The 140524-nt window shown below is 37.7% G+C and overlaps 13 protein-coding genes across 27 annotated transcripts in view; 7 read left to right on the top strand and 6 right to left on the bottom strand.

Moving 5' to 3' along the window:
• The window catches only part of LOC130719067 (homeobox-leucine zipper protein ANTHOCYANINLESS 2-like), a 14214-nt gene extending 11986 nt beyond the window's left edge, over positions 1-2228 (top strand). Inside the window, exons 5-10 of the mRNA XM_057569713.1 lie at positions 1-343; positions 480-581; positions 667-861; positions 959-1133; positions 1209-1576; positions 1680-2228. The exon at positions 1-343 is cut by the window's left edge and continues 302 nt beyond it. Of these exons, the coding sequence (XP_057425696.1) occupies positions 1-343; positions 480-581; positions 667-861; positions 959-1133; positions 1209-1576; positions 1680-2048 (1552 nt within the window). The 3' untranslated portion in view covers positions 2049-2228. The remainder of the gene's footprint in view (positions 344-479; positions 582-666; positions 862-958; positions 1134-1208; positions 1577-1679) is intronic.
• A 23889-nt stretch (positions 2229-26117) lies between these two features.
• LOC130719066 (uncharacterized) lies at positions 26118-30802 on the top strand. Its single transcript, XM_057569712.1, has 5 exons — positions 26118-27467; positions 27514-28000; positions 28099-28217; positions 28335-28840; positions 30337-30802. The coding sequence occupies exons 1-5, from the start codon at positions 26118-26120 to the stop codon at positions 30800-30802; spliced, it is 2928 nt and encodes a 975-aa protein (XP_057425695.1).
• A 5-nt stretch (positions 30803-30807) lies between these two features.
• Positions 30808-31608, top strand: LOC130719065 (uncharacterized). Its single transcript, XM_057569711.1, has one exon. It carries the CDS (start codon positions 30808-30810, stop codon positions 31606-31608), a length of 801 nt encoding a protein of 266 aa, XP_057425694.1.
• Positions 31609-36506: 4898 nt separating this feature from the next.
• Positions 36507-40773, bottom strand: LOC130718851 (uncharacterized protein At2g24330-like). Of its 3 annotated transcripts, none has more exons than XM_057569478.1 (5): positions 40316-40773; positions 39559-39703; positions 39117-39226; positions 37423-37786; positions 36507-36996 (listed from the first exon to the last, which is right to left on the bottom strand). In XM_057569478.1, exons 1-5 carry the CDS (start codon positions 40559-40561, stop codon positions 36776-36778), a joined length of 1086 nt encoding a protein of 361 aa, XP_057425461.1. In that variant the 5' UTR covers positions 40562-40773; the 3' UTR covers positions 36507-36775. The 3 variants fall into 3 exon arrangements, with proteins under 3 accessions (XP_057425461.1, XP_057425460.1, XP_057425462.1); XM_057569477.1 differs by having other exon boundaries at positions 37366-37786; positions 40316-40772; XM_057569479.1 differs by lacking the exon at positions 40316-40773 and adding an exon at positions 39881-40019 and having other exon boundaries at positions 37366-37786.
• Positions 40774-41232: 459 nt separating this feature from the next.
• Positions 41233-45337, bottom strand: LOC130717648 (uncharacterized). 4 transcript variants are annotated; one of them, XM_057567968.1, is made up of 8 exons: positions 45266-45337; positions 45053-45130; positions 44693-44754; positions 44286-44594; positions 44063-44098; positions 43883-43975; positions 43652-43711; positions 41233-42534 (listed from the first exon to the last, which is right to left on the bottom strand). In XM_057567968.1, the coding sequence occupies exons 4-8, from the start codon at positions 44369-44371 to the stop codon at positions 42411-42413; spliced, it is 399 nt and encodes a 132-aa protein (XP_057423951.1). In that variant the 5' UTR covers positions 44372-44594; positions 44693-44754; positions 45053-45130; positions 45266-45337; the 3' UTR covers positions 41233-42410. The 4 variants fall into 4 exon arrangements, with proteins under 4 accessions (XP_057423951.1, XP_057423953.1, XP_057423952.1 ...); XM_057567970.1 differs by lacking the exon at positions 44693-44754 and adding an exon at positions 44815-44867 and having other exon boundaries at positions 45266-45324; XM_057567969.1 differs by lacking the exons at positions 44693-44754; positions 45266-45337 and adding an exon at positions 44815-44867 and having other exon boundaries at positions 45053-45259.
• Positions 45338-45768: 431 nt separating this feature from the next.
• Positions 45769-48878, bottom strand: LOC130717646 (two-component response regulator ORR22-like). The gene is made up of 6 exons (XM_057567964.1): positions 48602-48878; positions 48363-48515; positions 47654-48055; positions 47407-47483; positions 46456-47202; positions 45769-46270 (listed from the first exon to the last, which is right to left on the bottom strand). Exons 1-6 carry the CDS (start codon positions 48723-48725, stop codon positions 46169-46171), a joined length of 1605 nt encoding a protein of 534 aa, XP_057423947.1. The 5' UTR covers positions 48726-48878; the 3' UTR covers positions 45769-46168.
• Positions 48879-50680: 1802 nt separating this feature from the next.
• LOC130717647 (uncharacterized) lies at positions 50681-55138 on the top strand. 2 transcript variants are annotated; one of them, XM_057567965.1, is made up of 5 exons: positions 50681-51075; positions 51899-52132; positions 52643-52711; positions 53394-53586; positions 54420-55138. In XM_057567965.1, the coding sequence occupies exons 1-5, from the start codon at positions 50740-50742 to the stop codon at positions 54830-54832; spliced, it is 1245 nt and encodes a 414-aa protein (XP_057423948.1). In that variant the 5' UTR covers positions 50681-50739; the 3' UTR covers positions 54833-55138. The 2 variants fall into 2 exon arrangements, with proteins under 2 accessions (XP_057423948.1, XP_057423949.1); XM_057567966.1 differs by lacking the exon at positions 54420-55138 and adding an exon at positions 54014-54413.
• A 1055-nt stretch (positions 55139-56193) lies between these two features.
• LOC130720394 (uncharacterized) lies at positions 56194-72440 on the top strand. Of its 2 annotated transcripts, none has more exons than XM_057571030.1 (8): positions 56194-56340; positions 56436-56511; positions 57436-57660; positions 58394-58502; positions 59272-59317; positions 59851-59936; positions 60337-60395; positions 71664-72431. In XM_057571030.1, exons 1-8 carry the CDS (start codon positions 56337-56339, stop codon positions 71764-71766), a joined length of 708 nt encoding a protein of 235 aa, XP_057427013.1. In that variant the 5' UTR covers positions 56194-56336; the 3' UTR covers positions 71767-72431. The 2 variants fall into 2 exon arrangements, with proteins under 2 accessions (XP_057427013.1, XP_057427014.1); XM_057571031.1 differs by having other exon boundaries at positions 56200-56340; positions 57447-57660; positions 71664-72440.
• A 1984-nt stretch (positions 72441-74424) lies between these two features.
• LOC130720393 (glucan endo-1,3-beta-glucosidase 5) lies at positions 74425-79161 on the top strand. The gene is made up of 2 exons (XM_057571029.1): positions 74425-75250; positions 77742-79161. Exons 1-2 carry the CDS (start codon positions 74898-74900, stop codon positions 78847-78849), a joined length of 1461 nt encoding a protein of 486 aa, XP_057427012.1. The 5' UTR covers positions 74425-74897; the 3' UTR covers positions 78850-79161.
• A 1295-nt stretch (positions 79162-80456) lies between these two features.
• LOC130718439 (uncharacterized) lies at positions 80457-87423 on the bottom strand. The gene is made up of 9 exons (XM_057569029.1): positions 87282-87423; positions 86962-87199; positions 86005-86067; positions 85718-85757; positions 83071-83135; positions 82735-82851; positions 82225-82353; positions 81513-81585; positions 80457-80680 (listed from the first exon to the last, which is right to left on the bottom strand). Exons 1-8 carry the CDS (start codon positions 87338-87340, stop codon positions 81526-81528), a joined length of 771 nt encoding a protein of 256 aa, XP_057425012.1. The 5' UTR covers positions 87341-87423; the 3' UTR covers positions 80457-80680; positions 81513-81525.
• Positions 87424-89931: 2508 nt separating this feature from the next.
• On the top strand, positions 89932-100172 carry LOC130716731 (DDB1- and CUL4-associated factor homolog 1-like). Its single transcript, XM_057566742.1, has 14 exons — positions 89932-90472; positions 90688-90769; positions 90859-90975; positions 91080-91258; positions 91412-92294; positions 92480-92577; positions 92921-93344; positions 93497-94096; positions 94178-94366; positions 94501-95043; positions 95321-95431; positions 96244-96362; positions 96471-98082; positions 99206-100172. The coding sequence occupies exons 1-14, from the start codon at positions 90126-90128 to the stop codon at positions 99836-99838; spliced, it is 5937 nt and encodes a 1978-aa protein (XP_057422725.1). The 5' UTR covers positions 89932-90125; the 3' UTR covers positions 99839-100172.
• A 14856-nt stretch (positions 100173-115028) lies between these two features.
• On the bottom strand, positions 115029-117719 carry LOC130720295 (FCS-Like Zinc finger 11-like). Its single transcript, XM_057570922.1, has 3 exons — positions 117528-117719; positions 115991-117114; positions 115029-115643 (listed from the first exon to the last, which is right to left on the bottom strand). Exons 2-3 carry the CDS (start codon positions 117094-117096, stop codon positions 115493-115495), a joined length of 1257 nt encoding a protein of 418 aa, XP_057426905.1. The 5' UTR covers positions 117097-117114; positions 117528-117719; the 3' UTR covers positions 115029-115492.
• Positions 117720-128502: 10783 nt separating this feature from the next.
• Positions 128503-135553, bottom strand: LOC130716654 (probable ADP-ribosylation factor GTPase-activating protein AGD14). Of its 8 annotated transcripts, none has more exons than XM_057566647.1 (15): positions 135355-135553; positions 134821-134922; positions 134594-134655; positions 134198-134285; positions 133512-133573; positions 133332-133428; positions 132700-133056; positions 131572-131622; positions 131110-131472; positions 130704-130862; positions 130361-130474; positions 130187-130270; positions 129910-130075; positions 129774-129819; positions 128507-128909 (listed from the first exon to the last, which is right to left on the bottom strand). In XM_057566647.1, exons 2-15 carry the CDS (start codon positions 134917-134919, stop codon positions 128771-128773), a joined length of 1887 nt encoding a protein of 628 aa, XP_057422630.1. In that variant the 5' UTR covers positions 134920-134922; positions 135355-135553; the 3' UTR covers positions 128507-128770. The 8 variants fall into 8 exon arrangements, with proteins under 8 accessions (XP_057422634.1, XP_057422631.1, XP_057422632.1 ...); XM_057566650.1 differs by having other exon boundaries at positions 132739-133056; XM_057566648.1 differs by having other exon boundaries at positions 128506-128909; positions 131110-131622; positions 134209-134285.
• Positions 135554-140524: the final 4971 nt, after the last annotated feature.

Genomic DNA, 140524 nt, shown 5'->3' with positions numbered 1-140524 from the left:
ACATGATCTAAGAAATGAAGTTATGGGCACTCCACTCAATACGCTTTCTGGAATCACACCACCAATGGAATTGGTGAGTAGTGAAGCTGAGCTTAAGAGATCTATGTTGTGGAGTCTTGCATTAGCTGCTATGGATGAATTAATTAAGATGGCTGAGCCAGATAGCCCTCTTTGGATCAAGAGTTCAGATGGAGGGAAAGATGTATTAAACCAGGATGAGTATGCAAGGATTTTTTCTCCTTATATTGGTCCAAATCCGATTGGTTATGTAACTGAAGCTTCGAGAGAAACCGGGCTAGTACTTTTCAACAGTTTGTCCCTTGTGGAGACATTGATGGACGCAGTATGATACCTAACTTCTTATATACTCTTGCATGAATAATTTGATGTGGTAACCTATATATGATGTTCATAATTTAGCATTTAATTAATATTGGTGAGATTTTTAGAAATAATAAATATTTATTATTTCTATATAGGATCGTTGGCCAGGAATGTTTCCATCTATGGTTGGTAAAGCTGTAACCGTGGAAGTGATATCAAGTGGCATGAATGGATATATAAGCGGAGCTTTGATAATGGTATGTCTACATGTTTTTTTGTTTTGTATTTTTTCTATAATTAGTAGTAAATATTTATATTAATGACTAATTATTGGGTTTTCAGATGCAATGTGAGGTTCAATTACCTTCCCCACTTGTCCCAGTTAGGGAATGGAATATCTTGAGATTTTGCCAGCAATATGCAAAAGGTGTATGGGTTGTTGTTGATGTATCTATTGATAATGAAAGTTCATCAATGAGTTACAAGAGGCTTCCTTCCGGATGTATTGTTCATGGCATATCAAATAGTTTGTCCAAGGCAAGAGTTGAATGATGATTTAAATTACTTGTTTGTTTTAAGTTGCGTTTGATTTTTCAATCAATTAGTTTCATCACTGCAACATTATTGCATGCAGATCACATGGGTTGATCATTCCCAATATGATGAGAGTGTTGTCCACCAACTGTATCGCCCTTTAGTTAATTCGGGCATTGGGTTTGGTGCTCAAAGATGGGTCGCAACTCTCCAAAGGCAGTGTGAATTCATTGCAATGCTCATGTCCTGTTGTGTTCCATCTGCAGACACCCCGGGTATATATACATATCACATTGTCACTATCAAGATAATATTTATTTATCACTAACACATACCTTCCCTACATGCAGACATAAGCCAAGGTGGTAGGAGAAACATGTTGAGGCTTGCACAACGTATGGCCAATTATTTTTTGTCTGGAATCTGTGCTTCATCTTCTTGCAAGTGGGATATCCTTCACATGGGTAACAATGGCACAAGGTTTATGTCTCGGAAACATGTTAACAACCTTGGTGAAGATCCTGACAATGTCATCAGCGTCACAACTTCTGTTTTGTTGCCAGTGTCGCGGAAAATTTTGTTTGATTTCCTGCGCAAGAGTCGATACAGAGGTCAATGGAACATGTTTTCGAATGATATACCAGAGCAAGAGATTCTTCATTTGAGCAAAGGACAGAAAGAAGGAAATTGTGTTTCAGTCCTCGGGGATTATAATAATGTAAGTTTATTAGTTGGAATGTTGATTTAATTTCAACTATGCATATGTGGATAAAAATATCAACACATTAACTGCACTTATATAAAACTATTAATTTTTATAGGTTGGTAATGAAAATATTATGAGCAACTTGCTTTGGGTGCAAGACTCCTGTGATGACACCTCTGGGTCTATGATAGTGTATTCCCCCATTAATGTTCAATCTTTCAACATGGTGGTGAATGGTGAAGATTCTGTAGATGTTCCTCTCTTGCCTTCAGGCTTTGTTATTCTTCCAGATGGCGCTAGGACTTTACCTGATGGTAGCAGCAGTAGTAGAGGTGGTCGTAACAGCGATGGTGGCAAATGCCTGCTTACATTAGGCTTTCAAATGAATCTGGATAACAACTTCGCAATGGAGTCAGTTGATACTATGAATGGGCTTATCTCATGCACTATTGAGAAGATAAAGGAAGCACTTCTAGTTGCATGAATGAACCATTTCTTTTCTTTGATTTAAGTCATTTTCAACCTAATATCTTTTTCATTTATGTTTAAATAAAGACATGAAAAATGTCATATTTTGATGTATTGGAGAGTTTAGATTCTAGTGGATGAGGCCAAAAATGTGGCTTGCATTTGCAAGGCAAGATTTCAATCGATTAAGAGATGATCTGGGAAATTATAAAAATTTGTTTTGTTTAGCTTTATGAGTGGTTCGAGTATTCACATATTATGAGCGAGTTAGTTTTATTTCGAAAAAACATTGTATGTTATTCATCTATGCCTAGTTATTTCTATCTTCCAGAATACACTTTCAATTTTTAATTCTTATACATTTTATTACCTTATAATTGCTTTTACATCTTCATGTATTTTTAGGAGGCAAGGCTTTTGCATAGCACACTCTAGAAATTACAAATACAGAAGACAACTTCTCTCTCTCTCTCCACATCAAGAACCACTTTTTTATTCCAGCAACTCAACAAAATCCGGAGACTCTTTAGCAACCTCCCGACAAGCCCTACAACAAGACTCTGGAAACAAGAAGGCATCAAGGATTCTTGTGTCGGAATAACCAAATCTTGATACCCATGAAACTATCCAATCCTTGTCCAATGAAAATAACTCCTCGCTACAAACGACCCTCTTCCCCAATAGAGCATCCCTCAACAAAGCATCCCGCCTATAATCGTCTCCCGATTTGGCGTTTCCATTGAACAAAAACATTTGAAAGCCTTCGAAATAGAGCAAATAGGCCACGAATATGGTAGTACCCGATCGCCTCCTCGATCCCATCAATGAAGAGAGCAAATATGTCCTGTCGGATTTCGTTCTTGCTCTAATACGAACTTCTCACCACCACCTTTGTGCCCCCTTTGACTGCCTCAGCATCCGCAACCTCCGAAGCGAAAATCAGACCTCCAAAGACGCCATCCACCTCTTCTTCTTCTTCTGCGTCGTCGCCTTCTACTGTTGGACCTTGTCCATATCCTTCACTAGTCGCCGCAATGTCGTCTTGGGTTAGGGAAACCCTAGCAGAGCATTGACTCTTCATAAAGTCATTTTGAACACAAAAACATTAACAAAGGGGTTTTGAAAAATAATTTCAAATAACTAATAATCGTTTGCGAAAAAAAATTTAAAGACATTATTCAACCTCCCTTCTTGTGTCCTTATGTTAATCTTCACCAAGTATTCTCAACAGCTTATTGATATCACCACAAGTGCATAATAATACTAATGTGGTAAAAATATCAGTCCCACGAGGACTTCCTAACTACTAGCATTTTTCACTTTATTGATTATTTTAGTGAGTTAAATGGTTGATTGATTGGTTGCTTGAAAACTTAAATTGCAAAGTGAAGTCAAAAGTGTACTTAACCAACTTTAGGAGTGAGAGAGAGAGTGAGTGAGCGAGAATGAGTGAGTGTTTTTCCTTTTCAAGCATGGTGGTGCCGGCAGAGCCCCCGGAGGGCGGGGGCGGAAGGGGGTCACAGAGGCCTTCATTTAGGGACATAGTCATGGGGCGGCCATCGGCCCCTGATGCGGTGCGCGAGCAAGTGGATCTCATAGGGCACAAGCTTGCTCGGGTGGAGTTCGAAGGGGGCAACAAACGCCTCCCACGTGTGTTCGTGGCGGATTCGGTGATAGAGAACTTAAGCTCTCCATAGAAGGAGGCGTTGGTGGTCAAGGTCTTGGGAAAAAACTTGGGGTATGCTCTCATGAGGAAGAAACTACAAGTATTGTGGAAACCAAAGGAAGGCTTTGAGATCTTTGACGTGGACCATGGGGTTTTAATGGTGAAGTTTGATCTCTCGGCGGACAAAGATAACGTCCTCACAGGGGGGCCGTGGATGATTTTCGACCGCTGCGTCGGAGTTTCGTTATGGAGTCCGGATTTCATTTCCCGGCCTGAACCCGACGTATTATGATGAGAGTTTTCTGACTGCACTGGCAACATCAGTTGGTAAACCAGTGAAGATTGACGTGCATACAAAGCACATGTACCGGGGGCGCTATGCACGTGTGTGCGTGGAAGTCGATCTCAGCCAGCCTGTAGCCATGAAGGTCTAGTTCCGGAACCAATGGATACGCGTTGAGTTTGAAGGCATCCACATGATATGTGGCAAGTGCGGGTGCTACGACCACCTCAGTCGTAACTGTGCAGTGCAGAAGCTGGCGGAGGGTACCAAGGCGACGTCACCAGCCTTTGCGGCGGAGCCAAGCATGGCAAACCCTAGTGGTGGTAAAGGGAATGGGGCCCGCAGTGTAGTTAATGAGGACACCTGGACAGAGGTAACAAAAAGGAGGCCCAAGAATAATTTGAATTTGAAAAAACAATCCTTGCAAAAACATAAACAATTAGCACAGGCTACGCCCAAGGCTAAGATTGCGCACGTGTCCATTAAGGAGGGTGGGGGACCACGTGCGCTGACTAAGGAAACTTCCATGCTAGGCCCGAGTTTCTTGCCTGGTCCTATTTCGTTGAACCTCCCTTCACCGACGTTGACTCCATCCAAGCGATGGGTTCCATAACGCGAGTAGGGTCCATCATCCCCTCCGACCTCGCCAGCGTCGCTTCTCCCACGAGGCACAACTCCCCGCCAGCTCTTCAAGGCTCTCCCTTCCGTCGTTAGTGACAGTTCAGCCATGGAGGTGCAAACCATTATCGACGAGCAAGACACAGCAGCGCCAACGACCTTGAATGTGAAGGAGAGGCCACCTGACGGGGCCTTGGTCCCTGGCGGCCAGTAATGCATGTGTTGGCCTCCATCCCCTCTTCTCCAAGCTGTTTTAATGATATAATTCTCTAATTTTTCTGTCCTCGCTTGGAACATTCGGGGAGCTGCTAATGTAGTAGCAAAGAGACTTGTTCATGAGCTTTTGAGGATTAACCACCCAACGATTATCTTCATGTTTGAAATAAAGGTTCAGTTTGCATCTGTGGCGGGTTTTTGGAAGGGTCTGGGCTATGTTCCCGTGCATGTGGAGGAGGCGCGGGGGCGCGCCGATGGAATCTGGTGTTTGCGGGAGGAGAGAGCGACATTCTCCTTTGTTGTGGTTGAGGCAGCTTCCCATGCAGTTACTGTTAGCATCAGTGTTCTGTCCTCGTCTTGGTGTTGTACAAGTGTCTATGCGAGCCCCTCTTCGGTGGAGAGAGACAAGGTGTGGAAGTACCTCAAGGGGTTACGACGACGTATTAGAGTTCCTTGGATGATGATGAGGGACTTTAATGAGACTATGTTGCCTTCAGACCAGAACCGAGGAGCTTTTGTTTCTCACCGAGCTGATAAGTTGGCGGCCATGGTTGAGGAGTGTAGCTTGATGGACATCAATCCCACTGGTTTTCCTTATACCTGGGCTCGTAAGCGTCAAGGGGAACCTCTCCTCCTGAAAAAGCTTGATTGTTTCTTTTTCGACGCTCCCTGGCGAACTTTCTTCCATGAAGGCGGCGCGGCGGTGCTTGGTCGCCAATATTCTGAACACCACCCGCTGCTGGCTTGTTGCGCCAAGTTGCTCATGGGAAGAGGCCCTAGACCATTTCGGTTTGAGGCCATGTGGACGTCGCATCCAACATATGAGGCGGTGGTGGCTGCTGCTTGGGACACCTCGCTTCCAGTTCAGCTTAATCTTGATCAGGTCCGCTCCAAGTCCATAGCTTTTAACAAGGATACCTTTGGTAACGTGTTTGAGCGTAAGCATAAGTTGGAGGGTCACTTGCGGGGTATCCAACGGGAGTTAGAGCGTGTAGACTCTGCTTCTTTATTACTGACTATGGTTGATATCCAGAAGGAATTAGATGAAACCTTGAGGCATAAGGAGCTCATTTGGTACCAGAAGTCAAGGGAGCAAGTGATTAAATTTGGTGACCGTAACACTAGGTTTTTTCATACTCAAACGGTTATCCGCCGGAAGAGGAATAAGGTTTATGGCTTGATGCTTCCTTGTGGAGAGTGGTGTGAGGATGAGCAGGTTCTCAAGGTGGAGGCTCTTCGTTTCTTTAAAACTCTTTTTGTCCTCCAGCTACGCCTCATGCGGGGTTTGTGCTCTCGTCCTCAGTGGCTATCCTCCCAGTGGCCGGGGTGCATGCTTTGAGCTCCCCAGTTTCTAAGGAAGAGGTCTGGCTGGCTCTCTCGCATATGGGGTCCATGAAAGCGTCATGGCCTGATGGCTTTCAAGCGCTCTTTTTCAAGCAGTATTGGCCCATTGTTGGGGATGGTGTTTGGCAAACGGTCAGGAATGCTTTCTCTTCTGGTTCCTTTGATTCGGTGCTAGCCCAGACTTTAATTGTTCTTATTCCTAAGATTGATGTCCCACAGACTTTCAAAGACTTCAGGCCTATCAGTTTGTGCAACGTCATGCATAAGCTTATAACGAAGGTGATGGTGAACAGGTTGAAGGTATGAAAAACGGTAGAAAGTGCGGGGTTTGAATAACGTTTTCAGTATAAAACTTTCACCTTAAAGATTTTGACAAATCTTTCGAGAACTTAAGTGCTAAAGATAAGAGATAGAAAAGCACACAAGGATTTTATCCTGGTTCACTTGATAAATCACTCAAGCTACTCCAGTCCACCCGTTAAGGTGATTTCTTCCTTCTTAGAATGAAGGCAATCCACTAATCAGGTAAGAGTTACAACTGCACTTGAAACCTACAAGTGACTAACAATTACACTGACTTAGCTCACACTAAGATTCACTCTCTTAGTCTTCTCTAGGATCCGATCAACCTTGATCTCCTAAAGGAACTAAACAAACTGTTTATCAAAGAATTGTTTACAAGAGATTTGCTTCTAAAAAGCTAATAGTAAACTCAATGAATTTCAGATGAAAGAAAACTTAGAAGAATTTAAGTTTGTCTTGCGCGTATGTGAATGCTTCTCGCCGTTTCTTTCAGTCTTCAGCCTCTTTATATACTCCAAGGATTAGGGTTGAGCGTTGCATGGGAAATGCTACCGTTGGAGGGCAGTTCTGGAAAATCCAGCTTCTGCTGTGTCTGAGACTGTTAGGTAGGTCGTCAGGAAGGTACAGTTGCTTTTGTACTTGGATAGCGACTTGACCTTTAAACCTAGGAGACTTCTGATCAGGGGAATGCTTCATATTGGAACTTGTGAAGCCGGTTGATCAGAGTCAGAGGGAAAGCTCAGATCCTCTGACCATTGTTTCTTCTGATTCTGAACTCAGAGGGAAGAACATGGTCTTCAGAGTATCTTGCTTCTGGACAACAGAATTTCACTAATCAGCTTCTGGATCTTCAGAGTCTTCTACACCATCAGAGTATCTGAGCCTTCAGTGTTTCTTGGTTATCAGACTTTCTGGATCTTCAGAGCTTCTGGTGACTGAGTCCACATCAGAGTTTGTATAACTTCAGAACTTCTGAAGCTTTTCCACTGTTCATACTGAACATGGTGAATGCGAAAGCGTTGCTTGGGTTGCTCTTTATACACAGTGCTTCTGGTTTGTGTGAGATTGAGTTGAGGTCAGAGCCTGTAAATAGCACACTCAGAAAAACACGTTAGAGTACCACAATTGTTCATATCAAAAGGTTAACTTGTAATCATTAAAACATAGAGTTGTACTACTAGATCAAAACTTGATCTTACAATCTCCCCCTTTTTGATGATGACAAAACTAAGATTTTTGATGAACAATTCTTAAACATTAAACTGAATTCACTCAGAGTTAAGAGATATAGACTAAGACTTATCCTGATGTGAATAGTTTATCTTGCTCATTCTGAATTCAAGTCACTGCTTGATTCTGAGCTTAGCTCCCCCTGAATCTAATACTTGATGAAAACGTTAGTAAAGTCTAGATTCTGAGCTAAATGATATAAGAGTTCAGAGTGAAAAACTTATGACATAGATGAAAATCGAGTAATCAGAGCGCATAAGTAATCAGAGTCACGGACAAGGTATCAGAGTCTTGGGTATCAGAGTCAACTAGAATCACTTCAGAAGAAGTGAAATGTATTCCTTGTATTTGCCCAGTGACACATCTATGGTCATGAAGGTGGAACTCTTAAATTCTCCAAAAGAAAAAATAAATCACACTAACACATCTTACACATCAAAAACTGGGTTTACTCCCCCTTTTTGTCATAAGCAAAAAGCTTGGGGTGTGAAAAACTTAGCTTGAAGTACAAGGTACTCCCCCTTAGAGAAGGTCTAAGTTTAAAGAAAATCAAAACGATGCAAGAATCAGAGTTAGGCGAAATAAATAGAAGAGTTAATGCAGGAGAAGAACGTTTACCGCCGGTCAAGGGAGTAAAGAGAAGGGTCAGTTACCAAGAACTTAACCTCGAGAAACTGTAGGAGCAGTAACTTTCAGAGAGAAAGTGAAGCCTATATAAAGCGTTGGAGAGAAAGGTAAGCTTCACACCTCGAACAATTTTCAGTAAGGAAAAAGAATGGCATCATACATCGTAGCACTAGAAGAGCTGAGGAAGAAGGCCTTCGAGGAGGACTTGTTCCTTAACATCAGGCATCCAGAGGGTACAACGACCATCTCGGAGCTAACACGGACACTGCTGGAGGAGGACCTGCGTCCAGAGTTGAAGAGAGACCTGAGGGAATTTCTTGCCTTCGTGGAGGAGGTGCAAGAACTCAGCCGGCTTGAACTCAAGCTGCTGGAAGAAAAAGAGAGTTTGGAAGAGGGATGAGCTAAAGAACAGGCTCAACAACATCCAGCATGCACTGGAGCGTCTGGAGAAGGATAGGTCAGAGCAGCGCCAGGAGTGCAGAAGAATGAGGAGGGATCCTCCATTCTAGACTTTAGGGAAAGAATGTATGATGTAAACATAAAGAGATTATGAATAAAAAGATTTTTGCAAACACATGTGACAAAAATATATAGATATGCATAGATAATCACAAACGAACAAAGTAGAATAATTAAATGAAAAGAAACAGAAGTTAACAAAAATAAAACAACGTTAAAGAAAAAGAAAAGCGAAGAGATCCTAAAACTAGGGTTTATCAGTTCGACGCAGAAGTTCCATCATCATGTGCTTCATTTCAATTAGCATGGATTCATGAGTGTCAAGACGCTGTTCCATGATGTCGAGTCTGGACGAGCTTGACTGAGTAGAACCGGAAGGAACATTCTGAGCAGCTTGAGGATCTGGAATGGAAGCAGAAGCAGCAGGAGTAAACACTACTGGTGCAAGTGCTTGGCATCTAAGGGCTTCAGCCTCAGCCTCAAGTCGTTCTGCCTCTAATCTGGCTTGTTCAGCTTGAGCCGCTGCTTGACGTGCAGCTTCTTCTGCTTGAGCTTTCTTTCTCTTGGCTTCTTCAATAGCTTCAAGAAGCTTATGTCTCTGTTCTTGTTCATGAAGAGCCACCCTTCTAGCAAACCTTTGCTTTGCAGCCTCAATCCTCTGACTTCCCTCTGCATGCAGGAGCTGCATCATAATTGGAACTTGAGCCACTAGCCAAGTGCCCAGATTGTTCTACTCATCAGCCACACGTTCAGCATTCTCACTGAGGTCAGTCTGACCGTGCACATTGCGTAGCATCAAAGAGGCTTCATGATAGAAAATATTGATGCACTCAGAGAGAGATGTGGGTCGGAGGTGAGTATAAGGAATTATGGAGAGGTTGGTTTCAGGAGAGGCTGGGTGATTGCTGCTGTGAGCTTCAGAGGCACCTTGTGGAGAGCCAATGTTAAACATTTGAGCATTGGGTTCAGAGGTTCCAAGGTGAGGTTCTGAAGTTTCAACCAGAGGATGAGGTGATCTAACCGAGGATTGGTTAGACACAGATTGTTCTGGTTCAGGTTCTGGTTGAATAGGCTCTTGTTGGTCAGGGGCAGGGTGAGCTTGTTGAGCCAAAGGGTCTGCCTCTTGTAAAGGATTGGCCAAGATAGGTTCATCTGGGTCAACTAGACGTTCAGGTCTAGGGCCAGGATATCTCCTAGGGCATGGACAAGTGAGATAATACTCTTCTAAGGTAGACACCTTTTCTTTTCTGACCTCAATGAATTTTCTAATGGATTCAGAGTTATTGGAGGGAGAAGAGTCAGCAACATTGGTTGGGAAGGATACAGGTGTAAAGGCTGTGGAAGAGTCTGTATCCGTGGGTCTGAGAGCCAGTCGTTCTGATGCTCTTGGGACAGAGTGATCAGAGGTTCTGGGTCCAGGTTCTGTTTGGGTAGGCTCTGGTTGTTCATGAATGATGGGTTCAGAAGTTAATGGGTTGTACGGGATGGTAATGGGAGAGGTTGGTTCTTCTGACCTAGAGGGTTGGTTCTGGAGCAAATTCCAGAGAGGTGCTTCAGTAGGGGAAGGTTGAAAGAATGAAGACCTTGGGGAATGTGGTGGAGAGGTGGTTTGTGCAGCTGGTTGGGATTCAGGAATAGGAGTGAGGGGATTTGAAGAGTGTTTGAGCATGGCAGATATGGGGAGTGCATCAAATAAATTCAAATCATCATCAGAAGCAATTGCAGACTTACTTGAAAGTGCTGATGATCTTGTCACTCTGACAGGAGGTTCAGTCCTTCTGATCACTTCAGCAGCTGGTTCCACCCGAGTAGGCTTCACCACAATTCTGACCTGCTTCTTCTTCTTCTTAGGAGGACCATCCTCATTATCACCATCATCACCATCATCAGGCTTGCTGGTTTCATCTGGCTTTCTCTTGAGTTGACCAGCCTTCTTCTTTTTGATCAGCGGGACATCTGATTCCTCAGAAGATTCTTCTAGGATCATCTTCCTCTGAACTTTCTTCTTGGGAGGAGAAGGAAACTCTGGAGCTGGCGGCAGTCTGCTGAAGAAGTCATCGAGATCAATTTCGAATCCTTGAGCCCTTAGGTCTTCAACATAGCACCTAATGGCGTCAGGATTGTCTGCCTGTGTCCACAGAGGGTAGTCATTCAGAGGCATCCTTCTACTTCTGATCTCAGAAGATGTGTCTTCATGGGCAGGAGCAATCTTCTTCTTGATTAGGCCCATCTTCTTTAGAGAGTTTGCCGTGAAGACATCACTGAAAATGGTGGTCAGATTCTCTGTGCATCCAGCATTTATCAGATCTTGAATGAGGCCACTCTCAATGAAGAGATCAGACAAAAGTCTCCCGAAGGGAATATACTTGATCGCTGACTTGATGGAGACAGTGGTACGAGACTTCCGGATACATTCCTTCAAATAGGAGAACAGGAAGTAGGGAAGACAGATCTTCTTCTGGTCTTGGATGAAGAACAACATCACCTTCTGGTTGAAGTTGATGTAGTCTGGGGAACTGCCCTTTGGTCTCTGGTTTATGCAGTGGAGCAAAATTTTGTGCCAGATCCTGAGCTTGGGATGAAGGTCCATCACCTTGTAATTCGTCTTGCCCGGTTTGTAAGTGGTGTACAGGGCCTTGTTGATTGTATCTTTGGTGCTGGGTTTCAGCTTCGATTCCGTGAGTTGGAAACGATACCCAAAAGCAGTGTCTGCACCCAGCAAGTTCACGAAGGACTTCTCTGTGATGATGATCTTTCTTCCAAGAATGTGAGATACCACCTGAGTATCATCGCAGTCGGCGTGCTTCCAGAATTCCTTGATCAGTTTATCATACACCGGTCCTCGAAGTCTGTTGAAGTAATTTCCCCAACCTTGAACTTGGACTTCAGGACGAAGATCATACCCATTTGCAGCCAGGTTGTCGAGGTCGAATCTCCATTCTGCCAGGACTTGAAGTTCCTCAGGAACATATACGCAGTGAACGGCACAGCCCGTTCTGCAATTGGAATAATCTGCTCTTGAGCTTGACCTTGATCTTGTGTCGGATTCTCAGGGCCCCTTTGACCCGTTGCTAGACCAACTACCATGTGAGGGAACTGGGTTGCATCTGCAGTAGTTCTTCTGGTTTGACTCACCATTTTTTGAAGCGGTTGAAGGTTTGAGGTAGAAGATGAAGGTTGAAAGATGAAGAGAGATCGAGAGAGAAATCGAGGATAAGCGGTTTTGAAAATCAGAGAGAGAGAGAGTAAAAACCGGAAGTGAAAGAGATCGTGTGTGTATAGTGGGTTTTGACAAATAACCGTTGTTGATTCAAAAAGCACTTTAAGATCAACGGTTGAAAATTAAAGATAGATAGTAACAGTAAATACACAAATCACACACAGGAGAGAAGCACATCTACACGCAATCATAACAGACTGTCACACGGGCACAAGGAACTATGCATCAGAAATGCTGACACACGTGTTGCTGTCTCAGCTTCAGAGTCAGTACCAGTGGGTACACACACTCTGATTGAGTTACCTTCTGGACTAGACATCTTCTGATCAAGAAGTATCATAGTCAGAGGTTCTGATCCATCTTCACTCTGGACAAAAGTCCATGTTCATATTTTTCAGAATAAAATTAAATCTATCCTCTGCTAAGGGCTTTGTAAAGATATCTGCCCATTGATGGTCAGTATCAACAAACTTCAGAAGAAGTACGTCCTTCTGTACATAATCTCTAATAAAGTGATACTTTACCTCAATGTGCTTTGCCCTTGAATGCAAGATAGGGTTCTTACTCAATGAGATTGCAGCAGTATTATCACAATAGATTGGGATATTGCTCTCAAGGATCTGATAATCCTCCAGCTGATGTTTCATCCAGAGCATCTGAGTGCTGCATATTGCTGCTGAGATATATTCTGCCTCTGCAGTTGATAGTGCAATGGTTGATTGCCTCTTGCTTGCCCATGAGACTAGATTGCTTCCCAGAAATTGACAATTTCCAGAAGTACTTTTTCTCTCTGTTCTATCTCCAGCATAATCAGCATCACAATAACCTGAAAGCTTATACTCTGATGTTTTCTTATACATCAAGCCAAGGTTAGTGGTGCCTTTCAGATACCTTAGGATCCTCTTAACAGCAGTTAAGTGGGTTTCCCTTGGATCTGATTGGAAACGAGCACATAAATGAACACTAAATAGTATGTCTGGCCTAGATGCAGTTAAGTATAGAAGTGAACCTATCATGCCACGATAGAGCTTCTGACATACTTTACCACTTTTATCTTCTTTCTCCAGAATGCATGTAGGATGCATTGGAGTCTTGGCCACTGTAGATTCCAGCATATTGAACTTCTTCAGAAGTTCTTTAGTGTACTTGCTCTGATGGATATATGTTCCTTCTGGTGTTTGATCAACTTGTATTCCCAGAAAGTACTTTAATTCTCCCATCATACTCATCTCAAATTCAGCCTGCATCATCTCAGAAAATTCTTTGCATAGAGATTGATTAGCAGAACCAAATATAATATCATCAACATAAATTTGCACAATTAAGATATCATCTTTATAAGTCTTGCAAAAAAGAGTTGTATCTACTTTACCCCTTACAAACTCATTCTCCAGAAGGAATGAGCTAAGTCTCTCATACCATGCTCTGGGAGCTTGCTTCAGACCGTAGAGTGATTTCTTCAATTTGAACACATGGTCTGGTTTCTTCTCATCTTCAAAACCTGGGGGTTGATGAACATAGACTTCCTCTGAAATATAACCATTTAGGAAGGCACTCTTCACGTCCATCTGATGTAGAACTATGTTGTGATTTACTGAGAAAGAGATCAACAGTCTGATTGTCTCCAGTCTTGCTACTGGAGCAAATGTTTCAGTGTAGTCTATTCCTTCCTGCTGGCTGTAGCCTTGAGCAACTAGCCTTGCCTTGTTTCTGACTACATCTCCTTTCTCATTCAGCTTGTTTCTGAATACCCATTTCGTTCCAATAACATGGACACTCTCAGGCTTCTTCACTAAGCTCCAAACATCGTTCTTGGAGAATTGATTCAATTCTTCTTCCATGGCCAAAATCCAATCCTTGTCCTGAAGAGCTTCATCTATGGACTTGGGTTCAATTAAGGACACCAATCCTTTCAGACTGAGCAAGGTCTCTTCAGAGGGTCTGAAGGCAGATCTGGTTCTGACTGGTTCGTCTTTGTTGCCCAAAATCAATTCCTTAGGGTGAGCTGCAGTGATTCTGCTCTTCTTCAGAGTTTGTGAGTTAGAGGGACCAGCTTCTTCCTCTGGTTCATCTTCCTCTGGCTCAACTTCCTCTGGAGCTTTGCCTTTGTCAGAAACATTAATGCTTAAATCTGCAAACTTATCAACTAGCTTTGACTGGTCAGAGTCAAGCTTATCGTCAAATCTAACATGAATAGATTCTTCAATAGTCTTAGCATCAGTATTATAAAATCTAAAACCTTTAGATCTCTCAGAGTAACCGAGTAATAGACACTTAGAAGACTTAGCATCAAATTTATGCAATCTATCCTTAGTATTGAGAACATAACAAACACAGCCAAAAGGATGAAAATAAGAAATGTTGGGCTTTATGTTCTTCCACAATTCATAAGGAGTCTTATTCAGAATTGGTCTCACAGAGATTCTGTTCTGAATGTAACATGCTGTATTTACTGCCTCTGCCTAAAAGTGCTTAGCCATGCCAGTTTCTTGGAGCATGGTTCTAGCCATCTCCTGAAGAGTTCTGTTCTTCCTCTCAACAACACCATTTTGTTGAGGAGTTCTGGGACAAGAGAAATCATGTGCAATTCCATAGGAATCAAACAGACTCTCAAACTTGTCATTCTCAAACTCTCCACCATGGTCACTTCTGACACGCACAATCCTACAAGCCTTCTCGTTTTGCACTTGGGCTATGAAGGTAGAGAACACAGCATGAGACTCATCCTTGCGGGATAGAAATTTTACCCATGTCCAGCGGCTATAGTCGTCAACAATGACCATCCCATATCTCTTGCCACCTATAGACTCAGTTTTCACTGGTCCAAATAGGTCGATATGCAGAAGTTCCAACGGCCTTGAGGTTGAGACAACATTCTTTGCCTTGAAAGGGACTTTTGTGAATTTGCCTTTCTGACATGCTTCACAAAGAGCGTCTGAAGCGAACTTCAGATTGGGTAAGCCCCTGACAAGGTTTAGCTTGCTCAGCTGAGAAATCTTTCTCATACTGGCATGCCCTAACCGTCTATGCCATACCCACTGCTCTTCATTAACAGACAGAAGGCACTTCACATTCTGAGCCTCCAACTCAGATAATCTGATCTTATAAATGTTGTTCTTCCTCTTGCTGTTAAACAGAACAGAGCCATCGATTTGACTTACAGCCCGGCAGGACTTTTGATTGAATATAACATCATAACCCTTGTCAGCTAATTGACTTATAGACAATAAGTTATGTGTTAAGCTGTCTACCAATAACACATTATCAATGCATGGACTACTATCTACACAAATAGTACCAGTACCAACAATTTTACCCTTTTCATTTCCTCCAAAGCCAACTTCGCCTCCAGGCTTAAGTTTCAGCTCTCGGAACATACGCCTTTCTCCCGTCATGTGACGCGAGCATCCACTGTCCAGATACCATGATTGGTGTTTCAGTGGAGCTATCAAGGATATCTGCAACATAGATAATCTTGTCCTTAGGTACCCACTTTCTGGGTCCTCTCTTGTTAGTTACCCCAGAGGTTCTGATCACCTTGGGTGTCTCAACATGATATTTTAAAAGAATATTTGCATGATATTTAGTCATAGAGAAGGATCCCTTTTTAAGAGGGTTTTTAGCAACTTTAGCAGGTACAGGATCAGGCAATATGGTACCAGAGGGAACAAAGCATTCATACAAGGATTTAGCTTTAGACACAGAGGGCTCATTTCTAATTGGTTTAGAATAGCCAATGCCATGCATTCCATTTCTGCTTACGCCATAGATCATTGAAGCCATTAAGCTTCTATCCACGCTTTTAGCTAGGAATCTTTGAAAAGACTTTTCATACTTAGATTCATTTCTACAATCAGAGGCATCACAGGCAACAATTTCTTCTAACTTAGCAATCTGGTTCTTAAGCACAGAGTTAGAATTGATCAAAGCATGATTATCATTTTTCAAATCAGAAATAATTTTCTCATGTTCGGAAGGAGTTTTGGAAACAGCAGATAAGTTCTTTTTCAGCTTCTTATGCTTAGACAATAAGGAGTTATACTTATCCATAATATCAGACAATGCATGTTTCAGTTCAGAGGTAGAGAAAGAAGCGAATACCTCATTTTCATCGTCTGAGTTAGGATTTCCTTCTGATTCTGAGTCAGAGTCAACAGCTCCCTTTGACTCTGCTTCCTTGTCTTTGACAATAGCCATGAGTCCTTGGACTTCACCATCAGAGTCAACATCCTCTGACTCTGATTCATCAAATGTCACCATCAGACTCTTCTTTGTCTTGAAGTGCTTCTTTGGCTTCTTGTCCTTCTTCAATTTTGGACAGTCACTTTTGTAGTGCCCTGATTCTTTGCACTCAAGGCATGTGACTTCCTTAAGTGAGGACTTCTTCTGACCTGAGGATTCAGACTTTCCTCTTGCCTTTCCAGAGCCTTTGTATTTGCTCTGCCTGTGCTTCCAGATGCGATTGAGTCTCTTGGAGATCAGAGTCAGCTCATCTTCATCAGAATCTTCTGACGCTTCTTCAGATTCCTCTTCTTCAGCTTGAAGAGCTTTTGACTTCTCAACCTTAGCCTTTTCAGATTTAGATTTCAAGGCTATGGACTTTTTCCTCAGATCTTGCATCTCTGAGCGCTTCAGCTCATGGCATTTCAAAATGCTGATGAGTTCTTCTAAACTCATATTCTCAACGTCTCTCGTGAGCTCTATTGAAGTCACTAAAGGCATCCAACTTTCAGGAAGACACCTGATGACCCTTATGACATGATCTTTTGTTGTGTAGCTCTTGTTGAGAGGTCGTATGCCAGCTACAAGCAACTGAAATCTGGAGAACATTTCTTCAATGGACTCATTTGGCTCCATGATGAAGGATTCATACTTTTGGATCAAAGACAATGCCTTTGACTCTTTGACTTTCTTGTTTCCTTCATGAGACATCTTCAGAGATTCGAAAATGCCTTTCGCAAACTCACGATCTGTAATCTTCTGGTACTCTTCATAGGAAATAGCACTTAGAAGAATTGCTCTTGCTTTGTGATGTTGTGAGTACAGCTTCTTTTGATCTGCAGTAATCTCTGACCTTGGGATCTTCTTGCCATCTGCATCAACTGGACGCTCGTAGCCATCCACAATAATATCCCAGAGATCTGCATCGAAACCCAGAAAGAAACTTTCCAGTCTATCTTTCCAATATTCGAACCTTTGACTGTCGAACATAGGAGGCTTTGCATTGTAACCATCTCTTTGAGTTTCACTGGTGGTGGCAGCCATTGTTTTTCACACCGGCCCGGATCACTGAACACTGTTAGGTGTGGTAATCAGAACCAGGCTCTGATACCAATTGAAGGTATGAAAAACGGTAGAAAGGGGGGGTTTGAATAACGTTTTGAGTATAAAACTTTCACCTTAAAGATTTTGACAAATCTTTCGAGAACTTAAGTGCTAAAGATAAGAGATAGAAAAGCACACAAGGATTTTATCCTGGTTCACTTGATAAATCACTCAAGCTACTCCAGTCCACCCGTTAAGGTGATTTCTTCCTTCTTAGAATGAAGGCAATCCACTAATCAGGTAAGAGTTACAACTGCACTTGAAACCTACAAGTGACTAACAATTACACTGACTTAGCTCACACTAAGATTCACTCTCTTAGTCTTCTCTAGGATCCGATCAACCTTGATCTCCTAAAGGAACTAAACAAACTGTTTATCAAAGAATTGTTTACAAGAGATTTGCTTCTAAAAAGCTAATAGTAAACTTAATGAATTTCAGATGAAAGAAAACTTAGAAGAATTTAAGTTTGTCTTGCGCGTATGTGAATGCTTCTCGCCGTTTCTTTCAGTCTTCAGCCTCTTTATATACTCCAAGGATTAGGGTTGAGCGTTGCATGGGAAATGCTACCGTTGGAGGGCAGTTCTGGAAAATCCAGCTTCTGCTGTGTCTGAGACTGTTAGGTAGGTCGTCAGGAAGGTACAGTTGCTTTTGTACTTGGATAGCGACTTGACCTTTAAACCTAGGAGACTTCTGATCAGGGGAATGCTTCATATTGGAACTTGTGAAGCCGGTTGATCAGAGTCAGAGGGAAAGCTCAGATCCTCTGACCATTGTTTCTTCTGATTCCGAACTCAGAGGGAAGAACATGGTCTTCAGAGTATCTTGCTTCTGGACAACAGAATTTCACTAATCAGCTTCTGGATCTTCAGAGTCTTCTACACCATCAGAGTATCTGAGCCTTCAGTGTTTCTTGGTTATCAGACTTTCTGGATCTTCAGAGCTTCTAGTGACTGAGTCCACATCAGAGTTTGTATAACTTCAGAACTTCTGAAGCTTTTCCACTGTTCATACTGAACATGGTGAATGCGAAAGCGTTGCTTGGGTTGCTCTTTATACACAGTGCTTCTGATTTGTGTGAGATTGAGTTGAGGTCAGAGCCTGTAAATAGCACACTCAGAAAAACACGTTAGAGTACCACAATTGTTCATATCAAAAGGTTAACTTGTAATCATCAAAACATAGAGTTGTACTACTAGATCAAAACTTGATCTTACACAGGTTGCGTCCCTTCTTGCATGAGCTTGTTGGCCCCTTACAGAACAGTTTTATTCCCAGAAGAGGAACAATTGATAATGCCATTATTCTTCAGAGATTGTGCATCACATGAACCAGAGGGGAGGGAGGAATAAAAATATTATTTTCAAGATGGACTTGGAGAAGGCTTATGACAGTGTTAGTTGGGAGTTCTTGCGGGACACGCTTGAGTTTTTTGGCTTCCTGCTAGGGACCATTGACCTGATTATGTTATGTGTCTCTTCCTCTGCCCTCACCTAGATGTGGAATGGTTTGAAGCTTGACCCTTTTGCTCCCTCTCGTGGTCTCCGTCAAGGTGATCCACTTTCTCCCTACCTGTTTGTTCTTTGCATGGAGCGCCTTGCTATTATGATTCAGGATGCGGTGGAGCGGGGCTCTTGGATTCCGGTCTCTAGCACAGGACCTGCTATATCTCATCTATTTTTTGCAGATGATGTGTTCCTCTTTGCTAAGGCTATAGTCTCTTAGATGCATATGATTCACAAGTTGCTTAATGCTTTCTTCTGTAACGTCCCAGTTTCTCAACTGAGGAGTCACATTAGTAACCCAACAAGTCTAAGGACTATTTCGTAATCCTAAGAAAACACGATAATTTTTTTTCCTTTTCAAAACAACTAACCACAGTTTAATACATAACATAGTCTTAATTAAACAACCCGTTCCCGACATATAATAATAGTGTCTTACAATATCATAAGCAAGTCTCCAAAATAAGTACGCACACTTAAACAGTGGCGAAAACAGGGTTTTAGTAACAGAGTTTTCAGATAACGAAAAGGACTCGAAGCATAAACTACTAAGAGGAAACTATACAGCTTCTTCCATCCTTGTTCCACCGGTTACTATCCCTCCTCCATCTCAGCATGGCTAAGCATCGCCAGAAGGCTCTTCATCGCCTAATAGCGTTAAGCGCCCAAACAACAAATAACAAACAGAAATGGTTAACTCCATACAACTACCACATATAAAAGAGAAAGCATGCTAATCAAAATTAATTGCATGTCATGATAAATAAACTAACAACTTAATTCATACCACAAATAGATAACCTAATAATATAATCCAAGATAAATGTCAATAGAAATTAGCAACATGGGATTACATCAGATATAAACAGAATCAACAACATATAATCAAATCATATATATACAATATCACATCAAATCAAATAATCAAAGATAGATATCAATAGAAGCAGCAACATAGAATTAAACCAGATATAAGCAACCTCAACAACATTGAATCAACTCATATGACAATAACCTCAAATCAGATATCGGCAACCTCAACAATATAACATCAGATCAGCTATCAACCAAAATAACAGAAGCAAATATTATTGCCCTACGATGCAACTATATGCTGCTACCAAAATGGATCGATCAATAGTGTCTCGCAAGACGGGACAGAGCGAGGAACGGACTCCCCTGAACTATCACCAAATAACGCCCATGAAAGACGGGACAGACGGAGAACGGACTCCCCTGAATGCCACTTAATAACGCCCATGAAAGACGGGACAGTCCTGTGAAAATATCCACTCCACTGCCACTTAATAACGCCCATAAAAGACGGGACAGTCATGTGGAAAGAAAACCACTACACTGCCACTTAAGTTTCAGCCCTATATGCCAAAATCAATCAACAACTCCCAAATCCAATAACCACGTCAAGTATCAGCAATAATTAGGCTATATCCACTAGAAAGAAGTAATGACAGAAACCAGTAAACGACCGAAGCCTCTCAGAAAACGGAGGCACACGTCTCAATAAGTTTACTCGGCCGAAGCCTTCAGAAAACATTTGGCACAAGCCTCAGAAACAGTCAATATAAGCAAGCATAATACTAACATTTCAATCAATTTCCAATCAAGTTTAAACAACTTCATCTCAAACGCGTGCAGTGCGATAAAAGCAGGCAAGACTCAAAGACGCGCTAAAACTGAGTTACCCTTACCTTCGGGAGTAGAAGTTGTGCATGGAAGTTGTGAACCTAGAACAAGGAAACACAATCATCAACACAAGCTTCACTAGGAGCAACACAATCTAATAATACTAATCGAAATCGTAAAGAACGCTTTTAAAGCTTCAGAGTTTCTATTTAGGCACGAATGGACAACGGAGACTTCGTTCACTAAAACGAGCATAACTCGAGCTACAGAACTCGGAATGACACGAAACCGGAGCCAAAATTTCGAAAACGGAAAGAGCTACGCTATAGCTCAGGTCATAGAGACCCAAAAATTATTTTTGGACACGGTACCCTAACAAATAGGTTTCGGCCACTCTCAAAAATAGGGTTTCCGAACTTTTTCTTCGATCTAAATCAATTCCTAGGTATTCTTAGGCGATATCTAGGCCAGGGAAACTCTCAGAAAATTTATCGGGTCGAAAACTGTCGCAGGGGTATTTTGGTCAATATTTTTAGCTCGGAAACTCAAAATCAGAATTTCGACAAACAAATTAGATGGGGTCGACACCAACGACGATTATGATGACTAATCCTACTAACTCTAAGCTCAGTCGAGAGTTTTAAGCCCAAAGGACGGAACTTTTGCAAAAAATGGGTATTATGAGCAGAATTGAAGTTCGGCGGCGATTCGACGAGATTCGGCGAAATGTAATCCGCTAAACATGCTCAGGGGCACGTAGGGAATAAGTTTAGACAGAGAAATCAAGTTATTTGGACAGTTTTAAAAAAAGCTCAAAACTTTGAGCACAGAAAAACATAGAGAAAAGCGACAGAATTTACGATCAGAGGTAAGGAAAAGCATCAGTACCTCGAGGCCTACGCGTAGCAACGAACTGTGGGACGATCAGGCAAGAATCGGCGAAAAACTCTCCTCCTCCTCCTTCCTCCTTGGCCGCGGGTTTGGGTGTGTGTGTTGGTGAGATTTTTGTTTTTTTTTTTCATTTTTCAAGCTATTTATAGAAAATGGAAAATGCGGAAAAATGAAAATTTCGCGATTTCGATTTCTCCTGTGCCATCCTCTGTAAATTCTAAGATAGGTTCTGGCGACATAATTCCAGAACTCAAAATAGGTTTCTTGGAATTAAGACAAACGATCCAAAGTCGGTGTAAATATATTTTACCCGAAAAACTACTTTTTGCAGTTGATGTCGGATGAGAAAACTTCTTTCTGAAGAAAGTTTGGAAACATTGAAAGAAATGGGTGTACGCGTGTGGAATCTTTGTTTGAAGCTCCGAATAGAAAAAGTCTTCATCAACCGTTTATTCTAGGTTTCTTGAGCTATTAGGGTTTTGGTTTCGGCAAACCTCCGAGAATTAGAATCGGACATTCGTACATTCCAGGGTTTCGTATCGAAACGCTTATCATGGAAGGATTAAGAGAAGTTCTAACATTTCTCTGAAGATTTTTGGAATTAGTTTTCATCGTGTCTTTAAGTGCAAATTAGTCGTTTACTAACGTTTTCGCCCTAAGGCGGAAGTGAATAAAACTCGTGCTATAACCTATAGCGAATATATAACTATTCCTAATCATTTCCTGAACTTTCTTCTTCATAATATTAATCCAATCATCAAACGAAAGTCAAGTTCCTCTCACGCTTACACATAATCCTATGCGTGAGTTGGAAATTAATTATTTATTTAATTCTAAAATCTTGGGTCTTACATCTTCCATGCCTCAGTTTTGCGGGTTAATGTGGCAAAGTCTCGGGCCTTTGTTGGTGTCGGGGTGGTCCGTGCTAGGCGAGCTCAGATTTTCAGTATTACTTCCATCCCTTTCACATTCCACTTGACCAAGTATTTGGGCTTTCCTATCCTGCGAGGGCGGCAGCGAGCGAGTGATTTTGAGTTTGTGGTGGAGAGGGTTGGTCGAAAGCTGGTTGCTTGGAAAGGGAAGTTGTTGAACAAAGCTGGTAAGATTACTCTTGTTAAGTCGATTTTGAGTGCAATCCTTGTTTACCCCATGCAGCTCATGTGGTTTCCCCAGTCGGTGTGTGATCGTCTTGATGGTTTGGCGCAGAACTTTGTCTGGTCTAGGGGGGATTCTCGTGCCATGCATATGGTATCTAGGCAGAAAATAACGCGTCCTAAGCGCTATGGAGGCTTAGGCATCAAGCAGTCTCGATTTATGAATGTTGCAATGATTGGTAAATTGGTTTGGGACCTTATTAATTCTGCGGATAAGTTGTGGGTCGGACTATTTCATGCTAAGTATTGTTCCGGTGTTGATTTCATGCATGCTCCCTTGAGGCGAGGCTCAACGTTGTGGAATGCTTTTATGAAGGTGAGGACGATGCTCCAAGAAGGCTTTACCTGGAGGGTTGGTGAAGGGAATTTGTCCTTTTGGGGGTGATCCTCTGTGCCCTATGTCCATGTTTCCGATACCGCTTTGACGGTGAAGGATGTTTTTCGTGATGGTGCTTGTGATATCAACCGGCTTGCGACTCCGCTTCCTCCGCCGGTTTCTCAAAATTTGGCTTCCATGTGTGTGCATACTAGAGCGTCTCAGAATGATCTGCTTGTCTGGACTGCGTCGCAGGATGGTGTGTATACTGTGTTGGGTTGCTATGCCTGGTTACAAGCCAGGTTTGATGAAGAGTCTTTGCTTGTGCCTTGGGCATGGATTTGGAGAGCTTTTGTGCCGGAAAAGGTTCGTGTTTTTGCTTGGCAGGCTCTTCATAACTTGCTCCCGGTTGCTGCAATTCTTGCTCGTCGTGGTGTGCCTCTCAATGACCGTTGTCGCCTTTGCAACTTGCTCCCGGAGTCTCATCTTCATTGCTTGCGGAAATGTTCTAGTGTGGTGCAGGTTTGGCATAACCTTGCTCTCTCCCTCTCCTCGGGTTTCTTTGAGGCTGGTTCGGTTGAGGAGTGGCTCTCCTCCGTCCCGCGTGAGCATGCTGCTGCAGTGCTGGTCCATGCTTGGTGCATTTGGCGTCGTCGTTGCTCCTTGGTGTTTGGCGACTCGCTGGAGCCATGGCCCTTGGTTTGGCAGCATGCTGTAGGGATTTTGAGGGTGCTGCAGATTGAGCATGGGAATACCGTGGATCACCGCTGGGTTGCTTGGCGAGCGCCGCCGGCGGGGTGGTTTGCTCTCAACGTTGATGGGTCTTCTTTGAGCAATCCGGGAAGAGCTGGTGCGGGATGAAACAGGTAAGTGGTGCTTTGGCTTCTCCGCTTTTGTTGGCTACTCAGAGATCCTCAAGGCGGAGCTCCTGGCAATTCTCTACGGGTTGCAGTTGTGCTGGGCCAAGGGCGTTCGGAAGGTGGTCGTGTTTTCAGATTCGCAGCATGCTTTGTCGCTGGTGCAGAAGGGTTGTGGGAGGTTTCACACGCACGCGGTTGTTGTGGGAATGATCCAGGAGATTCTTGGTCAGTTGGCAGGTAGCTTTGGAGCACCTACTCCGTGAGGGCAACACTGTGGCGGATTTGCTCGCCAAAGAGGGTGCGGATGATTCTTGTCGCATGAAGGTTCTAGAGTCTCCTTCGTCGGCTGCCATCCCGTTGTTGGCGAATGACTACCGTGGCACCTTATTCATGAGGCGCTAGTGGCGTAGTCTTTTTTTTTTCCTTTTCTTTAAGCATTGTACCAAAAAAAAAGCGTAAACAAAAATAAATAGCAAGACGGTAAATACAAATCACACATATGATGACTTTGAAGGTTGGAGTACTATACTTAAGGGGATTCCATGACTTAAGTTTGCCACGTACCTAAGAGTTAAATGCTCTAGAATTCGGTCCTTTCTTCAACATCACATTGCCTTGATGTGTCTAACGCGTAGTCTCACCCACTGTTCCAAACTAACGCTAAGAACTCATACTGAAACAAAACTCAAATTTCATTCACGGAATAGGTCACATTGAAACTATAGAGTAGCTAGTCTACTTATAAGTCTAGAGGCTTAGCATCTAAGATAAGATAAAATCCTATGATTGGGTGGAAAAAAATCCACATCAAATAGAATACAAGCCTGTCCACTAAGATACCTTCCTAGTCTTCTAAATCACTAACTGAAATATAGGATTACAAAAGATAAGTACTTGAATTAAAGCTTGAAATAATAAGTGAGTGTAAGAGGCACAATCTAGTGAACTGTGGCTATAGTTGATACTATGAGCCGATGTTTCGTTCTGGTCTTCTTCTTTTTGCTTCTTTTTTGACCTTTTTACTCAAAGTTGTTGTTAGAGTTTCACATTGGCTAGAGATGTGGCCAATTAAATACTTATAAATAGTAGTGCAAATCTCAACTCTTGAGCTAATTTTTGTGGTTGAGTACAGACCTCCCAATTTCAAATAGTTGCATGACTTGCCTCCAATGTTGTTCTTCGACCCTTATAACCCGCAAAGCTCTATTCCTTGACTTCTTCACCAATTCCAAGATCAAATTGCAACCAGCACTCAGTTTTAGCCCAATGAGCACACATGTTGGCTCGGAAAAGATCCCTCCAAAATGTTAAATGAACCCAATAAAATCTTATGCAGGTATAGATGAGATAACATGTAAGACCCCAACATTTTATATATACTTTAGTAATATTTTTATTTATTTATTTTTATTATCATGATGATTATGTGCGTGAAATTCTGAAAATTTTGACTTTAATATTGCTATATTAATATTACGGAAAACTTTTTAGAGAAATTTTTTTCGTACAGTATCCTTGATGTGGCAAGATGCTGTGACATGACAAGCAGTGTTGTTAAATAGCGGCTATAGCGGCCGCGACCCGCTATAGCGTAGCGGGAATTTGCCTCACCGCAATCGTTATGCCGCTACATCGCGGCCACCGCGATAATCGCGATCGCGAACGCCATAGCGGCGTTATGCCAGAAACGGAAATAACGGATTTTTAGGAATTCAAACGTTTTCTGGCTAGTTTTTAGGATTTTAAATAAGGAATATAATGGGCCACCGTCTATTCCCATTAATTACCCTAATTCCCTAATAACTACTCTCTATATTAACGCTTCAACTCTCCTCTCCTCTCTTTCAAATTCTCTGATTTCTCTCTGGTTCTCACTTCTCAGAGACTACACTCTGACTCTGCAGCACGGTTGCAACTTGCAAGCAAACCTTCTCAGAGTTTCTGCTTTATGGTGAGTAGATCGTTTTTCGCATCCTATTCCTCTGTTTTTTGTTGAAAACGTATACTCTGTTTTTCATTGTTTCTTCCTCCTCTACCCTGTTTCACGGTTTTCTTCTCTGTTTTTCAATGTTTTTCCTCCTTTAACAGTCATCTTCTCTTCTCTTTTTCTTTTATTTTTGTTCAAAACTCATGCTCTGTTTTCCATTGTTTCTTCCTTTACTAAACTTATAATATCTTCCTGTTTCACAGAATCACAGTTTACTTCTCTGTTCAAATTTCAAAACTCATGCTCTGTTTTCCATTGTTTCTTCCTTTACTAAACTTATAATATCTTCCTGTTTCACAGAATCACAGTTTTCTTCTCTGTTCAAATTTCAAAACTCATGCTCTGTTTTCCATTGATTCTTCTTCCTTTTCTCTTAACTTATCTCTTACGTAATCTTATCTCTTACATGTACTGTTTTATTTTGAAAACTCAGAACCATGGCTGCACAAGGTTCCAATGCAACCCCTGAAGTACCTCAAAGAGCTGATCCTGGCTGGAAGTTTTGTAAGCCATATGATGCGCATGATACCAGCCGCTGTATTTGTAATTTTTGTGGTAAAATGACGAAGGGGGGAATTACAAGAATGAAGGAGCACTTGATGGCTAAGCCAGGGAATGTTGCACCTTGTCCTAAGTGCCCGAAAGAAGTTCGAGATGAACTGTGGGCAATTTTGAATGACAAGAAAAAGAAAGACAGCGAAGCATATGAAAGGGTTCGCCTTAATCTTCTTGATGATGACTGCCTCCGTGGTGATAGTGATGAGGAACGTGCTATGGATGAAGGGCTGGAGATTGCAACTAGAGAAAATAAAAATAAAAAGGTTCTGAAGGGCCAGATTGATATGTACCTCCAAAAACCAGAAAGTGCCATTGCAAAGAAGAAGAATGAGAAGTTAAGGCAGGAAAGCATCAGAGCCTCATGTGATAAGGAGTCTACAGCAAGAGTTCATCAGTATATTTCCCGCTTTTGGTATCAAGCAGGCTTGTCTTTTAACATGGTTAAGTTACAAAGCTTTCGTGACATGCTTGCGGCTGTTGGAAGCTTCGGACCTCATTTAAAACCGCCTTCATATCATGACATAAGGGTTCCACTTCTTGCAAAGGAGGTAGACTACACTGAGAATTTGTTGAAGGGCCAGAAGGAGCAATGGAAAAGATTTGGTTGCTCTATTATGTCCGATGCATGGACTGATAGAAAACAAAGATCAATTATTAACTTAATGGTGAATTGTTCAGCTGGAACAATGTTTCTTAAATCGGTTGATGCCTCTGATTATGTGAAAACTGGTGAGAAACTATTTGAGCTGCTTGACTCCATAATTGATGAGGTTGGGGAAGAGAATGTAGTTCAGGTTATAACTGACAATGGCAGCAACTATGTGAGTGCGGGAAAGATGCTAGAAGAAAAAAGACCCAACTTATATTGGACACCATGTGCAGCTCACTGCATAGATTTAATGTTGGAAGACATTGGGAAGATTCCTCTCATAAAGAAAACAATTCAAAGAGCCATATCACTTGTTGGTTTCATTTACGGTCACACTAGTACATTGAGCTTGTTGAGGTACTATACCAAGAAAAGAGAATTGGTAAGGCATGCTGTTACAAGATTTGCAACATCCTATCTTACATTGAAAAGATTGCGGAAGGAGAAGGGGAAATTGAGGGAGATGTTTGTGTCACACACTTGGACAAATAACAAGCTGTCCAACGAGCCAAAAGGAAAGCAAGCCACAAAAACCGTTTTGATGAACTCTTTCTGGAACAGTGTGTGTTTTATATTAAAGGTAATTTTGCTGTTTTTGTTTTTCTATTTTTTTCACATTTTACTGTTTCTGTTTTTCAGTTTTTCTATTTTTTTCAAATCTGAAACTGTTTTTTCACTCTCTTTTTTTCCATACACTCAAGGTCATGGGTCCATTGGTACGTGTACTACGCTTAGCGGACAGCGAGAAGAAACCCGCTATGGGTTATATCTATGAGGCTATGGATAAGGCCAAAGAAGCAATCAGAGCTTCCCTTCGTGATGACAAAAGCAAATATCAAAAAATCTGGGACATCATAGACAATAGGTGGAATAGCCAACTACATCGACCATTGCATGCTACTGGCCACTTCCTAAACCCAGAGTACTACTACAATGATTCAGAATTGGACTATGATTTTGAGGTGCAGAAAGGAGTCTATGATTGTGTAGAAAGGTTGTCACCTACTGATGAGCTAAGGAAGAAGATACTCACCGAGCTACCAATTTACAAATCTGGTGGTGGTATGTTTGGAAGCAAGTTTGCAATTGAACAAAGGGGCACAATTGCACCAGGTGAGCAGAATTGAATATCTTTATATGTTAAATTGTTAATGCATTTGGATTGCATAACATTTGACTTATAATTGGATTTTGAACTTATGCTTTTGTAGCTCAATGGTGGAGAATGTATGGACAATCAACACCAAATTTGACAAAGTTGGCAATAAAGATTTTAAGTTTGACTTGCAGTGCTTCAGGGTGTGAACGGAATTGGAGTGTGTTTGAGCAAGTAAGCTCTTCAACTAATCAACTCTACTATTTGCTAATATTTATTCTTGTACTTGCTAACTTTTATCAACTCTACTTTAGTTTAGATTTTAATTTTATTACCTTATCATCTTTATAGATTCATACAAAGAAAAGAAATAAGCTTGAGCATAAGAGACTTGAGGACTTGGTGTTTGTCAAGTATAATCAAGCACTAGTAAGAAGGTACAATATTAGAGATGAGTTGGACCCTATCTCCTTGGATGACATTGATGAGAGCAATGAATGGCTAGTGGGGACAATGGAAGAGGATGGAGATGATGCTGGAAATGATAGGGTATTTCCGGAGGACGACCTCACTTGGGATGTTGTTTACAAAGCTTCGGGAATTGGAGAGCCTAGTACTAACACTAGGCGAGGAACTAGAAAGAGAAAAGAGGTCACAACTGCTGCAGGTAATTCATCTAAGAAGAAGAAAGGTGCTACTGCTTCCAAGAACGGAAAAGAGCCGATTGTTATTGAAGATGAAGAAGAAGAGATTTCAGATAATGATTTGGAGGACTCTGAAATAGAAGCTGATGGATATGTTTCACTTTCTGATGAAGTGGATGATGAAAATTCTGGGGAGGAGGAAGAGGATAACGAGTAGAATTGACTTTTGTTGCATTACCTTTACTGTTTTGAGGCTTCAGTTTAAATTTTGTTGTTTTAAGTACTTCTGTTATTTGTTTTGAGCTGCTGGGCAGCCTTGAATTATGTTCTTTTGAGACTTGCGTTAAAATTGTGTTGTTTTAAGTACTTTTGTTATCTGTTTTGAGCTGTTGGACAGCCTTGAATTATGTTGTTTTGAGACTTTGAGTTAAAATGATGTTGTTTTTAGCTGTTTTTTTGTATAATATTGTACTTATTTTAACCGCTATGCGGTAACCGCTATTTGCCCGCGACGCGATCCGCGAAACGAAATAGCGGATTTTTGCCTCGCCGCGATTTTCCGCGATCGCGATTTGACAACACTGATGACAAGATTTTGTGAACTGCACCTTGATGAGGGGGGTAGGGCGCACAAGATAGCTTTTTTTTGAACGGCAAGATAGCTTATCCTTGGGTGGATAATTGTTTGATTTTTTGGATTAAGATAATTGTTGATTTATTTTGAGATATTCGAATTTTTATTTACTTATATTAAGAGATATAAGATAGATTTGATTTTGAACTGCGAGATTCAGTTAGTTAGAATATCTGTTAGAGATTTAAGTCTGAATTAAATTTATTTATTTATTTTTAATAGATAATGCTTGAGGATTTTGAATTAATTAAATAGTTTTAAGGATCTAGCTCAGATTTGGTCTACATACACAGTTAGTTTATTTGAGAGATAAGGTAATTTATCAATTAGGAATCAAACAAAATATTCCCTATTGGCTTAAGGGGCTTGGTCGAACCACACAAGTGGGATAATGTGGATTTTCTAAATTTTCCCCTATCTCTATAAAGAGGCCCAATAGACGAGTTAGAAAATAGTTTTGGCAAAAGCTCTCTCTCTTTGACGCACGGCACCACATCTCTCTCTCAATAGGGATTTCATTTTTTTTCTACTTCCTTCAAAGCACAAGGTTTTGGTACATTGAATGTTGTTTAATGTCGTTTTTGAAAAATAAGGATGTGCCCATTATGGGGTTTTGAGGCAACGGCCTATACTTTTTTTTTTTATAAGCCAAAATATTGCATTCAATTTAGCACAAGAGGTGCTAACCCGAATACAATGAGAAATGGACTAGAAGAAAATATAATCATCAAGAAAGTAAGAGAACATGAAATACATGACAAAACAGAAGCAAAAAGATAAAATCAGTGTCAAATCAGAATGGGAATGACATGCTAAGCCTCAATGTATATTACTCCCTGCTACTATACAGTACACCATGCGTTGTTTGCAACTGTATTGTGAGCATCCATAAAATAGGCTTGAATTGCAATCCCTGTTATCGCCCATCCCCTTATAACGCTTCAATACAAGAGCTTGGATTCCTCAACCATTCGAACCAAGAGTAGGTGAATCCATCCGTTTTTATACGTAACCACTGCCAAGCTTTCAATTGTGCGAGCTTTAATGCTTGATTCCTGTCAAATTCTTTTGACAGTGGCGTGAGGAATGAAAGACCATCCAACCTAGATGATCCAGCAAGAGACTCAACCGCAGATACTGCCCGAAATTCCCAAGGTGAAGCGGTGGTAAATAGAAGGCCCGTGATGCTGTTGAGTCGTGATGGAGGCACACCTAGACTTCAGAGGATTGGAACGCCGGGATCCATCTCGGTAGCAAAGATGAATGCAGCAGAAAGGAGACAATTTAGAGCCGCTATGCACTCAAATTGCAGCTCTGTGGCAGAGTCAGGGATTAAGAATTGCAATAGATCCTTTTGGCTGAGGAATGTTGAATTAGAAGCAAGGAAAATATGGGCGCTGGGAAAAGAGTTTGGGGTTACTGCCGTAGGGAGTGAAGCAGAAATCATTAGCAGATTAATTGCAATGGAGCAAAGGGATGCAGAGGAGGCACAGGTTCAGGCGAATGGTGAACCAAATGGGGCAGAAGTTGTGTCATTATGAAGATAATGTCCTACAATGTTAGAGGTTTGGGCAGCAGGTTGAAAAGGAGAGTAATCAGGGAACTGGTACTACAACAGCAGGTGGAATTGATATGTATCCAAGAGACTAAATTGGAAACAGTGGATGCAAGCTTATGTTCTCAAATCTGGGGGGATACTGAATTTGAATGGAAAATGGTCCCGTCTATCAATAGAGGTGGCGGCATCCTTTGCATATGGAAACAAGGTATATTTAACTTACAGGAATTTGTGATTGGCAATGGTTTTTTGGGCCTAGTTGGTGTATGGGGTGATATGACAGTAAGTTCAGTGATTGTGAATGTTTATTCCTCTTGCCATATTGAGGAAAAAAGAAGGATGTGGGAAGAGTTGCTAGATTGGAAAAGAAGGAGCAGCTCCACAATCTGGTGTGTTGGGGGAGATTTCAATTCAGTAAGGGAGGAAGATGAAAGAAGAGGGGTAGCAATGGGGGTAAGTTCACAGAGAAGGGAAATGTTTGAGTTCAATAATTTTATTGAAAGCATGGAGATGTTGGACCTACCACTTGCAGGAAGGAAGTTCACATGGTGTAGGCCTAATGGTCGTGCACAAAGCCGTATTGACAGGTTTCTTGTCTCCCCGGATTGGATTGCATTATGGCCTAATTGCTCTGTACTGGGCCTCAATAGAGACATATCAGACCACTGCCCATTGTTATTGAGGAGCAAAATAACTGATTGGGGGCCTAAACCTTTTCGTGTGATGAATTGTTGGTTCCAGGACACAAGGTTTGTGAGTTTTGTGAAGCAGGCTTGGGGTGAGAATTAGTTTTCAGGGTGGGGAGCGTATGTGCTCAAGGAAAAACTGAAACATATGAAAGTGAAACTGAAAGGGTGGAATAAAGAGGTTTTCGGTGATCTTAGGAGCAGAAGGGATGTGGCTGTACAGAAACTGAATGAGTTAGACCGTAAAGAAGAGGAAGAGGGGTTGTCGGAGGAGGAAAATAATGAGAGAAAGCGGCTGCTAGATGAGTTTTGGAGTGTCTTACGGCTTCATGAGTCACTTCTTTATCAGAAATCCAGATCACGATGGCTCAAAGAGGGGGATCAAAATACAAAGTATTTTCATTCTCTTATTAATTGGAGGAGGCGCACAAACTCAATCTTGGGGTTGATGATCGACGACAGCTGGGTGGAGGATCCACAATTAATTAAATCAGAGGTGAAAAGATATTTTGAGCAACGCTTCATGGATTTAAATGGAACTTGGCTGCGATTGGATGGGGTTACATTCAAATCAATTTCAGATGCTGATAATGAATTGCTAACAGGGCGGTTTGGGATGGAAGAAGTAAAGGAGGCAGTGTGGGAATGTGGCGGGGACAAAAGCCCGGGGCCTGATGGATTTAATTTCAAATTTATTCAGAAGTTTTGGGAATTGATTAAGGAGGATTTCCATCGGGTGCTTGAGGATTTCTGGAATAAGGGAGTGTGGCCCAAAGGCAGTAATGCTTCATTTATTGCTTTAATTCCAAAGGTGAGCTCTCCTTTAAGTCTGAATGATTTTAGACCAATTTCACTCATTGGATGTATATATAAAGTTGTTTCCAAGATTCTTGCGAACCGACTGAAAATGGTTCTACCCCAAGTGATCCATGAAAACCAATATGCTTTCTTGGGCGGTCGTAGTATGCTGGAAAGTGTGGTAGTAGTGAATGAAACCATAAGTGCAGCAAAGAAGGCAAAGAACCCAAATTTGATCTTCAAAGTTGATTATGAAAAGGCGTACTACTCGGTAAGTTGGGAGTTTCTGTCCTACATGATGAAGAGAATGCAATTCAGTGATAAATGGATTCATTGGATCCAAAATTGCCTCCAATCTGCTACTGTATCTTTCTTGGTGAATGGAAGCCCATGTGAGGAGTTTAGGATGGGTAAGGGTTTGAGACAGGGAGATCCTCTTGCCCCTTTCTTATTCTTAATTGTGGCAGAAGGATTAAGTGGTTTGTTTCGTAATGCACTATCGTTAGCCATGTTTGAAGGATTCAAATTCGGAAGGGACAGTGACTTGGAAGTTTCTATGTTACAGTTTGCTGATGATACTATCTTTATTGGTAGGGCGACCGGACAAAATGTAGAAGTATTAAAATGTGTATTGCGTTGCTTTGAGATGGCCTCGGGTCTCAAAGTAAATTTCCACAAAAGCAAGCTCACAGGTATAGCGGTGGATAGAGGAAGTTTGAGAAGATATGCTGCTGTATTACACTGTAAGTTGATGGAGGTCCCTTTTACATATTTGGGCATGCCTGTTGGTGGAAGACTAAATTCACTTATGATGTGGGAGCCGATTATTAATAAATTAAGAGGTAAATTGTCAGCATGGAAGCAGAAGCATATACCATTTGGTGGGCGAATATGTCTCATCCAAAGTGTGTTGTCTGCAATACCTCTTTTCTTCCTCTCCTTCTTTAAGATTCCTGCAGGGGTGCTTAAAATATGCACAAGTATTATGCGTAATTTTCTGTGGGGTGGTACGGATAATGAGAACAAAATTGCTTGGGTGAAGTGGGAGAAGGTGTGTTTGCCAAAGGAGTATGGAGGGTTGGGGTTAAAGGATTGGCGGCTGTTTAATATGGCATTGCTCGGCAAATGGCAATGGAAATTTCTGAATGAGCCGAATTGCTTATGGTGCAAAGTAATAAAAGCAAGGTGTGAGATGCAAGGGGGATCCCCATGGTGGAGGGACATTAAATCAGCTTGCTTGATGGATGGTTGGGATTGGTTTGGAGCTGCGATCCAAAAGACAGTAATGGAAGGCAATGATACACTGTTTTGGATTGAGAAGTGGGTGGGGAATCAACCATTGGAATCTCGGTTCCATAGATTGTTTAATTTATCAAAACAGAAATGGTGTAGTGTGAAGAACATGGGTACATGGAGTAACGGGGAATGGAATTGGGAATTTAAATGGAGAAGGAATTTACAGGGGAGGGAGCGAATGTGGCTGATGGAATTATTGGAGGAAGTGAGGTATGTGAGCTTGGTGGAGGCTAGGCCTGACAAGTGGACATGGAGCCTTGAAGGGGCTGGTGTATATTCAGTTAATTCCTCTTATCTGTTTTTGCAGGAAAAAGAATTGGGTGAGCGTGACTCAGTCTTGGCGTCGATCTGGTCTGTACCTGCACCTTCTCATGTTCGTGCTTTCGCTTGGAGAATGGTCCAGAATCGTGTGCCAACGAGGGACAATCTATTCAGAAGACAAGTGCTGGGAACTGAAGATGATCTGCAATGTCCACTGTGCCATCAAACAGGGGAAACAAGTAGGCATTTATTTTTTTCATGTCCAATCTCTTTAAGCATTTGGTACCTTTGCTACGCCTGGAGAGGTCTTGATGCGGTGCTGCCTGCTACACCAAGAGAGCATTTTCTCCAATTTCCAATGAGTGGAAGGCCTAAGTCACAACAAGCTGGTGAATTGGCTATTTGGCTGGCAGCTACTTGGACTATATGGACTATGCGCAACAGGATTATTTTCCAAGGTGCAACACTGGAACTTGGGAATATATTGGAGCTAATTCAAGTGAAGTCGTGGCAATGGCTAAAGGCCAAGGTTGAAGGTTTCAGTTACACATGGTATGATTGGAGATCCAATCCAGGGGAGTGCTTAAAGTTGATATGATAAACACAAATGGTAAATGTGCTGGCCTAGGATCCGTGGGTGCTATGTGCATATGTTTCTCTGGCTTGTGTTACAGCACTATTAGTGGAGAGCATATTTGATGGAGGAATTTTTTGATCAAGGACTTATATGCTGTTTGTATATACCTCTTGGTGGCTCCTCTAGGCTTATTAAGTTTATTAAGTATGTACTCTTTTTCCTTACTAGGTTTTTCCCAAGGGGGTTTTCCTAGTAAGGTTTTAATGAGGCATTTCTTAATTTAGCCATGCTTCCAAGGGGTAGTCAAAGTGGTCACTTGAGCTGTAATTTTTTATTCACCTTTTCTGTTATTGCTTCTTTCTCTTTCCTTCTTGTATTGGGTTGGAGTACCCCTTGTACTTCATATCAATATATTTCTTTGCTTATCAAAAAAAAAATATAACTTTTGGAAAGTATAAGGACCTTTTGGGAATGAGTTATGAGCTTGAGGACTAATTTGCAATTAAGAATTTCTTTAAGAACCTTTTGCAATTAATAAGTCTTTAAGGACCAAATTTTAATTAATCATAGTTGAGGGCTTATTTGTTAACTTTTTGGAATGTACCCTGCATCTTTGTCTAATGTTTAGTGACTCAATTACTTGTAATTGTGAAGGTTCGATTAGCGGGAACCTTAAAGTGATGTAAGACTCCGAATTAAATAAATGGTTTATTTATTTAATTTTTGTGTTGTTAGTGTCACGCGCTGTTTTTAATTGAATATTTATGTTTGAATTATTATTCGTGCCATAAGGGTGAGAAATATTATGTGGCTTATATGACATGTTATGAATTTAATTGCAAGGTAGTCAAACTCGTGAGTTTACGTAAACTCGTGGAGTGCCCGTAAGCTCGACTCGTAAAATCGTAAGAGTTTACGTCATGCAAAAATAATATATAAAATCACAATAATGTCGAAAACACCAGTAAAATAAAAATATGTACTTTAATAGCAAAATCATACATTGGTAAAACATATAAGAATATTTAACATCATGCATAAAATTATTAAATATATGTTCATAGGAAAAAAGTAACACATGTTCATAATGTAAAAGACAAAATCTTCAAATGAGAGCAAATAAATTAAGTCATGATCTTTAAACAAGAGTAAAAATCTAACTATTTTATAATTATATCAATATCTTATTATCAATTCATAATTTGAAACTAAAAAGAATTTATACAACATAAAAAATTAAATTCAAGGTTTGTAGAAAATTTTAGAAATATTGCAACAACACCCTTTTGTGGGCAATAGACAGAAATATTAGAGAAAAGAGACACAAATCGAGATTAGTTTTTGAAGAATAAAAGTAATATATAAAGGACTCATGAAATATTGTCATTTTGTTAAATAAATGAGTTTTCTCCAGTTTTTTTTGCTAAACTTGTGAACTCCGAAGTAAACTCGCGAGTTTAGTTTCAAAAAAAAAAAAAACTCGTAAGTTTATCGAGTTTACCTGAGTTCACCCGAGTTTATAAAAAAGAGAGTTTACCTGCGATATAACTTGTTTTGGCTACCTAGGATCGTAAACTAGTAAGAGTTAAAACTAGAGTTTAATAACCATGTTTAATTGACTGAATTTAATTTGTCATTTTCACAATTTTTCCGTCCGACGACGGAAATTAATCTTGTTGTCGAAAGGACGAAGCGCCCTTTGTATAATTAAAAACCGCCTTCTTAATCTCCCCAAGATCATCAACCATCTCTCCAGATTTTTCCGTGCATCCCCCACCTTACACACTTTCTAAAAGAAGATGGTATTTCGATCCCCCATCCTAATCCACCGCACGCTCGCCTTTTGTAGCCACATACTCTCCTCCACCCAATACTTCTTCCACAACTCATTAAGCGTCGCCAATCTATCTCTCTTAACCATAAGCCCCGTCACCTCATGAATTTTTTACGCCACTACCTTTATCTTTTCTAACCCCCACACTCCCCTCTTCACTCTCTGATTTTCCCCCTCAACCCTCTCAGACTAGAATAGAAAAATCAAGATGTTAAATTTGCAGTAGCTCACAAGCAAGACAAGACATGTAATCTGTGTTATAATTTATAAATGACAAGGAGTTTCAAAGTGATATATCAACACTCCCTGTTACAAAACTAACCAAGAACGTGTCTTTAAAAACAGAGTGAAGACCCCCTTCGGTCTTAGATGGAGGTCAAATGTTAAAACAAACACAGTGGCTTTCCTTATAGTTTGGTCAGTGTCCTCAAACATGGGGATTGACATGTCCAACGGCCATTCCCCAAAAGAAACTTGCTTTTAACTAGCTTGCTTACCTAGCCCCTACAGATTCTTCTCGGTCTCAGGGCTGGTATTTACCGGATTATTGCTTCTCATTAATTTGTCAGCTGCACAAGCACTAGGATTCCTATCTGCCTCACCATTATCTGCTTTTGGGGAATTAAAACCGGAGATTTGCTCACCCGACTGCTTTGGTTTGTTCAGGGCATGGCAGTGTGGGCAGTAGTAAGTGATAAACGGGAATTCCTCTTTCCGAGCAAGACCTGAAGAGAAATAAGCAGATAATAAACACAAATTTCCTGCCACTCTATTCATAAAGGTAAGTTGGCGAAGACAACACAGGACACGCCAACACCAAGTGAGAGGGCTATTTTTATGAGTGAGAAGAGCAAACATTAACGATTAGATCTTTTCATGAAAGATGAAGTTCAAATATGATTTTTTTACCTGGTCATGTCACCATTAAAATACTTTTCCAATCTTCATCATTCATGTATGGTTGTACGGTCAAAATTTATCTCATAACCATAGCCTTATCATTTCAAAACTCACATATGGGGAGCATATAAGTGTGAACATGAGAAGTTAAAGGAGTTAATCTTTGATAGTACAAGCAAATCCGATCCACTTACCATTATGCATATGGCAGTTCCCACATATGAGTGCATAAGAATGTGTTGGATCCTCACCTACAAGCAATGCTGCAATTCTAGCAATCCATCCTCCATTATGCGTTGAACTTTGAGGTTTATGATGTCCAACAACTACAAGCTCATTTTGCACTGTATGACTTAGGTTAACTCCCCCAGAGCCAACTAATTGCTGATCAGAATAATTTGGGGCAGTTGTCCCTGGACTAGTGGATCTAGAGTGCACTTGTTTGCGACTTCGAAGTCCACTAGACTGCACATGCTCAGCATCGTTGGTCGTCCCTGTTGGAGCGCTAGACATAGATTCATCTCTCACATGCACTTTCAAGCCCGAATCCGCACCCAACTTAGATGCCAAAACAGTAGCAGCAGCTGCCTTTGCTGCTGGGTCTGTGTCATATCTCTGCATAGATCAAAAGTATAAAACACAAAATACTATTAAAGTACTTCCAAATCAATATCATTACGAGTCCTTCCAGTACTGCAGCACTTCAGAGCACACTCTACTCAGCTCACAGTACAAAGAACTAGGCTTATATATGTAGAATTGATCATATGTGATTTCCTTCATATTCTACCCTAAGGCAAAAGTTCTAAACCGCAACAATAATACACAGACATGCTCACATGCAGAGACAGAGCTGAAATAAAAAATTTAAGGGGGGGGGCTAAAGTGAATGTGTAATATGTAATTTACCCTTCTTTAGCTCATCAGCTTTTTTCCATCAAAATGTATACATTCTTTTATCTTTTATCATTAGATCTCCCAAGTTAAAGTTTCACCTCCAAAATAACTTTTATACGAGTCAAACAAATAATGCTAGTAAAATAATAAACAAGTGAGAGTATGTTAAGTTGTTTAGAATTCCTTATGGGGCTTACTAATAAACTCAAACTTGTGTTTTTGAGTAAGTTAGTTATATGCACTTTGAAAATACATATTTAAGGTTCTAACTTGATAACGTACTCCATTCAAAAAACAATGAGGAGTGTATATGCATGGGAAGTGTATTAGCCATTAGGTCAGAGGATGGCCTCACAAGGTCTCACCAGATACATTCCCTTATACACCCACTTGTTTTTTAGATGAAGAATGTTGGCAAGCTACAACTTTGAAGTAAAAATAACAAATTTCAAAGTTGAAACTAGAGGATATCCTCATAAAAAATAAGAGTATATTAGTAGCCATGTCACTTGTTTTTCACTTGTTTAACAAATATAAAGTTGTTATTGACTAACATACTCCAGCTTGTAGAAGCATATTAGCAATTCTGTATTCAAATGTCTCAGTAGAAAGAGCGAATGGAGGTCATACACCCCAATAAAAGAGCACTAGATTAAGAATGCTTATAAGCCTTAATTTCTGGAATGCTCTTATCTGGTGTATGTTGACTCCAGTACTTATGGTGTGGTGGTGGCGGAGTTGGTAGGTTGATGCCAGCAGCAGGCCTCACATAAGTGGAAGGTGAGGCTTAATTGGTTCCCTTTATTTGGATGATATCAAGAGGTGAGGAAGTGGTTGTAAGGGCATGCTTGACTGGATATAACTATACTATGAGATGCAAACATATATCGAAAATAGCATTACTATAAGATCTAGTTTATAAAATGTACCAAAAGTAGCCTTATGATTTGGATAGTAAGGAACATGAACAGATCAATACAACTACAAATATCTTTTTTGTGCTCCAATCGACAAGGAAAGATATGTGCTTTAAACAATCATTAATCACCTGAATGAGTTGTTGAGTAATGTAATAATTTGTCTTCTCTTTGAGCTCGTCAATTTTTGCCTGCCTTTCAGCTCTCAGTGTTTCAAGAGTTTTTTGGTCCCTGCGATCACCTATAAAATCACATTGCCATGTTTCAAATTTCAACTAACATTATCTTCATTTGGCATATCAAACTCTAAACAGAAGCTCGCAGTAAAAAAAACTGCAGTCTTGAATTGGAACCCCAGGTTACAGATACTGAATTTTGAATCATAGCTTTTATAATGTATGAATGATAGTAAAAAATTTCTTTAATCAAATGCTTTGGCATCATACATAGAATGTGACTCACTATTTCAAACCACAATTTTTTTAAAACTAATGTGAATACAAAATTTAAGCTTCTATTGACCAATATTTAAGTATGTTAATTACTTAATTGTAAATCTTTATATACACTTACACATCCGTATGAAGCTGACAAAGAAGGAATACGCAGCAGATGATAAGGCAGGCAAAAGAAACATTGGCAAAACTCGGATTGCCCTCATTTTCCAATTCATACCCACGGATCTTGTTGTCATAGTAGCATAAACTACAGCAATGACCTGGAATTGAAATCATTTTAAGCAAAATCCTTGTTATTTTACTTTTCACAAGACCAAAAGAAAAAGCCTCAGTAGTATGACAACATTCATTGGTTCATGGACAAATCCAAAATTTTAAGAAAACCCTCATTTCTTTTTTTTTTTGGTAGCAAAAATGGTAGAACAGAGAGAAAGCACCTCCAGACTACCCATCAGAGCGCAATGGCATGCTGGGGAGGAGGTCAGCAGAGCCCCGAACATTACAAATAGCTATTAAACGAAACTCACAATTACATCAATCCACCAATTAAAATCAAGCTTTTTGAAATACAATGTTATTTGTAGGAATTCAAGAGTGGGTTTGTTATTATTATATAGGATCCAAGTCCGTTCTTACATTTCGTTGCGGTTCTAACAAGCATTAGTGGCAGAGCCCCACTCCTCGGTAGGAGCGCCGGGGGATCTCCCTGAAATTAGTTGCCCACCAACTGAAATTTTACTCGACGCATGGGATTCGAACACTACACCCAAATTATGAAAACCCCTCATTTCAATTCCACAAAATTTCAATTGTTATTAATCTAATATGTCAAATGATAAACCGCATAAAAAATATTGAAAATGCGAATGTACCTGAAATAGAACAGAAAACAGAATAAGGTTGCGCAAGATTCGGCTACGGAAGCGGGACCTGTTGGCGATTTTATTCATAACAGAAGCTTCTGCTTTGGATAAATGCTGTAGCCTCTTCTCCAAATCATTTCCATTGGACCTAAAAATCACGTTCCAAATTCGTGAAATCAAACCCTTCCTCTGCTTCTTCTTCGTAGTATCAGTATTAGTAGCAGCAGCAGCACTAGTTTCCTTCTCTTCACCCATCAATCAACGCAGCGTGCAGAATAATCAGTAGTAACCGCACATGAAGAAGAAGAAGTGGCTCGCGGAACGAGGTTCGATCTGAGATGGTTCGAGAATGGTGGTGGCGCAGTCACGCGCGCGCGTATGGAAGGAGGTGAGGGGTTGACAAATACGAAGCGGCGCGGTGGAGTTGAAGTAACTAGTAAGGTGTAATTATGGTTGAGAGGTGGAGTTGGTGGAAGGGAAGAAGCACATATATTAAGGAGTGCAATTAATTTTGTTACTTTTCATAAAAGTATTATTTAATTTCCTATTTCACCTTTTAAAATATATATTATCTTTCCTCATTTATTGTTCCTGCAAGGGCATTCCTTGGAAAAACATCATTTAATGCTCTCTTGAAACTCTAAGTGGACAGATATATATGAACAATTTTTTTTTCCAAAGTAGACAGTTAATAAGGAACATAGGTATATATTAACTTAATCTGATTGTGCACGTGTAATTTGAACAACATTTTTTATGTTGCTTCCACTTAATCACAAGGTTTAGGGTTCGTGTATTGTGTATGGAAAAAATATCTGCTGGGAGAGCTAATCCTACCAGGATGTTGTTATTCCCAGCTCGAAGAGAATTGCCTCTCGTGTAGGATAAATGGAGTCTTCTTCATTCTTTCATTTATGTATCTATTGTTTTTTCTAAAAAAAGTATTAACTTAAGGTACAAAATTTTAATTTATTTTTATAAGCCAAATTGTATTCGAACTTAAACACAAGGATGCTAGATCCTGAATACAAGTGAGTATCTCAAAAATAGAAGAGAAAGTGGAAGCTACATGACAGCCAACCACAAAGAAACTCAAAAGATTACAATGACAGAAAGCATCATGAATAAGAGACCAGTGAATTGACCCAGCACTTGGAGAGGATAAGTATGTGGAATACAGTGATAAACCTCCAACAGCTGCCAAGAATCCACCAGCATTGTAAGGAGCACAGGAACCGATCCATTGATAACACCACAACAAAGCCACCAAATAAACTTCTGCTAGAAAACATAGCATTCCAAAACAAGAATGAAACCACCAATACTCACAATGACTGGATACAGATCAATGGATTTGTCTTCCATTCAAACAATGAAGAAGTGAATCCATCCATTTTAGATTTAAGCCAGAACCAGGAACGCCATGGGATCGAGTCCAGAATATTCGCTTTATCCAACACACCACCACTAAATAAAATCGAATTCCTTACCAGCCACAAAGACCAAACAGTAGCCATTTTATGTATCTCACCCACGGAAGAGCCTGATACCCACTTTTCTCAATAATCTTCAAATATCTTACTTATAAAACCATACCATAACATACCAACAACATATCAACCAAAGCTTTAGTCAAAATATGTGACAAATGATAATTTAGCAAACAAACTACCTGTCAAAACTATTATTAATCACAGATAATGGTATAGAATTATGTGTATTAGTTTCAGATTCTTCTCTGCCTCCAAGTTGTTTTTTCCACTGCCAATTCTTTTCTAATAACATTTATAAACATTTCTTGTGTATTTTTTTTAATATCAACTGAACTGACATGTTAAAACAATTTCAACTAAAAGACTCATATAATACTACACCCTATATCCTTAAAAATAATGTTCAAAAAGTAGGCAGATGGGGAGAAAGAGAGTAGATGATGTTTTGGTACCACTTATTGATAAGGCGAGGCTTATCAGTCGTAGTGCAAAGGAAGCATGGGTCTCTGCAATGGTCAAAAAGCTTTCTGATTTTCTAGGAAACAAATTTCTTTGCCTGCTGAGAGATACAAAGTAAAGGATTTGAAACCTGATGTGTTGTCTTCATGGCTTCACCTAGACTTTATCATTTCTTTTGATAATATTGATACTTGTTTCTTGCCAGAGTTTGATAGTTTTGAAGGGCTCTCAAGACGCATGTCAGTTCTATAAATATTTTGTGATAGGCACGATTGGCTGAAAATCAGTGCGAAAATAGAATTATAAAAAGCCTGGGAGAAACTTAATAGAGAGCTGAAAGAGGAAAAAGCATGGTTGATTTCCAACTCTAAACCTAGACATGGCACTCATCAAGAATATATGCTTCTTAATATAGAAGATCACAAAGCTCCACCTATTGCAAAATGCTTCTTTAAAAAATTGGATAATAACATGGACATAACTTCTTTAGATATCTATATGTGATAATCAAGTCCTGTAAAAAATTGAGCAATGAGATTTCTCTCTTTTCTCTGTTCCTCCATCTTGTATATCGGAATGATAATTAGATGAGCTTATCCAGATATTAAACAGGAAAAAATGGAGAGTTTCTCAAAGTAAAAGAATTGAACCCATTAACAAACCAACATTGAGAATTTGAATGTTGAAAGACCCATAAATATAGTGGCTTGCAGATTATGCCTCAGATCTCAGCTTAATGTTTCCATCAACATTAAACATCACAGCAGTGGTGGAGTGAATAACATAGAAAGTGGAGAAGTGACCGAAAGCCAACACAGATAAAAATAATGATTTGGGTCGAACAAGGATATAGGTGACTATTTAGCCCTTCAATAACTCAAGTACCTTCAAATAACATTGCAAGGAGCGTCGATCATAGTTGCAAAAGGTGTCATGTAATAGACTGTGTTTATGCAGAGAAGATTCCACAACATTAAGGATGAAAGTGAAACTACCTAAAAACTTGTGTTAATGGACAAATATCAACAATGTCAATGTTTAATCAACATATATATCAATCGAAATGTTAAAAAGTGTGTATCACAGGCTCAACTCTTGAGCGTTAAATGAAAAGAAGACATCAATAGAGTAACAAAAAACAAAGAAGTTACAACACTGGAAACTATGTTATGACTGGTCAAAAGAAACATTGGCACAAATGACACCCAATATAAAGATTTAATATATTGAAAAAATCGCTAAGGTTCATCTTGGTTTGTATTTTACAAAAAAAAAAAATTGGATCAAGAAATCTCAATAGCGTTGAAACACAAAAACAAAACAACACCTAAGAAGGAAACCAAGCGCAAAGGAAACCATAAGAAGAAACAATCGAAGAATTCCAAATGCTCACCGGAAGGTTAAGATCACATGCGGGTGGAAAAAGAAAACGGCTGCATCCTCAACTGTAGTGCTGCAATTTTATCAAAATGAAATTTAGAAAGGTGTTAGCATATGTATTCCATGCAACTTGACAGAGCAACAGAAGATCCTAAAGCCACCAGCATGATCACACTTTCAGTTGCAGAAACAAAACTAAAAGTTTCCATAAGGAAAAATGAGAAAGTGGGAGAAATAGAGAAACCTTTTCCAGCGTACAAAACCTAGATGAAAACAGCAGCGGAGATGGCACAGAGAAACAACATTCTGACCTTCTTTCGGCCAGCGAGAAGGTAACCTGAAAAGTAAAATGAATAAGAACGGGGCAAAATCATTTGGGCAAACTGAATAGGCAGAAAGATGCCGAAAGAAGTGTGGTTCTTACCAGTGCCGAAGGTGACATTGTGTAGAAAAACACCTTCTGAAAACCAAAAACAAAAATAGAATGAAAATGAAACCTGGCTCACGGAAGTAAAAGAATTGAACAAAAATAGAAAAACACCTTCTGAAAACCAAAAACAAAAATAGAATGAAAATGCAAAACAAAAATAAAACCTGGCTCACGGAAGTAGGCTAGCGTTAACACAACATTATCAGGTGACACTTACCTTGACAGTTCTCCATGCGCAGCCAACCAAGGCTCAGCCACTGAAGCTACAAATGAATCAAATATGGACCAGTGGCCTGATAGCATCTGATTTGTTAAACTCACCACCACCACCAAACCTTCCAATCTCCATAGACTTGCTAAAATCTGCCAAATTCTCCTGCTTGGCCAGCCAATTCAACACTTTCACCACATTCTCGATTGCCAGGTCTAACTCTCGGGTGCCATCAGGTACCCAATGGGCACGGCAATTACATCACAGAGCTTCGCCATCAGCCAGCAGAACACGCTCGACATCATTGCTTTGGAACTGCAGTATCATCGGGAAAAAATGGCGAGATCAGGATTCCGAACTTAAAAGGCAGAGAAAAGGCAAAAAAGGGTTTTTATCGAATGGAAGATGATGACCACAACAATGGTGTCACAAAGCTTCTCCAACCGTAGGCAGAATATGTCATTCACCACTGATTCTGTGAAAAGAAGGAAACGTAAATGAGAATAAAATTTAAAGGGTGGACAATAGATCTTACTCCTGATACAATGTGATCCCAAATCAACTCTTCATATTGAGGACCACCATAATCTAATTTTCACAAAACCACAAAAAGCAACCAAAAAGTCATACAATAACATTCATCTTTAAAACCAAAAACAACAGAATAGCTATAAAATAAGCAATTACACATCGAATCAAATGAACCCTAGAAAAAAGAGATTCAGAACCAAAAAAAGAAAATGATAAACTACATAAATCTTCATGAAACTAACCTCTCTTTCGAGCCTCTAGACCTTCTCCATGAGTGTTTCACCTCTAATCAACAGCAATTATCGCACTTAAATTCTTCCCTGTCGTTCACCATGTTCATTACGGAGTAGAAACGATACGGGAGGTTATAAAAGAAGAGCAAATGAGAAACTTAGTAGAGCGAAACGGTAGATTAAAGAAGAGTAACAAATCAGAAGTGTTTTGTTGAAGAAAACCTGAAGAAGCATTGAAACTTCCCACAAAATCAGTATAAAGAAAACTTGCAACAAAGTTATGAACGGTTAGGATTGAATCTTTTGAAAAAAATATGGAATTTAACTTAAATACCCATGTAGAAAATTAGTTTATAGAGCAATAAATCATTGAATTACTGATTTTCCTCTAACGCTCTTTATATAATATGTCAGCATAATAACTCGCGATTCAGAAATTATATATGATAACAGATTCTAAAATGCATTTTCACAATTTATTCATGGAATCCATAATGCGCGCCACAAGCCCATGAAGGTTCTATAATAGATGCTAAAAAATAAACATGATCAAATCCATAATGCGCGCCACTGGTCCATGAACAATGCATTAACAATACGAAATTCATCAACAAGGGTAGTATAAAAAAAACTTGCAACAAAGTTATGAACGGTCAGGATTGAATTGAATCTTTCAAAAATAATATCGAATTTCACTAATATAACCATCTAGCAAATTAGATTATAGTGCAATAAATCATTGAATTACTGATTTTCCTCTAAATCTGCAAAACTGCTTCTTTACAAAATATGTCAGTACAATAACTCGCGATTTAGAAATTATCTATTATAATAGATGCTACAATGCATTTTCACAATTCATTCATGGAACTCCATAATGCGCCACTAGCCCATGAAGGTTCTATAATTGATGCTAAAAAATAAACATGATCAAATCCATAATACGCAACTGGCCCATGAACAATGCATTTTCACAATTGAGAAAGGTCTTGCTAAAATAAATGTAAATGGAAGAGTACTTGTCATAATACGAAATTCATAAACAAGAAGGACACGGTCCATATATATACGGCTGACCAAATTTGCTGTCACACAGGTGTATCGCTAGAATAATTGTTGCAATATTTAGTTTGTAGTTGAAGAGTCCAGAAAAGGAGTGAGGTCAATTATATCAGTGAAGTCAATCATATCTTCTAGATTTAACATGATGTCTGTCTCTTCTTCAACCTGGCAAAGTCCCAAAATAACAAGTCAGGAATACTATAGTACTGTTAAGATGTCTAACATGCAAGTAAAAAGGCCATTAGTGATGCAATTAAAACATATGCTTTGAGTCCAGCTAGAGAATGTGGATCAAATTCAAAGCAGGAATATTGATACGAAGAAATTAAAAATCAGTTAGACCTTATTACCTGTTTCATCAATATTGCACTGTCCAAGTCTTCAGGGGAGCCAAGACAATTACAGATGCTACTGTTTTGATACCTCTGCTGGTCTATTACATGTAGCTGATGTGGTTTAATTGAGCACTCTTCAGCTAATTCAATGATCTCATCATGGTCCATTTGCAAGGGATCGCAAAAATTGAACGCTGAGTTTACTGGATCACCATTCGCAGGAATCGTAGAGCCTAGTGAGTTACCACTAACATGAGAATGGTAAGTGCTATTCTGATTATGATTATCCCACCCTTCATATGGAGCATTACAGCTTATGTTGCAGGGTACAGGAGTCATGTTATCTGTACAAGACACAGAAGCTGGTCCAAAACATTCATTCGCAAGATACTCAGTTAAGCAAACATCATTTGACCTGTCATTATCCAGCAGAGGGAGAGAGAATTGTGAATCTTGAGGGGCTAATGAAGTTGAAACTCTTCCCGTTTGTTTGTCTTGGGAATTATCTTCCAAGTCATTGTTTGAGATACTCAACTCACTAGGTCTTTGATTTTCTTCCAACATGAAGGTATTGTTCTGGTTTGGAATATGACTAACACCCTTGCTGTATTCAAATTGATCAACCTGGAGTGTTCTTGAAGAATGAATGGCAGGAGTGTTTAATCTGGATCCGAAAGCATTTTTCCGAGAAACGGAACCCAATATCGGATTAGCTTGTTGGTTCGCCATAGAGCTAATTCTTTTCAGATAAAGTCTATATTTCTGCAAAAACAAGGAAGGTTCCACGAATTAATTAAAAGGCTCAGGTCAGGTCAGGTCATATTACACTATAGACCTTTCTGGATAAGGAATAAAAACCCATATTGGAGCTTATCTACTATAAAAAGTACTAGAAAAGGTCGAATATAAAGTGTCATTTGGTTCACATCCAAACGAGCTCTATAGAAGAAAGAATAAGAAAATTACCTGCAGATGGCTGGCCACATTCTCCCTTGTAAGGTTTTCAACATCCATCAATTTAAGAACTTTTTTAGGGACAGCCTCTGCAACAGAAATAACACAGTTCAGCAATGAAACTCTTTATCGCATGGCATAAAAAAATTATCATATAACATTCTCAATGTTGGATTGCTATCATGTTATCACATTCATAATAGGTTGACAAAAAATAAGAGGAAACAAAAACTGATTGAAGAGAGAGTGAAGAACATACTGTCAATGCCTAACTGATTGACAACAGCGAGAAATTTTTGGTGTAGCTCCCCAGACCAGACAACTCGAGGCTTCTTCTGAGCTGATGAGTCCCCACTATCAGTACCATTCTCATGCTCCTCGTCATCGAAATCTTGATACTTTCTTTTCTTGGATGACTTTCCATTTTGATCTGAATTTGGTGTGGCTGCCGACCCTTGACCATTGTCGCTATAATTAAGTGTCTCATGGTCGCTGCTGGTTTTGGTCCCTTCCTTTTCCTTCGAGCCAATTTTCTTGTTCCTGATTACATGCTGCCAAATGGTCTTTAGTTCCTCAACTCTGACAGGTTTCAGCATATAATGACAAGCGCCGTGAGTAATTCCCTTCATCACCATATTCGAGTCGCCATTTACAGACAACACTGAAATAAAACATCATAACCAAATGAAATCAAAATCAAAACCTCAAGGAAATCTTCTTAAACTTACTATTCAGTTGCACACACCAAAGTTTCATATTTATCAATCAATTCTGAAACTTGACCAAAATCAAAACCAAACACATAATGACCATAAGTATCTAAAATCAGTGGTGTGATATATTAACCATCTAAAATATATTAACTATCTAACTTTATTCATAAGCATCACTATTAATCAATAATCAATGGTATAGATGAAACTGAAAAAAATAAAAATTGAAAGATTGGATATAAGATTATGACTTACATATAACAGGTATGTCGATTATAAGTCCCACAAGCTCAAGAAACTTGAATCCATCAATTTCAGGCATATGGACATCGGTGATTACCAAGTCAAACTTGTCTTTGTTTTCTCTCAACAGCTGCAGTGCGGTTATTGCATTATCAGTTCCAGTAACTGCAAAATCCATTACTCAAATAAGTATCATACACTACAGAAAGAGAAAAATCAAGAACAAGAAATAACAAGTAGAAAAAAGATACCCTTATATTGACACTTCCGGAGCATAGCCTCCAAAATCATGAGGCATGTTGGGTCATCATCAACAGCAAGAACTCGCATTCCAATAGGAAACTGGTCTCTGTGATCATCACCCACGGCCACCATTGTGATTATCTTGCAAAACCCTAAAGAGAGGGAAACAAGAATGAAGAAAAGATTTGTAAGGAAGAAGAATGCCGGTGATAGAAAGGAAGATTGAATTTTCCGGGAAAAGAAGGAATTTTCCGGGAAAATAAAAAACGACCGTTGTGCTGAGTGATAGTGTGAGAGTGAAAGTGGTAATGAATCAGTTTGGATATTATATAATAATGTGGACTTCTAAAATTAGGTTAGAATTTGCACTGTTAGTTTTACTACTTGGTAACAAAGAAAACAAATCAGTTTGTTTCAAAAAAAAATTATAGTATTTTTAAATTATTATTTTCATTCAATGTATCCGTCTTGCTTTTTTGTATTTATTTTTTATTGAAACTGGAATTCCTATTATATTTTTCTTATATTTTACAGTATAAAAGTAATTGATGTATAATAAAAAGAAAAATACTTAAATTATATTTGAATATGTCACCATTATTTTCTATAGCAATAAACCAAGAAAATAAAAATTTTCAAATTTTCTTTCATTTTTTTTTGGGTACGGTTAATTCTATTTTGTTACACTAGAAAAATAAATAATAAAATCTTCTTTGCTTTGCTTTTTTTTTTGAATAGCTTCCATTCATTTTCTATTAGTTTCTTATCTTTTGTTATAAATATTCGTGAATTGTTGAAGACTTCTAACTTAGGAGCAGGATAATCCACCATTAACTCTTAAGGAGGCCAAGGAGGATGCTCTTTTCGTGATCCAATATGCGGTGGCATTCCCATCACGGCTAGTCCAAGCTAATCTAACATGCCAATCATGACCCAGAAGACCAAGAATCTCCTTGAGCAGCAAAGCTTGATCATAGAAGCGCCAATTATCAGAACTGGTAAGGACCAATACCAATTCTGAACAATCCACTTCGCACGCAACCTCCCAATGACCTTGATTACTCGCAACGTCGTAGCTTCAACAATAAATGGATTGAAATTGAACCTGCACCACATAAACCCACTACGCCAAGCGCCCATGCTATTGCGGAGGAGCTTGCCACCACCCATGATTTTCTCAAGCTCACATACATAAGCTACCATCGGTGTTGAGTTTACGAGCGCCCGTCGGAGGAGCTCGCAAAAACGCTTGCAAAGCCAATCTGTGTCATCATTTATCTTAGTCGATTGAGTGAAGCGTGTGAAATCATCTTGTTCATGACAAATTTTGTGCCACGCGGTCTGAATAGTCCACTCGCTCAGGTCCAAAAGCACATTGTTCCACCATTTCCACACTCCCCAAACTCTAGCAAAAAAATCTCATTGCATATCAACCTCTTGTCTGGTCTCGAATCCAACCACGAAGATCTAGGCCAAGTCCAAGTCCAAGCCCCAAGTCTTCCCCACAATTCACGAGAAGGGCAATACCTCAAGCAATGAAGACAATTCTCCAAACCGAAAAGCACCTCGAACACACACAAGACGCTACAAGATGATACTTCACACGATTTGCATTAACTAGCAGAGTCTCATGGAGAGTCAGCCAAATGAAGATTCACAATTGTTGTTGTTTTTTTTTTGGGTACAAAGCTGCTAAAAGAAAAACAAAAAGACTACAACACTAGAGTCTGAAGAAGGAAGTTCCACGGTAGTCATCCGCCAAAAGAGGAATGACAATCACAAAGGGGCCTCAAAACACTCAAGACGATGATCTTTAAGAGCACCATCCTTCGCTAATAGGTCCGCTACAACATTACCTTCGCGAAGAATGTGCTCAAACTTGACAAGCCAATCTCGAGCAAGAAGAGCAAATTCACAATTGTTTTCGATAACAATAAACCAAGAAAATAATTTTTTTCAAATTTTCTTTCGTTAATTCTATTTTGTTAAACTTGAAAAATAAATAATACAGTAAAATGAATCTTCTTTGGTTTATTTTTTTTAATAGTTTCGATTCATTTTCTATTAATTTCTTATCTTTGTGACTGCGCCTGAATATAGGTCTGTCGCGAATGAAGGCTGCACTCACTGCACCCTTTCGAAAAAAATGGCAACATTGATTTCCAAAATATCACTATTATCCAACCCCAAACTCATTCACCACCGTCGTCGCAATTTCACTCTCCTCTCTCGTTCCGCCGCGGCCACTGCTATCAGCAGAGCCAATAAGCGGAAGGCGTTGGAGAAGGAGAAGGAGAAGAGAAGGACGCGTTCCGACAAAGAAATCGACAAGGACGCTTTGATTGACCTTTACAACTCCAACAATCTTCATAATCCCAATCATATCCCTGTCATGCTTCCTCAAGTTTTGGACGTTTTCTCAAATTCATTCTTGAACTCCTTCGTTGATTGCACTCTCGGAGCCGCTGGCCACTCCACCGCTGTTAGTATCATTCAATCACTTCTGAATTTTCTCTACTAGTAGTTCACATTTCTAGCTAGCTAGCTGCTACAACTTTAAAATTTCAATAATTGTAGTTTGGTATATCAAGTTTGGTTAAATTAGGGTTTAGTCCAGTAAATGGGTTGCCTAGTTTTTAAATTCCAGCTCTCATTTTGTGTATCCACATTTTGGTGATAGTGAAATAATGTTACTAAACCATAAAAAGTGATATCAGGACTAAACATTTGAGTCAGTGTACTTGAAAATTGCTGTAAAATTAGTGCATGTTTGGAAATCTTATTAATTATGGGGAGAAACTATACTTATGTGAGTAGCTTTTGAGTTTCAGAATTGATTTAGACGATCCAATCATGATATGAGAATATTTCAAAAAACATATCAATTTGCAATAAAACCTCGGGAAAAAAAACACATGTCAATGACTAAAATGAGAATATTTCAAAAAAAAAATAAAATTGAATGACCAAAATGGTGCATTTTAAAATTGAGAGATTAAAGTTAATGTTTGTATTTCTGTCAGCGCACATTCATAGGCAATTTGAATGTGCTTTTGACAAATCCGTATCTCTTCTGTCATTAGAGTGAATGTGTCTTTGGCAAACTTGAACATAAATACAAGGACAATTTTACTGGCATAAAAAACCTACTTTACCCAAAAAGTTTTTATTCTCCTTAGTGGCAGAGACAATATTTCTGTTTTAGATAGCATTACTTTACTTTAATATATGTTGGTGCTTATATGCAGAAGAATGTATCTTTCTGTATTTTCTCAAATTATTGAATGAATGAATAAATGGAATAGGTGATTAGGGGTCACCCAGAGTTGAAGTACTTTGTTGGGATGGATGTGGACCCCGTGGCACGTGAAATGGCTCAAACACGCCTCAATTCCGTTTTGCATGGGAGGGAGTCCAGTGTTAGAGTATTTACAGTGTTAAGGAATTTTAGACACATCAAGTCTGTCCTTGGAGAAATGGGTGAGCAGGACTTAGAAGTTGATGGCATCTTAATGGATTTGGGAATGTCATCTATGCAGGTAGGTTCATTTCTAAAATGAGTTCATTGACATGATTTCCTTCTTCTATTGAATGCTTTCCATGGTTTTCGATTGCAATCACTCTCATTTTCAAAACTGGAGGCAAATGCCGCGGTTGCAATGACTTATCAAACTGCAATAATTTGCTGCTATGGACTGTAATTAAAACCATGACAATATTTGATCAAATTATGGCCTTTGAATTTGGAATTGGACTCGTGAGGTTTATTCTCTAGGTAAAGTGCAAACTTATAATTATAATTTGGAGAATGGCATTTGAGATTATGATAAAATAGATTTACTCATGTAATACACTATCGTAGTTAAAATATGTTTTGTTAATTCTTCAGTCAATAGTTATGATTCTGTACTCAACTTTATACAGTGCACTCCTCATTTTAGATAATGCAAATCCTAAAATTTGTGGTTCAGCATTTTGAATATTTGATCATGTCTCAATGTGTAGAAATATTCTTTTTTGTATTTTCCTTATATATTTGTTTCTGTTAGGTGGACGATCCTCAGAGAGGATTCAGTGTGCTTGGTGATGGACCCCTTGACATGCGTATGGATCCTCAGGTATATTTTCAGGCATCTTCGAGTTCAATGCAAAATTTATGCTCTTTTTGAGAAAGAATAGTATGATGGTAAATTGATTTTTATGAATTATATGCAATCCTTTTCCTAACCTAATTTGCAGCAGTGAAAACGGAAAACTTCCGGGATGGCACCATGTAAATATTGTGTAATTTTATATGGTTCTTTACTTTGTGAGTCTCTTTGATTAATTTAGACGGTCCAACCCAATATATATGGTTTTCTTTGTTGAATGACAAGAAAAGAAACAAGAGGAATTGGTGAATCCGTGTGTTGAACTACACAGCGGAGTTCATTATATATAATAGGTACCATAAAGGTACAATAAATACAGAATATCTTATTTCTCTAATTACATGATTATTCTACCTATTTACAATTAGTAGAAGATATCCTACTTATTTACAAGATATCTAACATTCTTCAATATAGCAATTAAAATACCACTTTTGTATATATGGCCCTGAGTTACTGAATCTGTCCAAATTCTTTACCATGCTAGAAATTCCTTTGATGGTTTTCTTCAATATTTCTTGTTAACGAAAAGTACCGCTTTTCTTGTTAGTAAGCATGTTTCTTGTGAAATGATATTCTGTTGCCAGCTTGCTGCAGAGTGATGCGTAATTTTTGTTTTCTATTGAACTGATGTACAGGCATATGACAGGCAAGTCTTACAGCAGAAGACGTTTTAAATTCTTGGCCAGATTCTGAAGTGGGACGAATCCTAAGGGAGTATGGGGAAGAAAGTAATTGGCGTACCCTGCAAAAGAAAATTGTTGAAGCTCGAGTACATGGTGGTTTGCATTCCACTGGTGACTTGCTGGATCTTATCCGGAGTGTGACTCCTGCAATGAGAGGTACCTCCTACTTCAATTTTCTTTTGCTGTTCTGTTTTGCTTTGTCTATGAACACCATTTCTTATGCATGCCATTTCTTATCCAACCATTCCATTCCTCAAATTCATTACATGGAATCATATGGTCTACTTTTCTCTATATCCTCTTCAATTCTTTCTCACCACTGCTAAATTTATTTCTCCCTCGACATGACTTCCACCTTCACATTCCAATCCTTCTCAAGATCCCACAAGTGTTTATTACATTCATTCTGATAAAAATCTCTCCTTGGTACTAGTTTCCCCCAATTATTTAGGTAAGAAAAAATTTGATTTCGTAGATGGTTAAGTTAAGTAATCAATGGAGGAAGATATGACTCTTTGAGTGGAACCAGTGCAGCACACCCGTATTTTCCTGGTTGAGTCATTCATGTCTACTCAAATTGCAGTGTGCATTGATGATGCATTAGAGGTTTGGCAAGATCTTAAAGATAAGTTTTCACAAGGGGGATTTGTCTACAACTCTCAGCTACATGTGGGGTCTTTATCATATCATCAATTTGAAAGATGATGATGTAATTAGATTCTCATTCTAGAAGATTAAGTATTTAACAGAGTTACTTGTAATGCACAATGATAAGTCATAGTAATTAATTACTCTGATTGTAATCAAGTAAATTCGGTGTCATGCAAAACTTCACCTCTTACTCTAACCTGTCATTTTCTCTAAAATGCCATTCCTGACGTCCAGGTGTGCCGGCATTCAAAAAGGATGTATGGCATGAGCTTGCTTAATTAAAGGATGTGAACTGTAATTATTCATACACAGAACAATATTTAATTAAACTGTAACAGGTGGAAGGCAAGGTTGCATAAAGACAGCAACCCGGGTGTTTCAAGCTCTGAGAATTGCTGTTAATGATGAACTAAAGACTCTTGAGGATTCCCTCTATTCTTGTTTTGACTGCCTTGCACCTGGGGGTAGGCTTGCTGTCATATCTTTTCACAGTCTGGAGGACAGAATTGTGAAGCAGACATTTCTCGAGATCATTAAAGGGAGAGATGATGACGGGGACAGGGGGAGCTGCAATAATGATCTTGGGAAGACTAGTGATGAAATTAAAGAAAAAGAAGCATGGATAAGACACACAATACATGGATCAAATGGAATAATTCTTACAAAAAGACCAATCACGCCTTCAGAAGAGGAAGAAACGTTAAACCGCCGAAGTAGAAGTGCAAAGCTCAGGGTTATTCAGAAGCTTTGAAGATAGAAGCTTTGAAGATAGAAGCTTTGAAGATAAAACATGAGATTGCTGTTTGGAGTAGAGCCCTGAGAAACCCCTGTATTCATAAGCTTGTTTGTCTTTGATAGCCTACATATTTTTCAGTAGAAGAAAAAAATTGAAGGCATTCGAAAGACTTGCACATAAAGGTGCAACTTTAAAGTTGAATGGCAAATTATCTGTTTTTAGCTCTAGAGTCTTAGCAAACTATCTGAAGATTTTAATTTGTATTAATTCATCTGCTTAAATTTTACCCATTTATCTATTCACAAGTATATGATTAGATCATTGGAAGATATCATTTGTATTTTTTGGGTTCCAAAAGTTTCTGTTTACATAAATTGGTTGATGAATTTTTCAATTACTAGTACTAGTAGGCTATTTGTATATAAAATTTGCAAAATTGCAAGCTTTATAGCATGTTTGGATCAACTTCTCTTTTTTCCTATTAAAAAAAACTTCCCTTTTTCGGAATTGTTTCTAGCACTAAGAAACTACTCAAGAAAGCTTCTTCCAAAAATTGATTTTCATTTTAAAATTAAATATAGAAGAATTCCAAAAATGTGTGATGTGACTAACAAAAGAGAGCCATTTTCTCCCTTCATGCAAACATGCGGCTTCGATAGTAAGTATCCCATGGCTCATGCTAACAAATTGGTGAATGTTTTTATCTTACTAAGTTGCTAACTAATTGATTTGGAGCAAAGATTTTGGTATGAAAAGTTGCTCAACTGGTACTAGTGAAAATATGTGGTAGATAAAAGTTGAGTATATGATGCCACCTAGATTTATCCACAATTTGTGCAGTGACTTTAATAACATCATCTATATAAATGCAAGCTAGTTTTTAAGAAGTAGAAGAAAAAATGAGTGAAGAATCTTTCCGGCATCAAGTTATATATCTACTCAAAAATGAATTATTAATCTCCATATTATCCTATAAATTCCTTTAAATTTTATTGAATTTAATTTATACTATGTTTCTTAATTTAAGATTTTATATGTTAAATTCAGGGTAAACCGAACAAATATTTTTAATATGTCAAAATATTATTGTCACCTAAGCTAGGGTGATTTTACCCAATATTTATCTTGAATTTATTTAAAAAACCTCTTTTAATATAAAATGAAATTTTAATAATCTGTTGTTTAAAAAAAGTCCCAAATTTAATTATTAAAAAATAATTAGCTAAAAAGTTGAAGAGACACTATATAAATTCTAAATTAAAAGAATTAGAATTGCTATTATAGCATTTTTTTTAAGGAAAGAGCTCTATTTGTCTTGTAAGAATGAGAATACAAATTCTATCTATATAAATACATTTATTGAGAGCCATATCCACAGAAGAACAATACTTTAGCGGTTAGTAAGCTGCATTTTTTCCATTAAAGGTTTGTGAGTGACAGTGGCATTTCTGAGAGATGAGGCTAGCTCATCTGTAATCTCCAACTCCCAACTATCACACATACCAAAGAGATTAGCTTAATGGGTGAGTGAGTATGCTATGGCTTCTAACCAATGCTTTCTTTACTTCTTTTCCCTACTCCCAATTTGAACACTAATGGGTTCCCTTTCATTTTGCAGCAAAAGCTATCCTTTTGAGTAACAAGTGGTACAGCCATGGACAACGCTCCTCCACCCTGCAAAAATTCAGCCACGGGTTAGTTTATTGCATTTAACTCGCTTGCTTACATTGTAACCGTAAGGGTGTTTCTTAGAAGTCCCACATTGGCTAGAGATAACACAGAGATAATTTTTATAAAGTTTGGAGCAACCCTCAAATGAGATAGACCTTCCAAATTAATAGTGTTAATATACTTATGGGTATTACATATACTTGTTGATTTTTCTTGGTTTGGTTTGTGAGCTTTGGGTATCCTATTATCCCATCCCATGCCATTCAAGACTCTCAATTAAGAGGCGAAAACTGTTCTGGTACCTTTTCTCCCCATTTACATACACATGATTTGCTATGAACATGTGTCTGATCTGGATTCAAGTGTGAGTTTAGTGTCCCCTATAAATGACACTCATATATCGAATGCCTTAAGGTTTGTCGTGTTCGGTTATCGAGAAAAATTCCGGTCATCCTGAAGTACTAAACATTCGGTACTCCCAAAACTGGAGAAAAAGTGAGAGGTTTTTTATAATTATATGGATAATTAACCATACGTGCGTATTTGTCATGATTTATTGAAAGGAGGACATAGTACTCGGTCCACCGGGAGAATTATAAACTTTTCCCCGGGCTACCCCGGTCTCTGCAATAGTGTTCAATGATGAGAACTTCTTGCAGCACCTTGTTTGTGTTGTGATTTATCATAGACACCAGATTACCATTTATATGTTGACATATTCGTGATTTCCATTTGTAGTACTTCTTTTTCCATTTACATATACATTGTTTGCTATGAATATTTGCTGTGGCACCTTTTTCTTTTTGTTTTATCAAAGAAGTTAGATTAATGTTTATTTGTTTATTTTCTATCAATTTTCTTTTCTGTTGAATTGTATGCCTCAACTCTTGTAAATTTTGATCTTTTCTAAGAGTTACTACTTTTATCCATGATTTTTTAACTTTAAGGAAGAAAATAGACATCAAGGCAGTGACTTCGTCGGACTCTAATTCGAAGAAAGCAAATTTATTTGCTGCAAAAAAGGATAGAGTTAAACTGCCAACATATGATGATGTTCTTGGGGGCAAGAGATACCCCATCAGTGAATTTCTAAGCCAACCTAGTGCAATTGCTTCAGTACTGAACACGAAGGCCTTGCAGTCATTTCAATCTCTTGGTGCTAACACATACAGGTCTGCCCCATCTTTAATTGTGTTTAGTGGCCGAAGTTATTCTTTCAATGATTTGGAAAATGCAAATACTTTTAGGCCGAGTTGTTTTACGTTCAATCAACTGAATGTGGACGAATGTTAAAAGCCTCTTTCACGTTAAGTTTCTTGGAAAGTGTGATTGGGCATTCCCATGAATCAAACATAACTTGAAACAGAAAAACAAACATAGCCTTACTCATCTAAATGTTGACGATAAATTAGAGCCAATAAGTTGAAGACCAGTTTACAAGCTAAGGTCATACATGATTCTTTTGCTGTATTCGGCATTGGCAATACATATAAGCATAAAAGGGTCTTGAGTTGAATTTTGCTGAAGAGGAAACTACCCAAAATTATTACTATTATTTTTATATGTTCATTCTCATTTGTGAAGAACATGAGTAGATAAGCAGCTGATTTGCATAATTCCCCTGGAAAGTTGTGTATCTTTAACTTAGGTGCCCTTACTGATATTCATTATAAATGACGTACTTCAGCTGACAGGCTCAGCTGCATCTTATTCAAAATAAGTGGAAAATCAAAATACTATTTGGAATGCATTATCATTTAAACAATTCTTTGAAGCTCTCAGCTTTTAGACAGCAAAAACTTCTTTTCTTTTGCTGAACACTTGTATGAAATCTCACAATTGGCAAATATCTTATTGCTCTTTGGTTATGGCAGAAGTCTGAATCTGAAAATTTCTCGGGTGTAGGTGTGAACTGCCTAAACTTCGATTTTTCAACTTTGAAGCTTCCCCTATCCTGAATCTGCGGGTTACCGCAACAGATGATGGGTGCTTGGTTGAGATGATTTCTTGTAAGGTGTGACCTCCCCCCCCCCCCTCCCAAAAAAAATAGAAGTTTGCAACATGATTTTAAACCTTTATTTTTTTGGTGAGAGCAATAGAAGGAATAAAAACACATTCACATATACCCACACATAAGATAGTATGCATTGATACTGCGGTGAAAAACTATCTTGTGTGCTTATGTGTGTATTTTCACGTGTCAACACATCCTATCTTGTGTGTGGTGTACTGAGAAAATAAATTACATTGACACTGGTGAAAATGAAAAATCAATGTTACTCTAAGAATGTTTGATAGAAACTGTGGCCTCAATGCTAAAAATAGAACACAAGGAGGCCCATCAATGTTCATTGTTCATGCTAAAATTAAAATCACATGAAAATGTTTAAAATTTATAAAAATATTTGGTGTAGAAAGTCAATGTATAAATTAGATTTCTCAGAGTCGATTTTTTAAGGAGTTATCAGATAGTTGAAGTATGTAAATTTTCACACTTGTGTCAATGTATCTTAACTCTTCCTGTGTATATGAGAGACGCGGGGGGGAATGAATGAATAAGATTACTAGTAATATTGCTAAATTTCCAAATTCCAAGTCTTCATGCACTTTTAAAGAAATTTTAGTTAACGATTTGCGTAAAACACGCATATTGATTAATGTCCTCAGTACATGCAATATGAACCTTAGTTTGATACTTTGATTGAACATGCATCTTTGAAACATTGTTTAGTCACTTATACTATACCATGCCATTGTTGGATAATTAACTATATTATTCACAGTTTGAGGGTTCAGAAGTTGTGGAACAGCAAAACGACCATTTTTCAGGTATCTTGATGTACTGTGTGCATACATAGTACGTAGTATAGGATCCTGGTCATATATTGTTTATGGGATATAACTAACTTGAATTTGAAGAATGATTATTTGATGTCTAGAACCTTGTACAAAGAAACACATGTCTTCCCTAAGACAGAGAAATATGTTTGGTTCAACCTATTATAAGGATTGGGAAAAATTATGCTGCTCTCACAGCCTCCTCCTCTGAAAATAATGGAAAGTTAATTGACTTTATTTAGTTGACTAGATGCAAAGCTATGCAATTGGCCACTTATGAAAAGAACAATTGACTTTGAGACTTTTATTCATTGATGGAGACTTAAAAAATTCTTTCTCCATATTAGTTGAAATTTATTCAAAAACCAATGATAATATGTTCTTTATACTAGCTACTTAGCTAGTCTTTTAAGTTGTAACAGTTTTATGCTGAATTGCATTATCACGTGACTCCTTTTGTTGTCATTCAGTGTTTTTTAGATCTGCCACAGTAATGTCTATTAATTATTTCTATGGATTTGCAGCATTCATGATAAATCACATGACTTGGGGTGGTGCTAATGCTGAATCATTTTTAGAAGTTGATCTTAAGTTAAATCTCACACTTGAGGTTGGTCTTATGCTCATAAAATATATAAATATTGCATATCCTATTACATCCATATTTCTTTCTCTCTCTTGGGGGTAGACACGCGTTAATCTTAATGTTACGATGATTTGACCATGAACTACCTTACTTGGATACCACCTTAATGCAAATTATATTGTAGCCTCATGGGAAAGAAAGCCTGGGGATTTAGTTGATTTTTGTAAGAAACTTTTAAGTTTTAAGTTAACTTTCCCTATTTATCCTTAATCCTTTCTAATTCAATTTCTGTAACTGCATATACCTATGCTATAAAGTGAAAAAATTAAAAAAAAAATGTTATTATAATAACTGTGTTTCAGTATCATATTACTGCAGTTTGCATTTGCCTCTCATTTCTAACAGAAAGATCTCTGTTTTGCAGATCTACACACGCCCATTTACCATGATGCCTATTTCAGCTGTCGAGGGTCCTGGAAATATGTGAGTTATTTCGTTAGTAATCTTGAATTCTCGATTTTATCCTTTTTCGTCATGTATTACACATTTCTCATGGTTAAGTTTTCTGATTATGTGTTTTGCTTCACAAAGTATTACCCAGTTATCACTGGCTGTTGTCATGTGTAATTGTTTTAAGTTTAGTGCTAAAGGTCTTTTCCTTCGTTGGTATTAGGTACTAAGTCTAGAGAGAATTCTCCAGCTATAATTTTAGGCTTCTCTATATAGTCTGTGTGAAACCATAATGTAATTCAGGTTCCCTCTGATACGATTGTCCTGCACGAAGCCGGGACAAGAGGTTCGACAACTGCTTAACAGTAAAACAAAACTTAACAACAGAACTAAGAACACACAGTAATTGTTAACCCAGTTCAGTGAAAACTTTCACCTACGTCTGGAGGGTTTGCACCCAAAGAAAGGAAATCCACTATCTCAAGATTCAGGAATTACAGACACTCATGAACAACTCAGTTCATAGTTCACTTCCTAATCTACCCAGTGTATTTCTACTTAGAATCTCAACCTAAGTATGAGAGCCCCTCTCACTTTCTCTCAATCACTGCCACAGTGATTGGTTAACACAATAAACAAGTAGAGTTTGAACGCAATCAAACACACAGAACCCTTCTTTGCTTTATAGAATCAGTGAGCAAAGAAGATTCACAACTAAACAAAGGACAAAGCACAAATAACAAATCCTAAAACACTTGATCTCTCTCTATCAGCTTCGACACCTTCATGTTTAGGTTTTCATCCTTTTATAGACTTCAGCAGCGGTAGCATGGGCTTTAGGGTTGACACGGGCTGAAGAAACAGATTGCAGTAACAGCAATTCAAAACGCAATCTTGATAGATTCGGTTTCTTATTGCACAAGTAAAGATAGAAACCAATCTTTTAACAAAGATTGTTTCAACAAATAACAACCCAACAAATAAACCCTTCTGGAATAGCTACTTGCTCCTCAAGTAACTCAAAAACATATCTTCAGTAAATCTTCAGAGGGCCCACAACAGAAACACAAGCTGAGGACTGATGCCCTAGCTACACGAGATCAGATGCCACGACATCTGCTTCGACAATCGGTTGTTTTGACAAAATGCATGGCAACATGTTCCAACAATCTCCCCCTTTGTCAAATTTTGTCTAAAACAACTCACAATCAGAGAAGATAAAAACTAGAGAAACAATTCTCCCCCTTAGTCCGAACTCCCCCTCAACTGATACATCTACACAACCAACTACCATACTTCAGAAGGCATAGTCGGAACAAACCACTTAGCAGCACAAACACACAACCAGAAGTACAATCAGCCTTAGCACATGATGACACCAAAATAGATCAGCTTGAACATCATCGTATCAGAAATACTACCATCAGAAGCTGACAGCACATGATCAGAAGTACTACTATCAGAAGTAACGTTTCAGAAGTAACGTTTCAGAAGTAATTCCCATCAGGAAAAAAAACACTGCTATCAGAACATGCCTCTTGAAACAAACATAGCCTCTTGAAACAAAAATAACCATTGTCTTGAACAAACCAAAGCTAACACTATCAAAGCTAACACGATCAGAAGCAACTTCACAGTAGAAACAAAAAACATTACAGCAGATAGAATCTTCAATCCAACTAACTACTCCCCCTTTTTAGCACAAATTTGCAAAGGGTGCATCCAAAAACAAAAGAAAATAGCACAAGATCAGAGCAAACTAGTCTTCAGAACTTGACTCCTCTCCAGACCCTTCTGCACTTTCTTCAGAACCTTCCACCTCTTCATTACCCGCTTTCTGAGCAGCTGTAGCAGCAGCACTGTGCTCACCACCTTGACATTCTTCTTCTTGAAGCTTGTGTAGCAACGCATCAACTTTGAGCTTCCTGGCAGTACTCACCCTGATTGTCTCCTGCAAAGCCTTGGAGACTTCCAGTAATTCAGCAATTATGGCCTTAGTGCCAGATTCAGTCACAGGAGGAGCAGATGTTCTGCTGGTTGGTAAAGCAATGTCTAGCACATGTGGCTCCAGAAACAAACGTTGATCCAAAGTGATTGGAACACCACGAGACATAGCCACATCATCAGCCCTGAGAATCTGAGGATGTTGCTTCAGTATGATCTCAGTAAGAAGTGAAGGAAATGACACAGGCAGCTTCACAGCACAAGTATCAGCATGCTTCAATGTTTGCTCAAACACGAAAGTTCCAAAATCAAAAGCAATAGACTTGCCAATCCTGTAGATCAACTTGGCAAGCGTTGCAGAAACACCAGAGGTATGCTGAGTAGGAACCCAATTTACCGCACCAATCCTGTTAAGAATAGCATACTTCACACTGAGATTTCCAGTAGACAACAACTTCTTGCTGGGCCACTTCTTCACATGACCTGCAGTAAGCTCCTTGGCAACATCATCCATGGACACTTCTTCATCAACAAAGTCAATAGCACTTCTGCAAAGTGCTTGATTGATCACAGCAGGTGAGAACATCACACATTCAGCCCGCACATAGACTTTCCTGAATTCTGCACTGTCAGGAAGTCCTACATCAACAGAGAGATTCACCAAGAACTCTCTCACAAGCTTCTCATAGCACCTTCCAACATTCTGAATAGTCTTCATCAGACCTGCTTTCTCAATTAGTGCAATTACATCTCTGCATTCAAGAACATCAGAACCAACTTCCCTTTCCTTGGCCATTCTCCTCTTGCAAACAAACTTCCACTTCTGAACATTCTCTTCTAAGTGGAAAGACACTCTATCAATAGGAACAGCAGGAACATTCTGAGGAATACGCTTACCAGAGAACTTCTTTTTCTCAGAAGATCGAATGTCCTGGACACCGACTTCAACATCTGACTCAGAGTCTTCAACTTCAACTGAAATCTTCCTCTTCTTCTTCTCAGTGGGAGTCTTTTCTTCCTTTTGCTTTCCCTTACTCTTCACACTGGCCTGTCTGGATTTCTTTGATGGAGGAGGAGTGACTTCAGGAGAAGAAATCCTTCTTTTCATCTTCATCCTCGCAGCAACACTATCAGCAAAGGTCTCAGTCAGAGGAACATCATCAGAAGCATCATCAGATATGTTCTGAACAGAGGCAGGATCCTGGATTGGTTCTTCAGAGTTGATACCCGCAAAGTTATCATTCTTTGGATCAGCATCCTTAGAAGAGAATGATACAGAGATATCAGGCTGGGTAGCACCACCGGAATCTTCATGAGCAGTGGAATCCTTTCCCGAATTTTCTTGAGTAGACCTTTCCAAAGACCCAGATGTTGAGGCACAACATCAGGGGGTGATTTCACAGGAGAATCTTCATCATTGATTTCCTCTTTGTCAGGAACATCCTCAAGGATAGGAACATTTGGGGTTTTGCTGTTCTTGACCTGTGATTTGTAGACCTTACACGTTGGGTTTCTTGATCTCATCTTCTTGGGGGCTTTCTTGGACACAGAAGATGGTTGAGAAGAATCACTCTTCAAACCCATACACTTGACTCCTTTAGCAGTTCTTTCAACCTTGGCCTAGACAGATTCCTTCTTTCCTGAACTTTGAGACATGATGAATCGAGAGCAATTACAAACAGAGTACAGAACAACGAAATAGAATTGCAAATGAGAGATGATATGACAGGAAGAAGATAGATGCACAAGCGGTTGAGAGAACACAATTTGCCCGTTGGAGGTAGTTATAGGATAAGTGAACCATGAAGTAACTTTCTCTCTGCTGATGTCACAACGGCAGTTAGTGATGACCAAGAATAAACTAGCCGTTAACACACTGGGGCATGCTAATTGCTATGCATCAGAAAAACAAATCCCTAGACTTCCTCTTAATTTTTCAAAAGTGATTGCATCAAGGGGTTTTGTGAAAATATCAGCCAATTGCTTGTCAGTTGTAACATGATCCAAATTAACAATTTTATCTTCCACCAAGTCTCTAATAAAATGATGTCTAATGTCAATATGCTTGGTCCTGCTATGTTGTATGGGATTCTTAGAAATATTAATTGCACTGAGATTGTCGCAGTACAATGTCATGACATCCTGTTCAACATCATACTCCTTTAGCATTTGCTTCATCCACATGAGTTGTGTACAACTACTTCCTGCTGCAATATATTCTGCTTCAGCTGTAGACAATGAGACACAATTCTGCTTCTTGCTAAACCATGAAATCAAATTATTCCCTAGGAAGAAACATCCACCGGATGTGCTCTTTCGATCATTTGCACTACCTGCCCAATCTGCATCACAGAATCCAACTAAAGAGGAATTTGTATCATGAGTATAGAGAATACCATAGTCACTTGTGCCATTGATGTACTTGATAATTCTCTTGACTTGTAGCAGATGACTGACTTTAGGAGCTGCCTGATACCTAGCACAAACTCCGACAGCAAATGTGATGTCTGGTCTGCTAGCAGTGAGATACAACAAGCTACCAATCATGCTTCTATAGAGACTTTGATCAACATCTTCCCCCTGTTCATCCTTGGAAAGTTTGATGTGTGTAGCAGCAGGAGTTCTCTTGTGACCAGCCTTTTCAAGCCCAAACTTCTTGACTAACCCTTTAGCATACTTACTCTGTGATATGAACATAGAATCCTCCATTTGTTTGACTTGTAGTCCTAGAAAATAATTCAATTCACCAACTAGGCTCATCTCAAATTCAGATTTCATTTGTCGGACGAAATGCTCCACCATGGAGTTCGACATTCCTCCAAAGACAATGTCATCCACATAAATCTGTGCTATCATGAGCTTACCTTTGTCATTCTTCACAAACAAAGTTTTATCAATTTCACCCTTACTGTAACCATTGCTTACAAGGAATTCAGTTAACCTTTCATACCAAGCCCTAGGTGCTTGCTTCAAGCCATACAAGGCCTTCCTCAACTTGTACACATGATCTGGATGATGTGGATCTGTAAATCCTCTAGGCTGTTCAACATAAACTTCTTCACTCAAATAGCCATTCAGAAAAGCACTCTTCACATCCATCTGATAAAGTCTGAACTTCAAGAGACAAGCAACACCTAACAGGAGTCTTATAGATTCCAGTCTAGCTACCGGAGCAAAGGTTTCATCAAAATCAACTCCTTCTATCTGAGTATATCCTTGAGCAACTAGCTGTTGGTAAATCCGCAAGTGTACGAATCCACCCGGTTTTAAATATCGAACCACAGGGATTGTGAGTGACTAAATTCAGTTTAAGCTTTGAGTTTGAAGGTTGGTTTTATTGAATAAGAGATATGTTGAAGTAGTAATAAGGAAAAGGAAAAATAAAAAGACAATTCAGAAAATAATAACATGCTTTGGGTTCTTGTTCAACTAGTCAATTCAAGTACATCATTCTAAACACATGTTCTCATGGATCTCTCCTTGATGATATAGCCTAGTTACTCACTTATTGATTCCTCACATAAGCAATTCTCTCATACTAAAAGCTAAGCCCAATTCCTTGTGTACTTAGTCATTTATATGAGGTTTTAGATCATGCAAATTCAGGCCATCAAACCCCAACTCTTCCTCTATTCCTAGTAGCAAGTATAGAAGAGGTAATCCCATAACAAGTCCCTAATCTATAACAAACTTCCGTTATATTATAGAAAAGCATAAAGCTAGCACATGTTCTAACTTGAAATATAAAGCATGGATATGGGATTCAAGGAAAGAAGAAGAACATGTGGGAAAGAACTTAAGATTATAACTCAAATACAAAAAGTCTTACAAAGAAAATCAAAGTAAAAGAAGAGAGATTAGCCAAGCATGGCAAGAGCCATGCTTGGCTAAGAACCTTGAACACAAGCTTGGAAGCCCTCTCTCACTCTCCTAGATGATCCTCTACCTCTGAATTTTACAAAGTATCAAAAGATTACAAAAGAAAATGACTAAAATCCTATTTATAGGCAAAATTCCCGAGTCTGAGCTGTTCTGGGCGCTCAGGCGCCAATTCAGAGCGCCTGAGCGCCAATTGCATGCCCAAAACATGCTCTCTGGAGCTAATTGGCGCCTAGGCGCCCATTCCCAGCGCCTAAGCGCTTAAGCTCGCCTGAAAAGGACTTTTTGGCTTCTGAAACTCCTCTTTTCAATCTCTTTAAGTTCTTCATCAATTCCATGCTTCTTGGCCTTCTTTCTCCTTCAGTTTCTGCTCTCCAAACCTAACCAACAAGTCAAGGAAGATTCTAGAAGCTCAAAGAGCTCATTAGCACAAGAGTTCCTTCATAAAACACAACAAAACCATGCAAGTCCTAAACTTTACTTAAAATGCAAGAAAACTACCTATAAAACTACTAAATTACCAAAACAAAATAAAGACTAAAGAAAAGAATAAAAATGCATGAGAATGAATGAAACACTACATGAGACACAAGAAAAAGACTCAAAACCTACAAGGAAAAACCATAAAAACATCATATAAACCCGGGTCATCACTAGCCTTGCTTTATTCCTTGTAACTGTTCCAGTTTCATCTGATTTGTTCTTGAAGATCCACTTAGTGCCAATGATGTTTACTTCTTCAGGTCTAGGCACTAACTCCCACACTTCATTTCTTCTGAACTGCTCTAGCTCCTCTTGCATAGCATTTATCCAGTATTCATCAGTGAGAGCTTCATTAACATTCTTGGGTTCTATCTTAGAGATGAAACAACTGTGAGCAATTATACTTCTGGATCTGGTAGTCACCCCTTCTTAAAGATTACCAATAATGTTTTCTTGAGGATGATTCTTCTGAACCCTGATTGATGGAGCTTTGTTTGATGTGATATCTTTGTCTTCCTTTTCATCAGCACTTGTTTCTGACTCATTGTCGAGGGCGGTTGCTGGAGCATCGGCTGGAACATCAGCACCATCATCGTCTTCATTCAAAATTGCTTCTTCCTTCTTTCTTGGTTCATCATCCACAGTCACATTCACAGATTCCATCATGGTCCTTGTACGAGAGTTAAAAACTCTATAAGCTTTGCTGTTTATAGAGTATCCCATGAAAATTCCTTCATCACTTCTAGGATCAAGCTTCCTCTTAGGATCACGATCTGCAAGGATATAACATTTACTTCCAAATATGTGAAAGTATTTTACAGACGGTTTTCTACCTTTCCATAGCTCATACTGTGTGGAGGATGTCCCTGCCCTGATGGTAACTCTATTATGTATGTAACAGGCAGTACTCATAGCTTCAGCCCAAAACTGGTGTGGAATCTTCTTAGCATGTAACATTACTCTAGCTGATTCCTGGAGAGTTCTATTTTTCCTTTCAACTATTCCATTCTGCTGTGGAGTGACGGGGGCAGAAAATTCATGGCTAATACCTTCTGTTCCACAGAACTCCAAGAATTTTGAATTCTCAAACTCCCTTCCATGATCACTTCTGATTCTCACAATCACACAGTCCTTCTCATTCTGAAGTCTCATACATAGATTCTTGAATATTTCAAAAGTCTCTGATTTTTCTCTCATAAATTCAACCCATGTATACCTTGAAAAATCATCTACACAGACAAAAACATACCTTTTTCCTCCCAAGCTTTCAACCTGCATGAGACCCATGAGATCCATGTGAAGCAATTCCAGAACCTTTGTCGTGGTCTGATGCTGGAGCATCTTGTGTGGCACCTTGGTTTGCTTACCAATCTGACATTCTCCACATAGCTTTCCTTCTCCCAAGCTCAAATTGGGCAATCCCCTTATTGCTTCATCTGCAAGAATCTTTTGCATGCTCCTGTAGTTGAGATGTCCTAGTCTTTGATGCCATACATTCACCTCATCTTCTTTAGTTAACAAACATCTGGAAACATGAGCTCTTTCTTCTGATGTCCACATATAACAGTTGTCTTTTGATCTGACTCCTCTCATCATCAGTGGTCACAACACATTCTATCTTATTGAACTTCACATTATATCCTTGATCACACAGTTGACTTATGCTGATTAGGTTGGCTGTTAAACCATTTACAAGTAACACATTGTTCAAGTTAGGAGATTCTGTGCTAACAAGTTTTCCTACTCCCTTGATCTTTCCTTTAGCTCCATCTCCAAAAGTAACATAATTGGTGGAGTGACTTCTGATGTCTTGCAAGAAGCTCTTGTTTCCTGTCATGTGCTTTGAGCAGCCACTATCAAAATACCAATCTTCCTTTGATGATGCTCTGAAGGACGTGTAGGCTACCTGACATCTGACTTCACCCTTGGGCTTCCATTGCTTCCTCATCTGAACAGACTTTTTCTCGTGCATCTGAGGATAACCATATAACCTGTAACAATAGGGCTTTATATGACCATTCTTACCACAGTAGTGACACTTCCAAGGTACAGTTTTGTCAAGCTTAAGCTGGGGTTTCACATGCAGATGTACATGTCGAGGCACTGAATCTGACAAGTGATAATTTCTGGGCTTCTTGAATTCAGTTTGTTTTGCAGCAGACACAAATTTCTTTGAACCTTTCTGATTTTCTTTGTTTGTTGTTTTATAATCAAAGTCAATTCCCTTCAGACTCCCTCCTTGCTTGCTAGTTTCTTTCAGAATTTCATCAAGCATATCAGAACCACTGTTCAACATTCTAACAGATTTGTGAGTAGCTTCAAGCTTTCTTGTCAGAGTTGCCACTTCCTCTTGAAGTCTTTGCCATTCCTCCAGATCTTCCTTCAGCTTTGTGCTGAGCTCTTTTAGCCTTTCATTCTGAGAGACAAGTTGTTCTATCTCACTTTGCTTTTCTCTCACAAGTTTACATGCTTCTTCCCACTTGATGTGTAGCAGCTTGTAAGTCTCAGCCAGTTCCTCATCTGTAATGTCCTCATCACTTGTATCAGACTCATAGATGGTTCCAGAGAAAGCATTGACTTTGTTTGCAGATATCTCCTTCTCATCTTCAGTGTCTTCATCTGACCAAGTTACCATCATACCTTTCTTCTGCTTCTTTAGATAGGTGGCGCATTCAGACCTGATATGACCATACCCTCACATTCATGACACTGCACTCCTTTATTCTGACCAGATCTTTCTTCTTCTTTGGTCTTCCTCTGCGAATTGGAAAGCTTGGGTTTGTTATCGAACTTCATGTCCTGGACATTAGGCCTGGTTCTTTTGTCAATCTTTCTCAATGCTCTGTTGAATTTTCTTACTAGCATGGCCAGAGCCTCAGAAAGATTTTCACCCTCACAATCTTCATCATCACCTTCATCAGTGTTTGACACAAAGGCAATACTCTTATTCTTCTTCTCAGATTTTCCACTCAGTTTTAACTCAAATGTCTGCAAAGAGTTAATAAGTTCATCAACCTTCATGTTCTCAATGTCTTGAGCCTCCTCAATTGCAGTGACTTTCATAGCAAACTTCTGAGGAAGAGATCTCAAGATCTTCCTTACAAGCTTCTCATCTGACATAGGTTCTCCCAAAGCAAATGAAGCATTAGACAAGTCACGGACACGCATGTGGAATTCTGAAATAGTCTCTTCTTCAGTCATCATCAAATTTTCAAATTGAGTAGTAAGCATCTGAAGCCTTGACATCCTTACTCGAGTAGTTCCTTCATGTGCAGTTTTCAGAATTTCCCAAGCATCCTTAGCCACAGTACACGTATTGATCAGCCTAAACATATTCTTGTCAACTCCATTAAAGATAGCATTTAGAGCCTTTGAATTTCCAAGAGCAGCTTCATCTTCAACACTGGTCCATTCTTCTTCAGGTTTTTCCACAACAGTAGTAGAGGTGCCTTCAACCTCAGTCTTAGTGGGGTGCTTCCAGCCCTTGACAATAGCTTTCCAAGTCTTGTTGTCAATTGATTTGAGAAAGACTGTCATGCGAACCTTCCAGTAGTCATAGTTAGTACCATCCAGAATGGGTGGCCTATTGACTGATCCTCCCTCCTTGTTATCCATGAGAACTTGAATAAAACTCCCTGGAGCTCACCCAACCAGAACAGGGTGCCTGCTCTGATGCCAATTGTAATTCAGGTTCCCTCTGATACCATTGTCCTGCACGAAGCCGGGACAAGAGGTTCGACAACTGCTTAACAGTAAAACAAAACTTAACAACAGAACTAAGAACACACAGTAATTGTTAACCCAGTTCAGTGAAAACTTTCACCTACGTCTGGAGGGTTTGCACCCAAAGAAAGGAAATCCACTATCTCAAGATTCAGGAATTACAGACACTCATGAACAACTCAGTTCATAGTTCACTTCCTAATCTACCCAGTGTATTTCTACTTAGAATCTCAACCTAAGTATGAGAGCCCCTCTCACTTTCTCTCAATCACTGCCACAGTGATTGGTTAACACAATAAACAAGTAGAGTTTGAACGCAATCAAACACACAGAACCCTTCTTTGCTTTATAGAATCAGTGAGCAAAGAGGATTCACAACTAAACAAAGGACAAAGCACAAATAACAAATCCTAAAACACTTGATCTCTCTCTATCAGCTTCGACACCTTCATGTTTTAGGTCTTCATCCTTTTATAGACTTCAGCAGCGGTAGCATGGGCTTTAGGGTTGGCACGGGCTGAAGAAACAGATTGCAGTAACAGCAATTCAAAATGCAATCTTGATAGATTCGGTTTCTTATTGCACAAGTAAAAATAGAAACCAATCTTTGTTCTTTTAACAAAGATTGTTTCAACAAATAAACCCTTCTGGAATAGCTACTTGCTCCTCAAGTAACTCAAAAACATATCTTCAGTAAATCTTCAGAGGGCCCACAACAGAAACACAAGCTGAAGACTGATGCCCTAGCTACACGAGATCAAATGCCACGGCGTCTGCTTCGACAATCGGTTGTTTTGACAAAATGCATGGCAACATGTTCCAACAATCTCCCCCTTTGTCAAATTTTGTCTCATAGCCTATCCTAAATCCATTTATTAGGTCACCGATAAATGTTCAGTCCTGCAATCTTCACGCTCCAAATGTTCAAGATTGGGTGTGAAAGGTGTCCCCCTCACCTCTGAGTTAGCTATTGGATAGAGTTAGACCTAATCCTAATTCTAATATCGTTTGTCGTATATCTCTGTTGTAACTCTACTTGCTTATGGTCATGACTTTTGAATCTTGCAACTAAAGGATGGTAACTTTTGAATCTTGCAACTCGCTCAGTGTAAAACTGATAAACTGAATCGGAACTTTTGCCAGATTTAGGTGAATGGTTTCTCTCATGAAACAAAAGTATGTTGGTAGTTTTCACTGATGCACTTATCTCCTTTTGGTATTATATGATTCTACCAGAATTAATAACATAGAAATGTGGCTCTATATATGCAGAATGATGCAAGCTTTAGTGGACAAGCTCGTGCCACTGCTACTTCAGCAGATGTTGCAAGAGTATGATGAATGGGTTCAAAAGCAATTGGACCTCCTAACTTAGGCTTTTAGTTAAGGAGAAGCTAATGAGGTACCAGCTAATGATCAATTCTTTTTTTCGTGTATAGCAAAAGAGAGGGAGGGAGAATGTTTAGATGATTAAGAAAACTGGGAGGAGAGAAAAATGAAGGATGAGAATTTGATTTCTACGTTGTCTGTATATTAAAGAAAATTGTGAAGTAGTGCAGTCTAGTAATAGATTTGAATTTGTCAAATGATGAGTTTTTGTTGACACTCTTTCCACACCTTCACCTTATCAGAAAAGGGGGAAAAAAATAATTAAATGTGAGATATAGTAGGTAAGAGAGATAAGAAAACAAATCAAAGAAATATATTGAAACAAAAAGAGAGTGTGAATGAATAAAAAGGTTGAAGAGAAGTGTACAAGAAAATAGCATCCAATTGGTCATTACGGAACAAGACATTCGGGGCATTGGAATGGACAACTAGGAGAATATCATTACAAACCTTAAACGCTAAGAAGCATGTCTAACCATATTATTAAATTGGCAAGTTGTATGCTATCAAGCTCACGTCGACCCTTCTTTTGTCTCTCTTATTATATGCTTTATATTATTGCAACCCTCAATCTGTTGAATTTGATAAAACATAAAGAAAGAATGAAATTAGTCACTACTCACTAAGAACTCGTTTTAATATCCGCTGTAAAATATGAAAACTGATATTTGAAACGTGAGAGCTTTTTAATCACACTTCTATATATAATCTCAAAAAAAAAATCATACTTCTATATATAATTCTTTGAAGATTGACATTTGTATGTTTTCATTAAAAAAATCAAACTGATGTTGAAGGGGAGGTAGATCGAGTTTATCAATTTACAGTTTTACCTTTTTATCATGCACCTAATATTAACCATCTAAGTAAAAAATATTTCATGTTTATTTTTGATTCTTGATGCACTGGACCAACGTATAAATGAGGTCTACCTCACCCTATTTTTATATTTTTTAATAACAGTATCCTCTAATTACTTAAACCGTATACTAACATGCATGGCATTGTTTCTTTTTATTTAAAAATCGATATCTTTGTCAAAGAAAATTATATCCATTACCGACCCGTTAAACTAGGCCGTGCAAAAAATTTATTTATTCAGAAAAAAAACCAGGCCGTGTAATTTTTCTTTCTTTGAAGAAAACATTGTTTTCATAATAAACATTTATATTTATATTAAGTGAGCAACCAAGTGGGATTTTCTAATTTCTTTGAACAAAGTGGGATACCACTTTGCTGAATGCAAGGCATGCTTGCTTGCCTGCTTACTCCACCCATAAAATAAAAACCCTCAATTATTCCTATTATTTATTTGCATCATAATTTATATAATATTAATTCGTATTATTTAGTTATATTCTTTTTTTTATATTTCGGAATTTATATTCTCATCTCATGTCCATTTGACCATTCTTAAATGTTATACTAAAATATTTATTACAAAGTACTCAAAATGCTAAAGTATAAGATAAAAAAGTTTATAAAGTAATTGGATTCTTTTATCAATATTTGGAGGCATGACTCATGTGTGATGTGTGGTAATTCAAGCTGCACCACCTAATTTTTTATACAAAATTACTCCTCCATTACAAAATGATTATTGTTGTTGAAGTTATACTAAAAGTTTAAGATCTCATTAACTAATATATAATTAACTAAAATACTCTTATTGAAGTTGAGTCGTATTAACAATAAGTAATACTAGTTATTGGTTAAATAATTGAGAGAATTGTGATAGATGAAAATAATATGTGATTCATGAGAGTTTTGCAAAATAGAGGATAAAAGTTAATAGATGTTTCGTGATTCCTCCTAAGGTTTAAAAAAACTAAAGTATAGTAAAATTGGTAGATAATTGAGTTAATGAATGATGTGCATGAAAAACATTTTTTATGACAAACATACTCACTTAACGTGATTTCTGCCGTTCGAAAAATTATTCTCATGATTGTTGGCTTGTACTGCCTCCATTTCACATAGATTGTTGTTTAAGGTTGTGATACAAAGAGTAAGATATCAATTATTGATAATATAATGTTACTAAAGTATTCTTATTTAATTTTATTACTGTCATATACAACTATTAAATTCTACTTAGATAGTGAAGAATGTAGTTGATGGAGAAGTGTTGTGGTTAGTTAATATTTTTTTTGGTACATTAAAAAGATAAATTGCACCCTCCATAAATTGATCCAAGACCTCTCAACCCAACTCATCTGTCCCCTATGTTTTACCACTTGAGTTATCATTCAAGGACAAGTGGGATAAAACTTATTAAATGAGGGTATTTGTGGAAAAATTTGCAAAAATACATTGATTTTCTATTACAACAAATATTTTAAAGTAGGCTTAATTGCACTTTTGGTCCCCCAACTTTGGCATTCCTGTAAAATCGTCCCTAAGCTTCAAAATTAGCAAAAACCATCCCTAAAGTTTACACCCGATTGCAAAATTGATTTTCCATTACACTTTCGTGAGAAACTAACAATTTGTGGGTGAAAAAAAATTAAAAACCCAAAAAAATTCATAAGAGTTTTCATCAAAAGAGTCATCAAAACAACAATCTTTCTATAACATATTTTGGGAACCAGTAAAAAAAGAGAATCTCCACTGTATAACAATTAATAACTCCTTTTCACAAGTCACAATTCATTCATTCAATCAATAATGCCTTTCTCTCTCCACATTTCTCTCTCTAGTCACCCTCCTCTACATGTCTTTATCTCTGTACTATTCTGCTGAAGCAGCAGCAAGCAGCTCAGTTAAAGCACATAAAAAGTTCCACCAATCCATCCAAAGAGATCTGTTTCTATCTTTTCTGCTTCAACTTTGTTGCTTTCTGAAAATTTCTATCTGGGTCCTTCACTTTCCATCCTAGTGTTCTTCTTACTATTGTACTAGTGATTCACCCTCTATGATCTTCTAAACTTTGAACCATTCTGTTCTGTCTGTTCTTCAACCTCTGCTTTTTTTTAGCATGCTAGCCTTTGATTTTCCTTGGTGGGTTGCAGAATAAATCAACAAACTTGACAAAACCCAAGAATAGAAAAAGCATCTTTGAGCTTCAAATTTAATATTCTGTTATAAAGATTTGATTTTTCTGCTGGTTTAGTGATTATGGAGCTAATGGGTGTTGGGAAACTCAAGGGGTGTTTTGTTCTTGTGTTTTTTGCTGCTTCACTGTTGGTGGGTATGGTGGGTGGAATTGGTGTGAATTGGGGTACACAATCAACACACCCTTTGCCAGCTTCCACAGTGGTGAAAATGCTGAGAGACAATGGTATTCAGAAAGTGAAGCTTTTTGATGCTGATCCTGATATTTTGAATGCTTTGAAGAGGTCTGGGATTCAGGTGATGGTGGGTATACCAAATGATTTGCTTTACACTATGGCTAATAGTCTTCAAGCAGCTGAAAAATGGGTTTCCAAGAATGTTTCAGCTCATGTCTCATCTGGAGGAGTAGACATCAGGTAAACAAACCCTTTTGCTGTCTCTGTTGAGTGATTTATATTACTGTTTGGCTTACTGTTAGAAAGTATGAAAACGAGAAAATAACACTACTTTTGACTACTTTTGTTGAAGTAGCAAACAGACTGTGTTCTTTTTGACAAAATAAATGTCTCGGGTTGTGTTATTTTTCGGTTTTCATACTTTCATGGTAAGCCAAACAGACTCTGAGTTCCACCACTGATTTGTGCAGCTCACAGCCTTGGTTTTGAGTGCATCTATTTAGTGATTCAGCTATGTGATTCTGCTTTTCATGTTGTGGAAGGGTTTATTTGAGTCTTGATTGCAACTGTGCTTGTGATTAGTGTCTTTTTTCTGCTTTTGAGGTCTTGAGCATTATCTTGTTTCGCTTGGTTAAGCTGTGAGTTTGGCAGGTTTATTGCCCTAAGGACTGTGTTATCTGATTCAGTGCTATTTGAGGACTGATGGAATTGTACAATTTTAGAAGAAAAGGTTAAAACAGGAAGGAACTTCCAATGGATGGAAATTACTTGCCTTTAGTGGATGTAATTTTTGTGGAATACCAAATGGAATGCGAATGTGGTTGGAATCATTAAAAAGGAGAATAATATGACTAGAATTGGCTTGGCTTGAATTAGAAATTTATTCTGATTGATTTGATTTCAAAATTAAATCCGCTCTAATTCCAACCATGTTTGTATGAACTTCATTATTTTCATAACTAAAGTAAGAGAGATTTCAAACTAAATCCACTTCTATTTTAGATTTTTCCACATAAAAGATTTCATTTACTAATCGAAATAGTTCCCTAGTTCTTTGATTCCAAGCATAGTGTTAGTTTCCGTGATTCTACATGTGCTGGACAATCCAACGAATCTTCCTTCCTTCCACTCGCCCAATTTGAAAATTTGATAGTTAGATTTCCTGGATTTCACTGCTTAAATTATTCCTTACATGTTTTCACTGTAGGTTGATATGGGGAAGGTACACTTATTGATTATTAGATGGACTGAAATATGCTCCCTTTCCCTTAATTTCACATTCATGTATGTTACATAATCATAAGCTCTGAGCCTACTAATTAGTACAGACTAGGACCTGTTAAAAACCATGAACCAATATTGCTCTACCCTGCCAGGCTGTTAGTAATATACAATCCTTGTCGTTTTCAGTAATAAAATGTGCAGTTGATACCACCCTAAGGACAAGATAAAAAATATGTTTTTATTTCTTCTTTCATCGAGTCTCTGTAAAGCCATGTTTAGATTTATGTATGAAGGTTGTCAAATGTCAATGGGGCAATTGAGATCCTTTGCCTATCAGCTGAATGTCCTTTTCTCTCATTTCCACCATTCCATGCCAAAGTACATGTATAGTTATTTTTCTTTTACAAGTTTACTACTTACACTGATTATTGGAAAAAATATTTTTAATGACTTAGGATTTATCCTGCTTGTTTTCTTTTTGCCTGTTTCATGAATGACACTCTGGTGTCAATCTAAGCAAAAATAAGGCAAGCCCCTTGGTTTTGTGAATAGATCGTGGCATCGTGCTCTTTAAAGCTTTAGAGTCTGTGTTTAACTAGTCTTTCAGTAACTTCTGATCTTCATAGCAATAAGATTCATCTATGTTGTAAACTTTCATGCGAGTCAATGTACTGAATTGTCTAATTCTATGCATTTTTGTCCCTTTGTCAACTGGGAAAGTTAGACTATCCTTCTCCGTCTAAGGGCTTACTATTCTTAAGTTAAGCAATGAGTGGTTATCCTTCTTTAGTCCTTATCATCCAACATGAGAGCATGCAGATAAAAAGTTGCACTTGGTGAACAGGATTTTATGGTCAGTCCAATGCCTTTCAGCATCCCTGGTTTGAATTTTTCAGTTCTAGATGATTGAGGGATGCATGTTATGTTCACAGAGGGTCTTTCTTCTAAAATGAATATTGCTGTCAGTCCTCCTTTCGTTGAATCTTGTTTTCACTTATTGCAATTTAAAATGTAAATTTAGTTATTCCATCATGATTACTTTATGTCTCTGCTTTCTTGGTTTTAAACTAGCCTTTCAGCTCTCTTAAGCATGTGGTCCTCAGTTTGATTCGTAGATCCATGTGTATGAAAAAAACACGGTTGGGAGGGGTCTTCACTTTGGTGCCCAACGGTACCCAGTGAGATTAGTTTCTCAGCTGCTGGATGGGAGGATACTCTGAGAAACCCAAAAAAACTATTCATTGAGGAAACCTTTGTTTGAAATGTTTGCTTTCTGAAGGAGAGGAATCAAGGAAACCTTTGTTTTCTATGTTAGGAATGTTTTTGATCTTCCTTCCACAATATCTAACTCATATATAATGTTTTGTCTGTTATTGCGATGTTCTTGCCTTTCTTTTTCTGTCATTACATTTCACAATTCCCCAACTGTCTAACCAATGACTATTCATGTGTATGTGCATGCTGCAAAAAAATATTCTTACACATTATCTTCTGTGAATTTTTCAAGGTACGTCGCAGTGGGAAATGAACCTTTCTTGGCAACTTACAATGGAACCTTTGAAGCCACAACACTTCCAGCTCTTCAAAATATCCAATCAGCTCTCGTAAAAGCTGGTTTGGGAAATCAGGTTAAAGTGACATGCCCTCTAAATGCTGATGTGTATCTGAGCTCATCAGATAAACCTTCTGACGGGGACTTCAGGCCAGACATCCAAAACCTCATGCTGCAGATTGTCAAGTTCTTGAGCCAGAACAACGCACCATTCACCGTGAATATCTATCCTTTTATCAGCCTTTATTCAGATGCCAATTTTCCAGGTGATTATGCGTTTTTCAATGGCTTTCAGTCTCCCATAACCGACAATGGAAAGATCTACGACAATGTCCTTGATGCTAACTACGACACTCTAGTATGGGCGTTGCAGAAGAATGGCTTTGGAAACTTGCCTATAATTGTTGGAGAAATCGGGTGGCCTACAGACGGAGACCGAAACGCGAACCTTCAGTACGCGCAGCGTTTCAACCAAGGCTTCATGTCGCGCTATGTTGCTGGAAAGGGGACTCCAATGAGGCCTGGTCCTCTAGATGCATACTTGTTTAGCTTGTTAGATGAAGATAACAAGAGCATTCAGCCGGGTAATTTCGAAAGACATTGGGGTTTGTTTTACTTTGATGGACAACCGAAATACCAGCTTAGCATGGGATCAAGAAACAATGCCTTAGTAGGCGCTACTGGTGTAGCATATCTTGCTAAGAAGTGGTGTATTATGAAACCCTCTGCAAACCTCAATAATGATCAACTGGCACCAAGTGTGTCTTATGCTTGTTCACACGCTGATTGCACGAGTCTTGGGTATGGAACTTCTTGTGGGAATTTGGATATTCACGGTAATATCTCATATGCATTTAATAGCTACTTCCAGATAAATGACCAGATTGATAGTGCTTGCAAATTCCCTGGCGGCCTTTCTGTTGTCACTGACAGAGATCCTTCAATTGGAGATTGCAAGTTCAAAATCATGATCCAGACAGATTCTGCTGTCACATATGGGAATGGGAGAATTTGGTCTCTTAGAATTGTGCTTTCTGTGTTTTTGTTTTTGGTTCTTATGTAATTTTTAGTCTAGAGATTCTAGATTTTAATTTATTTTTGGAGAAATTAAACTGTGGATTTCATTTTTCAGACAGCTTGTTGAGTACAGAAGAAGCTTCTTTGCAGTATTCAATAGTTGGCCAACTTTTCCTTAAATTCTGGGTTCCAGATTCCAGATATCTTTGAAAACAACATCAAGTAATTGTTGGCAATTTTTCCTTGAATCTGGGTTCGAGAGTGTTAGGCTGAACATTTATGTATTTGATGGACCTGATTTTGTAAATTTAAATTGAAGTGAAGTGATTTATGTAGGAAAAGTGGGTTTGGAAACAAATTTAATTTTTATCAGTCATGAAACCTCCAACTCTTAGAGCTAGCTTTTGAATTGAGTTAGGGGTAGTAAGTATTGTACGATACAGCGATATGAATTGCGATTTGATACGCTTTTCCTGAATGGGCGATATGAATTGCTTTGTGCATTGTATTGTGTTGATTCATTTGCAATATAAAAACGGGTCGGTTTGCGTGACCGAATTGTGTTTTTCTTCCGTTTTGGACTTTTTCCATTTCTTTATTAATTAGGGTTGAGAGGGTTGACTAGCGGCCCTTAGAAAGACCGAGAATTTTCACCCACGTCCCTTCACATTTCACTCCTCTTCCCTTCACTTTCACATTCAACTTTTCACTGTTAACTTCAAGTTTCACCTCTGCAAGAAGTGTGACAGAACAAGCAAGAACCAAGAGTCATCAGTTGCTTGACTTTTAGGTTGGTCATTGCTCACCCACTTTGCCTTCTTTTCTCCCCCTTTTGTCACGCACTCTTACTTTCTAGGATGAAAGCATAGGAAGAGGAAAAGTAATTTGCATTTGTTATTGATGTTTTTTAGAGGGGAAGAACACTTTTTTTTTATAGGCCAATGTTAGTTGTTAATTGTTAGTAAATTAGTTTCTTCGCCAGGATTCGAACCCTGGTCCTTCACCCTGCAAATCCCTTCATTCCCTTAGCTCACTTACCCTTCCCCACAGGGGAAGAACACTTGCACTTTGTCATCTAAGATTATTTTGAAATTTATTAGTTGATATATACCATATATTTTCATTTATAACTTGATTTATTATGTGCATGTATCATACAATGATTGAGTGATTTGGACAACCAAAGATGCTATAAATTATTCAACATGGAATGTAAATGTAAATTCTTCATACGCTTAGAGGTTCATTTTTTTCATCCCTTTTAAATGCTTTTGAACATAATAGTAGACTTTTCTAGAATCGTACTATTCAAATTCCCAAAAATCCACTTCCAAGCCAAATGTGCATCTAACAATAAATAAACAATTGACGAATCTATCTATAAAAAAAAGGTGTAAAGAATCAGGAGACAAAATTTGGTGGAGTAAGGCTTAAAAAAAAGAGAGGTGAAGATAAAATGTAGGATACATTTTATAAATCAATATTATAATTAGTATTATTGTGAGCCCAGGTTATCCAACCGTCACTAATCCTTTCGCCGCATGACCTGACCACGAAATGTGTTTCATTTTTGTGGGCAATAATTGAACCCCAACCTCAGGGTTGACACTTCATGCTTAATCCATTGTTTACTTAACATTACAAAACTATAGATGATAGTACTAACAAATTTGAAATTAATATTAAATATCTTTATGCCAAATAAATTACGCTTCGAGCATACAAGTAAATATCTTTATGTCACTCTTTTACATGACAACTCTGCTAGTACACTACACAGATTGTTACCTGGTTGCATATAATGTCATCACTCTTTTACATGAATAGTTTAAATATAATTACAACAAGGGATGGGAGATTCTGAGTCCATGGAAGCCCTGCGTGGCAAAACGGATCATTATAAGCAAAATCCAATTGCACTTCCTTGTTTCTGACCAACTGATAAATTGTGATGGTTCAATCAAGTTCATTCATGTATGTCCCTTGAGGCCAATAAGGCCCACTGATTACCTTCATTTCTCATAGTTAGTTCTATGTTTATTTAACTTGCCAAAATCTTAAGCTTGAAAGAGATCTCGTTAATTTAGAGAAAATAATGTATATAAATTCTACAACAGGATTAGGGTTAGAAGTACTAAAGTACATCAAGAAGGAAAAATTCATACTGAGAATTATGAGAGGGAGAGGTATCAGAAAAAAGGCTTGCATCAATCAATCTTAGAGCTTAAGATTGTATCAGAAGATATACATTTAGTCACTACCTAATATATGATATAAAAGTATATTCATAACCATGAGTTTTCTTAGAATTTGGATTAGGCCTAACTCTGCCCCAAAAGCTATAGACCCGTTTATTGGGCCCACCTGCGGTCTACAGATGTCCAGTCATGCAAACTTCATGCTTCAAATGTTCAGCACTGAGCGAGAGGAGGTGTTAAGATCTCACATTGACTAGAGATATGCCAAAATAGTCCTTATTAAGGGTAGAGCAATCATCACCCTTAAATAGCTTTCAAGGTAGAGTTAAGCCTAATCCAAATTCCAATAAGTTTATTCACCAACATCTCTGGATATGAAAATTTAAGTTGTTGTGACAACTTAAACGCCATACAAGCATATAATTCATGGGAGTATCTAGCAAGTGCAGACATAAACAATGTGTACGAGAGCCAATGAGAAAATTAAAGTTAAAAGTCGATAGTAATGTACCATATCAGTTAAATTACTTCACTTTCGCATTCATTTCAAACTTCCGAATGTAATCTCTAGATCTTATATCAGCCTGCAGTTCCAATAGAGGTGTAAGTAAGGACTGGATACTTTGATTTTGCATAAGTAAACAAGAATTGGAATAGAGACAGTTATTCATAGTTTTTTTTTTTTGAAGAAAAAAATTGTTTCTAGGAGAAGTTATATGACAGAAAACCTAGACAACTAGTCTAATCTAAATATTTATTAATCAGCATCCAGCACTTGGGGAAAACAGTAAATCAATCTAGCTATCAATACTTGCTACACTGAACACTTGTAATATGGATATTAATAAATGAAGTGCAGCTACATTTAATGGATCATCAACACAATACTTTGCAAGATAAATTGAGTTCAACTACCAAGTAAAGGAGAACAAATACAGCCGAAGATAACTGTATCTTCATACCAGGCTGCATGGAAATTTTCTAGTGATTCCTAAAATACAAAAGTGGCCTAATACAATAAACTGGTAACTTCTGCACAAGAGAAGAGTTAATATTACTAGCTTAATAAGAGATAAAGTAAAAAAAATATACAAGGCATAAAAATGTTCAATATATTCTTATGGTTCATGTGTTTTTTTTCTTTAACTTCAATTGGCAAGTGGTGATAGTAAGCGTATGTATAAGGTAGATATCATATTCTTCCAAATGCAAAATAGTTTTACCTGCCGAATCAGCTCAGGCACACGATACTTGCAAGTCATCTGAACAATCGTAATGGCAGTTTGAAGTGATATCCTGTGACCGATTGATATAAATATTGGCTTTATGGATCCCTGTGTAGCTCTCATGGCCTGGAATAGGTATGGCAAGAAAGGAAGGAAAAAAAAACGTTGTCAATATATCAATAAGAAGTGCACAAACACATGGAGTTGGATTTTAGCAGCTTATGTAAGTTTAAGCTTCACAACTTGCTTTTCATGATTATGGCACACATGCACAGCCTTTTGTAAACAGCAGATTCTCACCAGCGGTGTTGTTAATCGTGGATAGCGGAAAATAGCAGAAAGCCAAAAACCGGCTAAGTCAAGCCCTCAGAGCGGAAAATAGTGGATAGCGGTGAGCCCTCAGGGCGCTACGCTATGGCGCCGCAATATCCGCTATTTGATAACAGTGCTCCCCAGCACACCATTATCATGAAAATAAGGATGAGTGCAAGTAATTCAAATTCTTACCGCTCCCCATATATGCCCGGAACAACCCACCAAAGTAATAAAATCTTTAGATGAATTTTCTTTGGCTCCAAGAAGCTTTCTCACTGTAGATTGATCAAGACCATCCACATGATGCAACTGGAACATATAAAGCTAAGGAAGTCAGGTATCTACTCAGTACTTCCTAGTTCTTAACCCGAAAAAGTATCAAGGTAGGATCGAAACAGTGAAATGACAGAAAAGAAAGAGAAAATCTGCAAAAGGGACATCAGCATATTGTGACACATGATTTAGATGAAGATAATCAATACGAATTAATCATAAAAAGAACCAATTAGTGATAATATAAATACTAACATTCTTTCCAATGCCAATTGTTGGTAGGTTGGCCATAACTCCAATATGACAGGCTAGGCCAAACCCTGAAAAAGTTAAAGGTAGCAAGCTAATTTTTTTTGTTAAATTAACTATGGAATGTCCATATAACTCAGAAGAATCTAAAATGATTTCAACTTTCTCAGGATAGTTATCCTAGATAAGGAAAATAAAACAATTATTTTAACAATGGAAAATGAGTGATAAAACTACTTGGTTCAGATGTAACAACCATAAAGTATTGCCTGAAAATGGCACTGATCTATTGAAGTACATTTCAACCTAACACGACCCATGTTTTGTCTCTCTTATTATGTGCTAGTCATGTAGAGCCAGTCAGCCAGCAACATGAATTTCGAAGAAATTGCACAGCTGATCAGTTCAGGTTCTCTCTTAAGCAACATTTTCCACCTCCAACTTTAATCTTCATAGTTCATTCCTCAAAATAGGCCTTATCTCTTCCAATCCTGCCAGTCAATCCAACCCAACACAACATCTGCCCCTCCAAAGCCAAAAAGGAAGAAAACTTGCTGAATTTCTAGTTCCTTCAATTCAAAAGTTGCCCCATAGGAGACCCCTTTGCACCTTATTTTATGTTATACCCTCAACAAAATAGGAAAGAGTTTGTGTTTTGGGAAGATCCAATTCCTCAACTAGATTTGTTTATATAAAGTTGCGTGTCTCCCCACAATGAACTAGAACTACCACTTTTCTCCCATCTATACTACCCCATACCTCGAGTGATCTTCTAATATGAACCATATAACTATGTACAAAGATAGCTGAAAAGTATCTGTCTCTTCTTCCAACTACTCACTTCCTTTTGCCTCTTCCTCCTCATTCTTCTTCAGCTTCTTTCAAAATCATAACTTGAAATTGCTTGTTCTTACTTCTCACAGTACAGCCATGACCTGGCCCAAAACTTCTCATCACATCTAAAGCAGTCTCCCTGTTGGAACATTTTGTCATGCATTTTGTCAAAAACAACTGATTGTCGAAGCAGATGCCGTGGCATCTGATTTCGTGAAGCTAGGACATCAGTCCTTTGCTGAAGTTTAATTTTGTGGGCCCTCTGAAGATTTGCTGAAGATATGTTTTTGAGTTACTTGAGGAGCAAGTAGCTATTTCAGAAGGGTTTTAATTGTTGGGTTGTTATTTGTTGAAACAATCTTTGATAAAAGATTTGTTTCTATCTTTACTTGGGAAAAACGCAACAAGATCTTTGGAGATTCTGTTTTGATTTGATTATTGTTGCAATCTGTTACTTCAGCCCAAGCAAACCCTAGTGCCTACCTGCTGCTGAAGTCTATAAAAAGGATGAAGACCTAAAGCTTGAAGACCACTGAAGCTAATAGAGAGAGATCAAGTGTTTTAGGGTTGTTCATTGTTCTTTATCCTTGTTTCTTGTGAACAAACTTTGCTCCATGATTCTATAAAGCAAAGTTGTGTTCTGTGTTCTTTAATTCTTCAAACTCTGATTGTTGATTGTTTGTTACCAATCACTGTGGCAGTGATTGAGAGAAAGGGAGAGGGACTCTCATACTTAGGTTGAGATATACTAAGTAGAAATACACTTGGGTAGATTAGGAAGTGAACTATGAACTGTGGTGTTCATGAGTGTCTGTAATTTCTGAATCTTGAGATAGTGGATTTCCTTTCTTTGGGTGCAAACCCTCCAGACGTAGGTGAAGTTTCACCGAACTGGGTTACCAATCTTCTGTGTTCTACTTTATTATTTTTCTGGTTTTGTTACTGTTAGTCAGTTGTCGAACCGGTTGTCCCAGCATCGCGTTCGACATCTGTCCTGTGCGAGAACTGTATTTACACTCCCTTTCGATTGTTCCACACCTCCCACAGCTCCAGATACGAGCTCTAATACCAGTTGATAAAACTGGAAGTAGAAAGCAAGAAGAATGAATTTTATTGATGAAATTCTAATTTTCCAACTCTGTTGTTGAAGCAGGTCCAGGTGAAGGAAAGAACGGAAATATACAATGAAACCCCATGGAGAAGAGTTCCAGGACCTCTCCCATCCCACCACTCAGATTCACAAAGGAGATATCCTTCACCTCTACATTCAGGTATTTATTTCCTAATTCTCTGCACCGAGATCACTAGTTAGTTGCTAACTGTTAGAGCCATCAGAGTTAGTCACACAGACAATTATGCAACTCAATACCCCTTAGTCTAATAAAACAGTTACACAATTCAGGGGCTTTGTTCCTTGCTCCTTAATTCATTTTCCTCACATAAACCCTCCTAACCAGTATCAGAAAACAGCAAGAAAGAATTTTATTGATAAACCCTTGTTTCCCAATTCTGTACTTCTACTCTACATTTGGCTATTTATTTCCTAAGCCTCAGTACTAACCTCACTAACTAACCACAATCAGTTAGTCACTAACTGTTACAGCTGTCAGAGTTAGTTACAGTTACACAAACAGTTAGTTACGGAACTTTCTAACCAATAACATTTGAATAATAATAAGAGTATCTTTGTAAGTAACATTTTTCATAAAACTAAGCTAAGTTCAAGCATATGATTCTTTTAAGAAGAAAAACTTCATCAATTATTAAAAAAATATAGCACATAAGTCTTTATGCAACATGTAATTGCATGAGCACTTGCCTCTGGGATGAAGTATTCCGTTCCCATCGACCATTATCAACTGTTAACAAATATCAAAATAACCTTCCATTCAGATGATGAAAACATTAGGTACAAAAACATCATATATCGCAAGAAAATCCAAAGTAGTTAATAATCCGTTAGAATTCTACACATTTGAGTTTTCAGAGCAGCTAACAAAATAGGCAGTCCAGCAAAGTAAAATACTGAATAATGAAAGGACGAGCAAGTTCCAAAGGCATCAAATGCCTTCAAATCAATATGTTTATATGACATGCATCAATTACCTGAGGGTAGAAAGGATTATCACTCCTTTTCATTTTCTCCAGGATATCTAGAAGAACTGGGGCCTAAAATTATAGGAACAATCAATATGCTCAAAAACTATTCCAGACACTTACAGAAAGAAAAAATAAATAAATTAATAGCTGAAATATATAATGTTGGTCGTAGACTCGTACTAGTAATTAATACATAAGATTTAGGATATCAATATTCAAAACATACATTGTTAATTATACTACTTGAGTTAGCAGGATCCAAGACTAGTTTGATTGACAAAATACACTCACCAACCAGATGACAGTTTCAATTATTTTTCAGGACTAATATAAGCAATACCTTCTCTATACAATAAGGTCGTGCTTGGGAGACCTTATTTGAACTTATCATATAACATAACTAGAGTGCTTACGCAAGTCTTTTGGAGATCTTATGTAAATAGCTTATGACCTATCCATAACTGATTTTGAGCTTATTTTCTTTAACTTATCGGATTAGTTTATGAATAAGCGCTTATACTTACTATATACACCTACCTATAACATATTTTAAACTTATCTCAGTAAACTTCTCAAATTAACACAAGAATAAGCATCTATTACCATAAACACTTTGGCCCGTTTGGAAGATTTTACTTGAGCTTATCTTATTGCATAAACGCTTATGCAAGTGTTTGGGAGAGCTTATGTAAATAGCTTATAGCCTACTTATCAGCTGTTTTGTGCTTATTTTTATAAGTTGTTCAGAATAGCTTACGAATAAGAGCTTACACTTATTTATAACCTATTTTCAACTTATTCCAATAAATTTCTCAAATTAGCTTATGAATACGTGCTTAGGCAATAAGCACCCCATAAACGCTTAATTAAGTTGTTTTCTCAAATGCACCCTTAATTAAACTTCTTACACAAACACACCCTAAATGGAGGGCTGAATAAGAAAGAGAGAGAGAGGGAAAAAACCTCTCTAAATGCAAGGAAACCAGGCACATAAGGGACCTCAAGAGTGACCAAGGAGAAGTCCTCATAAACAACTTGCAGGGTGTGAAAGTCCAACACCACAAGGGTGCCACACGCTCTTGATGGATCATCCTTTGAGAAGCTTATATCAACACCACCAACGTATCTCAATCCTGTGCTGGGTGCTTTCCACGGGAAACTATCCTCTGTTATCAGCTTTTCCCTTAGAGTATCTTGCGCTCTGAAAAGGGATGAAGACTGGTTAATGATTGTAAGAATCAAAACTTGGAATTGTGGGAATTTAGATTTTTGATACACGTAACGTTATCCAGTTCTGGTGATCTTGAGATGAGTCCTGTGGTGACTGTGATGGTTTTTCCATTGCTTGAATCTGAACACAGGTGATTTTGGATGCCTCTTCCTCTAGCAATTAGATTTCCCACCCCTCATTTTCATTTAGAATTGCCACCCCATTTAAATGTGGGGAAAAACCAAAATTGGCTCTCCGTGTTTTACTCTAGAGGTTGAACATTCGGACTCATCCGAATGTTCAGCGTTCGAACTCTGTTAATATTAGAACAGAACAATCAATTCAGATTCACTTTTGGAACAGAACAAAATATCAACACACGGAGCTCTCAAGACGTGCGACCCAGAAGCGACAAATGCCAAAAGCCACAATAAATCGCGACCAAAAGTTGGTGTCTGGACATCCTATGCCACCAATTGCTCTCCAATGGGAATACAACGTTGTAGAACCCGAGTCCGAATGGTGTAGACCGTATGAAGAGCGTTTGGAAAGATTTATGGCTGAACACACTGTTTGGATTGGTCCTCATGTTCCTAGCAAGAATGATTACATAGACATAACAAAAGATTGATAATATGATTCATGTTTGTAATGTTGTATTAGATTTGACATTTGAATATTTTCCTACATGTATTAAAACAATGCTCCAGTATTGTAACCATGTCTGTTTGTCCCATATATTTTGTCTCTGCATTTTCGTGTTTCTGTCTTTGTGACAGTATCTGGTTTGAGAGGTCCGAATCTTGAAATTTCATATTAATCAAGTTCAACAACTCTTGGACGTCTTAAAAAGGGGGGCGACAAATTTAATTATCAACCAGTCCGAACCTTATAGTCCTGGAGAGATCCGAACGTTATAGTCCTGGATCTTTCCACATCTACAATAAAGCATTTGAATCTTTTCACACATGTGTTATCAATATCAATTATTCATTTATGTTAATATACAGGTATTTCCAAAGGACATGACACCTCCACCTGAAAGCTTCACAAACATAACAAAAGATTAATATTAGTTATTTACTAATTGTATATTAAGGACTATTTGTGTAACTTTTGAAATACTTAACTTAGATTATGTATTGTTATTTTGCTTCACTTTTCAAATGCTTAACTTTGATTATGCATTGTAATTTTATTTACATTGGATTATGTAACTTTTCAATTTTAAAGTCATGTTATTTTTGCTGCAATTGGACTAAAGTCATGTTATTTTAACTGTAAGTAAAGCATCCGAACGTATAACTCTCGACGGGGTCCAAAACATCAACAATTGTACTGGTGTAGAGGTTTAAGTCCCGGAGGGTAGTCCAGACATTTTTTTAAAAAGGTTGGGGTGACAATTCTAAATGATGGGGTGGGAAATCTAATTCCCCTTCCTCTTGTCTTGTTTGTTCACTGCAATTTCTCCATTTCCCCAAATCAAACTTCTCTTGGTAAAAAAATTTGTTCAAAAATCATTCATAAACATCAATTTGGTGGAGTGATAAACTAGTAATGAATATGATATACTCTCTTCATCCATTTTTATAAAGTATGTTAGGATGCATTATGCAGTAACTATAAATTATTTTGGGTGTGATAGGTGTGTTGGGTGGTTTAGTGGATTATCAGGGTCGATGAATGAAAAACGATAGAGTTTCAATTGTAGATCGTGGTCGACGAACGAAGAAAACATTGATGTAGTTTCGATGCCACTACTTTGCTTTGGAACAAAATTTTAATGGCAGACTTTATAGAGAATTACTTAGCAAATAATCATAATATTATTATTATTTTTTGTTACAAATGATAATAATATTTACATTTAAAATTTATCGAAGAAAAAAAAATTAGGTACCACACTTTAACCACACCAAGTAGCAAGTACCATGAAGTTATACAATTTCATATTTATCCTTATTTAAAGTTTTTTTTTAAGTTAATCATTTGTGTTAATTGAATTCAACTATATTTTCTCCCTTCAAGTTTTTTTAACAAACTTTTCAATTCTTATCTCTCATAGTCATAGATAGAAAAAAAATTTAATTTTCAAATTATTATCTCTCATAAAGCGTAGGCTTATTAGCACTTTTGGTCCCCCACGTTTCCAAAATGTGTAAAAAGAGTCCCCACGTTTAAAAATAGCATAATGGTACCTCGACGTTAATCTCCGTTAGCAGTTTTGGTCCCCCACCTCATTTCCAAAAGACTTGCGTAATGTGTAGAACTTATCTCGAACGACTTTGTCTGATGGATAGGAGAAGTAGATCATAACTTGCAGAGAGCTCAAACTGCAGCCTCCGCTTGAAGGGCCTCCTTCGACTATCCATGTTAGCACAAGTCTATGACATTAAGTCCATAAATGGGTTCAAGATTCACTACTGGCCATTGACGACATGGACGAGTTGTGTCTTTGGTATCACCACCGGTGTAGTGATCAATTACAGCTTTGAGAAGACGACAAAGAGCTTGACATTTGAGAAATTACTCTACTGTTTCACAAGCTCATGGACTGCACTAGTTGAGTAGTTCACCTAAATTCTTTAACCGAGTCCCAACGGGCATGCCAATTTATATTCTGTTAGAAATAATGTCACTGGACCGGTTCGTGACAATTTTAAATATTTTTTTTATTTTACTAGTTTTCTATTTTTGTTTTATATAGGTTAGGGTTTTAATTAGACAAACAAACGGGGCGCGGCTGGACGGACGGACATACCCGGAACCGGAATAATCCGGTCCAGGCAGACACTATCATGACGTGAACTTTTGTCTCTCCTCTTTGCTCCTCCTGTCTGTCTGTCTGTCTCTATAAAACCAAACTCATCACTACACTTCACTTTTCTGTTCGCCGTTTCTCCATTCTCACAACACCATGGACGACGAAGCCAATCAAAATGCTCCGCCGCTGGAATTTCAGTTACACGACGGCGACGGTGAAGAAGAAGAAGAAGAAGAAGAAGAAGAAGAAGATGATGATGATGAATATGAACTAGATGAAGAAGAAGATGATGATGTTGATATTGATGTTGATGATGAGGATGACGAGGAGGAGGAAGAAGAAGAGGAGGAAGTGGAGGAGGGCGACGAGTCGAAGAAGGAAGAAGAGGAGATAATTGCCAAGGCGAACAAGCTCATGGAGATTATCACATGTGCTCCTGATAACCCTAAACCCAAGGTCCTTCATGCTCTTGCCTCCATTCTCGAAACACAAGAGTCACGGTACACACTTGCTCCTTCATTAAGCACCTTTTTCGTTTTAGCATTTGGTTTTTTGTTGCCATTTTCAAGATATGTTAATGCTTAGTAGTAGTATGCTTTTTCTCACCCCTTTGAAATTCATGATTTTGCTTGTTGCTTTGCTCCACTTAAGAACCTGTGTTTGCTATGTTGTTCCTATCAGCATTTTGAAAATTATATTAATGTTTGCAATGTAGATACATGGAAGAGAACGACCATTCTTCGTCCAGTAATGCTCGCGCTGCTCATACCATCGGGCGACTGGGGAGCTTAATTCGGGTATTTCGATGTCCATGGTCTTTATTTATGTATTTTGCTATATTGGTAGTATTTTGTGATAGTAATTGTGGATCTTCTGTCTGCCATAGGAGAATGATGAGTTCTTTGAGTTGATATCTTCCAAGTTTCTGTCAGAAACAAGATACACCACTTCCATTCGGGCTGCTGCTGCCAGGCTTCTCCTGAGCTGTTCAATAACATGGATTGTAAGAATTCCTTTCTAACTGTTATCCTAGCTTACTCTTAATAAGTTTTCACAATGCATATAGCATGTGCTGTCCTGTTGATCTGATGTAGTGTAAATGGACAGTATCCCTATGTTTTTGACGAATCTGTCGTGGAGAATATCAAACACTGGGTAATGGATGAGAGTACTAGTCTGTCCGCTGAGGAGCAAAATCTGATGTGTAATCCAGGAAGAAAGGAAGTCTCAGATACTGAAATGTTGAAAACCTATTCTACCGGCCTTCTTGCTGTGTGTTTAGCTGGGTATGCTCTGACAAATTGATTTTGAATTTCTTGTTCAGAAGTTTGGGTCTATTGTGTATATTTGTTCTTGCTTCTAGCGATGTACTGGCGTTTATCATGCTTATCTTACCCTATTTGTTTAGTTATAATTTCTTATATCTTATTTTGAAATAGGGATGAGGTTAGTGGAGGTCAAGTGGTTGAAGATGTCTTGACGTCTGGCTTGTCAGCGAAGCTTATGCATTATCTTCGGTTGCGTGTATTGGGGGAGACAAGTACCTGCTGTAAAGACACTAATCTTTTAACAGAGAGTAGGCACACATCTGGGAGTACTTCAATGAGAGGTAGAGATGATGGTCGCAGTAGATTTCGCCTGGTTCTGGAATCAAGTCATTATGATGATACAAGCATGAATGATGAGAGATCATTGGATGATAGAATTCTTGAAAGGAGTGATCATGATAAAATCATCAGTGGAAAAACTTGCCAGGAAGATTCTTGGCGAGATGGTGAACCCCCTGATCAGCTGAGGGAAAGAGCTGATATCTGTGTCATAGACACTGCTGGAGAGGATCAATGGAACTGTAGAGATATACGTGATGGAAGGATAAAATATGGTGACCATGAAGATAATGTTAGCGATGACTCTTCAAGACTGCAAGTGAACTGTGGATGGGGAAGATCCAGAGGGAAGGGAAGGGTCAATGAAGAGAATATAGGAAGTGAACCAACTTTGTCATATCTTGGTTCTTGTAGTCGATTAGTACAGGGAAAGTGTGTTAAAGATGGGAGCATCTTGAAGAATGCTGATACCAGAATGGTGTCTGATTCGGAGAAGATTGTTGCGACAAGCACGTCTGAGGCATATGTTTTCGACAGAGACGATAACGATGATTGTTTCAAAGAGTGCTATATTGGTGGTAAAGATATCTCTGCTCTTGTTAGGAAAGCAGTCCAAGCTGCTGAAGCTGAAGCTAGATCTGCTAAAGCACCTGAAGAAGCTGTCAGGGCAGCTGGTGATGCTGCTGCTGAACTCGTTAAAACTGCGGCTTCAGAGGTATGTTGGGAATCATTTAAAAATCTTGTTCATACATATATACATACATAGGTACATACATACATATTATTTATATATAAAATATGTATATAGGTTGCATGCATATGTATAGGTGTATGGATGTATGTATATGTTGGTACTGAAAATTAAACTTTGATGATAAAATAGTTTATTTCTCATGTCAGGAATTCAAATCCACCAATAATGAAGAAGCAGCTGTTTTAGCTGCTTCAAAAGCTGCATGGACTGTTACTGATGCTGCATCATCAGTTGAAGTTTCAAGGTATGTAATAAAACATGCACATCTGGATGCTGTCAGGAACAGTTGTAAAATTAGTTCTGTTAAGTCTCTGTAATAATGTCTGTTGAAAACCCTAAAATGTAAAACTGAACTTCATTGATTGAAAAGCTAAAGAGTACAAGAGGTGCTCTCAGTATTTATAGAGAGATTACAAAGCTTGTGGAACAAGCTAACTGAAGTAGAATAGATTCAGTTATCACTAACTGATTCTGTTACATGACAGCTAATACTAACTAACATGACAGCTAATAATAACTAACTTCTAACAGTAACTATATCAGACTGTATAGTATACTCTAATAATGTCTTTCTTGGGTATGTGCAGGAGCTCCATCATCATTAACAAGGAGACTGAGAATGCAGGGGTTCAAGACACAGAATCTTGTGAAGATGTTGAGGATTACTGCATCCCAGATACTCAATCACTTTTGCAGTTGAGGGAAAAATATTGCATTCAGTGTCTTGAGCTACTCGGAGAATATGTGGAAGTTCTTGGCCCTGTATTGCATGAGAAGGGGGTAGATGTGTGTCTTGCACTTCTGCAACAGAATTCTAAACATCAAGAGCCTTCCGAAGTTGCCTTACTGTTGCCTGATGTCATGAAGATGATCTGTGCTTTGGCTGCTCACAGGAAGTTTGCTGCCCTGTTTGTGGATCGTGGGGGCATGGGAAAGCTTCTTGGTGTTCCTAGAATGGCTCAAACTTTCTTTGGCCTTTCTTCTTGTCTGTTTGCTATCGGTTCTGTGCAGGTACTCATATTTTATAGTCATTGTTGTGAACTAAGGTGCATAATAATGTCTTAAATTTTACACTCCAGCTCTCCAAGTGTATATCCTTTGTTAGTTATCTTTCTACGAAGCTATTGTTATTATGTATTTCTGATTCTCGATTATAATTTCAGGGGATAATGGAAAGGGTTTGTGCTCTTTCATCTGATGTTATTTATCGTTTGGTTGAGTTGGCTCTCCAGCTACTTGAATGCAACCAAGAACAAGCTCGGAAGAATGCAGCATTATTTTTCGCTGCTGCATTTGTCTTTAGAGCAGTTCTTGACGCTTTTGATGCTCAGGATGGATTACAGAAATTACTGGGCCTTCTGAACGATGCTGCTATGCTAAGATCGGGAGTAAACTCTGGAGCTTTGGGCTTATCCAACTCAGGGTCACTTAGAAATGATAGATCGTCTGAAGTGCTGACATCATTTGAGAAGCAGATAGCCTACCATACTTGTGTTGCTTTACGGCAATACTTCAGAGCTCATCTCCTTTTATTAGTGGATTCCATTCGTCCAAACAAAAGCAATCGCAGTGCTTCTAGGAATATTCCGAGTGTAAGGGCAGCACACAGGCCGCTTGACATTAGCGATGAGGCAATGGATGCTGTATTCCTACAATTACAAAAAGATCGCAAGTTGGGTTCTTCATTTGTGAGAACACGTTGGCCAGCAGTTGATAAGTTCTTGGCGTGTAATGGACATGTTACAATGCTGGAATTGTGTCAGGCATGACATATCACATATGTAGTGCGCTCATTCTTTCTCTTGCAATTTGGTAATGACATGCTTGCTTTTTTTCTTTTACAGGGCCCTCCCCCTCCTGTGGAACGGTATCTGCATGATTTGCTTCAGTATGCATTGGATGTTCTTCATATTGTTACATTGGTACCTAGCAGTCGCAAGATGATTGTAACTGCCACATTAAGCAATAATCGTGTTGGTACAGCGGTCATTTTGGATGCTGCAAATATTGTTAGTAATCATGACGACCCGGAGGTAATGTTTTGTGGTAGTGATTGTTGTGTTTAGTGCATAATTTTTGCCCTGGTAAAAGGAAGATGTTAGACTTCTGACATACTGATTATGCTAATATATGGTATCTCATTTTTCTATTCACTACTGCATTTCAGATAATTCGGCCTGCTCTAAATGTATTAGTGAACCTTGTTTGCCCTCCACCTTCAATCAGCAACAAACCAGCTTCAGTTACACCAGGCCAGCAATCTGCTTCTGCCCAAACTTCGAAAGGTCCTATGTCGGAGACTAGAGATAGAACTGCTGAACGAAATGTCTCAGATCGACCTGTTAATTTTTCAAGTCAGACTGATACTAGGGAACAAAATGCAGAATCTAATGCTGTGGATCGAGACGGTGCTGCAGCAGTTAATACACAAACTGTTCTGGCCGCTACTTCAGGATTGGTTGGAGACCATAGAATATCTCTGGGTGCTGGAGCAGGCTGTGCTGGCCTGGCTGCACAACTGGTACAAGGATATCGTCAAGCAAGAGAGGCTGTTCGTGCTAACAATGGAATAAAGGTTCTTTTACATCTCCTCCAGCAACGCATATATTCACCTCCTGCTGCTTTGGACTGTCTTCGTGCTCTAGCATGTCGAGTCCTGCTTGGTTTAGCAAGAGATGATATTATAGCACACATATTGACAAAGCTACAGGTGAGCAACAATTTTCAATTTTTATTGAGAACTAAATCTTACTCAACTTAGCCTCTCTGTTATTCCATTACATCCTGGTAGCATGGTATTTAACTAATATGTATCTACTTTGGACCTAGAGTAACTATGTTGCAGCTTTTTACTTACCATCTCAATTGCTTTGATGTTGGCTTCAGTAACAAATTTTTGTTGTCCGGTGTTTAGTTGCATCATGGTGCAATATATGTTGTTAGATATCATTGAGATTGAATATCTCAATTTTGTGTCTGTGTTCTAGGTTGGGAAGAAGCTGTCAGAACTAATTAGGGATTCAGGCAGTCAGACACATGGAACAGAGCAGGGTAGGTGGCAAGCTGAACTTTCCCAAGCTGCAATCGAGTTAATTGGGGTGAGCATCTTCAAGTTCTTTTAATGAAGCTGAATGTTATGTTTAGAAAGTGTTGATTTCAGTAAATTCATTCTGGAGCTTAGTTGCGTATACTTGCATGTTTTCAGTTCTCTACATCTTTCCCTCTTTTTTATTGTGCATCTAATTATTATATGTTACAAGTTTTTCATCATTTGCTCAGTCTGTTGTGTTGGCTGGGGATTCAGCAGGGAATATCAGGTTTCATATATGTGCCTCTATAATCCCTGTTGCTCGCAATCTGCTATAACATAGTCCGAGTTGGCTCTATCAACATGATCAAAATGCCATAAGTTTAAGGTTGAACATCCTATGCTACTGTGTGTGAGGACAAGACTTCTAAACCTGTTCGATTGAATAGGATTAATTGTTTTTCCATGCACACATTAATTGATAGCTGTTAATATAATAGATTAAAATTGTCGTCATGATGTGCTTCTTTTTGTGCATATTTTTCTCCATTTCATTTGAAATAAAACTTCATTCAAGACTTTTGGGGCTTTAGGTTAGAGAAATATTCCGGATCTGTATTAAATAGTTTCTGTATCTCTTTTCCTTGTGCTTATGTGAGTCACATCGAATTGGAATCAAGGTCACATCTTATGGTGTCTAGGATTTTTCTTGCGTTTCAAGGTAGCTGTTAAATTTGTTTTGGGACTTAAGTTTTACATGTCGCAAAGTTTCACTTCCGTGCTTTATTTTTAATCTTGTTGATTAAAATGATATAGACAATATGTTGTCTGTGCTTTGTGAAAGCTGCTATTAATATGTATATGTTGAAATTATATTCGTAGGTTGTCACCAACTCAGGGCATGCAAGTACATTGGCTGCTACAGATGCAGCTACTCCTACCTTAAGGCGCATAGAAAGAGAAGCTATAGCTGCTGCCACTCCTATATCATACGATTCGAGGTATTCAGTGGTTTTTTATGATTAACCTTCCTACTGATTCCTATATATTATGCATTTCTTTCCGCCCTCCTTTTTTATGGTTCCTTTTCTTCTCTCTTTTGAAATCAGGGAACTTTTACAACTTATTCATGAATACGTACGAGCATCTGGATTGTCACAAACTGCTTCTATATTGCTTAAAGAGGCTCAGTTGAAACCTTTGCCATCATCGATTGCTCCATCTTCTCTTGCACAGCCACCCTCAACACAGGAAGCTCCTTCAGTACAGCTTCAATGGCCTTCAGGTCGTGCTCCTGGGTTTCTGTCGGACAAATTAAAGCTTAATGCAGGGGATGATGATGTGTTAGGATCCGATGTCAGCACAAGGATTGGTTCAGCTTTCACTTCAAAGAAAAAATCACTGATTTTCTCTTCTTCCATTGGTTCAAATTCAAGGCATCAACTTGATGATTCTCGGCAGTCATCTGTTAGAAAAGTTTCAAGTACTAGTAAAGGTTCTTCAGAAACTGCAATAGTATCAGAGACTCCGTCAAAACTTTTGGAGAAACATAACATCGATTCTGAATCTCAGTATAAGACTCCAATCATCTTGCCAATGAAACGTAAACTATCTGATTTAAAGGATACAAGAGTGTTGTCATCATCTAGAAAGCGATTAATTGCTGGGGATCATGGAATTCGTTCTCCTATTTGTATAACTCCAAATACGGTTCGTAAAACAAACTTGCAGACAGATGCTATTAGGTTTCCTACACCAAGTTCCAACCTGAGAAATCAGCAAGGACGTTGTTCAGTTGACTATGTGGATGAAAATCAGAACAGTATGTCAAATCTTGGTCAGTTTACACCATCCTCCGCAGCAATAAATGATCTTCAGCACAGCAACTCAGAGCGTATGACATTAGATTCTATAGTTGTTCAATATCTGAAGCATCAGCATCTCCAATGCCCAGCTCCTATTACCACTCTTCCTCCACTATCTCTATTACATCCTCATGTTTGTCCTGAACCCAAGCGAAGCCTTGATGCTGCTTCTAATGTGACAGCTCGTTTTAAGAGACGTGAATTTAAATTCATATATGGTGGGGTGCACGGGAATCGCAAGGATCGTCAATTTGTTTATAGCCGATTCAGACCATGGCGCACTTGTCGTGATGATGCTGGTGCCTTATTGACATGCATTACATTTCTTGGTGACTCTTCTCGTATTGCTGTTGGGAGCCACAATGGAGAGGTCAAACTTTTTGACTCTAACAACAACAATGTGGTGGAGAGCTTCACAGGTCATCAGTATCCATTGACACTTGTTCAGTCTTTTGTTTCTGGTGAAACCCAGCTATTGCTATCTTCAAGCTCTCAAGATGTAAGGTTGTGGGATGCTTCATCACTTTCGAGTGGTACTACCCATTCATTTGATGGGTGCAAGGCTGCCAGGTTTTCCAACTCTGGGAATGTTTTTGCAGCCTTGTCATCAGAATCTGCACAACGGGAAATCCTGTTGTATGATATTCAGACGTGTCAGCTAGAGTCTAAGTTATCGGATACTTCTACAAATTTTACAGGTCGGGGTCATGTTTATCCTTTAATCCATTTTAACCCTTCCGACTCAATGCTGCTTTGGAATGGTGTCTTATGGGACCAGCGTGTTTCTGAGCCTGTTCATCGCTTTGATCAGTTCACTGACTATGGTGGTGGAGGCTTTCATCCTGCTGGCAATGAGGTATGCAGAATCTTGTATCTGTCTTGTAAATAGAAAGTTTAATATTGTAGGAAGATTGTTTTAAAATGACTAAGTTTATGTGAGAAAGAGTTGCATGCAAAATATAGGTATACCATTTACTCATGAGTCTCAATTGAAGGGAATAAGAAATGTTGAAAAGTGTAAAAACTTTCTTATCAGGCTGTTTCGTAGAGGGTAATAGGAGGTTGAAATTCTAGAGGAGTAAAGTTTTGTAAAAGTGACTGTATGGTTCACTTGTAAAGGAGGTGAAATAAGGGGAGTAAAATTCTTCCCAATTTTAGGTGTTAATGTTACCTGTCTTGTGTCTATTGTTGTCTATCTCTTTTTCCATCTCTCGCCCCATGGCTTCCCTATCTTCTGTTATCTCTGCCTCTTATGACTCACTCTGCTATTGGAACGTGGCAGTAGTCGTACAAGCAAACAGATCAGTAACTTTTGTCGATGAGAATCAGTAGTTTATCAGAGTGTGTCATTCTTCATCAGACAATAGGTTCTAAGTGCAGTATAGTTAAGCCTAGCTGCTATTTTACATGCTTGGCTGATTAAAAGAATGTGTAGAATAAGAATTATTGGAGGGGACAATTCTGCATGGCGTCATGTGTTGGAACTTGGTTAGAGAATGGATAGTTGATTTGGAATCATAGAATGTATAGTTTTGTAGTAAGAATAAAACTCTGTGTGCGTGTTTACAATTAGATTGAATAATTAGATAAAAAAAAAATTTTGAAAAGATTTCTTTAAAAACATGTTATTCATGTAGATTACTTAGATTCATAATAGAATTTATACAGTACTGGAAATTCCGTGTCACTTAATCTAGAGATTTTGAAACTAAGAGGACTCATCTTAAGACTTGCAATCTAAACTTATTTTCTTGGATTCTAGGAAGATATACATCTACATAGAAGCATCCACAACACATATCATAACACATTAAAAGATGTCTGAAAGAGGGGTTGTTACATTATTTTTATTTTATTTTATTGAAGTATGATACTGATAAGTCTCTCGAGCATCTATTTTTAATATATCTTATTTTTTGTGTGTTGTGTATAATGTGGTAATTCTGACTATTTCTCATCCAAAATTGTATTCTAACCAGGTTATTATAAACTCAGAAGTCTGGGACCTACGCAAGTTCAGTCTGCTTCGTAGTGTACCATCATTAGATCAAACAGAAATAACATTCAATGCGCATGGTGATGTGTTATATGCAATCCTGAGGAGAAAAATCGAGGATGTTATGTCAGCAGTCAACACACGTCGTGTCAAGCATCCTCTTTTTGCAGCTTTCCGCACAGTGGACGCAGTGAATTATTCAGACATTGCTACTATCCCAGTGGACCGCTGTGTTCTTGATTTCGCAACCGAGCCCACAGATTCAATTGTTGGGTTGGTTACAATGGATGATCAAGATGAAATGTTTGCCTCAGCCAGAATCTATGAAATTGGTCGTAGGAGGCCACCTGATGATGATTCTGATCCTGAGGATGATGAAAGCGATGAAGAAGATGATTCTGATGATTCTGATGTGGATCCTCTTTTAGGCCCTGGATTTGGAGACAGTGAAAGTGATGTTGATGACAGTTCAAGTGAGCTTGATGATGATGATGGTGATGATGGAGATTTCATCATGGACTTCCAAGGAGGAACTGACATATTGGACATGGTATCAGAAGGTGATGAGGATGATGATTATAGATTAGTACTTGAATCTTATAGTAGTGATCAATAAGATTTTGGTTTTGACCATTAATCAAATGGTTCAAAAAACCTGTAATAATTGTTATTTATTTTTTTCATTAAATTCATTTTAGGGCGATAGAATTTTTCGCCTACAAATTTTGCTGCGCTAGCCTCTGCAAACGGATTATTATAGGAAGGAGCAATAACTGTACATATTATCTCTAAAACGTTAATTTACCTCGGACTTTGCAATGGGACTGTCTCTCGAGTTTTGGATCAGAGTTGTGTATCTTGTATCAGAGGTTTTTTTTTATTATTTTTGGGATTTTGTATTTTTATTTTATTAAAAATGAGTTGAATGTAAGACTTGATATATTTTTATATTTTTCTCTAGCTCATTTGTTAAAGTGATCCATTTATTTTGGGAATTACTATGTGCATATAAGTTTATTGAGTTGAGTTCAATAGGTAAGTATGAATTTTATGTAGGACAAAATGAGATTAATATTCATGGATGAATATTAGGTTTTTCATTATGGATTAAATAAGTTTGAGGGATGAAGACTTCTGTGTCGTTCAAGTTTTATGTCAGCTTTTATGCTCTATGTCAGAGGGATGAAGATTTTTGTGTCGTTCAAGTATGCTTGAGCTTGAGTCTTCATCGTCTAAGATGGTTGTATGATAGGCTTGGTTGACTCAGCGCATCATACTTATACTTGGTTTGAATCTTGTAGTCGTTAAGTCATGAGAGCATGTGCTTATAAGACATTTATGCTTTCAGTTAGTAGGCGCTCCTCATAGCTTCTGCGGAAGTGACGAGTTTGTGCTGATTGGTACATTTTCACAAGCCCCAACTAATCACATGTGAACAAGTATAATACTAGACTTCTGGTTGCTTGTTTCTAGTTACTTCCTTGGGAGCTAATCCTGATTCTAGTTACTTTCTCATGAGACTAGTTCCTCTTCTAAATGCTCGAGCCATCATGACTTTGAACAGCTTTCTGTTGCTCAGAGAAGAAAATTAGATTAAGTCTTCTGGTTCTGTGAGACCTTGAGCTTTGGACAATTTAGTATTGTTTTCCTGGACTTGGGACATCAGTTTGTTAGTGGTGACTTGTGCAACTCATTTGCACATTTGGAAGAGACAATATAAATAGGAAGAAGAGAAAAGAAAAGACATGAGATAGTGCACAAGCTAAGAGAGAGTGCACGAGCCAAAAAATAAAAGGTTATCAATATAAGAAACATATAGGTTGTTTAGACAATACTTTAGAGAGTAGAAGTTCTATGTCACTGAGAATATATTTGAAGACCTCTAAAAAAAGCAAGAGTTAAAAAGAAGAGAGACAATGATCAAATGAAAAAACACAAGTTCTAAGCCTTAGAGAGAAAAAACAGCTAGTGACTATGATCAAAATACTCTCATGTCGACTTCACAAGTTGATCAAGTCATATAGACTAGGATTGAGAGCATTTTGAATCGAATAGCTCTATCCTATACAACTCTTAAAGATGAATACAATCGTAGGAGATAAGTGAACTTCTCTTCAGTATGTATGAACGGAATCTCATATGACCCAAGAAAAGTCTATGGGAAGCTTGATGAGACTTGTATGATAATACATATAAGGAGAAGTGCTCAAAATACTTGTGGTTGCCTGAAATGGTAAACAATACTTGTAAAAGAGAAGTCTTGAGAATACTTATATGGTCTGTTTGTTTCGAGTCAATTTGGATGGAAAGATTAGGAGGGGAGTCATTTTGGGTGGATTACACTGTTCATTGGTGTTTGGATGTGTGTGGAAAAGTGCTAAAAAAGGAAAACTGACACATGGGTCCCTCACTTTTATTTTCCTCTCATCCGAGAGATGAAAACTGACAAAGGCCTGCAAATGTGTGTAAAGTACAAATATATCCAATACTTTTCAACATTTCTACGTGAAACATGTACACAAATTAGTAGTGCAATACTTTTAATTATAAAGGGTAGAGATGACAGAAAAACCCACACCCGCGGAGCCCGACCCAAACCCAACCTGAAATTTCGGGTGAAACCCGATTTCTTAGGGTTTGAGTTTGGGTTTGGGTTTGAGTTTCACCCGAATTTTAAAACATGTTTGGGTTCGGGTGTGGGATTGATTAAACTCGCACCCAAACCCAAACCCGAAAGTCTTATACATGTAATTACCATCCCTTATATATATTATTAAAGTTACTAAGTAGAGTTTTCTTTAACGTAAAAAATCCATAAACTATGTTGTTTATCAGCTTATGTTCATGAACTATATTTTTTCCTTTGTATTGGAAAGCTGATGAGGTTTAATCAGCTTATGTTCATGTTATTTTCGGGTCGGGTTTTTGAGTTTTTTGTGAGTTCGGTGCTCACATCAGGTTTTGGGTTCGGGTAACCCGAAACCTAGATGTTTGGATTTGGGTTTAACTTTTACACTCATATTGGGTATGGGTTTGGGTTTGAGTGTTAAGTTTGGGTTCGGGTGTGGGAATGGTCAAACCCGCACCCATGGGGCCCGTTGCCAACCCTAATAAAGGGTAATATAGCCATTACAAAAACAATACTTTCACTTTTCCTTTCATTCTCTCATCATTTTCTATTAATCCAAACAACTTCAAAATCACCTCATTTTTCTTTTATATTCATTCCTCTTATAATCTTTCCTCTTATATTCCTTCTTTCATTTTCATCTCTGCATCCAAACATAGCAGTAAGGTGTGTTGTTCCTTTTTTTATGATTGTCTACATTTTAGCTAATGTATCTGTGTGCCAACATGTCAGACACGATGTCGTAACATCTTTTCTATGACATTTGTCCCTGCGGAGCTGCTGTGTGTTTGGCTGATTTAATTGTGAAGCTTTGGATTGATTTCGTGATAATCAAGTTAGGGTTTTTGAAGAAGCTTCTGTGTGCTATCTGGAATATATAATAGTGGAATCAAATCTGCTGAAGAGGATTTGATTTGGTTTAAATTGTGAAAGTTGTTATCTTTTGTTCAAATCTTATTTGATTAGATTTGTTACTGTTTTAAAAAGATTTGTTCCAGATCTGTTTTGTAGACTCTATTTTTGTGCAAGCTCATTGAAGATCAAGGCCTGCTGAAGAACTTCTATTTAAGGAGGCTTAACCCTAGTTGTTAAGGTGTGCGTTGGGCACCCAAGGATTGTCCTTTTAGGGTTTTGTTTTGTGAGTCCTTGTTCTGTTATTTTGTACACCTCTCTACTGCCTCCATTGATAATCATATGACTTAGAGTTGGTTTGTTTAGTTGAGTTGTAATCTCTTTATCTTCATCTTGTTGTTTATTGTTTCAATCACTGTGGCAGTGATTGTGTGTGAGAAAGTGAGAGGGGATTCTCATACTTAGGGGGAGACCTAAGTAATATTCCACGGGTAGGAATAGGTAGAAAGGCTGTGAACAGGGGCTGTTCAATTAAGACCTTTTTGTACTTGATTCTCTATAATAGTGGATTATCTTTCTCGGGCTGAAGCCCTCCAGATGTAGGTGATGTTGCACCGAACTGGGTTAGCAATTTTCTGTGTTCTTTACTGTTTTTTTCTGATTTAATACTGTGCCGCACTTCTGCTGTTATCTGCTGTACGTTGTGCCAGATGTCCTAGACATTTGGTTCGACATCTGTCCTATGCGTGAACCAGAATTTCAATTGGTATCAGAGCAAGCACCCTATTATGTTTGGGTGAGTTCCAGGGAATATATTCTGGTTTCATGGACAACGTCAAGGAAGGATGATCAATCAATAGCTCATATGAGTATCTCATGTATCCGCTGTTGTTTATGTTATGATGTGCAACCCAATGATGTGCAACTGATAGTTGTCGATGAAGATTTTTTCCACCACTATGCTCACAAGTTGTGTTAGCCAAAATTCTGCTAATAAGGGGAGTATTAGTATGTGTTTTCTGAGATTGGTTTGTGTACATAGCTGCTGACAATAGCTATGTTGCTAGTTTGTTGTGTAAGCTACCTTGATATATTATGTTTGTTCTTATCTGATGACTCAAGCTGCAAGTTTTCTAGAAGAGCTTTATGGTAGTGAATTGTATTAGCTAAAATTTGACAAAGGTTTTATGATTGTCTACATTTTAGCTAATGTATCTGTGTGCCAACATGTCAGACACAATGTCGTAACATCTTGCCTATGACATTTGTCCCTGCGGAGCTGCTGTGTGTTTGGCTGATTTAATTGTGAAGCTTTGGATTGATTTCGTGATAATCAAGTTAGGGTTTTTGAAGAAGCTTCTGTGTGCTATCTGGAATATATAATAGTGGAATCAAATCTGCTAAAGAGGATTTGATTTGGTTTAAGTTGTGAAAGTTGTTATCTTTTGTTCAAATCTTATTTGATAAGATTTGTTACTGTTTTAAAAAGATTTGTTACAGATCTGTTTTGTGGACTCTATTTTTGTGCAATCCCATTAAAGATCAAGGCCTGCTGAAGAACTTCTATTTAAGGAGGCTTAACCCTAGTTGTTAAGGTGTGCGTTGGGCACCCAAGGATTGTCCTTTTAGGGTTTTGTTTTGTGAGTAAGGTTCTGTTATTTTTTGTACACCTCTCTACTGCCTCCATTGATAATCATATGGCTTAGAGTTGGTTTGTTTAGTTGAGTTGTAATCTCTTCATCTTCATCTTGTTGTTTATTGTTTTAATCACTGTGGCAGTGATTGTGTGTGAGAAAGTGAGAGGGGATTCTCATACTTAGGGGGAGACCTAAGTAATATTCCACGGGTAGGAATAGGTAGAAAGGCTGTGAACAGAGGCTGTTCAATTAAGACCTTTTTGTACTTGATTCTCTATAATAGTGGATTATCTTTCTCGGGCTGAAGCCCTCCAGATGTAGGTGATGTTGCACCGAACTAGGTTAACAATTTTCTGTGTTCTTTACTATTTTTTTTTTCTGATTTAATACTGTGCTACACTTCTGCTGTTATCTGTTGTACGTTGTGCCAGATGTCCTAGACATTTGGTTCGACATCTCTCCTGTGCGTGAACCAGAATTTCAAGGTGAATTCCTTGATACTTGCATGTTTTAGTGAAAAGCTTGATGAATACCAATGATTGAACGTAGCCCTTTGCTTTATGGTGAACCAGGATAATTATGTGTGTGCATTGTGTACTACACTTACTGTCTGCCAATTGCTTCAACTAACAATCTATTTTTATATCGCATTCAATAAAAACCATGAAGATCCAGTCAATCTCGATTAAATTACATAGACACAATCCAACCTCCTTATTGTGTCATTATAATTTTCCTCATTCCACTATATACATAGTATTCTTTTTAATATTATACACATGTTCGGTTCGGTTCATCAAGTGAACGGTTTTACAAACCTTCATCCGATGATTTAAACCAATCACCCTTGGGCTGACATTTTTAGCTTGGATTCAAACAATGCAAAAGTCCGAACTAATTTATTTAGTTTGATTCGTTAGAACAATCTAAACCGAAAAATACTTATAATCACAATTAAACTCAACACATAAAAGTTTCAAAAATTAACAATAATTAACAATAGGCTTAAAGGGTCCAAAGGCCCCTGAGATTACAAAGAGAATCAAATTCAGGACCTAGAAAATTTTTGCATCAAATTGGGTCCCTAGAAATTTTTTTTTAATTCAATTAAGGCCAAAGTGTGCCAGAGCTCAATTTTGTCCTAGTCACCTTTTCCACGTGGCTTTTTTAATTTTTTTTAATTAGAAAAATTAATTAAAAATAAAATTTTAATTCCAAGTCAGTTATGTCAGCAGAAAAAAAAAACTTAATAAAATCCTAATCTAAACATAAATCTCTAATCTAAACATAAAATCAAATCCCTAATATAAACATAAAATCAAATCCCTCAAATTAACCCTATCTATCCATCTTCAGCCCCAATTTCAACCCTAACGAAGAACACCTCCACCTCCACTCGAACGGCGGCCACAGCGAACACCTCCAGGAATCGACGAAGAAGGCGAAGATCGAAGAGTAAGGCGAAGAACAACGAGCACAAACTGAGGGAGCGAAGAACAAGGAACTTCCAAGGTGTGCTGCATTTAGAAAGGTCAAACCTCATCAATCTTCTAACTAGGTATGAATATTTGCGTACTTGTTCTTTGTTGGTATGAATACCTTGCTTACTTCTTCTTTGTTGGGGATGAATACTTGCTGACTTGTTGGGTGAATACTTGCTTAACGAGTTAGGGTTCCTTTCGCAGGAATGGCAGAAGGTATGATCAAAACCCGAATCCACCACAAGGGTCGTTTTAGAGGCATTCCTATGACATATGATGGGGGAGAGTCAGTTGACATTGATGGGGATGTTGATTTGTTCTCATACTTCTCCATCAAATCTACTGTGAAGGAAGACCTGGGATATCCTCATGATGCTTACAAATTGTGGTGGTGCAAGTCAGAACTGAGGTTTGAAAAAGGCTTAAAGAAGATACTAGATGATAAGGATGCAATGGAACTTGTTAGTTATGCAATGGCTTCTGGGGGGTGGTTGATATATACCTGGAACATACTGTGGAATTGCCTGAAGAATTGCCTACAGTGGAAGAGATGCAAAAAGAATATGCTGGTTTGCTTGATGAAGACTTGCCTGCGGTGGAAGTGACTGGGCAAGCTTTCACTGGGAAAGTGATTCCTGATGTGGAAGTCAGTCCTGTGATTCCTGATGTGGAAGTCAGTCATGAGAATACTGAAACTCCTACTGTTGCATTGCCTGAAGTTGAAGAGATTCATTTTAATGAGGAAGTGGAGGAGACACATGTTATTGAGGAAGTGGAGGAGATTCCTGTGATTGAGCCAGTGGAGGAGATTCCTTCTGTTCCACTGCCTGAAGTGGAAGTGACTCGTGTGACTGAGGAAGCTCCAACTGGGAGAAGACATGTTAGGGAAGTTTCTGATAAGGGAAAAGGAAAATGCCTTGCTGAGAGTGATTATGAGTCTGACATATCATTCTCCAGTGACAGTGACATTGAATTGAGCAGTGATGGGAACTTAGACAGTGAAGATGAAATATGTAAAAACTTGCTTGGTGATGGGTTTCATGATGTGAATGAAGCACTTCATGTGCAAGAGGATGGCAGTGAGGATGTGACTAGAAACTCTGATGGGCCATTATCTTTCAACAATGAGATGCAACATGGTGATGGAAGTCAGGATGTGGACTTTGACATTCCACATGAAGATGCAGCCCTGCATCCCTTTGATTTGGACTATGACAGTGATGAGCTGATGAGTGACTATTCTAGTGGTGAGGAAGATGATGGAGCCAGGGCTAGACAAATCAGGTTCAGGGTAGAGGACTTGGACAAAGACTATAAATTCATACTGGGAATGGAGTTTTCCTCCACAGAAGAGTTTAAGAATGCTATCCTTGCACACTCTGTGATGAATGGGAAGGCTGTGAGGTACAAGAAGAATGATAAGGAAAGGGTGAGGTTTGGTTGCAAGCAAGAAGAATGTGGCTTCCTTGCATACTGTTCCAATGTAAAAGGGACTTCAACATACAAGATTAAGACACTTGATCCTAAACACACATGTGGAAGAACATTCAAAAATAGGGCAGCAACAGCTAAATGGATTGCAAAGGTTATTGAGGACAGAATGAGAAATTCTAGTACAGTACTCCAAGTGAAGGAGATAATTCATGAGATGAGGACAAGATACAGTGTAGGTGTCAGCTGGGGGACTGCTTGGAATGCGAGAAAAATTGCTAAGGATGTTGTTGAGGGAGATGCCCTAAAGCAGTACACCATGATAACATCTAATGCAGGTGAGCTCAAGAGGGTGAATCATGAAAACACAGCAGCTATCATTCTGAGATATAATCCCACCACACTTCAGCCCAGATTTGGTTGTTTTTATATGTGTCTGGAGGGATGCAAATCTGCTTTTAAACAGGCATGCAGACCATTTATTGGAATTGATGGATGTCACCTCAAAACCAAATATGGTGGCATCCTTCTAATTGCTGTGGGAAGGGACCCAAATGATCAGTACTTCCCACTTGCATTTGCAGTGGTTGAAGCTGAGTGCAAGGAATCTTGGAGATGGTTTTTGAACCATTTAATCCCGGATATCGGTGACAAAAGATGGGTGTTCATCAGTGATAAGCAAAAGGTACCCTAAATTAACATATAGTATTTACTTTCATTACATTACAACCTGATTGTGCTTACTTATTTTACTTACATTTCAATCTGATTGTGCTGCCTAGAGGTTAATGCAAGTGTTTGAGGAGGACTTTCCTGGTGTAAAGCACCGCTTTTGTGTGAGGCACTTGTATGCCAATTTCAAGCAGAAGTTTGGTGGAGGAACTGAGATTAGAGACCTTCTCATGTGGGCATCCAAAGCAACATACAAGGAGTTATGGGAGGAGAAAATGCAACAAATCAAAGCAATAAATGAAGATGCTTACAAGTGGCTGATGACTATCCCTACAATACATTGGTGCAGGCATGCTTTCTCTTTCTACCCTAAATGTGATGTAACCATGAATAATTTGTCTGAGGCTTTCAATTGTACCATTTTAGTTGCTAGGGACAAACATGTTATCACTATGTTTGAATGGATTAGAAAGTATTTAATGAATAGATTTGCTACTTTGAGAGAAAAAAGTAAAGGATGGAAGGGTAATGTGATGCCTAAACCTAGGAAGAGGCTAGATAGAGAGATAAATTATAGTGGTGGGTGGGTAGCAACTTGGGTTGCTCAAGGTCTATTTCAAGTTGAGCATGCTGGTTTTGAAGACCAATTCATAGTTGATATAGAGAAGCAAACATGTCCCTGCAACTTTTGGGAATTAAATGGAATTCCCTGCAGACATGTTGTGTCTTGTCTCTCTGATAGGGGTCTTAATCCTGAAAATTATGTGCATGAATATTACAAAAAAGCAGCTTATAGCACTTGCTATGGGCACATTATCTCACCAATTAATGGTGAGAATAAATGGCCAAAGCTCCAACAAGATGACATCCTTCCTCCTGAGATTAAAAGAGGGCCTGGAAGGCCAAAAAAATTGAGAAGGGAACTTGATGAACCAGATAAGAAGAACCCAACCAAATTGAGAAGAGGAGGCAGTTCTTACACATGTAGTAGGTGTCACAAAAAAGGACACAACCAGAGGAAGTGCCCCTTGCCTCTACCATCTGAGGGTGCTCTTGATGATGGGCACATTGAAGAAGAGAATGAACCACATGATTTCTCACAGGTATCAATAAAATCTCTTTTACACTGCTTGTGCTTTTCTGTTCATCATGTCTAAAAATCCCTTGTCTACAGGTATTTGGTCCTTCAACACAAGATGTGTCTCCTTCTGCTCCTTCAACACAAGAAGCTCCACCAGCTGCAAATGCAAATGCAAACAATCAACAACAGTCACCTCCACCTCCACTCAAAGCACCAACTACCAGATCCAGAAAGCAAGCTGCTGCACCTCCACAGCCAGCTGCAACTGCAAACAACAAGCACCTCCACCTCCACTCAAAGCTCCAACTTCCAGATCCAAAAAACAAGCTGTTGCAACTCCACAGCCAGCTGCAACTGCCATTGCAAGCAGCCAACCACAAGCACCTCCACCTGCCAGATCCAGAAAGCAACCTGCAGCACCTCAACCTCCACAACCAGCTGCAGCTGCCAGAGCAACAAAACCACAAGTCCCACCACCTCCACAGCCCAAAAAACCTACTGCACAGCCCAAAAAACCTGTAGCTGCTGCTTCGAATCAAAGGGGAAAAAAGAGGGGAGCAGACAATGAGATAGGTCATAGGATTCCAGGAGAACATGCAAGTGGAACTGCTGGCAAAGGGGATAAGGGCAAGGCAACTGTTGCTAGTCAAGACCAACCAAAGAAGAGAGTTATCAAAAGGAGATGGATCTGAAGAAAGTGAAGGTCACATGATGCTGCAGGACAACTTTGGATGCTCATATCTGTCTTTTTTGTAATAATTAGTATTATTTAGTGGAAGATGGGACCACATCACCATTATTGTAATGAAATGCTTGGATGACATTACTTTCCATTACTTTTGTAATAGCTTTATGACTCTCATTTTCTATGTTCAAGACTCACATGTTTTGAGGTTGTGTTTTCTATAAGAATTGTTGTTTATTAAGCATTATCTCAATTCTGCATCATGTGCATACACTGCCAAAACAGGGCACCAACTATACATTTTTGTGAGTCAGGATGTGAACTTTGACATTCAATACAACCAACACATATTGTATAACTCATGGAACAATGCAAGGGAAAACAACAAGATCCATGTTGCATTAATGTTCAAAACAACCAACACATATTGTATTAATGTCTCATCTAGAGATTGCATTCATTACATAGGACATTTTCATTCAATACAAAATAACTTTAACACTGCTACAACCAAAGTAATGCCTAAGAAGATCAACAAGAACACAACACATAACATCCTAAACTCTAAGTCCAACAACAGAACACATAAGAAGATAAACAACAGAATACATGACAACCTAAACCATAAATCCAACACACCCCATTCCTAGAAGAACTTTGACACTGCTACAATCAAAGCAATGTCTAATAAGAACAATAGCACATTAATCTTGAATCCCTCTCTTTTCAGCTTCATCTTCATCCTCTCAATTTTTTTGTCCTTCTCATTCATGTCTTCACATAACTTGACCATTGCCTTCTGCAGCATTTCGTGAAGCTCTTCCCTCAAACTAGCAATTATTTTTTCCATCATGTCATTAATGTCTTCATTCAGATTTGAAGAACCCTCCATACCATCTTCATCTTCATTAGCAACACCTCTATCCCACTCGAAAAACCCACAAGACCCTTTCACTTGGAACAATTTCAAAATCAAACATTACAACCAGAACCAGAAGGCAGAGAAATTAAAATACATGTATTGATACAGAAGAAATTACCCTCCAATCAGGGCACCTCCAAAATAGTTTTCCTGGGTTAGTACTGGAATGAGATCGGTAGAGAATAACCTCTTTCCCACAGCCACAAGTCTTGCGTGAAAGTGAGGGTGAAGGGCACGAGGTGGATGAACGACAACTGACCCTGGGGTTCTTCACTTTCTTTGAAGCTTCGTGGTCTTGTGAATTCATTTTCTCCCTTCTCTTCTCGTGCTCCGTCGTTCCAGTGGAGGTGGAGGTGTTCCTCGTGCTCCGCTGTTCGAGTGGAGGTGGAGTTGTTCTTCGTTAGGGTTGAAATTGGGGCTGACGATGGATGGATAGGGTTAATTTAGGGCTGAATTGATATTATTAGATTAGGGATTTAATTTTGTTTAGTTTAGGTCATTGTTTAGATTAGAGATTTATGTTTAGATTAGGATTTTATTAAATTTTTTTTTTCTGCTGACATAACTGACTTGGAATTAAAATTTTATTTTTAATTAATTTTTCTAATTAAAAAAATTTTAAAAAGCCACGTGAAAAAGGTGACTAGGACAAAATTGAGCTCTGGCACACTTTGGCCTTAATTGAATTAAAAAAAAATTCTAGTGACCCAATTTGATGCAAAATTTTTCTAGGTCCTGGATTTGATTCCCTTTGTAATCTCAGGGGCATTTGGACCCTTTAAGCCTTAACAATATTAATTTGTTTGAAATTTCGTATAACATTATCATTTTTTTTTGAAATTACATTATCAATCATTCTTGAGTAATTAAGGGGAAAAAGAAGAATAAAATGGGAATTCTATAGTGGACTCTCAAAGAACAAACCACTCATTTTACAACACGTGCACATAACTCCCCAAAAGGGAAACAAGAAAGAGGAAATAAACCATATAAAACTAGTGGTCGGTGAACTGCAATTCTATGCTTTAGAAAAAAGAATAAAGAAAAATAAAGGGAAAAAAGTTGCTTTGAAATGAATATTTCAATCCTGACCGTTAGATACTGTTGGATTGATTTCTAAGCTTACACGTGGATGCTCTAGATTCTCTCTTTTTCTTGTGAAAAAAAATCATGAAAAGCTGAGTCACATAATAAAACGGCAACATGGACTGAAACTGAACACCTAACTACACTTACATCTCTGGTAAAGCATTTTAACCATGGTCAGGTTAACTTTGTTTCAGACATAACGTGGCGTTTTGCATGTTGGCTTTTCGTGTATGTTCGGCAACTGGGATCGGATGGTGAGACATCAGCTCCAATTGAAAATCACACTCAATTAGTTTGAGGTTTGCTCATACAATATTAAATTTTAAACTAACTTAAATACTACACTTCATTTCATTCATCATTTATCACCTCCAAATTCTATTACTAACTTTTCCCATAAATATTTTCTTGCAAATTTTCCTTCAATTTGGAGTAAAATTTTCGCAAATTCTATATGTTTCTGAAACAAAAAAGTCGCACCTCCGATAAGTGTCACATCTTTATTCTATGTCTTTCTTCATAAGCTTTCTCTCATACTATAATTAGTAGGTAGATGATGACATACTAATATTTTCTGATTTTTTTATTAATTTAAATATTAAATAATTGTATTTTCAAAAATAATTAGTGTATTAATATTGTATTTAATAGTTATTAATGACCTTAAAATAATTAACAAAAGTCAATTGTAACTTTTTTTTTCGAAAATAACTGATGTATTAATTTGACATTTAATGGTTTTAAATGACATTAGAACTTTTATACCATTAAGATGTATGTCGACAAAGCACCGGAGGTGGGACATGTCCCTAGCTTGGGTTCCACAGGAGTGTAACTCAGTGGCTGATAGCCTTGCGAAGGCTTGGTGCTAGTAATCTTCATCCGGGTATTAGAGTTCTTGAGGTGCCTTCAGTAGAGGTGGAAACACTGCTTCTGAGGGACCGAGTAGGTTAGTATTATGTTAGTTTTCCAATGTTAAAAATGGATTATGATTTTTTTATATAACAAAATAAAAAAAATGAATGCAATATCTTACGTTCAAAATGATATTAAATATGTCATAAAAAATTTGATATCAAATAGTTTAAAGGAATTGATTTGAAAATTAACTTAAAAATTTTGTATTTTATGTTTTTGTATATACATCTAGAAGATTAAAAATGTTTTAGTATATTGATTCAAAGCAAAACAAATTAGAAGAAAAAATAGGGAATTAGAATGTAACTAGGATTAGAAGAAAAAAATTCAAATATGTGATATACATATTTAAAAAAGAAAAATAAGAGAGAAAATATGAAAAAGTCTGATGTATGCCGGCAAAGTGCTCTTATTTCATCTGTGCATGGCGCGAGGTCAATACTAGTAATATTAAATTTCAAACTGACTCAAATATTAGTATTGATCCGGCGCCATGCACAAATGGAATAAAAGTACTTTGTTGACATACATCAGCCTTTTTCATATTTTCTTTTTTTTCTTTTTTAATTACGTATATCACTTATTTAATTTATTTTTTCTAATCCTAATTATATTATAATTCCTTTTTTTCTTTCTAATTTGTTACGTTTTGGATTAATATACCAAAACCATTTTAATCTTCCAAATGTATATATGAAATATAAAATGTAATTTTTTTGAGTTAATTTCCAAATTAATCATTTAAAGCTATTTAATATCAATTTTTATGGCATATTTGATATCATTTTCAACCATTTTTAACGTAAGATATTACATTCAAATTTGTTTTTATTTTTTTATATAAAAAATAACTATAATCATTAGTATAAAAACGATTTTGTGAGCATACATCTTATTCTTAGTGGTAGAAAAGTCATAATGAACTTTTATTTAATATTCTAATGTCATTAAAAAGCATTAACTGTCAAATTAATATAATAGTTATTTTTTAAAAAAATCGCAATTGACTTTTGTTAATTATTCTAATGTCATTAATAACTATTAAATGTAATATTAATACATTAATCATTTTTGAAAATATGAAATTATTTAATATTTAAATTACTAAAAAACCAAAAAATATAAATATGACATCATCTATATACTAATTAATAATTATAGTATGAGAGAGAAAACTTATGAATAACGACATAGAATGAAGGGGTGAGACTTGTCGAAGTTACTACTTTTTAGTTTCGAAAATAGTACTTAATCTGTTCTTATATAACTGACACTTTAAGATTGTTGCACAAGTATTAAGAAATAAAAATTAATGTTCTTAATTAAAAAACAATTAATGTTCTTGTTTTATTAAAATTACTACTCTAACTTCCTATTATACCCTTTATCTCTCTTATTAATTATAACTTTTCAATTTTCCTACCACCAATAAATGAAGGGTACAATTGGTAAAGTATAATTAATTCTCTCTTAAAATTGTAAAAGTGTCAAAAAAAAAAGAGAAAAAGATCAAAATAGTGTCAGTTATATAAGAACAGAGAGAGTATACTATAGGTTTACACTTCAATTCATTTACTATTTATTACCTCCAAATTTTAGTACTAACGTTTTCCATAATTTTTTTTTTTGCAAATTTTGCTTCAATTTGAAATAAAATATTCGCAGTCTTAAGATAATTCGGTAGATAATAGGTAATTTACTCCCGTTTGCCTTTAATCAGTTTTTGTTTTTCCTTCCCCCCTCTCATAGGGGGCTTCAAACTGATAAAAGTTTCATAATTTTTTGGATATCTAGTGATACTAGTTTTTCTTGCAAGTTGCTCCTTGATTCTACCACTTTCACCCTTAAACAACCTTAATATTTGATTTTTAAATCAATCCACAAGTATCGAAATTCTATGGAATTTATGGTTAGAAAGCTTACTTAAAGAGATCTCAAATACAAAATATTCATTGTTTTTAACTCAAGTGTTCTAAGTTCATCAGTGAAACAATGTTAGAAGAGAAACCAAATTTACTCAAGGACCTTTGTTATCAATTGTATAAGGTGTTGCATAGACTAATCATCAGTCTAAATTCTTCAAACTGGGAAGGATGATGAACTTTGGGAATCCATACCAACAAAGTCTCTGCCATATTGGATTATAAAAGCCACCCCTGTAAGCATCCTACACCAGCTTCCAAACATCATTCCCTACCATTTCCAAATTAAATTCCAAGTATTGCTTAAAGAAGAAAGGTTAAAATCCATTTGGGCCCAGAGCTTTAGAAGTTATACTTCAAATTAAGCCATCAACTGTAAATAAACTCGATGATTTAAACACAAATCATCAAGTTTCTTGAACCTAGTCAAATCCAAGTTAAAAAAATGATCCAGTAAAAAAAATTAAGAACAATCCCACCCCATGAATGATTAAAGGATCAAATCAATTAGTTTTCCAATTCACAATCCAAAATTCATCGGAAAGCATATAGTTCCATATTCATTACAAGCAGCACAACCTTCCAAGTCAGACACTTGTCTGAGTGGGTTGCATATACTGACATAATAGAGATAAAGGCAAAGCACCGACAATAAGGGATAAGCCATGAAAAAAAAGGCTTAAACCTTAATGAGAAAAAACAAAAAAGCTTAACCTATCATATAGTGTCTTAACATATCTATCAACTTAATTATGGAAACCAATTATCTAGCTGAAGAGAACCACATCCACCAAGACCATGAAAAGCACAAAAACCAACAGCAAACGCAATGATGTACAAAACAACCATCCATGGCTGCTAATAATGCACACAAAAAACAGCCCTTTGTGAACAGATGATCAGGTGCGTTTACTCATTTCATGGCCTCAGTGCCAATGGCTGAAAAGCCCTCTATATAGCTTTGATGAAGCCTGTTTCAAAAAGTTCACCACCAGATTCCCCCTCTAGAGATTTCTCAGATGATGAATCGGGTTCTTCTAGCTCCTCATCAATCATGATCTCCATGGCACGGCAAGCTGGACTGCAAAATGATTTTTCACCTCTGCAGGATATCAAAAGAACCCAATCTTAGAATGAATTCAATCCATAAAAGAAATTGTTAAGTGGTGTTTGGATACACGATGAAAAACCATGATGAGCCAAAATCACATGGTGGACAGAAGCAACTTCCCTTAGCTTTTGTGGCTCTCCACCGAGATTTTTACTTCGCTGTGGTTTTCCACGTGTATCCAAACATACATGATTAGAAACTCTGGCAATCAATTCTATCCATATCAGAATCAATTATGGGAAGAAGCTTCTGTGAGTTGCTTCTAAGTTTTAGAATTGATTCTGATAAAAGAAAATCTGATCCTAAAACAGAAAAGAGATGCATCAGTGCTAATCTACCTATAAATGTAAATATCTTCCCCCTCTACCAGTTCATTGTTGCAATAGTAACAGACACACAAAAAGTCACCAGAGGGAAATTGGTTTGGAGTCTGTAACTTGTTAACCATGGGAGAGGACAGTTTCGCCTCCTCCTCTTCCTCTTCTTCACTCTTACAATACTTTTTAAGATCATTAGCATGAACTTCCAAGATAGAGTCACAGAAAATATGGGTTGTTTTGGGATTGGGACCATGGGAAATCACACATGTGTAGTCCTCAGAGTTTTCAATCTCACTAGCTGATAGGGACTTGATAAATTCATTAGAGGAGGATGATGCTGGCACAGGGTTTGAATTTGAATTTAACTCTGCAGGTGGCAAGGTGTTTGGGTTGTGGCTTCCTCCAATAAAATGAGGAGGAGAGGATAAAATCTCAGAATCTGAATCAAAGTTAGAACCAGTTAAACCAGAAAGATTTTTCATTGAACTGGAGGAGTCCAATGAACAAGAACAATTTTTCCCAAGGGACTCATATTCTAGTGGGGTCTCTCCAATCTCAAAAAGAACAGTGGATTCACCCTTGTGGTTAGCAGAAGAACTATTATGGGTATAGGGAAGCTTATAAAAATCTTTAGGTAAAGACTTAGAGGCCTGAACAGGATCCACACAGGACTTACAAGTTGGGGGTTTGGTAATCATTTGGGGACTGAGACTAGTCTTCTTGGTCTCAGATGATAGGAGAATATTAATTTTCCCAGAAACATTAGAACAATCCTCCAGAGAATCTATGATACCTAAACCAACTTTGGCACAGTCCCAGCTCCTATGTTGCTGCTGCCCCTCAATGGATGATGATCTTGGGGTTCTTAAGAGGTTTCCTAGATTTGAAAGCAATGTTACATCTAGTGGGGAAGTGGGGCTCCTAACTGAATCAGAATCCAACAAGCCCTTTGGTCCCAAACCCACAAATAAAATTGGGGCTTTGAAAAGTGAGTTGCTGCTTTTGACATTACTCTCCAAGGCATGATGGTAGTCACAATTTGTATCAGAGACTTCCATTTGACCCATGTGGTGTTGTTGTTGTTGATCTTCCTGGATTGACCCTGTCCTCTTCCTCAGCATCATCTCAAAACAAACAAACACCTGTTGAATGAAAAAATCAACAACTTCATTCCAGCCTCAATTAAAATCTACATATCCATGTCTTCATAGAGAATAAAGAATCAAACATGGAACATTTAAAAAATAAAACAGAACAACAAATCAGGCCAAAATTACAATCACTGGTAAAATGAGAAGCACTAAGCAGCATTTATTTCAATGCATGAAACCCAAATGCAAAATGTCAAATACAGTTGAATAATCAAGAATGAAAAAAAAAAAAAAACCTAGAAAAAGGAAAAGGAAGAAGAAAATGAAGTACAAGGCTAATCAAAAAATGAAGAAAGTAACTACCAGTAACAGAATCTGGATTCTGGAATGAACAAAAAGCTAATCAAATCAAATAGAGAAGAAGAAAAAATAATAGATGATGAAGATTGAAGAGAAGAACTGACCTGAGATTTCTTACTCTCTAGAAAGTTCAGTTGAGTTTCAGAGAGAGAAGAAACTCCAAAACTCTTTTTCTTTTTCTTTCTCTCTCTGAATGGTGTATGTGTGTGTGTGAGAAACTGAAACTTGTGCAGGCAGTACCGTGTATCTGTACTATCTTTCTCTTTCTCTCTCCGCGCGTTACTACTTTGTTTGTCGTGTTGTGTAAATTACTTACTTTCACTTTGATTGTGACAAATGTTTCCCTGTCTTCTATCCACGTAGCCACTAAAGTGAAAGGGACCCAAACGAGAATATTTTTAAATCTTTTCTTTTTAACTTAATAATCTATTGAAATTAAGTGGATTCTTTCTATTAAATCATCTACTCATGTGCAACATAGACCGAGTGTGTGAGAAGAGCTCTCAAGTTCGATTTCTACATAACACATTCTGAAGAGGCATGAGAAGTCTTAACTGTGACTAAATCCTAAATCTAGTAACATCCGGGTATCGAATGTTTATTAAAAAAAGTTCTATTAAATTGAAAACCATCCAACATGAGTTTGGACCAATTGATTAAAGAATTTTAAAAAAACAAGTAAATATTGTTAGTATTTTTCTACACTATTATATTTGATTTTAGGTAAAAGAACTTTGATATTCTTAGCTCATATTTTTCTTACATATTATTTTCATATTACTAATTTCTCTTTTTTTTATTTCTATATCTCTTAAAAGATGAAATAATGGAGAGGTGTGTAGACACAACTTTCCTCGTAAAATATACTTTCAATCGACAAATTTAGGTTATTATGTCAAATTTTCTAACGGACCAATATTATGGGAATATGCGAAAAAGTTATTGGATTGATAAAAATCACAATTACATCCAATACAATTAGTAAACAAACACACCCTAAATAAAATATTAATTTTTTTAAAGAATACATTATAATGTCTTAATATTTTATGTTAAAAAATCTTCTTTGAGTGAATACATTATACTTTCAAAAATTTATTTTATTCTTAATTTTAACAAAATTCATGCAGTTCTATTTTTTTTTTTTTGTCAAAGGCAATTCTATTTGTTTTGTCCAAGGCAATTCTATTGTTTTTAAAAGATAAAATGCACCCGTGTGCTGATATTAGTATATTAATTCAATGCTACAGGATGGCAACAAAGCCCAAAAAGTTAGATGCATGGCGTTCAAACATTAGTATATTAATCTTGTGCAACATGTGAAAGAGCATTTGAATATATTATCTTAAAATATATTTTTTTGGTGTGTCATTTCCTCTCGCAATTTTCATTTTGGTGTGGTGAATGTCAAATTATTTTTAAGAGTGCGGCTCCTAAGAATTGAACTCTCGATTTAAAAGTTCAAACAACCATATCTTTTTTTTTTGGTCGATAAACAACCATATCTAATGATTGTGCCAGCACCCGTTATATAAAAGCATGGGCTTGAAGCAAACGAGTAAGGGTAATTGAAAGAGGTAAAAAAAGCCCAAATTTCATCAGACTTGTGAAAACTCATTTTCCCAGGGGCATTAGCAAAAACCAAAGCCACTGCAATGGTACTGGTGCTTAGATATCTGTAGGCACATGAAAGGAGTAAGATAGTAAAACCAAAGCCACTTTAATATATTCATAATTTAAATTTTCCTACGATCATATCATTTAATTCTCACTTGCGTAAAAGCTACTGTTAAAGATACTCACTACTTCATGCACACCTCAGAGATAATTATAAGAGAAATCATATCAAAGACAAAGGCAATATATAACAAATATAAAACATGAAAATGAGACAGATTCTCAATTCCAGGAATGACTACTTACATCATCATCAAAGAGCTTGCATGTCCCACAGAAGTACTTGCCCATACAAACACCACAATTAATACAGTTTTGATGAACCTGAAAGGAGTAAAGTTAGCACAAGAAAGGACTTAGCTTCAAATGTTGAATGCAGATTGTAAATGATGAAATTTCAAACTTCATAGAAGAACTTATTGAATGAAATATGATGGGAGTAATTCAGTAGTTTTCAGCCAGTGACATATTGTATTGTGCCCTAGTCAATATTTCGATGAAGTTCACAAAAGTCAAAACTACTAAATGCCTTCAAAAAGTGAAATAAGATGCAACCACATCATTTATTGGAACAACTACAGATTAAATATTTGAAACATGCAACATCATAGATTAGGGAATTTACTCACTTTTGCGTCATTGTGACAATGGCGGCAACCAAAAATCTCACTGCAACGGGGGCCCTGATACGACATCTTCTTCGGTAATGTGTGCATCTGCAGAAAAAGCCCAACTTTTTAACAGAAGAACTAGGAACAGAGTAACCTAATTTCATAAAGAAAGAACATGAAACAGAAATTAAATAGCAGAAAAGAGAAGATGAACAGGAAATTTACCCATGCTCCATATATCCTTTGTCTTGCAAGTCATTGGTCTTTTCATGATCTTTTGATTCACTTGATTCTTCTCCAGTAAAAATGTTTTTCTCAGTCATGTGTTTCACATCATTGCTTTCGAACTGCAGAGGTTCAAAGGATATCACTGCCACCTCGCCCATGATTCTAGGCTTCTAGCTGTCCTCAGATAAGATTACCAACTATCTAGAAGAAGGAAGTAAGCTTAAGGACCTGCATGTTGAAAAACATTTAGAGATAATCCTACAACAGCTAAAGGCATATTCAATCACCCCATCAAGCCAGGTATACACCGTCTTCTACACTGCTGTAGACCAATTGAAATCAGCAACAATAAAATCGAACAATGCAGCTCCAATCAGCACTACTCCAGAGGGGAAACACATCAAGACAAGTGTATACACAAGAATTCCACATATTTTACCACAAGGTGGTCCTGAGGTACTTGAATGCCTCCAGTAGTAAATAAAAACCAATAGCGTGGGACGATGCCTTGATTTCTTGACGAATTCCCAGAAACAAATCCAACTATACTGGAGCCAACAATTAGAAACCCCAACCTATGTTGAAAGCAATAAATCACTCAATCAAATGCATCCTCATAAGAAAAAAAACATAGTAGATGTGTTGATTTTACTGTCCATATAGGGCAAGCCTACCTCAAATGCAGTTCTGCATTGAATCTTCCAAGAACCGAACTTACCCGACGCAAATACTTAAACCATATCCCATATCACATGTGCAGGAGGATTGTCTCTACTAATGAGGACCAAAACAAGGTTGGAGGAAGAAAGAACCAAGGGAGAATGGATAATAGTGAGTTATTATGTTTGATGCCGAACAAAGAAACAAATGGATAGTTTCTATGAATTGTGCGAAACGGGTATCCAACCAATAAGAAAGCTTCAAAACCATCAAAACTGGTTTCAAACGGATAGTCCATAGTTGATGCAAGAAGTAGAATAGACGAATGGGCATGGCTAAGGAAACATAAGGCAAGTATTTAGTCACTCTTCCCTTTTCAAAATAATATCCTTGGCATTGTGAGCATTCTGCAAATGGGTAGTCCACTTTGGATGCAAAAATCCATTTTCCTGCAAAAGCCTTGTTCTACATTGAATCTAATCTTAGTTACTATCTATGATTCCATTTTTTCCCCATTCATTTAACAATTATCTATGTCCCACACCAGCCCATGTCTCTTTTCCTTCTCCACCCCCTTCACATTTACATAGGAGTTACGTAAATGTGACATTCCCCATAAAGCAACCCCTATTTCAATTTTCACCCCCTCACAATCCTAAACTATGACACCAATAAACAACTTATTGCTTCCACAGCAACAAATTGCATTCGCCACAAAAGTAAACAAACTCATGAAGCAATTACAAAAGTATCACGCGAAATCATAACACAAGCAAGAGCAAGAGGAAAAAGAAAATTAAGCAAACGACGCAGAATTGTCAGATTAAAATGGATGGCGTATCACCATAAAGTTCATCGATTTTGCGTGTAATCACTTTCAGAAAAGAGATACTGATTCCTAAAATGAAGTTAAAGTGTAATATAACCTAAAACAAATTTGAAAATAATGTAATGAAATTAGGTGCACCATGAAATTATTATGATATTTTATTCTAAGATATTTCTTAATCGTCAAGAAATAAAAAAATAGTAAACTTATTTTTTATCCTTTAAAAAATTTATTGTTTATTGTACTTGGATCTTTCTAGAATATAAAGGTAACGTAAAATATTAAAATGTATCGTAATTTAAAAAAAATACTATAATAATAAATACAAATTAGAAAAGGGTTGACACACACTTAGGAAACATTTAGTAGTCATGATATATCACTACAAAAAAATGTATTTTTAGTGGCATTGATATTGTTAAGTTATGGCATTTATTAAATGCCCCAAGTGTTATTAGTGGCATTCACCTTTAAGTGCCTCTATTACAGGTGCCACAACTGTTTTGTGGCATTTTTTGCTTAAATGCCGGTTTTTGTATGCCACAAATGTTTCTGGCATCTTCTAAATGCCACAAATTGAAACTGGCATCTTTTTAAATGCCACAAACTACATATATACCTCATTTTATCAATAATATTTTATTTACTTATATATTCATACTTTTATACTTTGTAGCTGAAATCCTGTTATTTTTATTTTTTTGAAGATGAAATCCTGTTATTTTTATTTTTTTGAAAATGAAATCCTGTTATCTTTTATAGAGAAAATGATTAATTAAAGGAAAATATTTTTAACAATCAATATAAGCTCTACCTTCACAAGAGAAATAAACAAATGGGCATGAACATGAAAGGACATATATGGTTCCAGCAATTGAATTTGAGTACATAAAGATTGAAACACCAAAATACATAAACCGATTAGAAGAAGATATATGTAAACAGCCAACACTAGCTAACCAATTACATAAAGATATGAAGACTCAAATATTGTTAGACATTTCTTCATTGTATCTATATTTCCATCAATTGACCCTGCAATGAAAAGAGTAGGCATATGTCAAATTTCTAATTTGTAGCTGAAATCCTAAAAAAAACCCATGCTAGGTGATAACAAATGAGAGAATAGTTGTGGATGCAAGGACCCAATCAAATAATCACTTCAATGAGAAATAGAAAGGAAAACATTCCGGATTCAAAACTAAATTTCCAAACTAGTGGCAAACATGACTAACCTCACTAACATTAGTGAAATCCTTTTGCATGATCAGCAGTTTCAATCGGTTCATCGTAAAATTGTTGGTTTGAGTTAGTTCTTGTTCCACCTGCTCCTACATGTCATTTGGGTGAGTTGATAGCATGTCATTAACTTAACTTATTTTGAATCAGCAGCACAAAAATACAGTAAAATAAGTATGGTTACATGTATAAAATAATAATCATAACTTAAATAAACTTAAAAACATATGACATACAACCCAAGGGTGGAGGCTCCCTTTGAGACATAGAAACACTTCAGCACACTTTATCTAAAAGAAAGCATAATACTCTACAGTTCAGATAGATGTATTACCAACAGTATATAAAACCGTACAAATTTTGTAAAAGCAAACACCCAATCTGCTAATTGTGAGAGACAAAAAAAATTACCTGAGAAGACTCCGGATCATCTGAAGACGAAGCCTTAGCTCGACTTCTTCTTCCTTCTAACACAGCATGCACATTTAGATAGCTAACCATGGGTGTCTGCAATAAAAGAGTTGCAATGATTTTATCAATTATTCTTTCCAAGTTATCACCGAAAGAATACATGTAATAGGGCAACACTGCAATGGTTTACCTCGTCCGCAGTATAATCAATTTCAATATTATTATCCATTTCAATCGCTCCACCGTACCAAGTAAAACTTGCAACACTACAATGGTTCTGGAAAGAGTACCTTGTAGGACCTATTGACAATGGAAAGAAGCATAAAACTTTCAAAACTCTATCGAACATAAAGACCAAATCCGACTTTACTCAAGTACACATATATACCTTCTCCACGATGATGATACGCCCTTCAAGTACACATATATTAGATACTAATATAACCATAATGTAGATAAAAATTATAAAATTACTGCCTCACTCTGACTGTATGCACCAGTTGCTCTCCCAGGAATCTGATTCAGAACTTTCCTTGATTGCTTTATTGCATTAGCACTGTTATTTTTCAAAAGGAAGAATATTGAAATCCAGAAACTCATGATCATATCATCAACAATGAAAGCAAATTTTACTCTTTTTTGTTTCACATGACAATTATAGACTACGACAGTTAAATAAAACAAAATCTACAAAACTAATATATATTCATTGAAAGATTCAAACTCATATGCCCCCGTGGTTCTTTGCTAGTTAAACTCATCCTGAACCAAATTGTGTTACAGCAGCAATCTTGAACTCATCTAGGATTCTTTAAAATGAACAAAAGTCTCTCCCGTTCGTCAAACATGCTAATAGAGTACAAAGCCCCCTACTTTTGAAATGCAGCATAAATATACCCTAATAAAAGAGCAGGAGCGGCATAGCTTACGATTTCAAACTTTACTTCATGTTTGCATGAAGGCATTAACTCACTTTGACCCCCTCACCCAAGAAAAAAAATGCTTACTCCAGGCAAATGCATAATCAAAGAAAAGATAAGGTTCTTAATTATTATAGGCTACCTCACCTCAAAGACATAAATTCTTGTAACATGAGGCCCACTCTGTTCCAAAAGAAGTTTATTTTCCTGTGGAAGAAAATATCAGTGACATAGGAAAAACACTGTCGGATTATTCACCGGATCACCTGCTCATAAGTCATGAAGAAACAGGAAAAGGATCAATCATAAAATATCAAAGCTGAACTTGTGTAACCTAAGATCACTACATATCATACTTTCCCCCTCAGGAAATTAATTCTTAGTGCAGCTCCTTAACAAATACCATATCACTAAGTTCAAGTTATCACTTAAAAAGAAATTATCTGAGCTCACATTACTAGATCTCTAAAAATAATGAAAAGCAACCAAAGCATATTGAATTATGTCTATAAAGTCAAAACAACCACATATAACTGCAGTGTTAAGAGGCAATATATGGATCATTGATCTAAGAATTTGTAATGCAGAATCAAGGGCCATAACAAAATACACAATGCTGGAGTATGCTGATAAGGGGACAGAGTTGGTAAGCAAAGACTCCAAGAAGATGGTAGTAGCGACGGTGCCGCTAGAAGTGGAAGCCCATCAAATCATATGACTCGGATAATATAAAAACATCTATGATTGCTACCTAGATGAAACTATACATATACATTTCAAATCTCTCTCTAAGTCATTTCATCAAACAGCTTATGCACAATCTACCACCTCCTTGTCATTAAGTGGATAAATCAAGAGATTCAACATTGAAGCTAAAATCATTACCTAGTAGTGCAATAATCATGGTATCAGTCAGTAGTAGTAATTATGGGAAACAAATGAGTATCCTCTCACCCTTTTTTCATAATCAAGACCAACTCTCTAATCAATCTCAAACCAGAATCATGATTTTCAAATCATCTTAACATAACTCAGAACATATCCATCGCCATTTGCAAGGTTATAGCAACATAAATCAACAGTTCAGAAGCATTGTTAATCAAAATTTCCACAAATTTTCAAGTTAATCAAAATTTCCATAAATTTCCAAGTTACCCTAACTATAAGGACTATCAGAACATGAAAAAAGGTTGATCGAATCATACCAAAAGAAAAAGCTGCACAAAATCCAGTGACGAGTTTCAATGACGATGAACCTCGACGGAGCCCAACACCATTCAAAGGCATCTCAAAAACCCTTCGCATTCTGGATCTCTGCATCACCGTTTTGCAAATTTCCTGAACCCTAACATGACTCCCCCTTCGCTCATAACGTCTCCGCCAATTTCCTCTGTACCCTCGCCGCAACCCTGTCTTCGAGTTCACGGTTTCCAACGCCATCATCGTCGCCCTCCTCGCTCAATCAAGCAACTTCTCTGCTTAAAACGCCGCTATTGAACTCTACCACGAGTTCCTGAATGGCACCAACATCGTCGTCGATCCTCCGCTACCTGAGACAGTTATCTCCAAAACGGTTCAGGATCTGACGCCGGAGTGGGTTCTAATGTGACGACGGAAAGAAAACCCTTGCTCGGAGACGGAGAAGCGGCGAGAAAACGATGATCAAGGGAGAGAAATCGAAAGAGTGTGCTCTTTTAGAGATTTTAGAAACTTAAGTAATGAATGTTTGATAATTGAGCTTTGCAGAGTCTCTCTCTATCACACTAGTAATTAGGTGAAAGACACTTTAGAAAACTTGCTGCCAAATAGCTACTAATTCACTAGGAATGCAGTAGTGGCATTCTAATTAAATGCCAGAGTAATACCGGTTTGTTGCCAAATAGCTGCTAATTAGCTAGGAAGCGGTCCTAAATTAGTGGCATTCTAATTAAATGCCAGAGTAATATCAGTTTGTTGCCAAATAGCTACTAATTAGCTAGGAAGCGGTTTTAAATTAGTGGCATTCTAATTAAATGCCAAAATAAAATCAGTTTGTGGCAGTTTTTGGTAAATGCCACAAATATAGTGCCACAAAAAACAAGTTTTTTTGTAGTGTATGATATAATGAGGCAGAATAACATATAACATAGGCCTATAACATAAAAAAGTTGATTAAAGGTAGAGACTATAAGAGGGATCCTAGCCAACATGTTTTTGAATATGTGATTAATTTAGATAAGTTAATGCTTTGAGTTAGTCGAAATGTGCCTCAGGACTGTCTTTATGAGTTAAAATAACTTTTGGGAGTTAAGGCAGTGGAAAGTTTCGATAAATATTTGGGATTATCGACTATAATTGGTAAGTAAAAATCACAGATATTTTTTTAAGGATCGTGTTTGGAAAAAACTTAAGGAATTGAAAGAAAAATCACTTTATCAGGTGGGAAGGGAGATTTTAGTTAAAGCGGTAGCTCAAGCTATCCATTCCTATGTTATGTCATGTTTTATGTTACCTAATGGTCTCTGTGCAGAAATTGAAGCAATGATTGCTAGGTTCTTCTAGGGAGGAGATGCCTCAAGGAGAGGACTTAATTGGGCAAGTTGGCACGAGCTTTGCAGGTCAAAGTGGGATGAAGGGCTTGGCTTTAGATATTTTCACTCTTCCCATACAACTTTGATGGGTAAGAATTGGTGGAGGATTTACACACACCTGGAGACACTCATGGCACAAGTTTTTCGTGGTGTCTATTTCCCAAATGGAACTGTCTTGGATGCAAAGAAGGGGTATCGTCCTAGTTACGCTTGGTCGAGCATTTTGAGTGCTAGTTTGGTTTTTTTGCAGTGTGCGAGATGGAGGATTGGTAATGGTAACCAATTGATGTGAGGCATGATAACTGGCTCCCTAATAGCTGCCCGATCAATTACCGTGGGGATATTATGGAGGAGCTTGGAATCCGGTATGTTTCAAATCTCAAGGCTACCTCGGGGAGCGAGTGGAATCAGGAATAATGGAGTTTGTTTTTTCTCCCGCAACCGCTGCACAGATTTTATGTATCCATCTTCCTTTGCATGGCGGGGAGGATGCTCTCTTTTAGTCTGGTTCGGTTAATGGTAATTATACTTCAAAACTTGGATATGCTTTGATTAAAAATGTTAGAACTAGTGCGCTTGCTTCATCTTCTTCAGGTCCGGTTATGGATGCAAGTCTTTGGAAAAAGTTTTGGAGGAGCTTGGCAATCCCAAGAGGCAAGGATCTAGCATGGAGGGTGTGCTCGGGTTTCCTTTCGATGAGAGCAACCCTTCGTCGGCGTGGCATGGATGTGGACCTGGTTTGTCGTTTTTGTGGGGTGGAGGATGAGACGATTGACCATTTATGGTTGTAGTGCCCGGTTAGCCGAGTATTCTAGTTTTGGCATCATTTCTTCCTTCGGGTGGATGTTTTCTCTGAGTTTTTTGGTTTTATGCAGCATATCCTATCTTCTGCTGATTTGGAGACAATTGCTTGGTGGCAAACTGGGTCATATGTGTTGTGGTAGGCCCAAAATAAACAGGTATTTGAGGGGAGACGTTTTTCTTGTGAAGCTGCTCTTCAATGGGCAGCGACGCTCGCATGGGGTGGTGATCCAACAGCAGTGGCAGTACGACATGGTGCTGAGCTACGAGCTTCTTGGAAGCGTCCTCTAGAGTGTGTCATCAAGCTCAATTTTGATGCTTCGTTCAGATCGGGTGAGGTGGGACGTTCGGGTCTTGTTGCTCGTGACTCTGAGGAGCTCGTCCTTGCTGCTACAACAATGTTTCCTGTAATGGCACCCTTGACTATGATGGCTGAAGCATTGGAATTTCGTTGGGTGATCACCTTGGCTTCTGCTCGGTGATTTTTGAGACATATTGTCTTCACCTCTTCCTGCGGTGGAAGAAACCTCCTGATTGATGACGACTCATACTTATGCTCTATTATTTAGGAGTATGTTTGGTTATATCTTTCATTCGAATTATGTGTCTTTATCTTTTGTTAGATGATCTGGTAATATGGCTGAATGTTTTTTGGCGAGGAATGCCCACCCTTATTCTGGCTTGCTTAATATGGTATTTCAAATGCTGGATTTGCGGTTGGGCTCCTTTGTGGTATATGGAGGCGGCAGAGGTGACCAGGGTGGAGGCTTGGCGGGTGGAGGAACAAGTGGTGGCTAAGGAGAGGGGAGAGAACCTAGACTTAAACAAGAGAAAAAAAAACATCACTTATTTAGATATTAGATCCATCTAATGTGGAAGAAAACTCACTTCATGCAAAGAAAAAAAAAAACGCAAACAGTTAAGAATGGGAAGAGAGATGGAGTGAACAAATCCCAGAAACGCCACCCTCTAAATCACCAGCAGATCAAGCTAAGAATTGAGTGCTCGTTCGTGTGAGAAGTTGAAGTGGCAAGATTTGGGTGCCTCTTTGTGCTTATATAAATAAAATATAATAGCATGCATGGTTATAAGAAGAAAATTGGAAATAATTATAGCCTATGTTTTTCCCATCACTTAGTTCTTATCCACAATGAATAAAGAGGACATTTCAATTGTAATATTTTTTTGTAGAAAGAACTGTAACAAGTTACAAGGAATTCGAATAACTCAAGTGTAATAAATCCTATGATATTCGCTTGTGTGTAATGTTTTCTACATGAACTATAGATTATGTCTGGGTCATGTTCTTTCAAATTTATATTAAACTAGAAACAAACTTAGCTTGGCTTAGGATCATGGTGACTATACAATTTTTACATTAGATCATGACAATAAGGCAAACTATTCAAATGGGTTTCGCTTTGTATTGGAAAAAGAATTTGGAGTTCTTGATGTCACATATTCCCCAGATGATTGTTGAATGGGATCTAGAGATCCAAAACCAGTTATGTCACGATTGAAGCTATCAATTCTTTGTGACCTACAAAATATTAAAAATCAACAACAATTATAATGGTATTAACATTTTCGACCGGAAATTTTATGTTAGCATAATCTTTGTAATCTCTAGTCATAATAAACATATGAAGATACTTAGTATTTGAATGAGTATACATAAGGATGGCGTATGATTCTTAGACATTTTTTAAATTTAGGTTAGGCTTCACTCTACTCTGAAACCTAGCTCAGAAGTTAGGGCAGCACTACTCTTTTATAAGTACAATTTTTAGACAATAGTATTAGTGGTCTTAGAGGGATATCTAAAACTATAAAGGCTTATGAGGAATGGAGAGTCAAATATTTCAAACCAGTTGTGCCAACTATCTTTGGCACTATCTTCATGTCCTCATCATTTAATTGTATCTTCCTCCTTAAATTAAAGTTACTCTTTTTCATATAGACTTATTAGACTTTAAAGAGAAACTATAATTTGTCATCTTTTTCTTAATGTGTCATTTCCACTAATAAGAAATGACATTCTTCTTATTTAAAATGAAGAGAAACTAGCTTGGTGACATGCATGCTTCATAGCTTAGAATCCAATGAATATAGTAGATACACACCAAAATTTAGTCCCTAAATAATGATAGTTTTTTGGTTCCTTAAAAAAATTATTTGCTATATATCAATAATACTAGAAATACACATGTTTAAGTCCCCAATATGACCAATACCAAAAGAAAAAGTAATTCGAATGACCAAGTTTTGTTTTTGTAATTTCTATCCTTGAAATTGTATTTTTAGTTTGGCTTTAGTCCCTCCTAGGGACTCAATAATTTGATATTTTATAGGGACCAAAAACATATTTAACCTAAACCAAAATAATATCAATAGTAAAAATTACCTTCTAGGTTGCTCCCCATTATCTTGATCAAAATACACACCTGAGGCTGAGAAGTTTAAAGAAAAAATAACCATGAGCAAAGAAAACAAAAAGAGAAACTCCTTAAAAGACAAGGATGATATAAGAATGGCAGTACCAGTAGGAGCTCCAGATGCAAAGGGAGTCTGTGGAGGAATGGGTGTTGCATAACTTGTGGACAAAGGCACCATTGTATTTAAAGACCCAAGGCTAGAAACATGCATTAGGCCAGTTTCGGGTGATGCAGTTGGCATTGCACCATTCAAAGAAGCCATAGTAGGAAACTATACATAAACAAAAAACATGTTTTGAAGGTTAAAACTAGTTATTGGTATATTTTAAAAATATGTAAATTCAAAGACAATAACACTGCAAATGTATAATGTTGAACATACTGATGCAGCATGGATTAGACCTCTCCCCTCGGATGCTTCAAACGGGTTTGTAGACTTTGGTGCAAATGGAAGTGTTGAAGGAGGCTGCAAATCAAGCACCATATCATATCAAAATCTTGGGAAACTTATATATGGATGAACAAAATAACAATAACAAGGTTCATAAAAAGATACCATTGCACTAGGATAAAACTGCATGCCATATCTCATGCCCATGCCTTGAGGTTGAACATTATGCCAACCTGCAAGTGGTGCAGGTCCAGATAAGTAGCTTGCAGTAAAAAGATCCTGCACATAATTTATATATGCATCAAGGGTCGAGTATCATGAAAATAGGAAAACATGGTTTATTTGGTTCATTGTTAAAAAAAATAAAAATAATACATCTTGAAACACTTTTTGTTATAACAATTTTCTAATTTAACAATAAGTGCATCTGCATGTGTTATTTTCTCATTTTCATTCTTCCTAACAGTAAATCTGAATAACATAGTAGAATTTTGGCTACATTTAATACCTCTGGAAGTTCCCTTCTTTCAATAGATCTTGTTTCCACTATGCTGGGCTGGGAGCCAACAATATTGACTTTGGTGTCATGAGTACATTCTGGGGTTGTTTGAAAAGATTGTTCAATAGAATCACACAAAGTGTCATCTTTAGTCGGAACAATTGGTGACTGTGTGCAATCAATTCAGACAACAAGATGAGTAACTATGCTTGGGTGTTAAGATGTCTTACATTGATTAAGGATATGACCTAATAAGTCCTTATAAATGGGAATACAATCTTCTCTTGTTTTTATAGTAGAGTCAAGCCTAACTTAAATTCAAATTCAATGTATAAGCAGTATTTGGCTGAAGAAGTCAACAGTGATATTGACATTTCAACAATTTATGTAAACAAATCTATGTTTCATATCTCACCAGATTATGTTTATCTACAACAACTTCGGCTGGTGCACTTGTAGGTTGTGTCATAAGGCTAGAATCTACTGATGCAGAAGGAAGATATTGCATACTTGATGGTGTATGAGCATGTGAAACTTCTTCAATGGAGTCTTGTGCATCATGTGTCTCAGCTTGTGTTGGGGTTGCATTAGATGATTGTTCTATCTCCGTGGTAGTGGTTGGTGTTAATTCAAAAAGTAATAGGTCTAAAGGATTTGTGAATTTTGGTTCAGGTCTTGCTTCTATTGTAGGTGATTTCAGGGTAGTGTTGGTGTTTGGAGTTTTAGGAGCATTGTCCTCTTTAGAAGCTTCAAATGAGGCCCAATTATTCCCACTTTCCTGTGACATACGTGGTGTTTCAGTTTCAACTCCAGTAGCATCTTCAGAAGCTTGAGACTTGGAACACAAATCAATAGTGCTTTCTGTATTATTAATTACTTTCTCAGATGAATTTTTCTCTTCAGAACCAGTGCCAGCAGAAGGTGTGACCTATTTCGATTAAAGTTCATCAAAGATTTAGTTTAGATAATAATTGATAAATTAATAGAACCACAATATAATATCCTAAATGGCAGGCATCATAGAAAATTTTAAGAACTCATTACTATCATTTTAAAAAGAAGCTTGTTTCCACATCCTGAAAAAAAACCAAATGACTATAATAGATGCACAATGTCAAAGTAAGCATGATGGAAATTATAGAAGAACTAATTTCTATGTTAATTTATTCGGATAGACGTAAATACATTTTTGAATATAGAAGACTTAGAGATTATGTGCACTAATTTAACCTCAAAATTTGGGGGATGGGTTCACATTGTTATGGGACTTCATGCTTGCACCAACCCTTTTGTATTTCTTGAAACTGCATGTGCTACTTATCTGAAAGTGAGTATGATCGCTGGTTGAACAAAACTTGAGCTAAGTTGAGCTAGGTCACTTTTGTAGTGAGCCTTTAAAATCATAGCTCGACTCAATCCACCACGAACTGGTTGGTTAGATGAGCTGGCTCACTTTAATATAAAGAAAATAATTCATAAAATTCATAAAAAATGAAAAAGTACTAGTAACTAGAAAATATATGTGGAAAAAATCAAAATTTCAATTTTATCATAACAAAATATATAAGAAATGATGTTTTATTAGTAGAAAAACATTTCAGTTCTTTTTTTAATAGAAAATAAAACTTTTAATTGAAATAAAGTGAGTTGGCTGACAAGCTAGTTAGACTTTGGTTAGCCCCTTTAGCTCACAAAGTTAGGTGAGCTAATAAATCACCGTCCACTTTTAACAAGCCTACTTTCAAATTGCGTGAGGAGGGTTTTACCTTCCCATGAGAGGGTTATTCTCATGATGCTATCAAATTTCTAATATATATTATTCTCCTTAAAAAAAACCTACTTAAATACATAAACCATAAACACATCTTTAAATAATGCAACATATTTAAGTATGAGAATGAAATATTAACCAAATTAACCCTCAAAAAGTTATGACTCGATGCAAAAACATAAATCTAGAAAAAGCTAACATGGTTGTATTTAAGAAAACAATTCATTCACCTACTTGTGGAGAAGGAGAATTTTCTCCCATTATATTACTCACAGGGCGTGGTTGGGATCTTTCAACATTCTTCTGACTATCAAGTGAAAGGGCTCTTAGCTTTGATTGTAGATTTGATAGCCTACGATTTCTGAATTCATCATCTTTGAGCCTATCATCAACAACCTCAAATTTTATAGGACTTTTGCTTAAACCTCCACGCCTTGAATACTTTTGTGCATATTTAGGACTCTTGCTTTCATCATATAAATATCTGAAACTCAAGTCATCACTTCTTGCACCAGGACTTGAATGCGAACTTTTGAAATCTAAACGAAATAAACTTTTCTTTCTACTTTCATATGAATCCTCCTTGTCATTCTGTTTACAAAATCAAACCAACAAAAAGAACTTTAAATTTAATTTAGATTCTTTGCAGCCTATAGGGCTAATAAATCATCATTAACTTTTTAATTTAAGAAGTTATTTTGTATGTTGATTAATCATAGTCATTGATTGCAAAAATCAAGGGCTTGTGATTGTGCAAAAGTGAGCTCTAACGAAACTCAATTGCAGAGGTTTCAAAATTCTTTTAATTAGTCATCTTTTATTATTAACTCATATGCGATAAAAAAAGTTGTGTGAATAGTAGTTACCAATCTAACTCTAGGAAGAGTGCAATAATTCCTTTCACCGGTAAATTTTCTGTCCACATAGACATGCTTGATAAAATCTCGAAGTTTGTGTATATTACTGGAAGAAAAAAATTGAATTAGAAAACTATATGCAGTATAGTCTATTTCTATGAATAGAATAAACAAGATATGCAAAATTACCACGAATCAGGGTAAGAATGGCGTAAAGAATCCCACTCTTTTAAGTAAATATGCTTTGCTCTCTGTTCATGGACTAATGTTAGACATTTCTTACTAAATAACAAGTGGTTATTATGTTCTAATTAAGTCCTTCTGTTTTTAAATTAACATCCAATAATTAACATTACATGAATTACTTTTATGGTCTTATCATGTCAAAAATTGTGATATATATATATAGATGATGTATCATGTGATAAAGGTGTTCTCATGTGAGAACATGAGAATAAATCATGACCGTTAGATCATGTTATGAACAGTCCAAATTAAAACAATTTAATGCTCACATGATCACTTAAAAAAGTCATGTGACTTTCTTAAAAACTCACATGACTTAATGTTTTAATCTGGACCGTTCATGATTAGATCTAACGGTCATGATTTATTCTCATGTTCTCACATAAGAACACCTTTCTCACATGATACATCCTATATATATATATATATATATATATATATATATATTAATTTTATTTTCTAATAGCTATTAGATGAAAAGTTAACGTCTAGTCCAAATTTATTTAATTTTAAAAGTAGAGACGTAATTCGAGTGATTGAAGTTGCATGAACCAAAATCACGCATTTTTGAAATTATAGGGACCGAAAATGTACTTAAGCCTATATAATTGAAGAATTATAATGCACACCTCATTACCACCTGCTTGAAGAGCTGTAACTTCTTCCGGAGTAAATTTAGCCATTGAAATAGATTTGACTCTATGGGTAAACTCTCGACTGTAATTCATATAACTTAGTAAGCAACAACAAATTACTAATTCACACAAGGATCAGAAAGCTTGCACAATTAAATGGAGTAAAAAATGAGATAAAATAAATATTAATATATATATGTATATCAGTCCATTACGGGCTTCAATTTGTAATAAAAAAACAACAATGTTATATTGTATGAACTGTAAACCCACTAAAATTTAAAACATGATAAATGAAAAACAAAGCAATTTGTTGTTTCTTGCATTTCGTTGGGGTTCTCTTCTAAACAAAAAAACATTACTCAAAAAATGAATGAATTCCATGCTTACTGTATCCCACTGCAATTTGTGCAAACAAATGTCGAGAATGTGGTACAGACATATTGCGGTCCCTAATTCAAATAAATAGTCAATAAGCAAGATTGGAAGAAATAAGCAGTGATAAGCCTGCGAAATATAGAAGAAATACTGAAATGCCAAACAAGCCTTTTGGAATGTTGTGAATTCTTGACAAAAAAAAATTAGGCTAAAGAAATTGCTAAAAAGTAACTTTATACCAGGATGTTACAGTTGATGCATCTTCGATTTTCGGGAAGTTTTAGAAGTCCTCGAATTACTTTTTCAGTCTTTTCATCTTCTTTCTTATGATGTCCCATCTTCTGGCGGAATGAAAATGTAATGAGAGAAGAACTTTATAAATTTTCTACTGATTTCACAAATTTGATTTTTTTTTTCACAAAACATTCAATAACCCCTTTTGATTCTTTAATGCTAACAAAACATTAAACATCACTTATGATCCATGTAGTCAGAAATTCGGAATATTAACATTATCTGAAAGCTTTACACCATGCTTATCTTTTTTATGTTTGAAAAGCTAAATAATATGATATGTTTTACATCAAATGCGTAATAATACAAGAATAATTTGATTTTCTTGTCTATTTCATTCACTTTTCCCCCTTTCTGTCATTATATTACCACTAATCTTACACTAAATTGCACAACTTTTTTGCATTTAACATGTAAGTCATATGTCCTTTATTCTACATACCAACACAACAAAACAAGAAAGCTATTAGAAAATGAACCTGCACCAATTTGATGAATCAGAATACAAGCCTAATGATGATGATGATGATAGACAAAGGGAAACAACATATGATAGTTGGTTGTTTCAGCAAAGCCAGAATCGAATTCCAGATGTTTCAGAAATTAGGGGCAAAGATTTCTCAGGCAAATTTTGGTCATTTCACCCAATGAGAGAAAGTTGCCGTCAATAACGGCAACATTTTCTTTACTTCTTTTGGTAATGGAACATAACTACACATGCCTTTCATTTTTTTCTCTTTCTTCTATTTTAGAAATCAAATCAAGTTTGTTTTGTTATAATAATGGTGGCTGACAATTTAAAAAAACAATGGTGGGTTTTTTTTTTTGGGTAAGCAATGAATTATATAAAAATGCATGCAGTTTGGGTGACAATAGGTTCAAACCAGCACCTCATTATTACTCAATCTCTTAACAAACAAACATCGTGGTTTCTATGCCCGTTTCAGTTTAATATAATGCATGCAGTTTTCAAAAAAAAAATTACTCAATCTCGTTCAGTCCTAATGGGGCTACAAAATAATTTTATACTTATAAAAGAACATTACAACTCAATCTATTTAGTTTCTTTAACTAAATCAAATTACTTAGAAGAAACAAGTCCTCAAGGGTTAGCTCAAGTGATAAGAGTTAGAGGACATAAGGGTTGGGTGGGATGAAGGGTGAAGGGTCTAAGGTTTAAACCTTGAGGAGGAACTAATTTACTAACATTACTTACAACTAATATTTACCTATAAAAAAATACTTAGGAGAAACAAAGAAATATTTAATTTTGGCTTAATTGCACTTTTGCTCCCTCATCTTTCATCGTTGTGCGAAGTCTCTCCCCCATGTTTAAAATGAGCAGATTCCCTCCCTCATGTATTAAGTTGTTAAATTTTGCTCCTTCCGTTAGTCAGCCGTCTGAAAGCTAACTGCGGTTGCTATTTTCACCTCTCATTTTACTATATGCACCACTTACACTAAATTAAAAAATATATAATTTGTTTTTAAATTTATATATTCAATGTAAAAAAAAACCCATCCACTCATCTTCTCTGCCCCTAACCGAAGCCTTCTTCAAGCCCATCACCTACGCCGACCCTCCCTCCCCATCAAACGCCATACCAAGATCTCTGTCATCGGCGCCGGCAACGTCAGCATGGCAATCGCCAGACCTTCCTCACCCAAGACCTCACCGACGAGCTCTCCATCGTCGACAACAAGCCTGACAAGCTCCATGGCGAGATGCTCGACCTCCAGCACGCCGCTGGCTTCCTCCCTCGCACCCGGATCAACGCCTCTGTCACCGCCGGCTCCGATCTCATCATCGTCACTGCCGGAGCTCGCCAGATCGCCGGCGAGTCCGTTACTCCCAGGACTCTGTCCTCATCATCATTTCCAACTCCGTCGATGTGCTCACCTACGTCGCCTGGAAGGTCTCCGGGTTCCCATCGAACTGGGTTATCGGGTCGGGCACCAACCTTGGCTCCTCTCGCTTTCGTTTCCTCATCGCTGATCATCTCGACGTCAACACTTAGGGCGTGCAGGTCACTCTCTAATTTCCCTCTTTTCTTGGTGATGGAGAAGAAGGAATGATGGAGGGTTTTCTGGGTTATTTGATGGACTTTCCTGGGTTTGGCTAGGCTGGGATTGAGGGCGGTGGCGTTGTGGGTGGCGGTGGCGTTTTGGGTGGCGGTGTGGTGCTATAGCAGAAATTGAGATGGACTTGGATGTAGTGGTGCTATAATTAAAATGGATGAAGAGAAAGTGGCATGGTGATGGTCATGGGTTGAAGGAGGAGTGGGGAGAAGAAAATGATGGGTTTGGGGTTCTGCAACAATAAAGAATTTTCTGGGTTGTTTGATGTGAATTTCCTAGGCTTGGCGGTGGCGTTTTGGGTGGCGGTGGTGGTTCATGGTTGGGGCAGAGAAGAAGATGACATTGAATATATAAATTTAAAAATAAAAAATATTTTTTTTATGGAAAAAAATAAAATATATATTTTTTAATTTAGTGTGGGTGGTGCATATAGTAAAAGGAGAGGTGAAAATAGCAACCGCCGTTAGCTTTCAGACGGCTGACTAACGGAAGGAGCAAAATTTAACAACTTAATACATGAGGGAGAGAATCTGCTCATTTTAAACATGAGGGAGAGATTTCGCACAATGATGAAAGATGAGGGAGCAAAAATACAATTAAGCCTTTAATTTTTGGGTGAGAAATATTTTTATTTCTAATACTATTTATTTATATGGTACATCACAAAGATAACTAATTAATACTATTTATTTGAATGTTTATTTTAAACTTTAAATAATTTAATGTATGTTATTATATTTTCAATAAAAAAAATGTATCATTTCATAATAGATGAAAATTTGTGTATCAAACAAAAAACATAAATGAAAAATGAATTGCTTTTAAAAAATAATAAATCATATAATAACTTTTTTAATTTGGTTGATCTCATCGCTGCATCTTAGTCACTGATAGGGTCCTTCTTTCTGTGGTTGTTTAGTGCTTGTTTGGATCTTAGTCACTGATAGGGTCCTTCTTTCTGTGGTTGTTTAGTGCTTGTTTGGATCCTTCGTTCTTGGAGTTGTTTGTTTTTTTGGGTTGTAATATGCATTTCTTGCTGGTGGGTTTTGTGAGTTTATAGGTTTTGGTTGGGTTTTGGGTTGTTGGATTTTGGATTGTTGGCTGAGTTCTTGTATCCTAACATAACATTAGGGGTGTTCATAACCAATACATTCCAATAAAAATCGAAAAGTGATCTAAAAACCCCGAAATCCAATCATACCAGAAACCGAGCGGATCCAAAATTGAGAAAATCATTATTTTTTACTAAGCCAAGAATGGTGAATATGGTAATTAGTTGGAGACTTTTAGTGATTATATTTACTTTTTAATTTCAAACTCTCATTATTTAAGCTTTTAATGTGAAGTTATATGAGTTCAGTTATTTTATGTTTCTTCATTGATTTTCATATTTACAACGTCTTTGACAAACTGAAATCCAAACCGATGAAAATTGTATCAGATTGGTTTGCATTTTAAAGAATAAAAATAAAATCGATTGAATGATGAAATGACAAAATCAAAGTGATCGGTTCGGATGTGAAAGACCCTATATTTTAATATTTAATTATTATTTATTGATATTATTATTTTATGAAACTAATAATAATAGTTGAATGTTGACTTTTGTGTTGTGTTCACTTGTTGGTTGACTTGAGTGTATTTTGATTTTAGGAATAATATTGCATGAGCATATTATTCTTGATGAATTTCGTGATGCATGGTTGGAAATTATTTTCTTCGTGGAAAATTTATTTGGAAAGATAATTGAAATATAAAATTTACATTTCCAATTGTAATCCTCCAATTGATGTTAGCTCCATAAGAGTTGAGTGCAACAAGATCCTGCAACACTACTACAGAAATGACATTTTGTCACGCCTCTATTGTCACGGTTATAGGCGGAACCGTGATAATAGAGCAATTACCACGGTTATAAAAGGAACCGTGGTAATAGGTAACAATATTTTATTAATTTTTTTATGGACCGTGACAATAGAGAACTTTACTCTACAATTTTTTTTCAGAATTTTTCCTAAACCCTCTCGCTCTCTTCTTCCTCCGATCGTAACCCTTCAAATCCCTAACCCTTTGGCTAGCTCTACCTCTCCCTCGCCGGCGGCGACGTCCGCGTCCTCATCATCCCCTTCCCCGATGAACATGCCCCTGCCGTCGACGACGACCTGAAGCCTCCCCTGCAGCGGCGATCCAGAACCCGCAGATCGAGGAACTCGTCGTTGCTCCGCACTGCCGTCAGGTTCGCGAAATCCGAGCACCACAAAGGTGAGGGGAACGACATGGCGGCGGTGGCGGAGAAGGAGAAGACGGAGTGGAGCGAAGAGGACGTTGAAGTTTGAAGAAGCAGATGACGAAGCATCCCGTGTGGAAACCTGGACAGTGGGAAGCGATGCAGCCTTCATTGTGCAACACAGGGTGGACAACATGATCTGGGAGAAGAGAAGCGACGATTCTAAAAGGAATTCTGGAAATCCAAGGCTGCTTGTGTGAAAAGAGTTGCAGAATTGAAGAAAGGGTGTCATAATGCAAAAGCTGCTTCCTAATGGTAAATGCACTTTTGATTTTTGTCAAATTCATTGCATGTTTGGTTATTTTGTCAACATTATTTTGTCAGTTCTAACTTTTTGACTCATCTACCTACAACTGAAGGGAAAATCGGAGTTAGAGCTTGGAGCAGACATTGAAATATTTACAGGTCAGCATTGGTTTTGGGTTGACAATGATTCATTAGCAACTTGGCATGAATCTGCCAGACTAATGTAGTTTATGTTCTTTCATAGTTATAGTTTGTTGTCAGCATATGCTTTATCAATTCTTGATCTCTTGCCAAGCACCACATGGATCTTTAGAGAAATTGAAGTTTAACATGGTTTACAATGTATGTCTTAACAATATCTGAACCTTTTTCTTTTTGCAAGTCATAAAGATTAGAGAAATTGTTGGCTTCAAGTTAAAAAGGAGAAGAAAAAAAACTAGATTTTATGGTAAGTATTTGTCCAATTTGTGGCTTGGTGTGTATTGTGGTATCATTGCATCATTTAGAATCTTTTGAACCTGATTCTTTCTTGTGCTCATTTTTGCTACTACCAGGTTGAGCAGAGCTGCATCAATTGTGGTGTTTGCATGGGCAAGTACTTCAGTGAGACATGTAAACTCAATGATGATGATGTAAGTGATTCATCTTGGAACAAAGGAATTTTGTGTTTGTGTGTGTGTGAGAGAGAGAGAGAGATGATCATAAGTTGGTGTCTGTTCTCTCTATAAATGTAGCATGTAGTTTGGTGATGGGTTATAAGAATTGTTAAATCATCCAGGTTTCCATTATGCAACATGTTCTATTGCATAAAGACTCCCAAACTAAAGACTCCCAAAAGACTCAGCCACCCCTCCTTCCCCTCAGCCACCCCTCCCTTCCCCTAAAGACTCCCAAACACACCCTAAGAGACCAATATTAGGGGGGAAAACAGCTTGGAGGACCAAATCCAAATCAAGTAAACTATAGGAACTATTTAACCTAAAAAAATCAAGCATTCGGAAGTCTTGCTGAGACTCCAGACACATTTTGAAATGGGT

The sequence above is a fragment of the Lotus japonicus genome, chromosome 5 (genome assembly GCF_012489685.1).
Source record: "Lotus japonicus ecotype B-129 chromosome 5, LjGifu_v1.2".
NCBI lineage: Eukaryota > Viridiplantae > Streptophyta > Magnoliopsida > Fabales > Fabaceae > Lotus > Lotus japonicus.
Note: the sequence above shows the minus strand (reverse complement) of the source record. Positions and strands in the feature narration are given on the sequence as shown.

What these genes read in the sequence shown, in the direction of transcription:
- LOC130719066 (XM_057569712.1), top strand. Translation starts at nt 26,118, where the DNA reads ATGGCTGCACAAGGTTCCAATGCAACCCCTGAAGTACCTCAAAGAGCT. An exon ending in AAGGGGCACAATTGCACCAG is followed by an intron (nt 28,001 to 28,098) that starts GTGAGCAGAATT and finishes ATGCTTTTGTAG; the next exon opens with CTCAATGGTGGAGAATGTAT. An exon ending in GAGGAGGAAGAGGATAACGA is followed by an intron (nt 28,841 to 30,336) that starts GTAGAATTGACT and finishes TTCTTTTGACAG; the next exon opens with TGGCGTGAGGAATGAAAGAC.
- LOC130719065 (XM_057569711.1), top strand. Translation starts at nt 30,808, where the DNA reads ATGTCCTACAATGTTAGAGGTTTGGGCAGCAGGTTGAAAAGGAGAGTA.
- LOC130718851 (XM_057569477.1), bottom strand. Translation starts at nt 40,561, where the DNA reads ATGGGTGAAGAGAAGGAAACTAGTGCTGCTGCTGCTACTAATACTGAT. An exon ending in TGTCAGCTTCATACGGATGT is followed by an intron (nt 39,227 to 39,558) that starts GTAAGTGTATAT and finishes GTGATTTTATAG; the next exon opens with GTGATCGCAGGGACCAAAAA. An exon ending in GAACTGCCATATGCATAATG is followed by an intron (nt 36,997 to 37,365) that starts GTAAGTGGATCG and finishes ATTTCTCTTCAG; the next exon opens with GTCTTGCTCGGAAAGAGGAA.
- LOC130717648 (XM_057567968.1), bottom strand. Translation starts at nt 44,371, where the DNA reads ATGCTATCAGGCCACTGGTCCATATTTGATTCATTTGTAGCTTCAGTG. An exon ending in GGTTTTGTACGCTGGAAAAG is followed by an intron (nt 43,712 to 43,882) that starts GTTTCTCTATTT and finishes ATAAAATTGCAG; the next exon opens with CACTACAGTTGAGGATGCAG. An exon ending in CATGTGATCTTAACCTTCCG is followed by an intron (nt 42,535 to 43,651) that starts GTGAGCATTTGG and finishes ACTGATTTTCAG; the next exon opens with CCAATCGTGCCTATCACAAA.
- LOC130717646 (XM_057567964.1), bottom strand. Translation starts at nt 48,725, where the DNA reads ATGGTGGCCGTGGGTGATGATCACAGAGACCAGTTTCCTATTGGAATG. An exon ending in AATCGACATACCTGTTATAT is followed by an intron (nt 48,056 to 48,362) that starts GTAAGTCATAAT and finishes GTTTTATTTCAG; the next exon opens with TGTTGTCTGTAAATGGCGAC. An exon ending in ATGTGGCCAGCCATCTGCAG is followed by an intron (nt 47,203 to 47,406) that starts GTAATTTTCTTA and finishes TTGTTTTTGCAG; the next exon opens with AAATATAGACTTTATCTGAA.
- LOC130717647 (XM_057567965.1), top strand. Translation starts at nt 50,740, where the DNA reads ATGGCAACATTGATTTCCAAAATATCACTATTATCCAACCCCAAACTC. An exon ending in CCGCTGGCCACTCCACCGCT is followed by an intron (nt 51,076 to 51,898) that starts GTTAGTATCATT and finishes TAAATGGAATAG; the next exon opens with GTGATTAGGGGTCACCCAGA. An exon ending in TGTGACTCCTGCAATGAGAG is followed by an intron (nt 53,587 to 54,419) that starts GTACCTCCTACT and finishes AAACTGTAACAG; the next exon opens with GTGGAAGGCAAGGTTGCATA.
- LOC130720394 (XM_057571030.1), top strand. An exon ending in CTGCAAAAATTCAGCCACGG is followed by an intron (nt 56,512 to 57,435) that starts GTTAGTTTATTG and finishes TTTAACTTTAAG; the next exon opens with GAAGAAAATAGACATCAAGG. An exon ending in GTCGAGGGTCCTGGAAATAT is followed by an intron (nt 60,396 to 71,663) that starts GTGAGTTATTTC and finishes CTATATATGCAG; the next exon opens with AATGATGCAAGCTTTAGTGG.
- LOC130720393 (XM_057571029.1), top strand. Translation starts at nt 74,898, where the DNA reads ATGGAGCTAATGGGTGTTGGGAAACTCAAGGGGTGTTTTGTTCTTGTG. An exon ending in TCTGGAGGAGTAGACATCAG is followed by an intron (nt 75,251 to 77,741) that starts GTAAACAAACCC and finishes GAATTTTTCAAG; the next exon opens with GTACGTCGCAGTGGGAAATG.
- LOC130718439 (XM_057569029.1), bottom strand. Translation starts at nt 87,340, where the DNA reads ATGGAAAAACCATCACAGTCACCACAGGACTCATCTCAAGATCACCAG. An exon ending in GATCACCAGAACTGGATAAC is followed by an intron (nt 87,200 to 87,281) that starts GTTACGTGTATC and finishes ATCCCTTTTCAG; the next exon opens with AGCGCAAGATACTCTAAGGG. An exon ending in TGCCTGAGCTGATTCGGCAG is followed by an intron (nt 81,586 to 82,224) that starts GTAAAACTATTT and finishes TTGGAACTGCAG; the next exon opens with GCTGATATAAGATCTAGAGA.
- LOC130716731 (XM_057566742.1), top strand. Translation starts at nt 90,126, where the DNA reads ATGGACGACGAAGCCAATCAAAATGCTCCGCCGCTGGAATTTCAGTTA. An exon ending in GACTGGGGAGCTTAATTCGG is followed by an intron (nt 90,770 to 90,858) that starts GTATTTCGATGT and finishes TGTCTGCCATAG; the next exon opens with GAGAATGATGAGTTCTTTGA. An exon ending in ACATATTGACAAAGCTACAG is followed by an intron (nt 95,044 to 95,320) that starts GTGAGCAACAAT and finishes TCTGTGTTCTAG; the next exon opens with GTTGGGAAGAAGCTGTCAGA.
- LOC130720295 (XM_057570922.1), bottom strand. Translation starts at nt 117,096, where the DNA reads ATGATGCTGAGGAAGAGGACAGGGTCAATCCAGGAAGATCAACAACAA. An exon ending in GAAGATATTTACATTTATAG is followed by an intron (nt 115,644 to 115,990) that starts GTAGATTAGCAC and finishes GATATCCTGCAG; the next exon opens with AGGTGAAAAATCATTTTGCA.
- LOC130716654 (XM_057566644.1), bottom strand. Translation starts at nt 134,919, where the DNA reads ATGGGACATCATAAGAAAGAAGATGAAAAGACTGAAAAAGTAATTCGA. An exon ending in AGTTTTATCCTAGTGCAATG is followed by an intron (nt 130,271 to 130,360) that starts GTATCTTTTTAT and finishes CTTGATTTGCAG; the next exon opens with CCTCCTTCAACACTTCCATT. An exon ending in TGCATCTGGAGCTCCTACTG is followed by an intron (nt 129,820 to 129,909) that starts GTACTGCCATTC and finishes TAAACTTCTCAG; the next exon opens with CCTCAGGTGTGTATTTTGAT.